Raw genomic sequence first — 125,180 nt, forward strand, 5'->3', positions numbered from 1 at the left:
TACAGCCAAAACAATATGAGACAGGAGATACAATTCATGTAAAAATCGACAAAAGACTAGGTACCAAACTTACCCCACGCTATAAAAAAGAAACAGTCAAAGAAAATAATAACACTGCAATAAAAACTCAATCAAAACACAAAAATAACATCAGAAACTAACTTTCAGACTATTCATACCAACTTGTCTCAGCCTGTCTACAGTCCTTGATTATTCAAATTCACAAGTGATCTCACTTGAGACTGGACTTGCGGCCAAACAAGAGGGAACATTCAAAATCATCCATACATTCGACTAAAAGAATACGACAATACATTTGACGAACTTAGTAAAGGACTAAACAGCCTCACACCATCACACCATCTATACCCCTACCTGTCTTACGAATTAAATCAGATAAAACAAAACCTTCTCAAACTAAAAACAAGTAATAGACAAAAAAGAGCAATAGAAATCCTAGGAACGGCATGGAAATGGTTGGCAGGAACACCGGACCGCCATGATCATGAAATACTAAAGAACAAAATAAACGGACAATTAGAAAATAATAATAAGCAGGTTATAATAAATAAAAAATTAAGTGGGAAAATTAATCAAATAAGTAACGTAACGAATGCCATTTTAAAAATAACTAAAAATTCAAACGAAATAATTAATGAAGAGGCAAATATCCTCAGATATAGAATTCAAATAGTAAAAGAAGAAATATCTAATATACTACATGCAATTATTTTGGCCAAAACAAATATTATAAACACTTATATTCTCAACAATAGAAACCAATATTTTAAAACATATTTTTAATAAAGGAAATAATCTGTTTATTAATATGGAAGAATTACTAGAATTTTCAAAAGTCTAACTTGCATCGAATAATAAAGCTCTTCTGTATATCATAAGTATCCCAATAATATGTAATGAAATCTGTAGAACCCTATAAGTCAAAGCAGTAAAAAAGGCCCATATAATATATGACATAAAATATGAAAACTTGTTAGAATGTAAAAAGGAACTATTCGCGATATCTAAACCATGTGAATCGCATAAAGATAGAACCATTTGTGTTAAGGATAAACTGTTAGACTTAAGCAACGACACTTGCGTAAGCGCTCTATTAAACCTAAGACCACCGGAATGCAAGGCAATCAACAGCCAACATGTGCCTAATTTTGAGGAATTACTACCAGGAACACTGATGCTGAACGACTTTAACGGAATGGTCGGATTTGGACGGAAAGAACCTTAATCTTCAAGGATCCTTCATCATCCAGCACAGGAACTCCACGGTACAGACCGGCGAAAACATCTACAGAACGGAAGAGGTCACAGACCCCGAACCTCCGCTTTTCCAACTGTCAGCGGTAAACCCTAAAATTAACGAAGTCCTCTCCTTTCAATTAATCAAAGAATTAAACATAAATAACACTAAGATTCTGAAAAAAATTAAAGAAGAGAAGACAATCGAGGCTTCCGTGAATTATACGTCATCCACTATCCTGCTCATAATGATCGTAAGTCTGATCATAATGCTAGTTAGAAGGTGCAGACCAAAAGAAGCCGCCCCGAAAACGACAAAAACACCGGCGGATCCAACCCCACCTAACCCTGTTCTCTTCTACGTTGCGAACGAGGACGCCCGCGTTTAAGGGGGGAAGAGTTAACACCTAAAATGTCAAACACTAGATAATATTAATAAAACGCTAAGTCCAAGCACATAAGCCCAATAACAACTGCAAAAGAGCTTACATAAACGCATTGAGTGCACCGTGCACCGGATGCAATATGATGTCGTGGCACCAATAAGGGTCACACGGATCGAAAGACACGTGCGCTGAGTAAGCATTGATTATGCTTGCGATCGTGGGAAAGCCAAAAGAAAGAAAACATCCAAATATTTGGCAAAGCTCACTGAACTTATTGCAAGTGCATCCACCAACAACACAATGCACTTGCATTGACCAATCAGCAATGAAGATATGGACTTAAGCTACAGCAACAACATCAGCTACCAATGACATCGAGGGACGCCAGCAGCAGCAGCAACCGCGACCGAGATCGCGGCAGCGATGGAGCAACGCATAGGTGTAATTATTAATTATCTAATCCGATACTCAAATAAACAAAATGTGAAAAAGATTAATTTCTTTTTTTAAAGAATATGTATTAATAAAATCTTTTTAACTTATATATATATGACTGATTACAGCTGCGAAATACGGATGCAATATGTGTACATATGTCAATAGATGTTTATATTTCGCACACAAATCACAGACCGAATAATGTTTTTGAATGTTTTAATTTCCATTATATTTTTAAATGCGCAGCACAAATTGAAAATAATTCAACAAATTATTTTCCCAAGCACAATCATGTCGGGGTTCACCCATTTTAAGATACCGAGCGTTTTTTGGTAGCTGTAAATAACGTTCAGAATTCCAGGTTTTAATTAAGTACAAATTCGATTCGATTTATATTTATAAGCGTAAATTATTTTAATTTTTGTAGAATTTTATTGATTCAAAATTTGTGCTATGTTTGAAGGGTTGAAGTAAACTGCATGGCGGCAGATACGCGAAAAAAGATATAAAGAGCGAACGATAGTGGACGTCTATTTCACGTCTATTTCAATAAATTATCGTCGGCCAGATTTGCGGCGGCTGCTTGACCCGACCATGTTAAGGTTATTTTTTGAAAGAATGGATGCTGATTAGTTCGCCCAAAATAAAATCGTTATAAAGTCCCAATATTCTAGCTTAAAAAACAACAAAATTACGCCAAATCCGATCATTAATTATATTAATGCTATACGATATAGTCAGCCGATCCCTATGAAGTTTGGTAGATCGTATTAGTTTGCCGATTATGAAGTCCGTAGCAAGTTCCAACCGTTTAACTTAAAAAAAACCAGTGTTATGTAATTTTCGATCAATCAATTATATGGCAGCTATAGGGTAAAGTGAACCAATCCCGGTCGTTCCAACTTTTATACTGCATGCAACAAAAGAAGGATGTGTGCAAAGTTTCAAGTCGATTCTCCCATTGCGTTGCACACTTTTGAGTTTAGCCCCACGCGCTCAACTCCGGCAAAGCCGTAAAATATATTGAAAATTGATTATTGCGCCATAATGATCAGTGATAACGGAGGAAAGTTTTACCTAACGTATCGTTTACCAAAAAGTAAGTCTCCATCCACAGAGTGTCAGGCAGAAATTTCGATGGCTAGTGCTCAGACTTAAGGGCAAACAAAGCAGAGGGCAAGACGCCGGACCATATCGTTCCTCAGCTGACAAGGCGAGGAACCTTGGGCAAGAAGGCACAGTATGTGCCACGGTGCCGCACAGGGTTCATAAAGCAGACGGAGCATTAAGGAGCATGCTCAACCGATTATTAAATGGCCTACGGCGGCCCATCTCATTATAGTTAGCGTCAGTAATTTTCAGCGCTCTCACAGTCTCCAGAGCTGAGTCCCGCAGGCCTGAAATGATCCCACTGAGCTTCTCCATCTTGGTCAAGTGCGGATGACTGCCAATAGTCGTCCTAAACAGGGCGCAAAAATCCCGGCCACTCAGCATAGCCGCCACTTAATGTTGGCATTGGCAACGTGGACAATGAAGGAGCAGGCCTGTATGGAGTAGGTCCCAGCACCACTGGTACCATCCAAAAGCGTAAAGTTTGAAGAAACTCTCATGGAACGCTTGGGAACCTCCACCTGGATGTCAACGTGCACGTCCGTAGCCAGCTGAGAGAACCGCCAATATAAACCAATATAAACCGCTTCCAATCTCGCTATAGTTTAGCTCCTCCAATTCCTCCTGCAGCGTAGTAAAGCGATCGCGCAGACGCTTCTCCATTGACTCAAGGGTCGTCGGTGTGCATTGCAGCCTTGACCTTCCGATGCAGACCTCCATTTTCTGGCACGTGATCTCTGCACGTCTCCGCAGCATCCTGTCACAACTTGACGCAGCAGATCCAATAGCTTCAGCTCCCGACTTCATTGTGCAAATAAATTAAAATGCAACTTTGTGACAACAAAAACAAAAGCGTTTAGTGGCACTTTTAATGAGGATCACAATAATCAACCGGGATGAAACACGTCGGGGTCACCAAACAATAAGTAAAGTAATTTCCTATGTTTTTATTTTTGTTAAATCAGTGTTAAATTGCTCAAATCAGTGTTTAAAATACAATTAAATAAAAGCTTAAAATTAGAAACTCTGCAATATATTTTGCATCGGAGAATCACAGTTGAAAAGCCACATAAACGTAACGGTCCAGTGCAATGCACTAACTGCCAAGATTATGGACACACTAGGTCATACTGCACACTTCGGGCTGTCTGTGTAGTCTGCGAGGAGACCCACAACTCCACTTTCTGCACTACTAACAAGGGCAGTACCGAGGCAGTACCAAGGGCAGAAGAAATGTGGAAGCTGTGGAGGCAACCATACGGCAAACTATAGAGGATGTATGGTGTACAAGGACTTGAAGAGTCACATGCGTCAATCGACCGCAACGTGCAACCAAAATCCGCAGAATGTGCAAGGTCCTCATTCGGTCCCCAAATCAGCCTAACTCACACAGCGCTCAACCGGCCCCAGAACAGCCACATAGCAAAACGGAAACTATGATGCTTACCCTCCAACAAAGTATGATGGAGCTTATGTCATTCATGAAAACGACCATGCAAACACTTTTTCAAAACCAGAACATGGTAATACAGCTGCTCGTAGCGCAACAGTCTAAATAATCTATGCAGACTCTACGAAAATCAATGTGGAACGTCAATGGGGTCTCACGGCATGAACTAGAATTGTCACGATTCTTGATCTATAACCATATTTGCGTTATGCTACTGGTGGAAACGCATCTTACAAGCAAATACAACTTTCAAATAAGAGGCTATACAATCTACCGCACAGATCATCCAGATGGGAAAGCCCACGGCGGAACTGGAGTTCTAATCAGAGAACGTTTAAAACACCATTATCACAAAAGGTTTGAAACAAACTTCTTGCAGGCCACATCGATAAAAATTCAGTCAAGAAACGGAAGCCTTTCAATCGCTGCCGTTTACTACCCTCCTCGTTTCCCAATCTCGGAAGGACAATTTATGGACTTCTACAATTCACTTGAGGATCGTTTTATACCCGCAGGAGACTGTCTAGTGACTCCCAGAGGATGGCAATTGTACAATGCAATTATAAATGTGAGAAATAAACTAGACTATGTTTCCCCTGGAAGTCCCACATAGTGGCCAACCGAACCAGGCAAGCCCCCAGACCTTATTGATTTTGCGGTGACAAAAAACATGCAATCTAATAAGATATAAGCAGATATAAGCCTAATAAGCAGTCTCGGACTTATCATCAGACCACTCGCCTGTGCTTTCAACGCTTCTTCAAAGCCCAGGCGCGCGCGTCGTGATTGGCAAAACAGCAGATCACCAGCTTCAAAGCATCGCCTTAAGGAAGCAACACGATCACTTAACCTGGCTCTTCACCAACAGGAAGAAAATGTACAGCTGAGGTACATCCAGAATCTTTCACCAACAAGCACAAAGTATCCTCTGTGGAGGGCCCACCCCGATATGAAACTCTTCGGGATGCTGGGCTCACAACGACGAAGACCGAGCTGAAACATTCGCTACACATCTCGAAGGGGTCTTCCAGTTAAACCCTGCCTCAAATTCATTCCTTCTGCCAGTCATTCAGCCAGAGGCTACCCCTCAGTACCCTTCATTCCGGCCGAACGAAATCGAAAAAGTCATAAGAGGGTTAAAAACAAAAAAGGCTCCCGGTGGTGATTTTCTAACGACAAAGATGCTGATCGAACTTCCAAAATGCGCTATAGAGGTCGTCTGCAAACTATTTAATGGTATCATTAGACTTGGCTATTGCAACGCAGCTACTTCGGGCGACTACAACATCGTAGCTGGAGTTCCACAAGGAAGCGCACTCGGCCCGTGTCTTTATGTTTTGTTTACTGCGGATATTCCCACAAACGCACAACTAACAACGTGAACGTTCGCCGACGATACCGCTATCCTTAGTGGCTCCAGATGCCCAACGCAGATGCTTCAAACCAACTGGCTAATCATCAGTGGAAAGGTGGCTGTCCGATTGGCGCATTAAAATAAACGAACAAAAGTGTAAACATGTAACGTTTACTCTTAATAGACAAACATCCCCTTAGCTTTCACTAAACGGTATGCAGAACCCTCAAGCTAACGAAGTAACGTAACTTGGCGTCCACCTTGATAGACGACTAACCTGGCGTAAGCACATCGAATGCAAGAAGGTGCACCTAAAACTGAAACCCAGCAGCCTCCACTGGATCATAAACTCACGATCGCCACTGTGCCTGGACTACAAGCTACTACTCTACAATTCAGTTCTCACAGTCAACATGACTGTTAGTTAAGTTAAAAATATAAGATTTGATGCACCTTTTGTTAGTCTCCCAAAGAGAAGATTCAAGAAATAAAAGCAACGTTTAAAAAAAAAAAAAAAATGGTGGTGTCTATGCAGTCAGGTTGCCAATTTAACATAGCTCCGGTGTACTGGACGACGCGTACTCGCAGGTTTTACGTCGTTTCCAGTCGTAGGAGATGAAACTGTATCATCAGCCCGAACTGAGCGCTCAGTAATCGACCTATATAAAGAAGTATGTTAACCTAGGTCATATGACCCTGGTTGCGCCGGAGTATCATCGAGCTTGCAAATTTTTTCTGCCACATCACTGTGTTCTAAAGAAGAACAGCGCCACTACGAAACTTGTAGTGGTGTTGATGGATCCGCTGTTACCACCTCAGGTTATTCTTTGAATGACGTCTTAATGGCTGGTCCTGGCATCCAATCGCAGCTGTTATAAATCCTGCTAAGGTTACGTTCGCATCCGGTTGCGCTTACTGGCGTCATTTGCAAAATGTTCCGTTGTGTGATGATGGCTTTGCCCGACAGCTACTTGCAGTGCATTTCGTGGCGATAATCCTCTTTGGATGAGCTGCAAACATATAAATTGGATACTGTAACATATCGAACAAAGACGTCTTCCTAACTATCTGTGCGATCGATGCACCAATTAGCTAAGGACGAGATTCAGTGGCATCGGAAATCTTGCTTCGAGCTTTTTCAAAGCGTTGAAAGCTTCAGTCACATCCAACATGCTCCTACACGTTTTAGCAGCTGGCGATAACATCTAGAGCTCTCGTGGAGATTCATTGCTTTTGTGACGCCTGCATTGAAGACTACGGATCGTGTGTTTATGTAGTTTCCAGGTCGCCAGGGATCGTATATAGCTTCTTAGGACCCTTTTAAGGTCATAGGGGTGGCTGTACTAAAGGCCGATGAGTTGCACACGCTTGGGTACAATATTGCTGCAGTGATTAATTCAAGGACGTTTGAAAAAATCTGACTGCCCTGACTCTTAATCAATTTCTACACGGAGGACCTCCTTCTAGTCTCAGCGAGCCAGACCATTTTCTGCACGGAGGACCTTTTTCTAGTTTCAGCGAGCCAGACCTAATAAAACTCAACATCAACCGGTTAATAAAACTCAACATCAACCGGTTGGATGCCTGGCAACGCGTCGTCTTTCTTCGAAGGCCGAAAACTTGCCGCCAATGAATTTGCGCCTGGCGAGAGTAACTGAAATGGTGGTCGGAGATGACGGAGTATACCTGGCGCTGCTGAGGACGTCGTACGGAGCTACGTGGCGGGCAGTCAACTAATTAAGCTTGCTGCCCCTTCAATATGCTGTTGAAAGCTTATCTTCCAACGGGGGGAGTACGTCGGGTCAAGCAGCCGCCGCAAATCTGGCTGGCGATATTTTATTTAAATAGACATCCGTGACGACACTCGGTTCTACCGCTGTTGTTATGTCTCTCTATCTACTCTCGTTCGTTCTTTATGTTTATTATGTAAAACTAACCTACTTCGAGTGATCCTGTGTGAAACGGTTAACAAGTTAGGGCTCTCAAAAAAAGCTATCTACTACGCGTGGCTCCAGTGTAAACGGACTACCAGTAGAACTTTCATCATCGAAGCTACTTCGAGTGGCTCCTGTGTAAACGGACAACAAGAAAGGCTTCATTATCTACTCTACTTCGAGTGTTGCTCCCGTGAAACGGACCACAAGTAGAACTCGCGGCAAACCAGCCTACTTCAAGTGTTGCTCCCGTGAAACGGACCACAAGTAGGACCGGCCGATAAGGAATCAGCCGAACCACCATACCATCTGTATTTGAGGAGGACCAGCCCAGGACTTCAAATACCCCATACCTCTCCAGCATGGGCACTTGCAGAATCCATGTAAATTAGTCAGATTTTATACATTCTTTGACTACGACTCCGGGACCTACCGTTATTCCCGCGAGTTCATGTTCGGCGTAGTGGCCGTATAACGCTGTACGGACGCACATTTGGTGACCCCGACATGATCCTCTTCTATAGAATCACACCCTGAACACAAGCCACACGGCAGTTCATCTTTCAAACCTTACACCGCAACCGTGGGATCAGAATCAGACCCCGTAACCCAAATGCTCATTGATGAGCAAATTGAAAACAACAAAGCTATCCAATGGCTAATCAGAAACTTCACTAAGGACTCCGCAGATCGAAAGCTCAAGGAAGGATACTTCGAGGAGAGGCTCAACAACTCCCTCACACATGGACCCAGTTTAAAAAGAATGATGCCAAGCTCCATGAGCTGGCTAAGTCCGGAAAATTAGTATTTCACAAAGGCCAAAGCGCTAGAAGAACTTGTGAAAAAATATGAAGCCATATTTTCCGATGGAGTCCCATTAGGGTCAGGCCCGTCACAAAGGCCCCAGAAAACGGGAGAAAATCTTGAGCCCATGGCACAATCACGAGGAATCGAGAAAGAAGACATCCCAATTAACATCACTAAAACAAAGAAATGAAGGACGGCTAGACGATATGGAAGACTTTTTGTGCAACCGCACCGAAGGACAGAACTTGTCTACACACATCAGACAACACATGAAGGAGCTATGGAGGGAAATCGTCACGGGATACCATGATCTCATCGTTCTGGAACCCACCTTAAAAAATGATGGACATACCGATGACAGATTTCAGGTGGTACGAGCAGAATAGTTTTCGTTTTTGAGCGAAGAACGACAATCAACTTCAGCATCAACACGAAAATCCGCGATAGCATCTCTATTTGTAATACCACCAGTACCACCAATACGACATTCCAAAATTTGACGGGGATTATCTGAAGTGGCCTCGGTTCTGCGACATCTTCACGGAATTGGTCCACAATCAAGAGTATAGCGATGCGGTAAAATTCCGGTGTTTGGAGAACAATATGATTGGAGAGGCCAAGAATTAAATCTCCACAACATTTGGAGGACACGCCAGCGTACCTGCCACCGACTAAAGTCACTGTATCAGAATGAAAGAATCCGCATCAAATCGGCACTGGCAACCTTGTTTGTGCATCCAAAAATAAATGGATCAGCAGATCAGCTACGTAGCTTACATGATGCAGTGCTTAGAACAATCACCGCCCTTTACGCTCTGAATGTACCAACAATAGGTTGGGATCCTATGTATCAAGACATTGTTAAAGGGAAATTAGATTCCCATACACTATCATGTGTAGAACTCGCCATCACAAACCCAACCAGCCGACAACGAATAAAACAAATGCTTCACCAACTAGAGCGGCAAGGAACCAGCCAAGTTACACTACAAAAGACTACGGCAAATAATGGTTTTCGCTCATCAACTCAAGCACCGGTTGAAAAATGTGTCATATGCACCCATGGCAATCATCGACTTCAAACTTGCCCAAAATTTTTGGACAGGACTATACCATACAATCAACTCATGCCCATCTAGGTTCTCATGTCATGTGTGCAAGAGGAATCATCCCACAAGGCTGCATCATACATCTACGCGAACAAGCGCACCCACAACCAGGCAACTCACACCACCATATGTATTACTCGCGACCGCCCTAGTGCAAGTTCAAGGTCCTACCGAAGCACGACACAAATGCCACTCAGTATTCGATTCCGGATCACAAGTGAATTTAATTTCTCAGGAACTGGCAGATAAACTCGGAGTTCAATCAGCACCAACCGACATTATCCTAAAGGGGATAGGAGGCACAAACGAGCGAACTCCCGAGCAGTGTTAAATATGCTTTCATTAACCACGAATTTCAAAACACAAGTAGTGGCGTATATACTACCAGAAGTCATGACGCCAACGGACCAACGGACCCCGTTAGGATGGATTATATCCGGACCAGCAACAACCAGTTCTATGGTACAAACCAATCCACCCATGAACAGTTCCGAGAGCCTGCTCGAACAGTTTTGGAAATTAGACACCCTCGAAGAAAACCAAAAGGACAAGAAGTTATGCGAACAGCATTTCATGGAAAATATAAAAAAAGGGGCAGATAAAAGATTAAGTGTGCGGCTACCATTTAAGGAAGACCCATAAACATTGGAAAATTCGCTTCCAATGGCATATTGGCGTATATTAGACGCGGGGCGTGAGCAGTATGAAAGGCGATCGACGCGTGACCGCCAGAAATGGCCGCACCGAAACCTGAGCTGCGTTAAGTCGATTGGATGCCACCTGCTCTATGGAGAAGTCCCTCCCAGCAGTGTTATTCCATTTCCGGGAAGGAGCAGTTGAGGTTTGTGCAGACATCAAGGAGATGTTCCATCAGGTACTGATGCAGCCACAGGACAGAGGTTCCTGTGGAGAAACGGAGATGACCAACGGGAGCCGGATGTATATGAGATGCAAGTGAGGACGTTCCGAGCAGCTTGCTCACCCTGTTCGGCGGACTATGTGAAGACCGTGAATGCCTCGCAGTACAGCAGCACGGATGCAGGATTTGACTTGTGTCGATTGACTTCCAGTTCGGCAAGTGTGGTTAGAGCGTCAAACCCACTTGAATCCATCGCTAGCGTCAGATGGCCGGAAGCTGAGAAGAAGGTACTGGGAATATACTGGCAGCCGGCTACAGATGACTTGGGTGGTGGGTGGACTCGTGCGGTTGCTACAGCTGCACATCGTGGACTCCAGTCAGTCGGCGTTCGCTGCAGCGGCCTATTGGCGCACTCATAAGCTACAAGACGAAATGCGCTTCGTCGAGGACTATGTCGATCCCGCGACTGGAACTTCAAGCAGCAGTATTGGGCACGAGACTGATGGACACCGTCAAGCAGGAGCACGGTGTGGCGATCAGCAGCTGCGTATTATGGATGGACTCTAAGACTGTGTTGCACTGGATTATCAGCACCCACCGGAGATACAAGGAGTTCGTCGGTAACCGGGTGGCAGAGATCTTGGAATCTACGGAGGCGTCTCAGTGGTGATGGATTCCGTGTGGCGAAAACGTGGTAGATGACGTGACGAGGCCGCGCAAGGCCGTGGAGCATCGGTTCCCGATGGCTAAGCGGTCCACCATTTTTACGAGGACCAGAGGAAAGCTGGCCAAGATCGAGCGAGGGGAGCATTTCTCCGACGCCCGATGAGGAGGAAGTGTGCGAGTTTGCCTTGCTTATGGTAAACTTTATATCCTTGCAGAGATTCTCCAACTACAATTGACTGGTGAGGAGCACCGCATGGGTGCTCAGATTTATTCGACGGTGCCGTGGACTTTGATACGATGGAGAGGATCACGGACTGACGTCGATGGTGTGCGCTGAAGCTGAACGTGCACTGACACGGCAATCGAAGCGAGAAGCGTTTGCTGAGGACAGCCAAGGAAAAGCCGCCAAGGGCAGCCGACTGCATGGACGGTCCCTATATTTCGACGAGGACGGAGTAGTGCGAGCCAGCGGAAGGATTCACGACGCGGCGTGTATGCCGTACAGCGCACGTCGGCCAATCATACTGTGTCACGAGGAGCTATTGGCGGAGATGATCGTGCAGCATTGCTACGGAGGCTGAGCCACCAATACACGGAGGCAACCATCAGAGCGATCCGGCGGAAGTTCTGGATTACGAACTTACGGAGGCTGCTACGGAGGGTGGTGAGCAAATGCAACGTTTGCAAGCTGCGAAGGGCATGACCAACTCAGTCCGAGAGGGGTCCCCTGCTAGAGGACCGGCTTGAGGGCAACGGATGGCCCATTAAGTTTACCATTAAGCCCATTAAGTTTGTGACGGTTGTCGCACGGGTGGGTGGCTGAGCTGAGGCGTGAAGAAGGGTCTGGCGCACACGATGAAGAAACTCGTGCCCAAGGATCACGTACTGGAGAACCTGCTGATTTAAGCGGAGAGCATAGTAAACTCTCGTCCTCTCACTCATCTTCCAGTGACGGTGGAACCGGAAGCTCCACTGACACCCAACACTTGCTGAAGGGAGCACCCGATGTCCCAGATCTTCCCAAGGATGATGGACAGGAGTCCGTGAGATTCGCTACCAGGAAGCAGTGGCGCATAGCGAGGATGATGCGGGATCAATTCTGGAAGAGATGGGTGCATGAGTTCCTGCCGACTCTCCCTGCGACTGTGCAAACACGTCGAGCCCATTCGTCGAGGAGACTTGGTGGTCATCTGTGATCCAGCCATATTACGAAGGGAGTGGAAAGGAGGCATCGTGGAAGAGGTGTTCACAGGGAGAGATGGAGTACTTCGTCGAGCGGCAGTGCGGACTAACGTTCGAGCCAAGACGACAATGCGTGGTGATTGCGACAACACCTAGAAAGGCAAGCAACCATCCAAATTACGCTACAAAAGACAACGACCGTTCATCAACTCAAGCACCGGTTGAAAAATGTGGCATATGCATCCACGGCAATCAGCGACTTCAAAACTGCCCAACATTTTTAGACTTGACTCCGAATTAAAGGACATAAAGAATAACAAGGATAAACGCCTCTACAAACTGTCTATCTGTATACCATACAACCAATGCATGCAAATCACGGTTTCCTGTTTGCAAAAAGAATCATCACACGATGCTGCATTATACACCTACGCGAATAATCAGCCAACTTACAACACCATATGTATTACTCACGACCACCCAAGTGGAAGTCCAAGGTCCTACCGATGCACGACACAAATAATTCGCAGTATTCGATTCCGGATCACAAGTGAATGTAATTTCTCAGGAACTGGCAGATAAACTCGGAGTTCAATTAGCACCAACCGACATTACCATTAAGAGCGTAGAAAGCACAAAACAAGCAAACTACCAAGCAGTATTAAATATGTTTTCATTAACTACTAATTCCAAAACACAAGTAGTGGCGTATATACTACCAAAAGTCATGTAAAATTAACCATTTGAACCAATTCTGCGCCCGGAAAACATTCCACCAGAAATTCGCTTGGCAGATCCACCCTTCACACAGCCACAAGGCTGCGATTTGCTGATCTGGGCCGAATATCTCCCACAACTCATCGAGCCGCTACATATAAGCCTTGAGCAGGGACATCCATTGCTTCAACGGACGCCGTTAAGATGGTGTCGCGGAACGGATTAACGCTATCGATAGTTAGTCAAGTTCAAACTTAGCGCCGATAGAAGTCAGTATTATGTAGCAGTAGCTTTGAGATTTCTGTTTATGTTATTCGGTCTCACTAAATCGGGTAAAAAGATAAGAACCGAACTACAACTATTGTCCATCACACTATAGTGTTTGTTTGAAGTCATTCCCCGTAATCGGGCAAGCGGCGAGCGATGGATTATATACGGACCAGCAACAATCAGGTCTGCCGTACAAACAAATCCACCCGTGAGCAGTGGCAGTGATATCAACCATGGCAGAACCAAGAATCGAGAGCCTGCTCGAACAGTTTTGGAGGAAGACACCCTCGAAGAAAAACAAAAGGCCCTTACCACGGATAAGAAGTTATGCGAACAGCATTTCATGGAAAATATAAAAAAAAGGAGCAGATAAAAGATTATTTGTGCGGCTACCATTTAAGAAGGACCCACAAACACTGGGGAATTCCCTTCCAATAGCAACGGGATCCTGAGCTCCAGAGACAATACATACGATTTATAGATCAATACGAGGAGTTAGGGCATATGACTAAATTTACAACCAAACAATTAACATCGAACCATTATGTCATTCCGCATCATTGTGGGCTTACCCTGACAGTAGTACCACCAAACTTCGGGTTGTATTTGATGCATCAGCTACGACTACAAGTGAAAGGAGTTTAAATAGTCTCTTACGGATTGGACCAACAGTTCAAAGCGAATCGCTATCCATTCTGTTACGGTTCCTATCGTACCAATATGTTTTTACATCAGACGTAGAGAAGATGTACCGACAGATTATGATACACCCAGACGACCGCAAGTTTAAAATTATAGACGGAAGCCTATGGAACCATTAAAATATTATCAACTGAACACTGTCACCTATGGCAAATCAACAGCTACATACCTGGCCACCCAGTGCTTGCAATATTTTGCGGACACAGCACCTGAGCATCTGGCCCAGGGTGCTGCTGTACTTCGACAGGGTTGTTACGTATAGAGGTATATGACAGAGTAGATGACTGTCTCACCGGAGGTCACACCATAAGTGAAGCACTAAGAAAAAGGGATCAACTAATAAACCTGTTGGGAGAAGCGAAATTCAAACTAAGAAAATGGTGCGCACATCACCCACATTCCGAAAAAAGACCAATAAATGAATCTCGACTTCAGTAACTTCACCGAAAAACCGTCAAGACGCTCGGAATTATTTGGGATCCATCCGGAGGACGAGCGGCGACAGAAGACACAGGACTCATTACTACTTGCGAAAATCGTTGATCCTCTACGGTTGTTTGGTCCAGTTGTAACAAGGGCAAAGATAAGAATACAACAATTATGGGAGCTGAAGACCGACTGGGACACGGAACTGGGCTCAGAACTCACCCATCAATGGCAAGCATTCAGACATGGCGTTTAGATCCTGACAACAATAAGAATTCCAAGATGTGCACTACCCAGCCGGAGGCGTTGAACTACATGTGTTTGCAGATGCATCAGAAGTAGCATATGCGGCAATGGCATATTTACGAGCAAAAAATAAAATAGGCAGTATTGTCCCACGATTGCTATGTTCAAAAGCACGGATAGCCCACCTAATAAAACCTAATGGTAGGGTCTACCACGCTTGGAGCTCTGTGCAGCGGTATTAGCAGTTCAGGTCGCAAAAAAGTAGAAACCGAGAAATTGTTGATGTTCCATACTATCATTCCGTTGGTCGAAGAAGACGAATTCACTGTATATCGGATGGAGCCAATCCCACAAGAAACTAGAGAAGGCCTGGTGATAAACACGGTAACAAGATATGTGGCGATAGAAGGCCACCGAAAACACCACTTCGCGATCAGTCAGCAACACCTACATCAGTGAATCAGCGGGACTAACGGAAACAAAGTATGCGAATTTAAACAGACGCCTTTGGCCCGGACGCCCACCATTTACCGTGTTAAATGGCGGCACTATAAAGACATCGGGTAAAGGAATGTTAACCAGAGATAATCAAGGGGACCAGTTACTGGGTTCAATTGATAGAACAGAATGCTTAATTCTTTGGGACCACGACGCCAATAAAAATGACATATGTATGTCTGGCCGAATAAGATCAAATCATCATCGAAGGCGTAGGCAAACTGACAATCAAGCAAGATTGTGTGATCCAAGCCCCTCAATCACTTTATTGGGACGAGCGCAATTCAACTCGTCAGGAACAGTAAAGATGTCAGGGAGTACATGAGTGGCCTTCACTGAAAAAGATAAAGATAACAGAAGGGCAGTTGGAGTCAACACTGGACCAGCTAAATTGACTACATGTAGAGGTGCAGGGATTAAAAACATGGACCAAGCAGGCGCAGGAAAATGTGAACAACGAGGCAGGCTGGAATATGGCTCATCAGTACTCCGGGGTATTAATGCTTGGAGTACCGATCCATATTGCCGCATGGGCAGGGTAAACACGGTGTGCCAGGAAGGACCACCGAGCAACCCATCACCAGAGGACGATACCAACCCAAGGTGAAGAAATTCCAGCTGATCGATCAACGAACCAGCCTTGCCGCGCTGACAAGGGATGGAAATCACAAGAGATTCGAAGTATATGATCCAAGGTCTCCCCAGTAAAGGCAAGCAAGAAACAACACACATAGGTCATAACAAGGATTTAATAGGTTAAGGTAGTAATAAAAGACATTATCAGCAGTAGTACCCATCGAGGAGGCACCACTATCAGTAGAAATGTTGTCGTCACTATCCTCAAGCGAGAGACGACTAAGGCGCCATCGTGCAACACGGCCAAACGGTTGGAACTGCACGATAATAATTTCGCTGTTTTCCATCCCAATAGAGGCAGGGGTACCATGGCGAAACAATATCCAACCTAATAATCCAATACTAGTAGACGCCAGAAACAGAAATCAGCATTATCAGCGGGAATGACCGACTGACCGAAGCAAGCAAAGCCAGCTAGCTAAGCCGAAATGCATAAACAAGCAATCTGAGTCAGCAGGCTCAGAGGTGGGTGACATTGGCATTAACATAGGGGAAACACGTTCTTAACATTGACCTTCCCTAAACTTAGTTTATGTATAATTTAGCATCTTATATAAGAATTGTTCTTCTGAAATAAAGAGAGTTGCGAAATCAGAGTGAATCGTCTTTTCGCTCAGTGTTAGATTACTGCACTTAAAATTAACCTACTTCGAGTGGCTCCTGTGTAAATGGACCACAAGTGACCTTTCGTCATCGAACCTACTTCGAGTGGCTCCTGTGTGAACGGACCACAAGTAAAACTTCGTTATCTTATCTACTTCGAGTGTTGCTCCCGTGAAACGGATAAGTAGGACCCTTGTTACCCACCCTACTTCGAGTGTCGCTCCCGTGAAACGGACCACATGTAGGACGGGCTGATACGGAATCAGCAGTTTCAGCCGAAACCCCGTACCATCTGTACTTGAGGAGAACCAACCCAAAACTTCAACTACATCCTGCATGAGGAGCATAAGGACGAACACCCTCCATGAGGAGTTCTCCAGGGTAGGCCACCAGAATACAACTCCATGGAAAAGAATTGGTCTAATGATCGCCGTGTATAGACATCTGACTATTTTAGATGACGTACCCCATTTTAGCCCTATCGCCTTCCGCCAGGTGTAGAGCGCAATTGCCGCTTTGTTTTCCCTATTTGTGGTATTAAGCATGGTATTAAGCATCCAGTCCAACTTCCTGCATATGGTAATGCCTAGGTATTTTGCACTACCACTTAGAGTTATAGTTTCCCCTAGGAGCTTTGAATGCCTATGATTTGGCATTTCATACTTCCTAGTTACCAGAACGAGCTCTGTCTTGGAAGGATTGACTCCAAGCCCGTTCTTATTTGCTCCAGCTAAGAGCACTCCCAGCTTCTCTGTTATTAGGCCACACAGTGGTTGCGCAAATTTTCCTACAAAGGCAATAGCAGCATCATCATAACTCTGAAGCCGCCACCCTCTATGAACCACAAAAGGTTTTTCCCGCTACGTTGCTGAGCGCTCTTTCGGCGATCATGCTAATCTCGTAGAGGGCTGTCTCTGTGGATCCTTTAGGAATGGGAGTTTTTCCTTGCTTTGGGTATAAAAACCATCTTCGTGCGTAGCCACACCTCTGGCACAATGCCCATAGTGAAGACTATGCTGAAGATTTTCTGCGGGTTAGTTGAGCCGGAAAGATATCATCTGGGCCCAGAGATTTGAAGGGTTTGAAACTGATAATCGCCCAGTTAAGATTTCTATTATGTAGGAGGTATTCAAGTGAGCTCTGGAACTCCTAGCTTTACATCTCCTGGGTTGACCTTTCCTCGGAGCAACCTGGGAATTGATAAGAGAATCTAGTGATTCCTTGTAGTACCGCCTAAGGTCAGCTTTTTAATCCTCTCATGTCTCATCTGTGTTAGTTTTAATAGCGAAATTAAAGGACCTACGAGCGTATTTCTTAAAAGGCGCTAGAGCCGAGTTTCACCACGTTGGCTAGTGGTTTTCATTCTCTTCTTGGGCAGGCCTTGTGATGATCTTCCTCCTCTCTCTGTCATCCACAAGCCGCCTGAGCAGCATGTTCGGGGAAGGGCCAATCTGATCGTGGCTCATATACGTCAATTCAAAGTGGCCGCTTGGGCCCTCAATAGGTAGTCTTCTACCTTGGGCTGAAATTTGGTAGCGAAAATATGTTTTTTAAGTTACCGAGTGGTTCCGGGTTCTCCGGATCTCCGCCCGGGTGGTCCGTCCTTTCTCCACGACTCGTGAGACCAAAGTATGAAGAATTTTAACAACGAAAAAACAAAAAAATCAAGGAGCCCAAAAAAACCCACAGCTCTGGCAATGACGAGTGAGTTTGGCCAAAAATCGAAGAAGGCGCAGATAGCGAGTCAGACCACCCACCTGGCCAAGCAAGCCAGGCAGGGTCCAGGCGGGCCGCGCCCCAAACCCGGGGCAGCCAACAACAACAGCAGTCGCGCCTTTAAGAAGTTTTGAAAGCGAAGCGGCATGAAACTAGAATTCACCAGGGTATGCAATCCCTTGATGAAGGAAATGGCCGAGGTGAACCCACCCGGCAGCGCGACAACTCCAGACAACTCACTACTAAAATTGGCGACGACCTTTCCGACACCACCCCACTGGAGTCCGGGTTTCGATAGTATTTTTGTATTATTTCTTAGCGTTTGGCGAGCGTGAAACGATTCTGATAGCTGGATGACGATTTTACCTTCGACAGCGGTCAAGTAATCCCTTTTTGAAATACTATCACTACTAGTAGTGAAATTCTAGCACTTTAGTAGTAAATACTATTTCTGAAAAGAGGTATTTCTGAAAAGAAATAGGTTATTTTTCAGGTTATTTTCAGAACAAACATTATCGATAATTTTATTTTGGGACCTTTGTTACGTTACCGAGCGTTATCGATAAAGCGGATCTCCCATATCCAAAGATCAATGAATAGTGTATAGCTCTGTGCCTTTATTTTAACTACACAAGCGAAGCGGATGGTCGACGATGATACTCCGATCGGCGGGGTGAGCTTCCAAAATCATTGCAATTAGATTATTGCAATCTTTGCAAGAATTTTGCTAAAAACATTCCTATTATCAACTTGAAGGATTCATCGTAGCATCCCCATGCCCTGCACCTAAATCAATTGTTTAAGGAAAGAAATAGCAATGAAAGCCAAACCGCAGGTATTTGTGCAAAATGAAAGTCGAGAAAAGGCAAATTAAAATACGTCTTGTGCTGGAATGTTGCACCCTTCTTAGAATTCCTGGCGCATACGTACTTATAAAAATAGTACAGCTAAAGTGAATAAAAAAATGCATACAACTTTCATTATAAATACATATATTCACATTGTAAAATGAGATTAGTTTATCTCAACAATTTTAAAATTCAGGTGGCTGTTTACTATAAATTTCCAAAACGACGAAAAGAAAAGTACAAGCACTCGGATAGACGTTATATTTCGATATATTCAACAAAAATAACTTAAGCCTAGCTTATCTTTTGCGGCGAAGCAGGGTGAATTCGCAAGAGAGCGCAACTGAGCTTTTATTCCGCTCTCGCTCCGCCCTATGCTAACTTTAACTAGACTTCAATTTGTTTTCGGCTACAGTATTTAATTATGCTACTAATCTAATCTAATTATGCTACACCGGCCCCGTTGAAGGCCTCAACCCGGCTTCAACCAACCGGCAGCCTCGCCAGCTTATGGACCACCCTCTTGAATATAGCTCCAGCGCTAGTTCTCACGACGGCGACCCTGACCCTTCCGTCCGTGCCTGCATGTGTTTCGACGACCCTGGCGGTGATCCACAGTTGGGGCGGCTGATGATCTTCTACGACCAGGACCAGATCGCCCTTCCTGACGTCCTCCTGCTCCCTATGCCAATTCGACCGCACCTGTAGGCCCAAGAGGTACTCCCGGGACCATCGCTGCCAAAACGTTTGCTTAATTGCCGAGACAAGCCGCGTCGCCCAACGAACCTTTGAAATGCCAATAAAAAGGAATCAGTCAATAAATCAGATACTACTTCTAACTTGATACTACTACTACTTGAATCTCAGCAACTCTATTTGATACGAACGTTGACAACGACGATGGATGGGAACGTATCGATCGATCGGTACTTTTACAAGAGGCTTGATTTTACGGCAGAGGTCTGCGAGAAGGTGAGCGGCCTTTGTCTTGAGCGACGCTACTTTGGACTTTGCAGTCAACAACGAGACATTAATACCTTCTGCAGATTCGTAACGAATATAGACGAAGACTCCATGGGGTCTTATCGATGCGTCAGAAAAGGCATGAATTTGAATTGGTGACTTCTAACTGTGACAAGGCGAGCTGAATTTTGTCCCACGCTGATTCCAAATGCAGTGGAATCGACTCATCCCAATCTAGCTTATTAATCCAAAGCTCCTGCAACAGGATCTTTCCTTTAATAAGGATTGGGCTTAATAAGCCAAGGGGGTCGAATAGCTTTGATGTCACCGAAAGAATGTTCCGCTTAGTCGCCCTTTGACCTATGACTGAAGTAACAATTTCAAATTTAAACACGTCATCTTTGGGAACCCAAGCAATTCCTAATGCCTTAGTCAGCTCTGAGCCCAAAAGTGTTATTGGCTTAACGGTGCTCTTGGATGCAGTAACTTCAGGCGAGTTTGGCGAAAACCACTTACTCAATTCAAACCCAGCATTTTAAAGAACCTGAGATACTTCAGACTTAATTGTTAACATGTCGTCGACGTAAAAGTCAGACCCAATAACTTTAGCAGCTCGAGGGAATGTATTTTTCGCGGATTCACTCAACCTCTTCAAACACCTTATGACCAAGAATGGGGCTGGTGCAGTGTCATATGTAACAATGTTGAGCTTGCACAATTTCAAGGACTCAAATGGTTCTTTTCTCCTGAAGCCCTAACTCGAGTTCGACTTCCCAGTTTGGCATAACCAAAATTTAGCGGATATTATTCGGTTGGGTCTGCAGAAATTGCAGTAGCTGGGCGGGAGTCCTCAATAGGAGTCCTCCTTTTGAAGGCATTACATAAGGCATAATCCTTGCCTTGGTTGTTATTGTTAATTCTTCTAACTCAGCTCCAAATTCATCCATTTCTTCACATTGCTCGATCAGGTCTTGCAACTCATTTTCTTTAGAAATTGTCTTATCTAAAACCTGAAGCCTGCATTCTAGCTCGGTCTTTTCTAGAGGAAGTTATCCAGCTTCCAAACATTCCTCTAACCGGCGAATGCTTTTTAGTTTAACATTTAATCTTCTTTTTAAATCATGATGGGTCGTGGAATTATTTTTAGGTTTCTCCATTCTATAAAATTATCTCTTTTCTAAAAAAAAAGCGAATTCAATGCAATTTTAATATTTAAAAATTATTTAAATTTTAATAAATAAATAAAATTTACAAAATGTGAATAAAATTAAAAAAATTTGAATTTTAATTTCGGTAAAAAATAACGAAAACAATAATAATTAAATAATTTAATAAATATTACTTTTATTTAAAATTTTAATTTTAAAGTAATTCTGGGAATTATAATTTTTTATTTTTTATACTGAAAAATAAATTATTTATTTTCAACCAACGAAAATAATTATTTAATTAATTGATAGTCGAATAAATCTATAGTCGAGGCACTGAGTATTTAAATATTTTTTCGCCAGTGATACCAAAAACAATATACCAAACCAAATTGTAGGGTATCGCGTCACTTGGCGTTCCGTTGAACCAAAGGCGCAAAAAATTCATATACGTGCATACATACAGCAGCGGATAACGGAGGGAGACGAAAACGATAATTCACCGCTGCAGCTATTTGTATGTACCAAATGATTTATGCACAAATATATAAAATAATTTTTTGGCTGCACTTTATCTTTTTTATTGGCAAATATTTACAATATCGAGAACGAGGGATAGGGGGCGACAGTGATTTTGGAATAATTTATGCGTCTTAATTTTGTCCACTTTTGTTGGCAATTGTTCATATGTATTGGCAATATTTTAGTGAAATTTAAATTCAACTTTGTTATTCACTTTAGCTCTACTATTTTGAAGTACGTATGCGCCAAGAATTGAAAGGAGGGTGCAATATTTCAGCACAAGACGAATATTAGTTTGTCTTTTCTCGACATTCAATTTTTTGCACAAATACCTGCGGTTCTGAATTCGGATCCTTTAATCCTGCGGCTACTTTCCTAGTACACTCGATGCAGGTGCAGGGCATGGGGAGGACGATGACTCCTTCAATAAAGGCGCTGAATAAATCCAGTTGTTAAATAAATATTGTTTCGCGACGCGAACTTTAAATTATTTTTTGTTTATGGTTTTTAAAGTTCACAGCACTACCGTCACTGTCAATAGTTGCTTTAATTTATAGAATTATAATAAACAATTCCACCCGGTGGCGCCAAAATGTAAAATGAGATTAGTTTATCTCAACAATTTTTAAAACAAAAGGTGGCTGTTTACTATAAATTTCCAAAACGACGAAAAGAAATGTACAAGCACTTGGCTAGACGTTATAATTCGATATATTCAACAAAAATAACTTAAGCCTATCTTATCCATGCGGCGAAGCGAGTCGAATTCGCAAGAGAGCGCAACCGCCCTACGGTAACTTAGACTAGACGATATATAGTAGGAGGAGCCGAAGTTGATATACCCTTGCAGTTAAGTAGCAGCTAATATCATTATATACATATATCGTATCGTATATAGTTGCCCGACCCTTATGAGACTGTTAAATCCTTACCATTAAACCAATTTTCTAACAAAAATGTTGGAAACAGCCCCAAGAATCTTTAAAAATAGCGAGGTTGTGCCATTTCCGCTCGTTCAGTTATATCGCAGCTATAGATATAGTCGGCCAACCCTTATAAAATTTGACAAAAAAATAAAATATTGATTGAAATATTAAAAAAAATTGAAAGTCTCAACTGAAACTCGTCTATTTATCCGTCTGCTATTAAAAACCATTAATAGCGTAACATTTGGTGACCCCGACGCGATTTCACCCCCGTTGTTTTTTGTGATCAGCGATAAAAGTTCCACGAAAACTCCGTTGTTGTTGGTGTTATAAAGTTGCATTTTAATTGCTTAATGGAGTCTGGAGAGGATGTTCCTGGATCTGTAGCGTCTAGTAGGGAGAGGTTGCTGCGGAGACGTACAGAGGTGACGTGTCAGGAAATTAAGGTCAAGGCAATCCATTCACTCCGCTGCAGGAGGAATTGGAGAAGCTAAACTATAGCGAGATCGAAAGCGACTAATATTGGCGGTTCTCTCAGCTGGCTACGGACGTGCACGTTGACATCCAAGTGGAAGTTTCCAAGCGTTCCATGAGAGTTGCTATGCACTCTACGCTTTTGGATGGAACCAGTGGTGCTGGGACCTACTCCATACAGGCCTGCTCCCTCATTGCCCCCGTTGCCGATGGCAACATTTAGCTGCGGCTATGCCGAGTGGCCGCATTTTTGCGCCCGGTTTAAGACGACTTTTGGCAGTCATCCGCACTCGACCAAGATGGTGACTGTGAAAGCGCTGGAGATTACTGGAGTTAACTATGATGTTGCCTTGATCTTTTGCGCAACCGTTTTAGTGAACGACGATTAATCTTCCAGGCTCACATCAACGAGATCTTGCAGTTAAGGGTGGTTGAGCCGGCATCCGTTGCAACTCTTCGGCAGTTATTCGACCGATTCAATGGCCATATGCGGGCCCCCATGAGTTCCGGGACGTCGGCCGAAATTCAAGGGTGCCTCCTTATCCAGACCTCATCTTCCAAAAGCTGGACCCTGCCACAAAGGCCAAGTGGGAAGACTCTCTAGCAGGAAGCAGTGATGATAGCCTGCCAACTTGGGAATCTATGGCTCGGTTCTTGGATCAAAGGTGCCGTACCCTTGAGACTGTGGATTTGGCCTTAGCTTCGCCTTTGCCAGCGAATCCGCCTGCTTCGTGTGCCCTGCGCGGCATCCTGGCACATGCTGTGCCTTCTTTCCCAATTTTCCTCGCCTTGTCAGTAGAAGAACTATACGATGAGGGCCGGCGTCTTGCCCTTTGCTTTGTTTGCCTCAAGTCAGAGCACTTTGCCCGCGGATAATCATACTAGCGCTGCCCAACGTGCGATCGCCGACATTGCTCTATTGCATCCTTGCGAGCAATTATCTAGCACTACTTCCGTTCCCGCTTCCGGTTCGGATCCGGCCAATGAAGCTGTGTTTGCGACTTCTCAATTGCAGTAGCTGGGCGGGAGTCCTCAGCTGTATTGAAGACATTATATAAGGACATAATCCTTGCCTTGGTTTTTATTGTTAATTCTTCTAACTCAGCTCCAAATTCATCCATTTCTTCACATTGCTCGATCTGGTCTTGCAACTCATTTTCTTTAGAAATTGTCTTATCTAAAAACTGAAGCCTGCATTCTAGCTCGGTCTTTTCTAGAGGAAGTGATCCAGCTTCCAAACATTTCTCTAACCGGCGAATGCTTTTTAGTTTAACATTTAATCTTCTTTTTAAATTATGAAGGGTCGTGGAATTAATTTTAGATTTATTACTCTCCATTCTATAAAATTATCTCTTTTCTAAACAAAAGCGAATTCAATGCAATTTTTATATTTAAAAATTATTTAAATTTTAATAAATAAATAAAATTTTAAATAAATTTTAATTTTAATTTCGGTAAAAAAAAACGAAAACAATAATAACACTAGTTTACAACATTTCAAAAACGTTCTGCCTTTAACATCCCACCATAATTTTTTGATACATGTTGGTCTAGTAAACACGAAAATGACTTTCATAAATTTTTTATGGGTAAATTTTTTTTAATTGACTTTTGAACAATTTTTTTGGAGATGTGCAGACTTTTTTAGGTATATCTCGCGTTCTAATGAACCGATTGTATCGAATGAGCACTTATTTTAATGGTAATTTGCTACAACTTTCATTTTATTATTAGGTGTACAAGTAGAAAACCGCCGTTTTCGACTAGGTGGTGCCATCTTCACAAAACGGTGAGAAATTTTGATCGGGAACGCCAAATGGCGAGCTAAAGTATCGGTTAACAACTCTACATTGTCTCGTTCGTGTATTCTTATTGTCTATCATTTTGTTGGTGCACGAAAATGTCGAAATTCGAACCGAATAAGCGTCATTTGCGGGAGATTTTGCTTTTCGCGATCAATTCGAAAAAATCGGCAGCTGAAGCGCGTCGAATGATCGTAGAAACTTATGATTAGTCGTGTATAAGTGAAAGAACGTGTCGAGAATGGTTTGCAAAGCTTAAAAATGGCGAGTATGACGTGGAAGACAAGGATCGACCGGGTCCTGTGAAAAAGTTTGAAGACGCGGATTTGGAGGCACTACTGGATGAAGGTTCTTGTCAAACACAACAAGAACTCGCGGATTCCTTGGGTGTGACCCAGCAATCAATTTCCCTTCGCCTAAAAAGCTTAAAGCCTAAAATTATGAAAAAACCACGGTTTTCTACTTGTACACCCAATAATTTTTCAATTCGTTGGAAATTTCAGGCGGTAGAGGCTCGAACATGTCAAAAAATTGCAATTTTTTGAGTAAATTCAACTGCAAAAATTTACATATCGTCCCACGAAAAATATAAATTGTGAAGATAAGTTATGTTTGAATTTGTGTAAACAAAGCTTATACTTTTAAGGCTAAAATAAGCTATTGATGATGAAAATCTATGAAAAATTTTGGATTTTATGAATTTTTGAGTAAATAACTCAATTTGAGCATTTTTACTATTCGAATGTTTTTTTTCATTCTCATTCAATGTTATGTATTTTGCTTGCATATAAACTCTATTAAATAGCATTTGTATTATTTATCATTTATTTATAAGAACTAATTCATTTTTCATTTTAAATTCTGACAAAGGAGATACAAAAAATCCCAAATGTTAATTACTGGGGGAATTGGGGATTTCCATAAATAATAACTTTTAAAGATATGTTACGTTCGAATTTTTTTATTCAAAGCGTACACTTTACTGGCAAAAACCCGCTATTTGTCATATTCAATGCTTTTCAGCAGTTCAACCATACAATAATAGGACTCTTTGGTGTTCACTGCATGAGCGATAAGACTCAAAGGTTTTTCGTTGCCGTTGTGCAAGAGAACTGCTTTCAAACTAGCTTTGCAACCAACGATGAACAGTCGCCATTCGTCAGGATTTTGCTCTTCTTTGAGCTCTTGGAACAAACCGCAAACCTCATTGCAATAAGAAATCCGGTTCTTTTTCGTGAAATACTTCGCGTATGTTTCGTGGCGATTCCGGTAGATCGTTGTTTTTACTCCTGGAGCTAAAAACCCTTGCTGTTTCATGCTATATCCAAAGAGTTCTGATTTTTCCTTTGTGAGCTCTAAATCTCGAACCCAATCGTTCAAACTTTCCTGTGATAGTGGTTGATTCATCAATATTGATTGCAAATCACTTGTGTCCGACGTTTCATTTTCCGATTCGGGCATCTCTTCTGATTTAACATTGTTGAGGAGTGTATGAGGGCACACGGGGTACGGAACGTCACTCGAATGAGTCGTCGTAAACGTCACTGAGCTACTCGGTCATACTTCCACTTGGCATTTTTTCCAAAACCACTGATAATGCTACCGCAGAAATAGCAATCAGTCGTATGACAAAATTGTTTTCTCCAAATCATCCGCGTGTCGAATTTCAGGTAATGACTGAAATGGACGTGAATAACGTTTCATAAATAACAATCCCACTAGTCCTTTCATATGACGAAGATATAAAGAAAAGTGACAGGTACATACCTTTCGCCGCAAGCCCATTTGTTAAGAATTGATTGGCATGTGGCACATACACTCTGTGGGGTCCACGGATCGTTAAGATTCGGCTCAATTTTGAAGTAATGAAAGCACTTTTGTCGTAAGTCATTAGTAAATGATCGTACATTTTTACGGTCCAGTGGCGTAGATAGCTTTTTGATATGGGGGGGGGGATATGACTCAGAATAATATCCTGTTTTTTTGTAAGTTTTATTTTACACTGCGATAATAATCCGCAATCTGCGATAATAATAATAATAATGCTGTACTGCACAGTCATCGCGTAAAAATGTGTTTCTTTTTCAATTTTGAGATTATATCATCTTATAATTCTCAGACCCAAGGGGGGGGATTGATCCCCCTGATCCCGCCCCTATCTACGCTACTGTTACGGTCTATATGTTCACCGCACACATTGCAAAAACCGTTCGGATCGTTTACGCAGGTGAACTCGCGTTTTCTTTTACTCATTTTTCAAAACCTTACGGATAAAATTTAACGCTAGAGATGCACAACTAAACTATTTTTCATCCTTTGATTTTTTAAGTCTTTTTATACCCAGCTGGATCCATTAAAAACAACTTAAATCATCTTAATAATAATTAATAATCATCTTTAAAATATACGGTTGGGGAAGTTTTCATATAAATAAATGATAAATAAATATAAATAAATGATAAATAAATACATGATGTATAATACAAGTTGACTGAAGTTAACCGCGCAACGGCAATGTCCGATTACTTAAGAGCTCGCTCTGGCCAAACTTCTGACACAGCGTCTGGACGGAAGAACCCTAGGCAACCGCCAGGGATAATCAAATTACCTGAAGACATCCTCTCCAGCAACGGACTAATAACTACTACCACCACCTAATTTAATTAACTGGCGCCCATCGTAAAATCACGTAAGTGAGCACTTTCACCAATAAATCCTTCACGTCTGCATTAGTTTTTTGTTAAATAAAAAATAAAAAAAAGTAGTGAAATTGTGTTCCTTAAACTGACAGCTAAAAAACTGCAGCCCCTTTAACATTTTTTACATTAATTAATTTCCATTAATTGGCTGACGGTTTAGCATTGTATTTTTATACAAATTGTTTTATAAACCATTTTTGGGATATTTACTTCCCAATATTGTTTCAATTTTTTTTTCTGTATGAATAAATAAATAAACATTTTTATACAACAACGCAAAAGTTTCAGAATAGAAAATTCTTAACCAAGACAAAAAAGTCACTAACTCAAAATTTAATTTCCAATCAAAAATAATTCAAATAATTGTGTGAATTTAATTCAGCTTTTATATTGTCTCTTTTGTTACACAAAAATTCTTGGTATTAGCTGCGCAGTCTTGTTTATTTATTTTCCTTTTCCGTTTTGTTTCCCCACTCCACTTTTGGAAATACGATACGGCCGCGCATGCAGTGTTTGGCACTTTGTTATTTTTATTTTTCTCTTTTTGTCATAGCGGAGGCTCAGTCCCCGCGTACCCCTCACCTTGCCTCTACTTGGCAATGCAATAGTGCAGTTCGACGAGCCCGCACACATAACTAAAACGACGGCTCAGCCCCCGCGGCCCCCTCAACCTACCAATTGCCTCTGTGGGCATGCAATTCGAGCATGAAGTTGTTTTTTTTTTGGCGGTTTTACACATAGCTACAGCTCCACATTAGCAATCCCTTCCGACGATATAGAAGCGTAAGACAATTCTCCAGTGGTTCTGAGTCCGAGACCGAAAGACCGGCCAGATCTTCCACCCCAAAAAGCGCAAACACTAGAGCACTCATACACGCGAAAATGGCTTTCAGCATGCAACAAATGACAGCCACTATACAGGCGGCCGTTCAACATGCCGTTCAAGAAGCCAATATCGAAAGCCAACGTAGGGAAAACGAACTTCGCCTGGCTATACAACAGCTGACCGAACAGGTCAACGCAGCACAAATCGCTCCCGCGTCACCGAAAGCTCCCCAAATCAAAGCCTATGAACCCATAGAAATTAGGGACAACTTCAAATGTGACGAGCCCCTAGATGCCGTCAAGTGCCTGTCCGAATTTACGGGAGCGCAAGAAGCATACGTTTCCTGGCGGCGAGCGGTGGTAGCCGCATATTATATTTTTAGGAACTACGTAAATAGCTCGCGCCATTATCAGGCCGTTATCATTATTAGAAGTAAAATAAGAGGCCCTGCCGATGCCGTGCTATCCTCGTTTGGCACTGTGCTAAATTTCGATGCGATTATAAATAGACTCGACTTTATGTACAGTGATAAGCGTCAGATTCACGTTATCGAGCAGGAGATGGGTACTCTCAGGCAGGGAAATATGACCCTACTGCAATACTACGACGAGGTCGAGAAAAAACTGACCTGGCTCACCAACAAAGCCACCATGTCGTACGAAGCCTCGGCGGAAAAGGTTTTGTGTGACATATTCCGGGACGACGCACTTCGAGTATTTATCTCGGAACTTAAGCGTAGCCTTACGGATGTCCTTTTTTCGGCAAAGCCGAAAGATATGCCTTCAGCCCTCGCTTTGGCACAGGAAATTGATCACAGGCATTGATCCATCACTTTCCAGGATGCTTAAGCCGTCTCAAGCCCCGGCATACCAAAACAGGAAGCCGGCAGAGTCCGATCGATCGGGCCCACAGAAAAGGCAGAGGTTTAACCACGTCGTGCAGGGCGCAGGTGAATCCGGGGTGAAATATACCGCCGCAGCTTCAGATGAGGCTCAAGAAATTCACGACGACGCCATTAAAGAATATGATTCGGACGGCATTAATTTTTTAGAGGAAAGTCCCTGCTACCCGTCATCAGGCGAAGAGTACCGGGGCTAGAAATGAAGCTTTTAATAGACACGGGCGCGTTGAAGGGTTGAAAGGCGTCCGCCCAGTAGATTCGCCATTTTCAGTACATTCTATCCATGGCGTTACCACAATCACAAAAAAATGCTTCGTATCCCTATTCAACTTGAAGGCCACGTTCTTCATCTTACCAGATTTGTCCTCCTTTGATGCCATCATCGGCCTTGACCTGTGAAAACTGGCAGGGGCATCGCTTTGCCTAGCTTCCGGACACCTCAAATGGGGTTCCGAAATAGAAAAGCTAGAATTCCAAGCATGCCCCAACGTAAATTTTACTAAAATGGACTGCTCCAGTGCACCACCTTCAGTCAGAACAGAATTTTCAAAAATGCTAAGCGACAGGAAAAATGCCTTCGCGAACCCAAATGAGGCGTTACCTTACAACACTTCAGTGGTTCAGTGGCCACCATTAGGACAGTTGATGAGGAGCCCATTTATACCAGACCCTACCCGTACCCGATGGGGGCAGCCGATTTCGTCTATGGCGAAATTCATGACCTCCTAAAAAACGGCATAATCCAGAAGTCGAGATCCCGCTACAATAACCCAATATGGGTAGTAGACAAAAAGGGCCCCGACGAGTCTGGCAACCATAAGATGCGGCTGGTACTAGACTTTCGAAAGTTAAATGACAATACCGGATCGCTACCCCATGCCAATTATCTCTATGATAATAGGGAATTTAGGCAAGGCCAAATACTTCACAATGCTCGATTTGAAGTCTGGCTACCACCAAATTACACTGGCGGAACGTGACTGTGAAAAAACTTCCTTTTCCGTAAACGGGGGAAAATAAGAGTTTCGCCGACTGCCATTCGGGTTGAGGAATGCTGCCAGCATCTACCAAAGAACCATCGACGACATACTGCGAGAGCAGGTTGGCAAATTTTGCTATGTCTATGTCGATGATGTTATCGTTTTCTCAGAAGACGAAAACGCCCACATACGGCACGTAGACTGGGTGCTAAAGAGCCTGCACGACGCCAACATGAGAGTGTCAGCGCAGAAATCGGTCTTCTTAAAAAAAAGGGTTAATTTTTTGGGGTTTATAGTCACCAGCGAAGGGACTAGAACAGACCCAGAAAAGGTCCGGTCCATCAATAAATTCCCGGAGCCTAAAAACGTATTTGAAGTAAGGTCATTCAAGGGCTTGGTTAGCTACTATAGGTGCTTTATTAAAGATTTTGCATCAATAGCTAATCCCATTTCAAGCATCCTAAAAGGGAAACATGGAAATGTCAGCAGATACAGATCCAGAAACATCCAGGTAGAGTTTACCGAGCAACAACGGCTGGCCTTCGAAGTCTTCGTAACATCCTGGCCTCTGAGGATGTCATCCTCATATGCCCCGATTATAAAATGGAATTTGATCTAACGACAGATGCCTCGGCATACGGCTATGATCTCTAGAACCTTAAAGGACAGAGAGGTTTACTACGCTACCAACGAAAGGGAGCTGTTAGCCATAGTTTGGGCATTAGAAAAGCTACGTCACTACCTATATGAGGTCAAAGACATAAATGTCCACTGCACCACTACACTGACCACCAACCGCTGACCTACACGGTGTCGGATTCTAATCCGAATACGAAAATTAAAAGGTGAAAAGAACGCGTCGACGAGAGTGGTGCCAAGGTTCATTACATGCCTGGCAGAGACAACCTCGTTGGAGATGCCCTCTCGAGGCAACAGGCATTTTCAAGCGCGGCCACAATTCACAGTGAGCTTTCGCTAACCCACACTATCCCATCCACGGACAAGCCTCTAAATTGCTTCCAAAACCAGATAACTTTGGAGGAAGCCCGGTGTTCGTCGAAACGCAGCTTCGTTCTCTTTGGAAACAAGAGACGACATAACATTGCGTAACTTCACTTGCGAGGAGTCATTGCTGGAAGAGCTCGCGGACGTGATAGTTCCTAAAGGCGTCAAAGCCATTCATTGCGATTTGCACACGCTAGCAATGATACAGGACAAATTGGTTCGGCAATTCCCGGCCACCAAGTTTTGGCACTGCAAAAACCGAGTAACGGATATTTTTGCAATTGACGAGAGGCGGGAGATTCTCACTGTCGAGCACAACAGAGCTCACAGGTCTGCCCAAGAAAACGTGAAGCAGGTACTCTCCGAATACTACTTTCCCAAAATGACCAAAATGGCGAACGAAATAGTCGATTCCTGCAGGACTTGCGCCAAGGCTAAATACGACAGACATCCAAAGAAACAGGAGCTTGGCGAAACATAGACCTTCTCCACGGATAAAAAGTATTTCCTTACGTGCATCGACAAATTCTCGAAATTTGCAGTCGTCCAACCGGTTCCCTCTAGATCCATAGAGAACCTCAAACCAGCGCTACTACAGCTGATGAACATTTTCCCTAAGGCCCTAACCATCGTTGAACTCGCACACCATCGTGGCCATGCTGGAAAACCATTTCAGCGTTAGCATTTCAAATGCTCCGCCCTCCACAGTGTATCAAACGGACAGGTGGAACGCTTCCACAGCACACTGGTAGAGCTTGCTAGATGCCTTAAAATCGACAAAGGCATTAGCGATACCGTAGAGCTTATCCTACTGGGTACAACCAAATACAACAAATCTATCCATTCGGTCATCGACAAGAGGCCGGCTGACGTGGTTCAGACTCAATCAAATGGGCCACAATACGAAATACAGGATAAGATAAAAATAGCCCAGGACAAGCTCCGAAACAGTGAAGTCCAACAAACGCCAGGGCAACAAACTCTCACCTTTTTGTGAAGAAAAACCCGTTGAAGCGGACATGAGGACCACAGTCCTCATTAAGGGGAGAGTGGTCCACAAAGACAACCTTAGGTAGACCGAGCGTGACTATATTATCCCTCGCCTGATAATTTTTAAATTTTTTATTATCTATTTTTTGTAGCCACTTGGCATAAGTCTTGCTTCCATTATTATTTTAATCAAGCTTTGGTAGTGGGCTACCTAATTTCAACAAAATTTACAGCACATCCAAATTACAGGTTCACAACCATATCCCTGATTTTCCTTTTGACCTCAACATCGGCACGCGCCACGGACTATTCTAAAGCCAAATACATTCCCATCGTTGATGGCCAAATTCTAGTATGGGAGGAATTCGCGTTTGTAAAACACTCAGCGGATCTCTCGGAATATAGGCGAGTCATAGAAGAAATTAATGGGATGACCGACATGTTCCCTGAGTCTCACATGCAGAAACTCTTGATTGTTGATGTCGCCCATCTGCGCGACCTGCTCGACTCGTTGAGTATCCATCATAGGGTAGCAAAAAGCTTAGACTTCCTAGGGACCGCGTTGAAAGTAGTGGCAGGAACGCCGGACGCGGAAGACTTCGAGAAAATTAAATTTAGGGAATTCGAATTAACAAATGCAAACAATAAGCAGGTCAATATTAACAAGGTGCAAATTCAAATTAATAAAATTTCCGCTACCGTCAACCAACTTCTGGAGTCAGCTAAAAAGTCCCAAATTGATACAGGGCACCTATTCGAAATGCTTTCAACTCGAAATAGGATGATAACAATGGAGCTTTAGGGTTTAATTCTGACAGTAGCACTTGCCAAAGTTAATGTCGTTAGCCCTAGCATCTTAGATCATGCAGACCTGGAAGGTGTGTGGATGGAAGAGCCCACCGAGACCTCGATTAGGGATGTTTTGTCCGTATCGTCCGTTAAGATCTTACAATCCAATAACATCATACACTTTATTATTAAGTTTCCAAAAATTAAGTCGGCCTGCAACAAGATCACCGTTTTCCCGGTGTCACATCACGACACCATACTCAGGCTGGAGGACAATGTTATTGCTGAATGCGACGGCAATATCCACACGGAAGAAAACTGCTCTTTGACAGCGGGGGTTCTACGTTTTGTAGAAGAAGATCATGCGCTCAAGAGCTCCACGCTAGAGGCACGGCGCATTTCGAGATCCAGCAAAGCAATTTACACCCCATCACCTACGTTGACGAGGAGATTGTGATTATAAATGGTAGCCCGGCTCGAGTGTGTGTGGATAATGGCACCTGTGCCCATGTAAGGGGCACATATCTCGTCACCTTTGAAAAAGGTGCCATCGTCAACGAAACCCGATTGGTCAATCATGACCCAGCTCAGAAGAGGGCTCCAGGAGTGGCCAGCTCGCCTTCCCTGAACGTCACAATGGAACGTAACGTTCTCAGTCTTCCTTGCCTTCACCGGCTGAGTGAACGTAACCTGGAACACATCAAGGAGTTCGGGGAGAAGATCAACCATCATCAAATATATCAGATGGTGTTCATAGCGGGAGCAATATGCAGCGCTTTGATTTTCATCGGCTTGGCCTATCGGCGGGTTATTCAAGCCCGAAGAACCGCGCCCCAACTAAAGGAACTAATGGATCGCCCAAATAGGGTCGGCCGAGGGCGGCCTCATTCTTGAAGGGGGAGTAGTTAACTGAAGTTAACCGCGCAACGGCAATGTCCGATTACTTAAGTGCTCGCTCTGGCCCAACTTCTGACACAGCGTCTGGCCGGATGCCCGTGCATAGCCGGCGAACACTGCATATTTGCGTGGCCGCTATGAAATATATTTTTGTTAGCTTTAAGTTTCTCCAGCAACGGACCAATAACTACTACTACCACCTAATTTAATTAACTTGCATAATATACAATAAATAATACAAATGCTATTTAGTAAAGTTTATATGCAAGCAAAATACATAACATTGAATGAGAATGAAAAAAAACGTTCGAATAGTAAAAATGCTCAAATTGAGTTATTTACTCAAAAATTCATAAAATCCATAATTTTCCATACATTTTCATCATCAATAGCTTATTTTAGCCGTAAAAGTATAAGCTTTGATTACACAAATTCAAACATAACTTATCTTCACAATTTATATTTTTCGTGGGACGATATGTAAATTTTTGCAGTTTAATTTACTCAAAAAAGTTAAATTTTTTACATTTTCGAGCCTATACCGCCTGAAATTTCCAACGAATCGATTAATAAAATGAAAGTTGTAGCAAACTCAATTACCATTAAAATAAGTGCTCATTCGATAAAAATCGGTTCAATAGAACGCGAGATATACCTAAAAAAGTCTACACATCTCCAAAACCCAAATAAAAATTTTCAAAAGTGAATTAAAAAAAATTTTACCATAAAAAAATTTATGAAAGTCATTTTCGTGTTTAGTAGACCAACATACATCAGAAAATCATAATGATTAACGAAAGGCATTTTGAGTGTAAACTAGTGTAATTAAATAATTTAATAAATATTACTTTTTATTTAAAATTTTAATTTTTATTCTGGGAATTATCATTTCTTATTTTTTATACTGAAAAATAAATTATTTATTTTCAACCAACGAAAATAATTATTTAATTAATTGATAGTCGAATAAATCTAAAGTCGAGGCACTGAGTATTTAAATATTTTTTCGCCAGTGATACCAAAAACAATATACCGAACCAAATTGTAGGGTATCGCGTCAGTTGGCGTTCCGTTGAACCAAAGGCGCAAAAAATTCATATACGTGCATACATACAGCAGCGGATAACGGAGGGAGACGAAAACGATAAGTTCACCGCTGCAGCTATTTGTATGTACCAAATGATTTATGCACAAATAAATAAAATAATTTTTTGGCTGCACTTTATCTTTTTTATTGGCAAATATTTACAATATCGAGAACGAGGGGTAGGGGGCGACCGTGATTTTGGAATAATTTATGCGTCGTAATTTTGTCCACAGGCAATTATTCATTTATATTGGCAATAGTTTAGTGTAATTTAAATTCAACTTTGTTATTCACTTTAGCTCTACTATTTTGAAGTAAGTATGCGTAGAATTAAAAGGAGGGTGCAATATTTCAGCACAAGACGAATATTAGTTTGTCTTTTTTCGACATTCAATTTTTTGCACAAATACCTGCGGTTCTGAATTCGGACCCTTTAATCCTGCGGCTACTTTCCTAGTACACTCGATGCAGGTGCAAGGCATGGAGGACGATGACTCCTTCAATAAAGGCGAGAATAAATCCAGTTGTTAAATAAATGTTGTTTCGCGACGCGAACTTTAAATTCTTTTTTGTTTATGGTTTTTAAAGTTCACAGCACTACCGTCGCGAGAAACTTTTTCACTTGTTGCTTTAATTTATAAAATTATAATAAACAATTCCACCCGGTGGCGCCAAAATGTAAAATGAGATTAGTTTATCTCAACAATTTTTAAAACAAAAGGTGGCTGTTTACTATAAATTTCCAAAACGACGAAAAGAAAAGTACAAGTACTCGGCTAGACGTTATAATTCGATATATTCAACAAAAATAACTTAAGCCTATCTTATCCATGCGGCGAAGCGAGTCGAATATGCAAGAGAGCGCAACCGCCCTACGGTAACTTAGACTAGACGATATATAGTAGGAGGAGCCGAAGTTGATATACCCTTGCAGTTAAGTAGCAGCTAATATCATTATATACATATATCGTATCGTATATAGTTGCCCGACCCTTATGAGACTGTTAAATCCTTACCATTAAACCAATTTTCTAACAAAAATGTTGGAAACAGCCCCAAGAATCTTTAAAAATAGCGAGGTTGTGCCATTTCCGCTCGTTCAGTTATATCGCAGCTATAGATATAGTCGGCCAACCCTTATAAAATTTGACAAAAAAATAAAATATTGATTGAAATATTAAAAAAAATTGAAAGTCTCAACTGAAACTCGTCTATTTATCCGTCTGCTATTAAAAACCATTAATAGCGTAACATTTGGTGACCCCGACGCGATTTCACCCCCGTTGTTTTTTGTGATCAGCGTTAAAAGTTCCACGAAAACTCCGTTGTTGTTGGTGTTATAAAGTTGCATTTTAATTGCTTAATGGAGTCTGGAGAGGATGTTCCTGGATCTGTAGCGTTCAGTAGGGAGATGTTGCTGCGGAGACGTACAGAGGTGACGTGTCAGGAAATTAAGGTCAAGGCAATCGATTCACTCCGCTGCAGGAGGAATTGGAGAAGCTAAACTATAGCGAGATCGAAAGCGACTAATATTGGCGGTTCTCTCAGCTGGCTACGGACGTGCACGTTGACATCCAAGTGGAAGTTTCCAAGCGTTCCATGAGAGTTGCTATGCACTCTACGCTTTTGGATGGAACCAGTGGTGCTGGGACCTACTCCATACAGGCCTGCTCCCTCATTGCCCCCGTTGCCGATGGCAACATTTAGCTGCGGCTATGCCGAGTGGCCGCATTTTTGCGCCCTGTTTAAGACGACTTTTGGCAGTCATCCGCACTTGACCAAGATGGTGACTGTGAAAGGGCTGGAGATTACTGGAGTTAACTATGATGTTGCCTTGATCTTTTGCGCAACCGTTTTAGTGAACGACGATTAATCTTCCAGGCTCACATCAACGAGATCTTGCAGTTAAGGGTGGTTGAGCCGGCATCCGTTGCAACTCTTCGGCAGTTATTCGACCGATTCAATGGCCATATGCGGGCCCCCATGAGTTCCGGGACGTCGGCCGAAATTCAAGGGTGCCTCCTCATCCAGACCTCATCTTCCAAAAGCTGGACCCTGCCACAAAGGCCAAGTGGGAAGACTCTCTAGCAGGAAGCAGTGATGATAGCCTGCCAACTTGGGAATCTACGGCTCGGTTCTTGGATCAAAGGTGCCGTACCCTTGAGACTGTGGATTTGGCCTTAGCTTCGCCTTTGCCAGCGAATCAGGTGGGCCGATGTAGGCCATTTAATAATCGATCGTGCAGGCTCCTGAATGCTCCGCCTGCTTCGTGTGCCCTGCGCGGCATCCTGGCACATGCTGTACCTTCTTTCCCAATTTTCCTCGCCTTGTCAGTAGAAGAACTATACGATGAGGGCCGGCGTCTTTCCGTCTGCTTCGTTTGCCTCAAGTCTGAGCACTTAGCCCGCCGACCTCTTGACAGTAGATCGGTCTCTTGTCAGTAGATCGGCTGGGTTAAAGGTAGTAGGAGTTAAAGGATGCTCTTCCTACTGAGCTATCGAACTCCCACTTTTGGTCCCAGGGCCCTCCATTTCTTCGTGGTTCCAAAAATGATTGGCCCATCGCTATTGTGGCCGAAAAGGCAATCATCGAACTTCGCTCCACCCAGGGATATCGCCGCATTTTCAAAGTCCCGCCCTACAGAGTTAGTTTAGTTCGCCTACATTTACAAACTTTGCCACCGCATCCATTACGAACGACAGATCCGTCGAGCCCATCTGCTGTTGCGCGTCGTCCATCTTACCGAGTTTAAGGAAGAGATAAGTTTACTAAAATCGCGCTGATTTATTCCACCCTCAAGCCCGCTTGCTTCGTGTTGACGGACGATTGCTGGACTCTGCGATGGATTTTGTTGGACGTCATCCGATCATTCTTCCAAGAGGCCATCCCGTCACTTCGGCTATAGTGACTCAGTTTCATGCGAAGAACCTGCACTCTGGCCCTCGGTCGCTAATGGCGAAAATCCGTTCTGAATACTGGCTTATTGGGGGGAGGAAGACCGTTTCAAAGGGAGAGATTATGAGATTATACAGATTGAAAATCTATAAGATCTGCTAAAAGAACCCAAAGGCAAAGTACGATATTTTACCGAAGGGATCTGTGGAACTGGGTCAGGATAGAAACAGGATGGAGAAATATTTCAAAGGATATGTTGCAGAATTTGGTTGAAAGTATGCCTAGACGCATTAAATATGTCATTAAAGCTAAGAGTTTTTCGACCAAGTACAAATATTTGGGGAAAACGACGAAAAAGCACATATGTTACGTGCATAATTGGGAAGATTGACTTGTTTTAAGGGGCAGCATGGTTTGAGACTTCAAAACAATTTTTTTTCAAAAATTGTTTATATAATAGAACATTATCTTAGGAATATCCTGTGAAAGTTTCATGTCGAGCGGACTAAAACTCGCTGAGATACTGATTTTGCAGTTACTTTCTCTCCATATACTTTCCATTGCTTTTAAAACTTTAGACGCGTTTTTCTCAAAACAACTTTTTCAAGTCGGTGCGTAACGTAACTCAAAAAGTAATGCTCGGATCTAAATAAAATTTTGCACACATCTTTAATACAATAAATACTTGCGGATGAACGAACGCTTTTTTTTTAAATTTTTTTTTTACCATTTTTACGGGCAATAATGGGCGGATTTTTATGTAAAAATGGTACCTCCGACTTTACAACCGCGCCAAAAATTCAAAATCGCATATTTTTCAAAATGGTTTCGTTCATCCGCACAAGAAACTAATATTTTAAGTAAATCAATTCAATTTTTTTATTTCCGAGAACACTGTAAGGCCAGACTTTACGCACCGCAAGAGAACAATTTTTGGAAGCGACTCTGGCCGACTGCCCGTCACGGGATAAATTATAATTATAATAATAACTCTCCAAATATAGCCATTTATCGTGTAAAAAAATTTAATAAATATAATCACTCAGAAATAAAAAAAAAAAATCGCAAAAATTCGGTTTTTTTTAGCCTCTGAAACCATCCTGCCCCTTAAATAATAAATTATATAATTATATAATATTATATAAATTATATAAACAACTAATTTTTTGAATTTTTGTTTTTTTGATGTATAGTAGAAATGAGTATAGATTATTGTCAAAGAGAAATTTCGGCGATTAATAAATTCTTACCACTTTTAAAACACTTTGAACTCAGAAGTGACAAACATGTAGTTATTTTACGTTCATTTATGAGTCTCTTCTTGATGTTCTTTTAATTAAATAGGTTCCTTTATATTAAATAAGTACCAAAGCAAATATATTAAAGCGAAAGAATATTTTCGAAAACGGCACGCAAGAGTCTAAAAATATATTCAATGTGCAATACAGTTCATGGAAGGCGATTCTCTCTCCCCGTTCTCACAAGCTTTTCAAAATATAATGAAATGAGGTTCTAAAGTTCCTTTTATGATATGTATATAAGAATAAATGTATTTAAAACATTAAAAATAAAATTTAAATGAGTAAATTAGAGTGAAATAAATAATAACAAATATCTTCTAATAAATCAAATGTGCTGGGAAAATGTGCGTCGCGAATTTGACCTTGAATATAGTAAGACAGCTTTAGTTTATTAATATACACATCGGCAAAAATCGCCAGCTGAACTTAGTATTTTTATTACCTGAAAACATTGGCAAATGCACTGGTATCACTCATAAAGGAGGAATCGGGGGGCAACAAATCTAAAAGTCTACTTAAACATGAAAAAGGACGTTCACATAATACACAAAAAATGTATAATTAATTAAAAACACATAACGAAGAAAATATTTATCAAATCAATTTCACAATAAGTAATTCGTAAGTAATTACCTGCAACTTTAAAATTGATTTTAAATAATAGAATTCGGACCTCTCTAAGGAATGTTTGAACACTTTGAAATCCAATGATGTTTTGACGAAGAGCTAACTTAACGCCGGTGCGCTGCAAAACTGAACACGTGTTCAAGCTTTGCATTCATGTCCGTCTGTCCGTCTGTCTGTCTGTCGGTTTCTACGCAAACTAGTCTCTCAGTTTTGGAGCTATCGAGTTCAAACTTTGCACACACCCTTCTTTCCTTTGCAGGTAGTATATAAGTCGGAACGGCCGGGATCGGTCGACTATATCCTATAGCTGCCATATAACTGATTGATCGGAAATTCCGGAAAATCGGAAGTTAGAGGGTTGGGACTTTCCACACATGTTATATTTGACCAAAATATCTTATGTACAAAATTTCATAAGGATCGGCCGACTATATCCTATAGCTGTCATAGAACGATCGGAATTGGCATAACTTTGGTGTTTTTTAAGTTAGAAAGATGGGACTTGGTACAGATTACTCTTTGGGCAAAATAATTCTATATGTCAAATTTCATAAGGATCGGCCGACTATATACGATCCGCTATATATTTAATAATATAAGATGCGTGGCGCCACCTAGCGGACTGCGACTGAACTGCAAGGGTATATCAACTTCGGCTCCGCCCGAAGTTAGCTTTCCTTTCTTGTTAAAAAGTACCTTTAGATTTCCAGAAAAATCTGGTTTGCCATTGAGAAACTTAGACATTAGACAGTTTAGACGTGTAGACAGTTTCTTTACTTTTCGCAAATTTTCCGTTCTTCCAATTTTTTGAATTATGACCTATGAGCGCAACCACTGTGCACTGTGCACTGTGCCAGTCAAACAAAAAAGGGAGCTTAAAAAGAGCAATTAATGAGAGTTAGTAAATGTGCAGATCGTCTTCACAATTGATTTTAATAAAATTATTTCTATAAAATTCGTTGCAATTAAATATTTATTACATTCGATGCAAAATTAGTAAATTCATGAACAAATGGACGATTGTGCTTTTATTTGAGTAATTTGTTTATATGCCAGTTGGGACTTGTGCCAGCATCATATATCATAATTATTTCTATTTAAGTCTCTCAGTGTAACTAGCCGCAGCGGTCCACTAATTGCCCGTTATCAGCTGTTCCATATTCTTTGTTTCTCCCAGATTCGCATGCGCTTTGTTGTTCTTTTGTAGCGCATGCACTTTGGGAGCTTTGATGGAGCTTCTGGGCAAGCTCTTAGGTTTATGCACTTGTATATTCGGTTTTGTTGGGATCGGCCGCTGCCGTTGTTTTGGGGTTAAATTGACCCAATAAAAATATTGAAATTGAATTGTGGAGTCTTTATTAATTCGGTCGCTATCAAAACGCTGATAGCTCAACAATGCCAATGGCATATGAGATCCGATATGGTACTGCGATAGACTTATGGCAACATATTTTAAAATATTTAAAAGCGCTATCCTCGGACTGAGGACTGACTATTTTTAAGATTAAAAATTTAATTTTAAGTATGAATGTTATGATAAATGCACAAATAAAAATAAACAAATTCTAGCAGATTTTAATCTTCAATCCCCAGACATAAATTAATTTTTCTTCGATTGATTTTTATACAAGCATTTAACATAAAAACATTTCAAGCTTAGGGCAATCATGCGTCTCTTTGCGGCTGAACAACCGAACACGTCCATTTAGATTATAATGTCCCATCCATCTAGCTTTGAAAACAACAAAGTTATGTCAACTCCCATCATTTAGTTATATGATAGTTATAGGATACAGTCGGTTGATTCTTATGAAATTTAGAAGATCTTACTTCAAAACCACGAAAGTGGTGGCATTTCCGAACAATCAATTATATGGCAGCTTTAGGATCGATAGTCGACCAATCCCGACCGTTCAGACTGCCTGCAAACATAAGACGAGTAAGTTCAAAGTTTCAACTTGATAGCTCTTAAAACTGAAAGACTAGTTTGCGTAGAAATAGACTAACATACATCCTCATATCTACTCAGGAGGTGATCCTGAGTAAGAATATATACTTTGTATATACTTTAGGGCCGGAGATGGCTCCTTCACTGCGTTGCACACTTTTAAACAAAATTATAATACAAGCTGCTATCTAACTGCAAGGGTATATTAACTTCGGCTCCGCCTGAAGTTAGCTTTTCTTTCTTGTTTTTACTTACGATTTAGAAATTTGATGAAAACCTTTCTTTCGAAGTTTGGTGCATGGGTTGTAAAGATACAATTTTTTTTTAAATTTAAGAGTCTTTTTAATTTAAGAAACCCTTATGTAATTAAAAAAAAACTTTGAAAACTTAGAATGGCTTAAATTTTAGTAACTTATTTCTATTTATAAATAAGTTATTTATTTTATTCTATTTATAAACTCATAATTATTTCTATTTAATTCTCTCAGTGTAACTAGCCGCAGCGGTCCACTAATTGCCCGTTATCAGCTGTTCCATATTCTTTGTTTCTCCCAGATTCGCATGCGCTTTGTTGTTCTTTTGTAGCGCATGCACTTTGGGAGCTTTGGTGGAGCTTCTGCGCAAGCTCTTAGGTTTTAGGCACTTGTTATTGGGCATTGTTTTGGATCGGCCGCGGAATTTATTTTGGGGTTAAATTGACCCATAATAAATTTAATATAAAAGTTGAACCTCGTCTTGTTAATTCGGCCGCTATCAAAACGCTGGTAGCTCAACATACATACTCAAACTTCTTCAAAATTTTAAAAGAACAAGTAAGGAAATCTAAGTTGATATACCCTTGCAGGTAAGTAGCAGCGTATATTTGTATATACAGGGTGCGCCATCTAGACAGGACCTATTGAAATGTTTAATAACTCAACCATTTTTCAGCCTATTTTGTCAAGCCAGCCAGATTGTGAAACGTCAGCCTATGCCATTTTAGACATGGATCGACTCTCAGCAAAAAATCGGGCTGAAATTGTAGCGCTGTACAACGAAAGCAATCGTTCAATTGTGAAAACTGTGCGTGCCTATCTACCTACTTGACGGCACCGGACTTTTTTGTGTGGGGCTACTTGAAGAGAAAGGTGTATGTCAGCAAACCGAAGACTTTTGAACAACTACAAGCTAATATTAGGTTGTCAAAAAAGTCTTGCGGTATTTTTATTTAATTTTCAATTGTTCATAAAATTGGTTACAATAATGCGATTCAAGTCACGATTCAAGTTCCCAACGAGATGCACACTTCACAATGCCCCTCTCATAGAAGCTCGCTTCCCTATTGGCAAAAAACTCGGAGAGCCAATATTCACAGGACTCTCTTGTGGCCAACTTCAGACTGCCAAGCGCGTTCGCCATGGACAGAAACAGGTGGAAATCACTTCGGAAATCAATCCGGACTATACGGTGGATGCAAAAGAACCTCCCATCCGAGCTCCCGGAGCTTCTGGCGCGTCACTAAAGATGTGTGTGGCCTGGTGTTGTCCTGGTGGAAGACAATTTGGCCTCTGTTGATCAAAGATGGCCTCTTCTGCTTGAGTGCTGTCTTCAAGCGGTTCAGTTGTTGGCAGTACAGGTCCGAATTGAGCGTTTGGCCATAGGAGAGAAGCTCATAGTGGATTATTCTCTGGCAATCCCACCAAACACACAGAAGAACCTTCCTGGCCGTCAATTCAGGCTTGGCCACCGTCTGGGCCGCTTCACCGCTTTTCGACCACGACCGTTTGCGCCTTACGTTATCGTAAGTGACCCACTTTTCATCGCCAGTCCCCATACTCTTCAAATACGGGTCGATTTTGTTGCGATTTAGAAGCGATTCGCATGCGTCGATACGGTCAAAGATGTTTTCTTGCGTCAATTCGTGGGGCACCCATACATCTAGCTTTTTAGTGACTCTAAGCATCTTCAAATGGTTTATAACGGTTTGATGACTCATGCCCAGCTCTTGACCGATGCTACGGCTGCTACTATGCCGGTCCCTTCCGATCAATTAAGCGATTTTATCGCAATTTTCGACGACAGGCCTTCCGGAGCGTGGCGCATCTTCGACCACCTCTACACCAGATCGAAAACGTTGAAACCGTCGTTGTGCGGTGGAAATGGAAACTGTATCGGTCCATAAACTGCACAAATTTTATTGGCGGCTTGAGATGCATTTTTGCCTTTATCGTAGTAGTACTGTAAAATATTCCGTATTTTCTCTTTATTTTGCTCCATGATTGCGACGCTATAACTCACGAACGACTTAAAAGAAAAGAACACGTGTTACACGTGTTAGCGCGTGAAATGAGTTTTCCAAAAAGGTATAGTATGACCTGATGCGACGAAAAAACTAAGAACTACGCGCTTTCAGCGCCAACTAGCAAAAATACCGCAAGACTTTTTTGACAACCTAATATCAAAGCGGAAATATGTTGCGAAATGCCCAAAAGGGGTCCTTTTTGTGTTTCTAATGAAGGCGGTCATTTGATCGATATTGTATTCTGAATGAATTGTCAATAAATGGCATTCTATACCCTAAATGAATCTTGTTTATTTTCCAAAATGGGCTATAAAAAATGAAGGAGTTATTCAACATTTCATTAGGTCCTGTCTAGATGGCGCACCCTGTATGTATGTATATCGGATCGTAAATACTCGGACGATCCTTATAAAATTTGGCAGATAAGATTATTTTTCCAAAAATGGAATCTATACCAAGTCCCATCTTTCTAACCTTAAATACACCAAATTTATGCCAAATCCGATCGTTCTATGACAGCTATAGAATTTAATCGACCGATCCTTATGAAATTTTGTAGATAAGATATTTTGGCCAAATATAACATGTAACATAACCCAACCATCCAACTTATTGCCTCTATCTAACTGCCTGCAAACAAAAGAAGGATGTGGGCAAAGTTTCAACTCGATAGCTTTAAAACTGACCGACTAGTTTGCGTAGAAAAAGACAGACGGACATGCTCATATCGACTCAGGAGGTGATCCTGATCAAGAATCCTGCTAAAAAATAAAGTATATATTATGGGGTCGGAGATGTCTCCTTCACTGCATTGCACCCTTTTGACTAAAATTAAAATACCCTCTGCAAGGGTATAATAAAGTTTGTATATAAATTTCATTAAAAATATATGCCAACATTAAGGAACAACATATGATAGCCTGTGGACACAATTAAAAACATATATATATTTTTCTACAATCACTGTCGCCTAAAAATTTGACAAATAAATAGTTAAAGTGAGCCAAAAATTAGTTTTATATTACAGATAAAAAAAAATGTGCATAAATTATTTGGTCTACATACGGTACATACAGCGGTAAACTTATATGATACCCTACAACTTGGTTGGGTATATTGTTTTCGGCGTCATTGGCGACAACTTTTTTTTGGATACTCCACTGAGTATCGACTGTCAATTAATAAATTAATTATTTTCGGTTTTTTAAATTAATAAATTAGTTTATAATTTTTTTTTGTTATTAATAAATTAAAAGGAAAGCTAACTTCGGGCAAAGTTTCAACTCGATAGCTTTAAAACTGAGAGACTAGTTTGCGTAGAAACAGACAGACAGACGTACAGACATACATGCTTATATCGACTCAGGAGGTGATCCTGATCAAGAATATATATACTTTATAGGGTCGGAGATGTCTCCTTCACTGCGTTGCACACTTTTGATCAAAATGATAATACCCTCTGCAAGGGTATAAAAATGGTTCTCAACGCAATTACAAGGCCTACGTTCGATGCTAAAACTCTGGAGCGAATGAAATTATGAAATTATCTCTAATTTATGTTTTCATTATTAAAAAATTTAAAGTTAATTTTTTTTTTGGCCACTTAACTGCGAACAACCCTTTATGTTAATTTTTAACGTTTTAAATTTTTCTGCGTCCAAAAAAAAAGAGTAAAAGGTGGTCAAATTTTTTAAATTATATAGAATCATATAGAATAAAGGGTATATAGGTTTTGCAAAGGCAAGATAATGTAATGGTAAATATTGCATTTTTTTTTAATATTGCATTATTAAAAAATATATGAAAATTTCTGCTTTCACAACTTATACACATACAATAAGAATAATTTTTTAAGAAACTAAAATATTTTTTTTATTTTTTTTGTTTTGTTTTATCTTACACGACTTTTAATACCCATTTTGTATATTACTATAATAGCATTATATTTTATGTTTTATATATATACATTTTAAAAATATTTTAATACTATTTGGGAGCCCCTCAGATAATAGTGTCCAGTTGCCGGGCTTGATGTAAAATTTTTTTCTGGTGTCCCACTAAAGTTATGCCCATATCTGATAGCTGTTGAGCGGTAAGCCGGGAAATCTATTAAAAAAGTTAATTTTCAAAATTAAAATAAGGTAAAAAGCTTTTATTGGAAAAACCTCTTTCTACTGTGAATTATTTTAAAAAAAGATATCAGTTTATCAGGGAGCCTCCGGTTTTCACTTTTACTTCACATTTTACAAAGGGTTTAAGTAAAATTAAAAGTAAACGATTCTTTAACGCAAAATCAATTATTGGAATAATCATTCTAATTAAATAAAAACAATAGATTACATAGGTATTCAAATGTGTACTGCATATTCTTCCGTTGGCCTGTAAAGGAGTCGTACATTTTCATATATTCGGTCAATTTTTTCTGTTTCTAGTGTGGACGTATTTTTCAACTTATCGCGATATTGCCTGTCAATGCATGTCAATGTACTGTACTGCCAATAAATGTTGATAAATGTATTTAAATTTTAATTTAAAAATTGACAATGTGTACAGAGTTAGACGGCCGTAAAAGAATTTATCGTTGAGTGGGAGGTCTGAGCGTGAGATTTTGAGTGCGCAGTTAGTTGGGACACTTTTTTGTCTTGATTTTGTGTCATACTGCGAGGATGCCCAGGTCCCTGCGAATGTTTTTGTTGCGATCATTCATTGGTGCCCCAGTGATATGTTTCAAAATTGTTGATTATGTCCGCTTATGATGTCTATGTTTCTGCTCCTCGCACCCCACGCAGCTAGGAGCTATACGTCAAAATTGGCTTCAGAACTAAATTATAGAGCATGTTCATTTAGTTCAGGCATAGAGGCGATCAGGAGTTCATTGGAGGCGATCAGGAGGCGACTAGCTTTTAGTTTTAAGTGCACCTTTTTACATTCGATATGCCTACGCCCGGTCAGTTGCCTTTCGACGTGAACGCCGAGGTGCGTTACTTAGTTAGCTTAGGGGATCATTGGTCATAAACGTTGATATTTTTTTTTTACGCGAGTCACACCATTAGATCATGAAGTCAGACACGGTCAAAAGGCTTGAATTGTCGATGTGATGGATGGTTCCATGGTTTCTTCTACGGTACATTCAAATTGATGTACCGAGATAGTATTATGAGCTAGTATCAGGCATAGTATTATGCGCACAATTTCGAACAATTCAGACAAATCATATAGAAGGCTTATTGGTCTGTATGATGAAGGAATTTTGTGGTCTTCTCCGGGCTTTGCTACCATTAAAATTATAATGTTGTTTCACCTCTTTGGGAATATTGGTTAATAGTGATTAATCACCACTGGGATTTTGTTTTTACCTCCGTGATGTCTCTGTCGTATTTGTTCGGTGGCAAAGGTATACTTTCTTAGTGAACTGGTTACAGGACAAATAAAATTGTGGCAGGCTGAAAAACACCTTTGAGATTTGTAGCGATTGATTGAGCTCTGTTTCGGTCACTGCGGGCCCAGCATTCCGAAGATTGTATTATAGGGATGGTCGTTTTTATCGGAGCGCTTAATTGGATGAGCGATTAACGAAACTTTATACTTGTTGGCGTGAATGTACCGCAACTGGTAGTTTGTGAATGTACCGCAATTGTGCATTTTGTACCTGCTGCTGAAGAGCTATCGGCGGTCTGCTGACCAGTGAGGCTGTAGGACTGTATGTGGCTTCTGCGGCTATTCAGGGGTTATATACAGTTAGGAGACAAAAAAAAGGACTTTTTCAAAAATTCGTTTTGAGCAAAGTTTATTGATTCTAAGCTTAGAATGTATATTAAATCAAGCTTATTTTCTCATATTGGAAAATATCATTAACTGGACGTGGCAATAGCCAATTTTGCAGATGTCCACAAAAGAAAAGATATTTTTTATTGAAATCTTGCTCACCGACTTTGAAAACACGTTTAATTATTTTTTTAACTTACACTTAGTTGAAAATATTCGTCGGATCGACCTAAAATTTGTTTTGTGTATACTCAGATATATGTTTTTGAAAATAATAACTGTATATAACCCCTTAAACGAATGCCAAGGAAGTTGTAGAAATAAAGAATGTTCTTAATTACATTTGTATAGATGTGGCCTGCCATGAATTTGTTGAAAACTGTTGGGGAACGTGGTTTTTAATGAGTTGTCTGATTAACACTCCGGTAGAATGTATATCCTCTTATTTTAAGGTTTTTTATTATGTGAGCTTTGTTTTTACCAGCGGCATAACGTATGTATGTATATAGGCTTTTCGTACAGGAATTGCGTTAATTCTAGTTTATGCCTTATATACGTAGAATCTGTATCAATTGTTTTAGACTGTTGTGGTATGAGCAACTACATCACTATGTTCGGCTTTTGTTTCGATTTTTTGCGACCATTTAATACATTTTTTTAAAATAATTTTATAATGTTTTATAAAATAGTCAAAGTTGTTTCATATGTAATTTTTTCATGTCTTATTCTTAAAATATATTCAGCGTGTCTCTTTAGTCAAAATTATAAGTTCAATAACCATTTAAACGTTGCGTGTGCTAATGGTGCTATTTTAATTGTCGCAGCTGTAAAACTTTTTGTTCTGACACGGGATAAATAAGTTTTCGATATTTTAATTTTTTGTGAAGCCTATATGTATTATTAGAGGTTTACATGGATCAATTGAATACATTCGAATTATACAAATTAATTATATCAAACCATTGTTACCAAACAATGACTGGCATTCACTTATCTTTTATTTCATTCCTGAATTTAAAACAAAAATCGATGTTGGCGTAAGAAAACGGAACGTTTGGAACAGTGGAATTAAATGGATGGCTATTTTTCTTTCGATCATATTAATAATAGTTTTAAGAAACGTGAAATTTTTTTAAACAAAAATCTTTCAATAAGAGGTAGATTAGGTAGGAATATAGAACATAAAATGTAGAATCGTAAAAGTGGGGCCAGACTGATTTTTTTTGCAATTAATAACAAAAATTAATTTATCTTCTAAAATGTAATCTAAATCAAATCGCGGTCTCTAAACAATATTTGTTTTATCAAACAAAATTGAGTTTAAATTTCCGAAAAATGTCGAAAACGAATTTTTTTACACAACAAAAAAAAGTTTTTCCGTCTGCATAAATTGTATAACTTATTTCATACCTGTTGGGCATTTATTAAATTAGCGTCCTTAAAATGCTGACAATATCTTGACATTTTAATATGTTCCAACCATAAATCGGTGCTTATAAATACATTTTGACCACGTTGCGCATCTAATATATGTGTATTGTCTGATTCGGGAGAGTTACGCGTTGTCAGTAAGGATTGCGGTTGTCTTGCCAAGTTATCAAGGGTTGACACAATACTGGCAAACGTTGGACGATGAGTTCGCTGTTTTTGCCAACAATCCAGCATTAGCTGGTATAAAGCTTCAGGGCAATCCATTGGAGCTGGCAATCTATATCCCTTCTCGATGCTTTTTATTACATCCTAATAAAAAAAAAAAAAAGTATTTTTAAAAGTTTTGAATTTAGATAGCAATGTTTTTGTTACCTGATTTGACCAGTTCCAATATGGGCGCTCCCCATACGACATGACTTCCCATAACACCACTCCATAAGACCACACATCGGAAGCCGATGTGAACTTTCTGAAAGCTATGGCTTCTGGGGCTGTCCAGCGAACTGGAATCTTACCGCCCTAGAAAAACACAATTAAAATAAGACTCAATTATTCATATCAAGTTAAATTATAAAATACAAAATATTTTTGTTTTACTATCTGGTATTTTTTTGCTATATCCGAATACTGAAGATGAATTACGACTATTTATTAAAAAAGTCGTCACAATAGTTGCTTAATCGTTTTAGTGAGGCTTTCTCAAATATGTTAAAAAAACATCCCTTCTTCTAGCTGGGAAAACATTCCTCCTTCTATACTTCAATATTATATACACATTCGTAAAAACTCTATATATAGAATTAAAATTTAAAATGTTTATTTTTGAATACTTTAATCATCATTTAAAATTATTTGAATCAAATGGTTTTTTGAACCTGATAACGGAGTTCATAAAAATCCGAATTTATGAATATATTACATTCTATGCTTTGTACTCGATTTGCGTTTGTCTTGCTCTCTCGCGAGATCTCTCGGTCGCTCCGCAGCATCATGCGTTGAGCCGCGCTCCCGCGTCGTCATTCTAATTCAGTCGTAAACACTACTCAGTCACATACGTAAATATATCATTTGTAGAAACGCCAAAACAATTAAATAAATTGTATCAACATCTTCAAATCGAACTGTGGTTGTTTTTATTAAAGGCAATATTTAGAACAGACAAAATAAAGCTACCGAAAACACATAGTAACTGAACATATGGTGAACCCTGACGTGATTGTCCTTAGGCAAAAAATTTGTTAAATTATTTTCCGTTGAAAATTTGAGCTGCGCGGCTTAAAACATATAAACATAAAAAAATTAAACAAGAAAGGAAAGCTAACTTCGGGCGGCGCCGAAGTTGATATACCCTTGCAGTTGAGTCGCAGTCCGCTAGGTGGCGCCACGCATCTTATATTATTAGATATATAGCGGATCGTATATAGTCGGCCGATCCTTATGGAATTTGGCATATTGAATTATTTTGCCAAAAGAGGAATCCATTGAAACTCCCATGCTTCTAACTTGAAAAACAACGAAGTTGTAGCATTTCCGATCAATCAGTTATATGACAGCTTTAGGATATAGTAGGCCGATCCTTATGAAATTCGACAAATCAGATTGTTTTTCCCAAAATAGAATCTGTACCAAATCCCATCTTTCTAACTTAAAAAACACCAAAGTTATGCCAATTTCGATCGTTCTATGACAGCTATAGGATATAGTCGGCCGATCCTTATGAAATTTTTTATTTTTATTTTTTTTTTATTTTATTTAATTATGTACACAAGATATTTTGGTCAAATATAATATGTGTGGAAAGTCTCAACCCTCCAACTTCAAAAACATCAAAGTAATGGCATTTCCGATCAATCAGTTATATGGCAGCTATAGGATATAGTCGACCAATCCCGGCCGTTCCGACTTATATACTGCCTGCAAAGGAAAGAAGGGTGTGTGCAAAGTTTCAACCCTATAGCTTTAAAACTGAGAGACTAGTTTGCGTAAAAACGGACAGACGGATATGCTCATATCGACTCAGGAGGTGATCCTGATCAAGAATATATATACTTTATAGGGTCGGAGATGTCTCCTTCACTGCGTTGCACACTTTTGACCAAAATTATAATACCCTCTGCAAGGGTATAAAAACAGTATTCGGTTTGTGATTTGTGCCCGAAATATATATATTACCCGGTTATATAGAAGTGGCACAGTGGGTCGTGAGCTGACAATAAATAAACAAACTAAAATAAATTTTTTGGTGCGAAAATGAATCCGTTTTTCGATTGTGCCTCTCCGGGAAGGAAATTATTCCTGAGCCAAAGTGCAGCTGTCCTTTTTGAGGATCTTCAAGGATTTTTGTTCTCCTTGAAATCAGTGGAGACATTTCCGGAGGCGATGTTAAATGTGCGGCTCAGCGAATTGGAGGGAATCGTTGCGGATTTCAAGAGCACACATAAGGAGCTGTCCGAGATGGATGTTGCAGAACTCAGGAGCGATCTGCGCGTCAACTTCAACGATGCGGCGAGGGAGCGCGCTTCATCCTGGATCAGGAGATTATGAGGCGCTCCAGTTTGTTGCCGGCGAGTTCGACGCTGATCAACGCATCTTCTGCCACCAATTTCGATCCATCGTTTGGCAGAACCTTTCAGGCTTTGCCGCCACTGCCACTGCCCACTTTTAGTGGAGGTTATGCGGAGTGGCTTGAATTTCGGTCACTGTTCTCGACCATGGTGGACACAAACCCATTCATCAGTCGGGTCGAGAAGCTTTAATTCGCATATGCGAGCCCTGGCAAGCATGGGAAAGACGAAGCAGATTGCTAGCTGCATCATTATTCAAGTGCTGTTGCGGAAGGTTGATGATGCCACGCAGTCTAAGTGGAAGGAAATGCAAGCTGACTCGGATTCCATTCCAACGTGGGAGTCCATCGCCAGTTTTCTAGAGCAGAGATGCCGGACTTTGGAAAGCATGGATTTGCCGACGACATCGTATGCACCAACCCTTGCGGTAGGCCAGCGTAGATCCTTTCGCCCAGGTAAATCTGCATTTGTGATTACCAACTCATCCGCATGCATGATTTGTGATGGCCATTCTCACATAATAAACTCCTGCCTAAGGTTTTTAAGCTTGTCGCCTGGGGATTTGCATTAGGCTCTTGTAGCTAAGGAAATTCATTTGTCTCCTGGTTTGCCCTCAATCCAAAAAACTCGGCTCGGTTGGGTTGTTTGTGGTGGCGGAGGTCCTGACAATGGCAAGGTTCTCATGGCTGCTGAGCGGTCGGGACTGATCTGCCCAAAGGGGCCTTTAGATGAGCGGCTCGATCAACTTCTTCGATAGTTCTGGCAAGTGGAAACCTGCACCGATCCGATTGTGAAGGCGTCAAAGGAAGAACTGGATTGCGAGAGTCACTTTGTTAAAAACTTCGTGCGGTTGGTGCCTATACAGCCAGGTTACCAATTAAACACAACTCCGGTTTATTGGGTGATCCGGTTTATTGGACTCACAGGCTCTATGTCGCTTTCAGTCGTTAGAGAGGAAACTGTCTCATCAGCCCGAACTGCGCACTCAGTATTCGGCATTCACAAAGGAGTATCTTAACATAGGTCATACGTCCCTGGTTCCGCCGGAGTTGCATCGAGACTGCAAATATTTTCTGCCGCATCACTGTGTGCTAAAGAAGGACAGCACCACGACGAAACTTACAGTGGTGTTCGACGGTTCCGCTGTTACCACCTCCGGTTATTCTTTGAATGACATATTAATGGCTGGGCCAGTCATCCAACCTAAGCTTTTTCACATCCTGCTGAGGTTTCGTTCGCATCCGGTAGCGCTGACTGGCGACATTTGTAAGATGTACCGTTGTGTGAGGATGGCGTCGTCTGACAGCTTCTTGCAGTGCATTCTGTGGCGAGATTCCCCTCTGGAGGAGCTACAAACATATAAATTGGACACTTTAACATATGGAACAAAGCCTGCGTCCTATCTATCTGTGCGAGCGATGTACCAATTGGCTAAGGACGAGGTGGAAGACTTTCCAGTGGGATCCGAAATCTTGCTTCGAGATTTTTACGTCGATGATCTTATTTCTGGTGGCAGCTCCAAGGAGGAGGTTGTTGGCATTTTAGGGCAGATTTCAGCGCTTCAGTCCAAGGGCAAATTTCAGCTGCGGAAATGGTGCTCCAATATCCCTAGCGTGTTGGACGGCGTGCATAAAGAGGATCGGGAATCTTATCTAACTTTTGATGATGGCAGCAACTTCACGAAACCGTTTTCTGCTCTTCAGTCCACTTCGAAGCCGTCTCGACGTTCTGTCCTATCATCATTAGCGCGGTTATACGATCCGCTGGGCCTTGTTGCTCCAGTTGTTACTAATCAAAAATATTCCTGCAGAAGCTGTTCCGAAAACATCTTTCTTGGGATGAAACGTACCTCAGGGTTTTTACACCGAGTGGCAGGAGATCTGCCAACGTGCAACCCAAATGAGCGCGCTGAACTTCCCACAAAAGCATGAGAGCCCCCGCCTTCAGCGCGCTCATTTGGGCGATGAAATAAGGGCGTTGCAGACAACGTCCTTATTTCAGTCCAAAAAGCCCCCTTTTTGGATCAGTCTGGATTGCTTCGAGTAGACGGGCGTCTCAAGAATTCATCCTTGGATTTCGAAGGTCCTTACCCAGTAATTTTGGCCAGGATCCATCCGGTAACGTGAAGCATAATCCTTAGATTTCATGAGCACAACCTGCACGCTGGACCTCGATCGTTATTGGCGATGATACGTTCTCAGTATTGGCCGATTGGGGGGAGAAAAACTGTGCTCAAGGCGACAAATAAATGTGTGAGATGCTTTCGGACGAAACCTCGTTTGTTGGAGCATGTAATGGGCGATCTTCCGAAGGAGAGAGTGAAAGGTTATCAAGTCTTCGATGTAACCGGCATCGATTTTTGCGGTCCTTTCTTCTATAAGTCGGAGGTTCGCAACAAGGCACCCATAAAATGTTACATTAGCGTCTTCATTTGTTTCACGACAAAGGCCGTCCATTTAGAGCTGGTGAGGGATCTGTCCACCGCCGCCTTTCTGCATGCACTGAGGAGGTTTATTTCTATCAGGAAGAAGCCTCGACAGATCTGGTCCGACAACGCCACCAATTTCTTTGGAGCCAAAATTCAGTTGAGCGAATTAAAGAGGCTATTTCTTAGCGACGAGCACCAGAGAGCTGTCTTGAATTTTTGCCTTCCAGAATCCATTGAGTGGAAGTTTATCCCTCCCCGTTCTCCCCACTTTGGAGGCTTGTGGGAAGCTGCTGTTAAGAACGCCAAGTATCATTTTTAAAGAGTCGTGGGCTCGGCTGTACTAAAGGCCGAAGATTTGCAGACGCCGGTGTACAATATTGCTGCAGTGATTAATTCGAGGACATTAGTCCCTCTCTCTGAAAATCCTGCTGATCTGGATGTCCTGACTCCTAATCGTTTTCTGCTAATTCGTTCTTCAGCAGTGTTTTTGGTCCAGATGGAAGGAAGAGTATTTAGCCCTGTTGCAGCAACGGTCCAAATGGCGCATCCCTGGTCAAGACAGCAGTAAATGATATCGTGCTGGTGAAAGACGAAAACTTGCCTCCAATGAAGTGGCCCCTGGCGAGGGTGACGGAAATGGTCGTCGGTGATGACGGAGTGTGTCGGGTGGCGCTGCTGAGGACGGCGTCCGGAGCTACGAGGCGGGGAGTCAACAAAGTGTGCCTGCTGCCCCTTCATGACGCTGTTGAAAGCCCATCTTTCAACGGGGGGAGTATGTCGGGTCAAGCAGCCGCCGGAAAGAAGTTTGGCCGGCAATAATTTATTGAACTCGTGACGTCACTTTCTTTATATTTATGTTCGCGTCTTTTATGTTCTTATTATTCTGACAAATTGGTTATTGTGCCCCCAGGGCCATGGTAACGGAGGTAGTATCTCCCATCATAAACCTTGTAAGAAGGAAGAAATTCTAGCGACCACCCGACTTCCCAATAGTTACTAGCCGTGGTAGTAACCCCGGCCCAACCGTGACGTCATCAACAGTGGCGAGGGACCACACTTAATTAATGATTTGTCTATGAAAACGAATAAAACAACAACAGTAACAACTTAGGGATACAACTGATTCATATTCAAAGATTTGGTTTGTTTAACAATTTAAACGCCCATAAACTAGAGCTGGAAATAAAATCGCTTCTAGAATCGATACATCGATTTTTCCCAATGAGGGAAGGAGACATCTCCGACCGATCAGATTTAAGCCTTTCACACATTGCTCACATCCTTCCTTCCTTTGCACGAAGTATTTTCTTGATGGTGTCGGTAACTCGTAACGTCCGGTATCGGCTGACTCCATTTTATAGCTGCTATATAACTGATGGAAATGGCGGAAATGCCATAACTTAGGTGTTTTTTAAATAAGAGTGTAGGGACTTTCCACAGATATTAGTTTTGGCCATCATATCTTATCAAAAATTACAAAATATCATATCATCGGCCGACTATATCCTATAGCTGCCATGTAACTGAACGATCGGAAATAGCACAACCTTGCTATTTTTAAATATGCTTGAAGCTGTTTCCAACATTTTTATAAGAAAATTGATTTGTTTGTGAAATTCTCATAAGGATCGGCCAACTACATACGATCTGACATACACTCATGGACAAAATAATAGGTGTGAATTTTTTTTTTGAGGATATCGATTTTAATTGGTATAAACATAACATATTATGGGAGAACTATACTTTTTTATTATGGTCACACTGTTACGATCAATTTTTGGTGAATTCCCGGAAGTCAGAAGCTCTCTGAAGAAAATTGTTGATATTTTATCAAAACTTCACGTCGATCAAAACTTTAATCTAAAGCTAATTAGGATAATTGTTTGGTTGCAGAAGGTAAGGTATTACGATAATTTAACTAAATGGGGACTCAACAACCACTAAAATTGCATTAGATGGGCCGTGGGAGACATTGCAGTGCGGAAGAGAGGAAGCTCATTCGACGACTCCGAGACGAAGGAAAAACATATAAATCGAATGCTGTTTTAATGAAACGATCTCAGAATTTTGTAACCAATGCATTGCACAGTGGTCCGGGTGCCAGCCATAAATCCAATTTTTCAATAGTCCTGGATCTAAAAATTTCTAATGCACATCAATTCTTGAATATTTGAACTATAATTCCCCAAAGTATTAACTAGTTTCAATTCCGTTTACATACAAATTTTTAGCCTTAAAAGTGACAAGTGGCGAAAATCCTATAAAAATATAATGTAATTTTTTTATTATTTACGAACATTTTTCCTATGAAATTTTTTTTGTAACAGTTCATTATTACTGTAAACTATATCATCAATAAAAAATGTTATCAATATGTATTGTTTTATTGATGGGATTCTCATTTAATTAGCGAAAAATCGTTTTTTTTTTAAATAATTTTTTCCAAATCGAATATTTTTAGCCTTTGAACAACTTCGACCGAGAGACTATATAGGTAATATTAGTATACATCTGCACTACAATATCCAATTTAAATTTGTTGCGCAAAGTTGCGCAAATGCGAATGCGAGCATTTTTTCCACAATAAAATAGATTTTCTTTTCCAAAACCACCTTTTCAGAGTTTATAAATTATTTAAGCGAGACGCATTTGACATAATTTTTTTTGCCTTTTTTCGAAAGATTATATTATTTTACATGGAATAGCACACGGAATTCCGAAAATCATGCCTTTTGCTCCCACAAAGAGGGATTTATTCCTTTTCTTAAAGGCTTCTGAAGCTAAGACGTATGATGCCAAAAGAATTCATTTGCAAAAGTATGTAATTGAAAAATTGAAATATAAAAACTGTCCAAAAGAAACTGAAAAAAAGAGGTTTTGCTCATTATTCAGAATTTCTGTAAAGATATTTTTGGAAAACTGAGTAATTGTAACAGACACTGGAATTGTAACAGACAATTTTAGAAAAGAATGCTACCTGGTTAGATAAAACAGTCACTTTTCCATGCGAAACATCCGTGATTGAAAAATGTACACCTTCTCACGATGATACCATACGCAATGGCGGAACCAAGAGAGGCCGACCGCCGAAATCCTTTGAAGATATCAATGAGCGTTCTAAAAAACGAAGAGTAAATAGTTTACTCAAGTCAACCGGATCTGAACTAGCATATGCTGCATCTGTGAATCTTCGATCGGAAGGTAATAGTTCTGGCGCAAATTTGGTATGGAAAGTGGCATCTTCCAAAGTGGGTGATGGTTCTCAACCTGTGAACACATTCACATCTTATACTGAAGATGAAGCTTTGGCTTTAATGGTATCAAACAAATTGACAAAACACCAATATCTTAATATTAGATCAGGTATTAAGGAAAGAGGCATTGATAGAAGGATACACCTTCTTATCATAAGATTATAGAAGCTAAAAAAAGGTGTTATCCAAACAAAATTACAATTACTGAACAGAGTGCTGAAGTTCAATTGCAATCACTTCTTAATCACTTATCAAATCGTTTAGTACAGGTCGTACAACCTGTTTTACGCACTCTTCCTTCAAATTGTCTCTCAAATTTGATTTTGACCTGCAAGTGGGGCTTTGACGGAAGTTCAGGACATTCAGCTTATAAACAGCGTTCGTTTGAAGACTTTAATGACCAAAATATTATGATAACTTCACTTGTACCTTTGGAGTTGTATACTCCAAAATCTAATTCATGTCAAAAAATAATACTCTGGAAAAATTGTCGTCCATCATCTTCTCGATCTTGCGTACCAATTAAAATCCATTTCACAAAAGAGACTACTGCAGTTTCAATAAGAGATGAGATTGAAAGTCAAATAGGTAATTTAGTACCAAGTACCATTCAAAATGATGAATTTCATAATATATCTATTTCTCATCAAATGCTCTTAACTATGATTGACGGAAAAGTCTGTAATGCTCTTACACAAACTGCCTCAACTCAAAGATGTTATGTTTGCGGAGCATTACCGAGTATTATGAACGACATAAATACATCAATTCAAAGAGAAACAGATCCGTCCACATTTGAGTTTGGCTTATCTCCTCTTCATGCCAAAATTCGATTTTTCGAATGTTTGCTGCATATTGCATATCGCTTGGACTTCAAGAAATGGCAAGTTCGAAGTCCTTCAGAGAAAGCTAGCTTTAAAGCAAGAAAGGCATATATTCAAGCAGCCTTCAAGGAGAAGATGGGGTTGTTAGTAGATTTCCCTAAAACAGGAGGTAGTGGATCGACAAACGACGGAAACACCGCACGTAGGTTTTTTAACGATCCAGATATTTCATCTGAAATAACGGGCATCGACATAATTTTGATAAAACGATTTGGCATAATTTTGCAAACTCTGTCTTCTGGTTTTGAAATCAATAGCAAAAAATTTGAGGTTTATGCGCTCGATACGGCAAAAATGTATGTGAACTTGTATAATTGGTATAATATATTATATATATATATTACATAAATATATAATATATATAATTATGATGCAGCCATAATAAAAACTGCTTTGCTGCCTATTGGACAGCTCTCTGAAGAGGCACAGGAGTCTTGTAATAAAGATTTAAAAAGATTTCGAGAAAATAATACACGTAAAATATCAAGAAAAGATACCATGATGGATTTGATGCATAATTTGCTAATTTCTTCTGATCCAGTAATACTTTCAAAATCAAAATACGCTCAAAAGCAACCAAAGCCTCTAGCAAAAGAGGTTATGGAACTTTTGAGGCTGCCATTAGATCAGAACGTCTGCTCAGATTCAGATAGTGATTCTTAGTGAGCCAATATTTTTACAAATTGTTGCAGTTAAATTTTTCTTTAACATTTCTTTAGTTAAAAAAAAAATTTCTTTAAAATTTAAAAACAAAAATTAAAAATAAAAAATTTTTTTTTTTAATTTAAAAAAAATTGAAAAAAAAATTATAAAAAATGTAATAAAATTAAATATTAATGTTTTAAATTAATTAAAACATAATAAAAATAAAAATAATAAAAAAAAAAAAAGGAGAGTCTAAATTTACCGTAACCACTTACCACGTGGTACTCTCTGGGGTCGTGAAAAATGAGATAATATATTCACCAGCTAATTACGGAAGTAACAACTGCCATATTGGAACCGCCATTTTGAATTTTGAAATTTCGACTTCATATTCGAAATCAGCGACCCCCAAAACCCCCGAGTACAAATTTTGAACTCTCTACGTTGAGTTTCTGATTTATGACCACTTTTTCCCACTAGCCGGACCACTGTGCAATGCGTTAAAACCGAAAAAAGTAGGTGAAACTCAGGGAGCACCCAGAAAAACATCATCTAGGGCCGATGAACGCATGGTTCAGTTGGTTAAACGAGACCCGTTCAAGTCTTCCAGGACGATTTCTAACGAAATTGGAAATATTGTATCATCACGGACCGTTCGGCGACGTTTGGCAATGGCAAACCTACCAGGTAGGATTGCCCGGAAAGTTCCTTTGCTTCGGCCGAAAAATAAGGAGATGAGGAAACAATTTGCTCTAGATCGTAAAGCCTGGTCAGGACCGGAGGGTGAGAAAAAATGGCATAACATTCTCTGGAGTGACGAAACCAAAATAAATTTATTTGGAAATGATGCTAAAAGGAATGTTCACCGTCCGAAAGGCAAAGAATTTGATCCCAAGTACACCTGTAAGACTGTAAAACATGGAGGTGGTAGCCTAATGGTATGGGGCTGCTTTTCATGGAATGGTGTTGGTCCGATTCATCGCATTGATGGAATAATGGACCGATTCGTATACAGAGACTTATTGGAGACAGTGATGCTGCCATATGCTGAGGATAATATGCCAATTTTATGGAAGTTTCAGCAGGATAACGACCCAAAACACGCCTCTCTAGTAGTCAGGGAGTGGTTTCGTGAGCAAAATGTGGATGTTCTTGAATGGCCGAGTCAATCCCCTGACCTAAATCCCATCGAAAATCTCTGGGGTGAACTCAAAAGAGAGGAAGGAAAGTCTTCTTGCCAAAATAAAAAACTTTGGGATATTGTCCAAAGAGCATGGTACTCCATCCCAATTGGAACTTGTCGCAAGCTGATATCATCCATGCCAAGACGAATGGAGAAAGTTCTCAAAAATAATGGCGAGTATACCGGCTACTAACTGCTACATACTCAACTTAATGTTCAAAAAGATCAAAAATAGTGAAATATCCATTTAGTTTAAACGTTTAGTTCCTTACACCTATTATTGTGTCCAGCCAAAAATGTCCAATTTGGAAAAAAATCGACTTCTGTTGTTAATGAAAAGGTTTATAGTATTGTTTCTTTTTTTTTTTTAAGACAATTAATAAAAGTTTTAAAAAAACTTTGTTTTAAGTTGATTGGAGAAAGCATGACTTAGAAATAAAAAGTTAAAAATGAAAAAAAAACACACCTATTATTTTGTCCATGAGTGTATATATAATAATATAAGCTGCTAGTTAATTGCAAGAGAATATTTGTTTAAATTTTAAAACTGAATGATCGAAAATGACACAATTATTATTATAATTCGTATGCAAACTCCCTTCTTTTGAATACGCTCAAGCGTCTACATGAAAAAGAGATTCTTTTAGGTTTCTCTCCGAGAGTATAGCCAAATAATCATTTTTTTTTTGATATTAAGTTACTTCCTAACTCAACGAGGGGGAAGATTTAATGGTACTTCTTACGAATTTTTTTTACTCTTAGTGATTTAGTTCCAAAGTTTTTCAATTTTCATTTGATAATATTATAATAGACCGAAGAAGATTTCTTAGCAAAGGTGATAAATCTTGTAAGGTACAAATAATCATATTTTCCTTATTTGCAAACATATTAGTACCAGGGATGCCTGGCAGTCATTACTTATGCGTCCTATAGTCCGACAAAATCTGGAGAACATGGAGGAATGATCCTTGATAGTTTCCGATAGGCAAAACTCGTGAAGGGAGATGGAGCCGCATATAAAAAAAAACATACCCGCCGGGTTATAAAAACATAAGATCCAAAATTTATAATGAAGGTAGAATTATATTCGGGGGAAAAAATTAAACTTAGAATATGTTAAAAGAAGTCTGAGAAAAAATTAGTTGTTTGGAAACCTTACAAAATACTGCCATATTTACACTCATTTAACTTTCTCTTGTGGTGTAGGCATCATTATCATGCAAAATTAGTTGTTTGGAAACCTTATAAAATACTGCCATATTTACACTCATTTAACTTACTCTTGTGGTGTAGGCATCACTGGCATTCTCAATTTCTCGTGACAGTCCAAAATCCGCAATTTTACAAATTAATAGTGAATTCACGAGTACGTTTCGGGCGGCTAAGTCTCTATGAACGTAATTCATATCACTAAGATAAGCCATACCACTGGAAATTCCTCGAAGCATTATAATCAATTGTAAAGTTTGAAATTTTCCATCGTTTACGCGTAAAAATGTATCCAAGCTACCATTTTCCATGTACTCAGTTATGATCATAACTGGATTGGATCTAGTTACAACCCCTTGCAAATAAATAACATTAGGATGGTCAAATTGCCCCATAATAGAAGCCTCAGTTAAAAAGTCGCAGCGTGCTTTTTCTGAAGATCCTATGATAGATAGATTATATATAGATAGATATATATATATAGATAGATTAAATTGACATTAAAACAAGAAAGGAAACTTCGGGCGGAGCCGAAGTTTATATACCCTTGCAGTTGAGTCGCAGTCCGCTAGGTGGCGCCCCGCATCTTATATTATTAGATATAAGAAAAGGAAGAGGAATCCCTTGAAACTCCCATCCTTCTAACTTGAAAAACAACCAAGTTATGGCATTCCCGATCAATCAGTTATATGGCAGCTATAGGATATAGACGGCCGATCCTTACGAAATTTGGCAGATATATAAGTTAGCCCAAATTAGAATGCGTATAAAGTCCCATCCTTCTAACTTTAAAAAAAACGAAGTTATGGCATTTCCGATTAATCAGTTATATGGCAGCTATGGGATATAGTCGACCAATCCCGACCGTTCCGACTTATGTACTTCCTGCAACAGAAAGAAGGGTGTGTGCAAAGTTTCTACGCATTATAGTCCCTCAGTTTTAAAGCTAACGATTTGAAACTTTGCACACATTCTTCTTTTGGTTGCAGGCAGTAAAAAAGCCTGAATCAGTCGAATATATCATAGAGCTGCCATATAACTGGTTGATCGGAAATGCCATAACTTTGGTAAGTTAGAGAGTTGGGACAAATTTCATAAGGATCGGCCAACTATATCCTATAGCTATCATATAACTGAATGATCAGAATTGGCATAACTTTGTTGTTTTTAATCTAGATGAATGGGATTTTCTACGCTTTTCATTTTGGGGCAACCTATTCCGATCTGGCAAATTTCATATGGATCGGACGACTATGTCCTACACCTGCTATATATGTAACTGACGATCGAAACACGCTTGGGGCTATTTCCAACATTTTTATAAGAACATTTATTGGATATTGAAACTCTCATAGTTTCTAATAGGGCTTTTTTAATATTTAAGTCTTTGAAGACCATTAAACCGAAACTAGGAATGCAGATATTGGAACCAACATCTATTAACCTATTTGTAACTAATTAAGACAATTAAAAACAAGAAAGGAAAGCTAACTTCGGGCGGAGCCGAAGTTGATATACCCTTGCAGTTCAGTCGCAGTCCGCTAGGTGGCGCCACCCATATTATTTTATTAGATATATAGCGGATCGTTTATAGTCGGCCGATCCTTATGAAAATTGGGAGATCAGATTGTTTTCCCAAATAGAATCTGTACCAAATCCCATCTTTCTAAGTTAAAAAACACCAAAGTTATGCCAATTTCGATCGTTCTATGACAGCTATAGGATATAGTCGGCCGATCCTTACGAAATTTTGTACATAAGATATTTTGGTCAAATATAACATGTGTGGAAAGTCCCAACCCTCTAACTTAAAAAACACCAAAGTTATGGCATCTCCGATCAATCAGTTATATGGCAGCTATAGGATATAGTCGACCGATCCCGGCCGTTCCGACTTATATACTGCCTGCAAAGGAAAGAAGGATGTGTGCAAAGTTTCAACTCGATAGCTTTAAAACTGAGAGACTAGTTTGCGTAGAAACAGACAGACGGACAGACGGACATGCTCATATCGACTCAGGAGGTGATCCTGATCAAGAATATATATACTTTATATGGTCGGAGATGTCTCCTTCACTGCGTTGCACACTTTTGACCAAAATTATAATACCCTCTGCAAGGGTATAAAAAAATCCCTAAACTAAACTAAAACATTTACTGAGAAACTAGGCCAAAGGTGCAAAGCAAACACGAAAATTTCTAGTCCAAATTTTGGGGACCCAAAAATCGAAAGACTTCTATTGCCATAGACAAATTAGATGAAGACTCACAAAAGAAATTGATAAAGTTTCCCTCTACGAATCCAACGCGAATCACTTACCTGGTTTTAAAGTCTTTATGGCAACGTCAATGTCCTGTACAAAATTAGGCGGAATTTTTAGACGACCACGGCAAACATCTCCAAATTCACCTCCACCTAATAAAATAAGTGGAAAATTTTTAATACTAACAATTACTAATTTTTAAGCACTAACCAATAATAGCTTCTATAGTAATATAGTTCGCATCAATTTCACGAGCGAACTCTTTTATTGCCTGATTTGGGTCTTCATATGTATGTGGATCGACGTAGCTTCTGTTATGCCCAAACAATGGCGTTGTTACTAGAAAAAAAAAATTTTAGAAATAAATTTTAATTAGTGTATGTTTCAAATGTGATTGTGTTTGATTAAAATTGATTTTAAACAATTGGCCATTGTTTCACCACGTAAAGCAGCCCCACACCATTAAATCTCCTCCTCCACGCTTTATGGTTTTGGTAATTTAAGGTTTTTTAATTTCTCTGTGGCCGCTGCCTCTATTATTCCTTACTATTTAACTGAAAGCGGTTCATTTTGGTCTCGTCTGATCATATTACTGACTTTTTTCCAGTGTCCTTCCGTCCGTATTTTAAAACGTGGTGCTTCATTTTTTGCTCAGATGGTGCAGGTTTATTCTGTTTAAATAACGATGTCAGGCCGATCTTGTGCAGAACTCTGCGTGCTGTCCTTATGATCCTTATTTTGTCCAAAATAGAATCTGTACCAAGTCCCATCTTTCTAACTTAAAAATCACCAAAGTTATGCCAATTCCGATCGTTGTATGACAGCTATAGGATATAGTCAGCCGATCCTTATGAAATTTTGTACATAAGATATTTTGGTCAAATATAATATGTGTGGAAAGTCCCAACCCTCTATCTTAAAAATCAACGAAGTTATGGAATTTCCGATCAATCAGTTATATGGCAGCTATAGGATATAGTCGACCGATCCCGGCCGTTCCGACTTATGTACTGCCTGCAACAGAAAGAAGGGTGTTTGCAAAGTTTCAACTCGATAGCTTTAAAACTGAGAGACTAGTTTTGCGTAGAAACAGACAGACAGACAGACGGACAGACGGACATGCTCATATCGACTCAGGAGGTGATCCTGATCAAGAATATATATACTTTATAGGGTCGGAGATGTCTCCTTCACTGCGTTGCACACTTTTGACCAAAATTATAATACCCTCTGCAAGGGTATAAAAAGCGCAAACGTGAAAAAAAAAAATATAAAATATAAACCACTTTTTATTTGAATTTCTGTTTTTTTATGTATAGTAGAAATAAATAAAGATTACACAGGCCGACAATTTCTAACTTTTTTTTCTCCACGCATAATTTTACCTGCTCCATAACCTTTATGCTCCCACGAACCAAAGTCCAGAACAAACATAGGTTCTATCACCCACAGTTTCCGCGGTATACCTTAGAGAAGAAATTGATCAAATTTTACCATATATTGAATTATTTTGGCCGTGTAATAGCGTTGACCATCATCGTTTTTAGTGCATATCATTTTTGAAATATATGTGTACCAACTAAAATTAAAAAATGGTATCTGGCAGTTACCATATCTTTGGAATACTCATCCAAAGTTGAAATCTCAGATTTTTTACATTAATTTTTGGTCTTCTATGATTTTTCCCCAAACATTTTCCTATAGAAGATTTTTATTTTCTTATTGAAATCAGTAAATGAATAAGTAGTAAAATTTTGGATTTAAGGGAAAACTCGAAAAAATTTTATTGAGTTTATTATAAGTGGTTAAACAATATTTTCTTTAATTAAATTGGAGTTTTTAATCTCATATTTTCAAAAAGTCGTGGCTATCTATTCTAGTCTATTTCTGTAAAGCTTTACTAAACCAGCTGAGCTGGCAAAAGATACGTTTTGAACATAGAAACAGTTATAGATAGCTATGACTTTTTGAAAATGAGATTAAAAACTCCTTTTTAATTGAAGAAAATCTTGTTTAACTAACCATAATAAATTCTATAAAATTATTTCGAGTTTTTCCTTAAGTCCAAAATTAAAACATGTTAAGATCAATCTCTTCTCTTTATCTCAAAGCGGACGGACGTGTTTTTTTTTTGTGCGCACTGCGTTGTCATAAAATTTGCTTATTAGATTTGCATAAACAATCGATGTTTATTTCTATTCACTTAAAAAAAATAAAAATAATAAATTATTGAAATTCATAGATCCGTATCGCTTCGCGTGTGCAGTGATATATTTGGAGGTAAAATAATAATTTTATAAATTTTTCTTCCAAACATAGCCCTGCTCTTCTTCTTCATCTCTTACGGTGTTGCTTCTATTCTATTGCTCCTATTTCTCGCTCAATAGAGATTCTTATCTCTATTATTTGCATTTTACTAACTCGCACTAACTGCTTTCTTTAATCTCCCCCTTTCGTTTCCCTGGTACAGTGGTACAAGGTTCATCAATACTATTAATAAATTAAGGGGGCAGGATGGTTTCAGAGGCTGAAAAATAGCAGATTTTTGCGATTTTGTTTTTCATTTCTGAGTGATTACAATTATTCAATTTTTTTACACGATACATGGCTATATTTGGAGAGTATCTAGGAATTTTTTTGTTAAGAAATAATTATTATTTATCCCGTGACGGGCAGTCGGCCGGAGTCGCTTCCAAAAATTGGTCTCTTGCGGTGCGTAAAGTCTGGCCTTACAGTGTTATCGGAAATGAAAAAATTGAATTGATTTACTTAAAATATTAGTTTCTTGTGCGGATGAATGAAACCATTTTGAAAAATATGCGATTTTGAATTTTTGGCGCGGTTCTAAAGTCGGAGGTACCATTTTTTCATAAAACTCAGCCCAATATTTCCCGTAAAAATGGTAAAAAAAAAAAATTTACAAAAAAAAAAAAGGGTTCGTTCATCCGCAAGTATTTATTGTATTAAAGATGTGTGCAAAATTTTATTTAGATCCGAGCATTACTTTTTGAGTTACGTTTCGCACCGACTTGAAAAAGTTTTTTTGAGAAAAACGCCTCTAAAGTTTTAAAAGCAATTGAAAGTATATGGAGAGAAAGAAACTAGAAAATCGGTATCTCAGCGAGCTTTAGTCCGATCGATATGAAACTTTCACAGGATATTTCTGAGATAATGTTCTATAATATAAAAAATTAAAAAAAAAAAATTTTTTTTTAAGTCTCAAACCATCCTGCCCCCTTAATTATTGAAATTTTAATAATTTTTAATAAATGAATTATTTAAAATCTTAATAATTATGGAATATAAATTGGTCTGTGCATTGAAGTCTTGTAATAAGACAAACTCGTCTTCCCAGCCTACCATCCACTGCTGGCTCTGTGAAAACGTTTTACACGCTAAGTGTGCCGGGTTCACGGCCTCAGTTTCGGATGCAATCTCGGATGCGGTTATCGTGCTGTTCAGGAAGAAATGAGATAGTTCATGAGGCAGACTAAAAGCGGTTTCAAGAAGTTGATTAGTGGTTTTCGAAAAATCAATGACCAACTCTGTGCGCTCGATACACAGTTTAGTAGTCTTCAACTACTAAATGAGTCTCCAAAGCATAAAAAATCCTCTTTTAGTGATGTGCTTGTGGCGAATAATCTTCAGCCTGCTCAGCCGACAACTATGCAGCCGCTTATATTTCTGGCCACCCCAAGGGCCGGACCTGAGAAAAATTCGGCTTCCGAATATCTCAGGATTAATGAGCAATTGTCCGATATGTCCTCTGTGGCATCGCTTCAAGTGATCCCAGACCCAATAATTCAAACCCCTGTAACAGTCACCAAACAGGGCAATCAACCGTCCGGACCCCCGGTACGTACTGATGCCGCTGTACTAGTTGCGGCGGCACCAAAACCATTGCAGGTGATCCCACCATCGAAACATATTTTTGTTTCCCGGCTTGCCCCTGATACTTCTGAGACTGATATCTCGGCTTACATAAAAGCCAAAACAAAAGTCGACATAAAGGTGGTGGACATTACAAAATTTAAATATTTATAAACCAGGCACACGTCATCTTTCAAAATACGTGGGCCCTTGCAGATGTTCAAGACGATTTGTTCCGCCAGCATTTGGCCTGAAAATATTTTCGTCCAAGGACATCAGCCAAGTACGGTGAAAAAAAAAATAACCAAACCTGTGGGTGTAAAACTCCCACATGTTACGGCCACTGACCAACCTTCCACTTCATCTTCCTCTGTTTTAAAAAACTAATGTCTTCGCTAACACTTACCTATCAGAATACAAGAGGTTTACATAGTAAACTTTCCAACCTGTATTCTGATAGTTCTTTCTTTGCATCTCACATTATTGTATTTACAGAAACTTGGTTAAAGCCGGAGATCTTAAGCTCCGAAGTTTTTCCTAGTAGGTACACCACTTTTAGATGTGATAGAACTCTGCGAAGAGGAGGAGTGTTAATCTCTGTAGACTCCAAACTCGTTTCTGAAGAGGTAAAATCACAAGAGTTTGGTGACATTGAATTCCTTTGCATCAAAATCACTTTGTCCTATCAATCTTTGTATGTTACCTGTTCTTACATACCACCTTCGTTCGAACCGACAACATACTGGCAACATTTGTCCGCTATTCGTTTGGTTTTCGATCGTCTGTCTGATGGTGACCAGCTGATAGCTCTGGGTGACTTTAATATCCCAGAACTTATGTGGTCAAATGTTGATAATTCACCGTCTTTACAGCTTAACTCCCACCACGACTTCCCTGTGGGCATGTTTGACATGTCACTCGGGCAAATTAACCACGTCAGAAATTCTTTAGGTCGGCTGCTGGACTAATGTTTCGTTTCTGATCCTGATGGAAATACTCTTTCCAGAACTTTGGCCCTTTCTGACCCTGAGGATCCATATCATCCCACTCTTGAGCTTTCAATTGAAAACAACTCCTTAATTGACCTTAAGTCTTCACTTAAATCTCATAAAGTTCGTTTCTTTCGTAAGGCTGACTTTATGAAATTAAATAAGTTAATTTCGGAATTTGATTGGTCTGATTTACTGGCATGCGATGATATAAACTTAGCATTACAAAAATTTTATTTCACTGTAAACTCATTTTTTGACGTTTGTGTGCCGTGGAAATATCCGTCCGCTTCAACGAATCCGCTTTGGTATACAACTTAAATAATAGTATGAGTAGACTTTTAAATAAACATAGACTATCTGGCTGTACAGTTAGTTATTCAAGACTCTTAGTAGATCGGTCCAATTTCACCGTGTTATGTTATGTTATAGGAGTTATATTCGCCGCTGCAGGATTCAGTTTACTCAGGATCCGAAGCAGTTTTATAACTTTCTAAACACTAAGCGTAAACATGTATCTTTTCTCCCAATGCTTACGTTTGAGAACTCTTATGCGAACACTGATCAGGCAATGGCCGATCTCTTTGCACAGTTTTTTCAAACTACGTATTCACCTAGCAGCAGCTCAGCTCAGCCTTACACTTATGATATCCTTATGATATCGCCAATCTTTCGATCAAAGTGGTGTGTTATCGGATCTTCTTAAGGTCAAGCCCGTGTATTCGCCAGGCCCTGATGGAGTTCCAGGCTGTGTTCTGAAGAACTGCACCGAGGCTCAGTGCAAACCGCTCTGATTTCAATAAAGCATTTGACTCTGTTAACCATTCGCTTCTTATAAGTAAACTCAGTCTTTTGGGATTCCCAACTTATCTTCTTATCTGGATTTCGAGCTACTTATCTGGGAGAACCCAACGCGTTTCTTTAAAGATGTTACCTCGCGTTTAGTCCGCGCCACATCTGGGGTGCCCCAAGGAAGCCATCTTGTACCCCTACTTTTTACACTGTTTATTAACGACTTGCCCCTTGCCTTAACTAATTCACTTGTACTTATGTACGCTGATGACGTTAAGCTATGCCTTCAGTATAAATTCACTAGCGCCCAGTCTAGACTTCAATCCAATTTGGATAAACTTCAAAATTGGTGTTTAGCAAATAACCTAAAGCTTAATGGATCGAAATGTAAACTTATGTCTTTTTACCGATCTAGTCCTCACTAGGCTATGTACTTTCTCTATGGGAACGCCTTAGAACGATTAACTCAGGTTAACGATCTAGGTGTCCTATTAGATTTGAAACTTAAATTTACCGACCATATATCTACCATGGTTAATAACGCTATGGGTGTGCTTGGTTTTATTAAGAGATGGTCAAAAGAATTTAATGACCCGTACATAACTAAACCGTTATATACATCACTGGTCCGTCCGATTCTTGTGTATGGATCGTGTGTCTGGAGTCCTCAATGCAGTGGGAACCGCGCAAAACAAAAAAAAAAAAATAATAAAGATCTACTGATTTCAATAAGAAAATAAAAATCTTCTATAGGAAAATGTTTGGGAAAAAATCATAGAAGACCAAAAATTAATGTAAAAAATCGGAGATTTCAACTTTGGATGAATATTCCAAAAATATGGTAACTGCTAGATACCATTTTTTAATTTTTGTTGGTACACATACATTTTAACAAGAAAGGAAAGCTAACTTCGGGCGGAGCCGAAGTTGATATACCCTTGCAGTTTTGCCATTTCTGATCGTTCAGTTATATGGCGCTATAGGATATAGTCGGACGATCCTTATGAAATTTGGCAAATCAAATTATTTTGTCCAAAAAAGGATCCGTACCAAGTCCCATCTTTCTAACTTAAAAAACATCAAAGTTATGCCAATTCCGATCGTTCTATGACAGCTATAGGATATAGTCGGCCGATCCTTATGAAATTTTGTACATAAGATATTTTGGAACACATGAATTATATTATATTCAAATATAACATGTGTGGAAAGTCCCAACCCTTTAACTTAAAAAACACCAAAGTTATGGCGTTTCCGATCAATCAGTTATATGGCAGCTATGGGATATAGACGACCGATCCCGGCCGTTCCGACTTATATACTACCTGCAAGGAAAAAAGGATGTGTGCAAAGTTTTATTCAGAATTAATGAGACAACATTGAATGACCGAATTTTTGTCAGAAGAAAGGAATATTCTCTTATTCTTATACACATTGTTACCCCGGAGCGCTCGCAAGAATTGACTTTTTTTGGGAAAAGCGTTATAACTTCAACAATTTTCATAATTGTTGGATGAAATTTGTCTTGTTGTATTCAGAATTAATGAGACAACATTGATATGTGGCATGAATGACAGAATATTTTGTAAATTGTACCGAAAAACTGGCGTCAAAATCCGAAAAACACGAATAAAAGTCGAAAATTTAAGTTTCTTGTGTAAAAATGTTTTCCTTATTGTTTAAAAAAATCGAAGATATATTTTTTTTCAAAAGCTAAAATCTTAAACTATTGAAAAATACCGGCAATTTTGAAATCGGTTTAAAAAAACGCGTTCAGGAATTTTTAAGCGCAAAAAAGTCCCTCACTTTAAAAGTTCAGAATCACTGTTGCACTGTGTAATTCATAAATCCACCGTATTCTATTTGGTAAAGGGCAAACATCTGGTATTATTTGTGTGAAGTTAAATGCAATTGTACATCACATCACATATTGATGTACATTGTAAATTGTATATGTACATTGATTTACATATGTATATGTACTTTGATGTACATATGGGTATATTAAAAACTTTTTAGTTAAACAAAAACCTTAATTAGCGAACATAAATTAATAAATTATAAAATGTACCGTTTAAATGAAGGGTCTTGACAATTGGAGTAGTATCCATAGTATTAACTAAAAAAAAGGAAAAAGAAAAGAAGAATATTGAATAAAAAAATAATATATTAAAGATTATTGAGAGTAATTAAAGAAAAATATAGTCGAAATCTCCGACTTCCAAAGTTTTTATTCTCAGATAATACCATGAAAAAAAATTTATTTCTACTCTTCTTCATATAAGAACGCGTTTCAACAATTCAATAGTAGTAGTTAGCAATTATTAACAGCAATTGAGACCACAATAAATTTATCAGCTGATTTTTAATGAACTAAAAAGGGCCCCAAATATAAGTGATATAATGTCTTTTTGTCTTAATCAAATTTTCTCGCTCATTTGCCAAAATTACAAAAATCCACATTATTAAGTTAATGCATTAAATCCTTAATGTAGATGAAGACTAAGACGATTTTTTTTTTCAAAATTTCTAAAGTCGATATAAGTCGATATATATCTGTCTGTCTGTCTGTCTGTCTGTCTGTCTGTCTGTCTGTCTGTCTGTCTGTCTGTCTGTCTGTCTGTCTGTCTGTCTGTCTGTCTGTCTGTCTGTCTGTCTGTCTGTCTGTCTGTCTGTCTGTCTGTCTGTCTGTCTGTCTGTCTGTCTGTCTGTCTGTCTGTCTGTCTGTCTGTCTGTCTGTCTGTCTGTCTGTCTGTCTGTCTGTCTGTCTGTCTGTCTGTCTGTCTGTCTGTCTGTCTGTCTGTCTGTCTGTCTGTCTGTCTGTCTGTCTGTCTGTCTGTCTGTCTGTCTGTCTGTCTGTCTGTCTGTCTGTCTGTCTGTCTGTCTGTCTGTCTGTCTGTCTGTCTGTCTGTCTGTCTGTCTGTCTGTCTGTCTGTCTGTCTGTCTGTCTGTCTGTCTGTCTGTCTGTCTGTCTGTCTGTCTGTCTGTCTGTCTGTCTGTCTGTCTGTCTGTCTGTCTGTCTGTCTGTCTGTCTGTCTGTCTGTCTGTCTGTCTGTCTGTCTGTCTGTCTGTCTGTCTGTCTGTCTGTCTGTCTGTCTGTCTGTCTGTCTGTCTGTCTGTCTGTCTGTCTGTCTGTCTGTCTGTCTGTCTGTCTGTCTGTCTGTCTGTCTGTCTGTCTGTCTGTCTGTCTGTCTGTCTGTCTGTCTGTCTGTCTGTCTGTCTGTCTGTCTGTCTGTCTGTCTGTCTGTCTGTCTGTCTGTCTGTCTGTCTGTCTGTCTGTCTGTCTGTCTGTCTGTCTGTCTGTCTGTCTGTCTGTCTGTCTGTCTGTCTGTCTGTCTGTCTGTCTGTCTGTCTGTCTGTCTGTCTGTCTGTCTGTCTGTCTGTCTGTCTGTCTGTCTGTCTGTCTGTCTGTCTGTCTGTCTGTCTGTCTGTCTGTCTGTCTGTCTGTCTGTCTGTCTGTCTGTCTGTCTGTCTGTCTGTCTGTCTGTCTGTCTGTCTGTCTGTCTGTCTGTCTGTCTGTCTGTCTGTCTGTCTGTCTGTCTGTCTGTCTGTCTGTCTGTCTGTCTGTCTGTCTGTCTGTCTGTCTGTCTGTCTGTCTGTCTGTCTGTCTGTCTGTCTGTCTGTCTGTCTGTCTGTCTGTCTGTCTGTCTGTCTGTCTGTCTGTCTGTCTGTCTGTCTGTCTGTCTGTCTGTCTGTCTGTCTGTCTGTCTGTCTGTCTGTCTGTCTGTCTGTCTGTCTGTCTGTCTGTCTGTCTGTCTGTCTGTCTGTCTGTCTGTCTGTCTGTCTGTCTGTCTGTCTGTCTGTCTGTCTGTCTGTCTGTCTGTCTGTCTGTCTGTCTGTCTGTCTGTCTGTCTGTCTGTCTGTCTGTCTGTCTGTCTGTCTGTCTGTCTGTCTGTCTGTCTGTCTGTCTGTCTGTCTGTCTGTCTGTCTGTCTGTCTGTCTGTCTGTCTGTCTGTCTGTCTGTCTGTCTGTCTGTCTGTCTGTCTGTCTGTCTGTCTGTCTGTCTGTCTGTCTGTCTGTCTGTCTGTCTGTCTGTCTGTCTGTCTGTCTGTCTGTCTGTCTGTCTGTCTGTGCACACATCCGTTTTTTCCTTGCAGGTAGTATATAAGTCGGAACGGCCGGCTGCCATTTAACTGATTGATCTGAAATGGCATAACTTTAGTTGGGACTTTCCACACATGTTATATTTGACATAATACAAAAAAATATCTTATGTACAAAATTTCATAAGGATCGGCCGGCTACATACGATCCGCTATATATCTAATAACATAAGATACGTGGCGCCACCTAGCGGACTGCGACTGAACTGCAAGGGTATATCTTTCTAAATATTTATATTTTTTTGTATCAAATGTATAAAATTTTAATTTTTTATTTATTTTGTTGCATTTGCACGGTCATAATAATTCAAAATATGGTAACATTTTCTTCTTTTAGGGGTACCGCGAAAACTTTTTTATAAAATCGAATAAAAACTTCTTTAAAAAATAAAAAAATATTCAACGGAATGCGTGTCTTTATTTCTCCTTTATTTTAGTCAAGGCTATCTAAAACTGTTTCTATGTTCAAAACGTATCTATTGCAGGTTCAGCTTGTTTAGTAAAGCTTTACAGAAATTATAGGTAGCCATGACCTTTTGAAAATATGAGATTAAAAACTCCAATTTAATTGACGAAAATATTGTTTAACCACCTATAATAAATTCAATAAAATTATTTTATTTAAATAGACTAAATAAAACTATTTTATAAAAATAGTTTTCCCTTAAATCCAAAACTAAAACTTGGTATGATCTACTGATTTCAATAAGAAAATAAAAATCTTCCGTAGGAAAATGTTTGGGTAAAAATCTTAGAAAACCAAAAATTAATGTATAAAATCGGAGATTTCAACTTTGGATGAGTATTTCAAAGATATGGTAACTGCTTGAGGCTAGTAGCTTTTAGTTTTAAGTGCACCTTTTGACATTCGATATGCCTACGCCCGGTTAACTTTCTTTCGACGTGGAAGCCGAGGTGCGTTACTTCGTTAGCTTAGGGATCATTGGTCATAAACGTTGGTATTTTTTTTTTGCGCGAGTCACACCATGAGACCATGAAGCCAGACACGGTCAAAGGCTTGAAAAACGACGAGAAATTTCTAAAACGAAAGGTGGTCGTATTTCTGATGTTACTCTGTTTACTTGATCAATGGTTCCATGGTTTTTGAACAATTTAGAACAATGATATAAAAAGCTTTTTGGTCTGTATGATAACGGAATTGTGTGGTCTTCTCCGGGCATTGCCACCATTGTAATAATAGATTTGATCCACCTCTTTGAAAATATAGTGATTCCATTGAACAGTTTACAGACTTCTCAATAGCGCAGCTTGGAAGTTCAATTAACATCTCTGGATTTAGGCCGGAAGCAAAAATTCTCCATCTAAATTTCACTTTCTCCATAACCGTCGATCTTCCCTGAACCTAAGTCCAGAACAAACCAACATTCTTTTACCCTCATTTCTTTCGGAGCTTACGTCAAAAGATAAAAAAACTTTTCTAATTCGAAAACTCATAAATTTACATTTAATGTATGTCCGCGTATTCTGTTTGTTTGCGCGGTTCCCACTGCATACGTACAGCCCACCACAACCGACCGAGGGACGCTGCCGCGTGACGTACGGCTCGAATCGCGGGAATAGATCCGAGATAGTTAAGCGAAAAGTAGAAGTAGGAGCCCCTTATAATAATTAGGTGTTACTCCAATGAGTTTCGTTTTAAAACTGTTTTTATTTCACAAAATTCTCTTACAAGAAATGAAAATCTTAAATCTATTTAAAACTACTTATTATACCCTTGCAGAGGGTATTATAATTTTGGTCAAAAGTGTGCAACGCAGTGAAGGAGACATCTCCGACCCTATAAAGTATATATATTCTTGATCAGGATCACCTCCTGAGTCGATATGAGCATGTCCGTCTGTCCGTCTGTCCGTCTGCCCGTTTCTACGCAAACTAGTCTCTCAGTTTTAAAGCTATCGAGTTGAAACTTTGCACACACCCTTCTTTTCTTTGCAGGTTGTATATAAGTCGGAACGGCCGGGATCGGTCGACTATATCCTATAGCTGCCATATAACTGATTGATCGGAAATGCCATAACTTTGGTGTTTTTTAAGTTAGAGGGTTGGGACTTTCCACACATGTTATATTTGACCAAAATATCTTGTATACAAAATTTCATAAGGATCGGCCGACTATATCCTATAGCTGTCATAGAACGATCGAAATTGGCATAACTTTGGTGTTTTTTAAGTTAGAAAAATGGGATTTGGTACAGATTCTATTTTGGGAAAAATAATTCAATGTGCCAAATTTCATAAGGATCGGCCGACTATATACGATCCGCTACATATCTAATAATTTAAGATGCGTGGCGCCACCTAGCGAACTGCGACTGAACTGCAAGGGTATATAAACTTCGGCTCCGCCCGAAGTTAGCTTTCCTTTCTTGTTAACGGATAGCACGCTGACATGCTATGGGTCCCTTTCTTAAGTGGTTCAAGTACATCACAGAAGTATTTGTTTAGACTGCAGGAGATCACGTATTTTCATGGGTCCGATCTCTTGACATTCTACCTTTGGAATTTTTATCAAGTTCAATGCTTGAACACTACATAAAAATTGAAATGAAGCTTTAAATATCTTTTCCTCTTCCTTAGGGCAACCACCAGTAAGAAAGGTGCCCAATGGGCACTGCCCATGCTAGAGAGACACGCTATAATTTGCCGCAGTCCTATCGCTGATGCGTCTTAGGTACATTAAAAATACAAATTTTACTGATACGGGTGCAATGTAATATTAACGAATTGTTTAACCCACGATTAGCTCAGCAAAACTCGCTATAAAATGATCCGAAAGCAACAAATGAAAATGTATAGATTATAATACTATTAATAACTTAATTGTCTGATTGAGTTTTTTTTTTTTATCAGGTGCAAATAATTACTGCTGGGCTAGGAAATCGTGGGCTATGGGCTGGGCTATGTCCGCATATTCTGTTTGTTTGCGCGGTTCCCACTGCATACGTACAGCCCACCTCCCGTCCAACCGACCGAGGGACGCTGGCGCGTGACGTACGGCTCGAATCGCGGGAATATATCCGAGATAGTTAAGCGAAAAGTAGGAGAAAGATATCACGAGGAAGAGTGTAACCGCACAGATAAGGCGGTTAATATAAGCGATTTAAGATTGTTAGTAGAGCAAGGTGACAAGATGTGGTAGAGACCATTGTAGTCCGAACATAATACCCTGAACGGATCGTGTTGGGCATACGTCGAACTACAATGGCTGAGGAGTAGAGGACGAAAGTTTCTAGTCCTTCTACTAGGAACGTTAAAATTTAAGCGTGTTAGTAAATGCTGGCTGTCTATGTTTCCATAAATAAGATTGTATAGAAATATGACACCCAGCATCGTTCTACGGTTTGTTAATGATGGTAAGTTGATTAGTAAAAGTCTACTACGATAAGAGGGGAGGTAAAGATTTGCATCCCAATTAAGTCCCCTAAGCGCAAAAGTAAGGAAGTTTTTTTGTACAGATTCAATGTGATCTTGGTGTACTCCATATTGAGGACTCCACACACACGATCCATACTCAAGAATCAGACGGACCAGTGATGTATATAACGTTTTAGTTATGTACGGGTCATTAAATTCTTTTGACCATCTTTTAATAAAACCAAGCACACCCATAGCTTTATTAACCATGGTAGATATATAGTCGGTAAATTTAAGTTTCAAATCTAATAGGACACCTAGATCGTTAACCTGAGTTAATCGTTCTAAGGCGTTCCCATAGAGAAAGTACATAGCCTAGTGAGGACTAGATCGGTAAAAAGACATAAGTTTACATTTCGATCCATTAAGCTTTAGCTTATTTGCTAAACACCAATTTTGAAGTTTATCCAAATCGGATTGTTGGCACCTAGTGCCAAGACCTACTACCCTAGATGCACACTTAGTAATTTGATCCAATCAATATGCATCAGCATGTCGCAATATAAAAACCCACTAACCGATTTTCTCACCTATAAACAATTAGTAATAAGCATAAAACTATATCCAACCTATTAACCCAGCACTAGTAGACTGCGCCAAAAGCAGAAGCAGCATATCAGCGGGAAGAATGACCGACTGACCGATGCAAGTAAAAACCAGCCAGCTAAGCCGAAATGCGCAAGCAGTACATGAACAAACAATCTGAGTCAGCAGACTCAGAGGTGGGTGACCCTGGCATTAACCTTAGTTTAGCACGTCCAGAACTTTGACCTTTCTTAGATTTAATGATGTATAATTTAGCATCTTATATAAGAGTTATTCTTCTGAAATAAAGACAGTTCCGAAATCAGAGTCAATCGTCTCGTTACTCAATGTCTGAACCACGGCACTTAAAATCAACCTACTTCTAGTGATCCTGTGTAAAACGGTTCACAAGTAGAATCCGCGGCATACCAGTCTACTTCTAGTGTTGCTCCCGTGAAACGGACCACAAGTAGACCCCGCGTCACCTCCTTACTTCTCGTGTTGCTCCCGTGAAACGGACCACGAGGAGACCCCTCGGCATACCAGTCTAGCTCGAGTGTTGCTCCCGTGAAACGGACCACCAGCAGACCCCGCGCTATCTAACCTACTTAGAGTGTTGCTCCCGTGAAACGGACCGCCAGTAGGACCGGTCGATAAGGAATCAGCCGAACCACCATACCACCGGTACTTGAGGAAAACCACCCCAGGACTTCAAGCACATTAACTCATGCCTGATCACAGCAAGCGTCTGGCCAACCCGAGCAGTCCCTTGCAGAATCCAGGTAAATTTAGTCAGGACTATTTACGGTTTTGACTACGACTCCGGGACCTACCGTTACTCCCGTGAGTTCAAGTTTGACGTAGTTGCCGCATAACGCTCTACGGACGAACATTTGGTGACCCCGACGTGATCCTTTAGGATCACAACTTGAACACAAACCTCAACGCAATTTAACTCAACGAGAAAAAAAAAAAAAAAAAAAAAAAGGAGAGAGGAGAGATACATTGCAACAATGGGATCAGAATCAGACCCCGTAATCCAAATGCTCATTGATGAGCAAATTGAAAGCAACACAGTCATCCAAAGGCTAATAAGAAACTTCACTAAGGACTCTGCAGAGCGTAAACTCAAGGGAGGATACTTCGAAGAGAAACTCAGACAGCTCACTCACTCATGGACCCAGTTTAAAAAAAATGATGCCAAGCTCAAGGAGCTAGCACTAAATCCTGAGAATGAGTATTTCACAAATGCCAAAGCGCTAGAAGAGCTTGTGAAAAAATATGAAGCAATATTTTCGGATGGAATCCCATCAGTGTCAGGCCCGTCACAAAGGCCCCGGAAAACAGGCGAAAATCTCGAGCCAAAGGCACAATCATCATGAGGAAACGAAGGAGAAGACCTTCGATTAACATCATTAAAACGAAGACATGAAGGACGATTAGACGATATGGAAGACTTGCTGTGCAACCGCACCGAAGGACGGGAAGTGTCCACACACGTCAGACAACACATGAAGGAGCTATGGAAGGAAATCGTCACGGGATACCATGATCTCATCGACCTGGAACCAGCCATAAAAAATGATGGACACACCGATGACAGATTTCAGGTTGTACGAGCAGAATATTTTTCGTTTTTGAGCGAAGAATCGAAATCAACTTCAGCATCAACACAAAAACTTGCGATTGCACCTCCGTTTGTAATACCACCAGTAGAAATTCCAAAGTTTGACGGAGACTACCGGCATTGGCTACGATTCTACGAAATTTTTACGGAATGCATCCACGATCAAGACTACAGTGATGAAGTAAAATTCCGTCATTTGGAGAATCATGTAACAGGTGAAGCACAAAACCTAATCGCAACGTCGATTGGCGGACAGACCAGTTACCAGGATGCATGGCAACGACTAAAGAATCGATACCACAATGAACGGCTGTTGATTAAATCCGCGATTCAAGAGCTTTTCGGACACCCCAGAACAAATGGATCAGCGGACCAGCTGCGCAGCTTACATGATACCGTGCTCCGAACGGTCGCCACTCTCGACGCACTCAAAGTGTCAACAGACAACTGGGACCCAATTTTGATACACATCATTGAGGAAAGATTGGATCCACACACGCTGTCAGCTCTAGAACTAGCCGTCACCGATCCAACCAATCGACAATCTCTGAAGCAGATGTTAGAAAACCTTGAGCGTCAGGCAACCAGTCAAGTAACAATGCAGAAAAATACGTCGGCGGCTCCACTTCGATCCAGTTCATCACGATTGGTGTGTTCAGCCACAGCCCTGCTTACAGATAAGCCCACCGTTCTTTTACCAACCGCCCATGTGGCAATACATGGCCCAGCCGGAATCCATCAGCAATGCCGCACACTCCTAGATTCTGGATCACAGATTAACATAATCACCAGAAGGATGGCTGACACACTTGGACTACAATTGGAGCCATCAACCCTGAACATCGCTGCACTGGGAGGAACAACAACAAGATTAGGAAAAAAGGCTGTGGTGACCCTATCATCATTAACCACTGACTTCGAAGATCAAATCAACGTCGTTGTACTACCGGAAATAATGCCCAATCAACCATCCCACCCTATTCAAGCGCCAAGAAATATCTCACGCAGCCCCAGAATATTGATCTGTTGTTGGGCGCCGAAATCATCTCCCAGCTTATGTGGCCACAACAGACATATTTGGGAGAAGGACAGCCACTACTAAAAAATACCGCGCTTGGATGGATTGTGATGGGACCAGTGCGACCGGAATCAGCTCCTAATAGCAAGGCAGAACAAGTCGTCGGTAATACGACGGCTTGGACACCGGAAGCTAACGAGCCACGACAAAGTTTGATTGCATGCATCGGCAAGGAGCAAATAGTAAAATCCGGAAGAGTACATAGTTCCCCACTCATTGAGGATCAACAAGAAGCTAACGAGCCACGACAAGATCAACAAGGAGAGCCGCAGACGGACCCCAATCCACAAGCCCAAGGTTGTCAACTCACAACTGAAGAGCACAGAGTGAAAGGGCCAGTAACCAAGGAAATTCAAGGAGTAGAAGTCACCTCCTATCTGGCATGGGTAACATGCATCTCCGAAAGGGAGCAAGAAGCAAGGTCAAGAGAGGACCAAGAGTCCTGTATGCGCACTGACCAACCAGAAAAAAGGTGTAGTACTTCATGGGATGCCCAAGGAGAATGGTTACGAGGGCGCGAAACAAGGCGAAGGAGACGACAGGTCGGATAGAATTATCGTTGGTAGAGATCTCACCCACATGATTCAAAATTTTTTTTTGTAGTAACTTTAGATTTTTAGTAATTAGTTTTAAGATACACAATATTTTCTATCGCAAGGGTACACATCGGTTCACTAAGACGGTCCAACAACAACGCACAGCCCCTATTATTGAGTACCTCAATGGGGGGGGAGAATGTTGGCACTTAGTGCCAAGACCTACTACCCTAGATGCACACTTAGTAATTTGATCCAATCAATATGCATCAGCATGTCGCAATATAAAAACCCACTAACCGATTTTCTCACCTATAAACAATTAGTAATAAGCATAAAACTATATCCAACCTATTAACCCAGCACTAGTAGACTGCGCCAAAAGCAGAAGCAGCATATCAGCGGGAAGAATGACCGACTGACCGATGCAAGTAAAAACCAGCCAGCTAAGCCGAAATGCGCAAGCAGTACATGAACAAACAATCTGAGTCAGCAGACTCAGAGGTGGGTGACCCTGGCATTAACCTTAGTTTAGCACGTCCAGAACTTTGACCTTTCTTAGATTTAATGATGTATAATTTAGCATCTTATATAAGAGTTATTCTTCTGAAATAAAGACAGTTCCGAAATCAGAGTCAATCGTCTCGTTACTCAATGTCTGAACCACGGCACTTAAAATCAACCTACTTCTAGTGATCCTGTGTAAAACGGTTCACAAGTAGAATCCGCGGCATACCAGTCTACTTCTAGTGTTGCTCCCGTGAAACGGACCACGAGGAGACCCCGCGGCATACCAGTCTAGCTCGAGTGTTGCTCCCGTGAAACGGACCACCAGCAGACCCCGCGCTATCTAACCTACTTAGAGTATTGCTCCCGTGAAACGGACCGCCAGTAGGACCGGCCGATAAGGAATCAGCCGAACCACCATACCACCGGTACTTGAGGAAAACCACCCCAGGACTTCAAGCACATTAACTCATGCCTGATCACAGCAAGCGTCTGGCCAACCCGAGCAGTCCCTTGCAGAATCCAGGTAAATTTAGTCAGGACTATTTACGGTTTTGACTACGACTCCGGGACCTACCGTTACTCCCGTGAGTTCAAGTTTGACGTAGTTGCCGCATAACACTCTACGGACGAACACGGATTGAAGTCTAGACTGGGCGCTAGTGAATTTATACTGAAGGCATAGCTTAACGTCATCAGCGTACATAAGTACAAGTGAATTAGTTAAGGCAAGGGGCAAGTCGTTAATAAACAGTGTAAAAAGTAGGGGTCCAAGATGGCTTCCTTGGGGCACCCCAGATGTGGCGCGGACTAAACGCGAGGTAACATCTTTAAAGAAACGCGTTGGGTTCTCCCAGATAAGTAGCTCGAAATCCAGATAAGAAGATAAGTTGGGAATCCCAAAAGACTGAGTTTACTTATAAGAAGCGAATGGTTAACAGAGTCAAATGCTTTATTGAAATCAGAGCGGTTTGCACTGAGCGTCGGTGCAGTTCTTCAGAACACAGCCTGGAACTCCATCAGGGCCTGGCGAATACACGGGCTTGACCTTAAGAAGATCCGATAACACACCACTTTGATCGAAAGATTGGCGATATCATAAGGATATCATAAGTGTAAGGCTGAGCTGAGCTGCTGCTAGGTGAATACGTAGTTTGAAAAAACTGTGCAAAGAGATCGGCCATTGCCTGATCAGTGTTCGCATAAGAGTTCTCAAACGTAAGCAGTGGGGGAAAAGATACATGTTTACGCTTAGTGTTTAGAAAGTTATAAAACTGCTTCGGATCCTGAGTAAACTGAATCCTGCAGCGGCGAATATAACTCCTATAACATAACATAACACGGTGAAATTGGACCGATCTACTAAGAGTCTTGAATAACTAACTGTACAGCCAGATAGTCTATGTTTATTTAAAAGTCTACTCATACTATTATTTAAGTTGTATACCAAGGCGGATTCGTTGAAGCGGACGGATATTTCCACGGCACACAAACGTCAAAAAATGAGTTTACAGTGAAATAAAATTTTTGTAATGCTAAGTTTATATCATCGCATGCCAGTAAATCAGACCAATCAAATTCCGAAATTAACTTATTTAATTTCATAAAGTCAGACTTACGAAAGAAACGAACTTTATGAGATTTAAGTGAAGACTTAAGGTCAATTAAGGAGTTGTTTTCAATTGAAAGCTCAAGAATGGGATAATATGGATCCTCAGGAGTAGGTCAATTAAGGAGTTGTTTTCAATTGAAAGCTCAAGAGTGGGATGATATGGATCCTCAGGGTCAGAAAGGGCCAAAGTTCTGGAAAGAGTATTTCCATCAGGATCGGAAACGAAACATTAGTCCAGCAGCCGACCTAAAGAATTTCTGACGTGGTTAATTTGCCCGAGTGACATGTCAAACATGCCCACAGGGAAGTCGTGGTGGGAGTTAAGCTGTAAAGACGGTGAATTATCAACATTTGACCACATAAATTCTGGGATATTAAAGTCACCCAGAGCTATCAGCTGGTCACCATCAGACAGACGATCGAAAACCAAACGAATAGCGGACAAATGTTGCCAGTATGTTGGCGGTTCGAACGAAGGTGGTATGTAAGAACAGGTAACATACAAAGATTGATAGGACAAAGTGATTTTGATGCAAAGGAATTCAATGTCACCAAACTCTTGTGATTTTACCTCTTCAGAAACGAGTTTGGAGTCTACAGAGATTAACACTCCTCCTCTTCGCAGAGTTCTATCACATCTAAAAGTGGTGTACCTACTAGGAAAAACTTCGGAGCTTAAGATCTCCGGCTTTAACCAAGTTTCTGTAAATACAATAATGTGAGATGCAAAGAAAGAACTATCAGAATACAGGTTGGAAAGTTTACTATGTAAACCTCTTGTATTCTGATAGGTAAGTGTTAGCGAAGACATTAGTTTTTTAAAACAGAGGAAGATAAGGTGGAAGGTTGGTCAGTGGCCGTAACATGTGGGAGTTTTACACCCACAGGTTTGGTTATTTTTTTTTTCACCGTACTTGGCTGATGTTCTTGGACGAAAATATTTTCTGGCCAAAAGCTGGCGGAACAAATCGTCTTGAACATCTGCAGGGGCACACGTATTTTGAAAGATGACGTATGCCTGGTGTTTGTATCCAGGGATATGGTCTGATTGATCAGAGTTTGATTGTGTGCAGAGCTCAATTCGTTAAAGGAGGGGTGCCAAACACCCAAGCAGAGAAAACTGCAATACCGATGCACAAAATAACAAATACATCTGTGCGTTATTTTTTTCGTATTGTATGACCGATGAAACTATTAAACAAGAAAGAAAAGTTAACTTCGGGCGGAGCCGAAGTTGATATACCCTTGCAGTTAAAGTTGTTCCATTTCCGATATATGGCGTCTATATAGTCGGCCGATCCTTAAGAAATTTGGCAGATCGTATTATATTGCCCAAAATGGAATTCTTAGAAAAAATTCGTCCCAACCCTCTAACTTAAACAACACCAAAGTTATGGCATTTCCGATCAATCAGTTATATGGCACTTATAGAATATAGTCGACCGATCCCGGCCGTTTCGACTTCTATAGTGCCTGCAAACAAATGAAGGGCCTGCGCAAAGTTTTAACTCGATAGCTTTAAAACTGAGAAACTAGTTTGCGTAAAAAGATGCAAGCAGACGACTAAAGTCGAAGAAAATTGGCAAAGAAATCGGATATTCAGCTTATGCAGTGACCAGCTCAGAGCCCGGATTTTAATCAGATTGAAAATCTTTGAGATCTGCTAAAAAAAACCAAAGGCAAAGCACGATATTGCACCGAAGGGACCTGAGGAACTGTTGGTCAGGATAGAAACAGGATGGAAAAATATTTCAAAGGAAATGTTTATGAATTTGGTTGAAAGAATGTCTAGACGCATTAAAAGTGTCATTAAAGCTAAGGGATTGACTTTTTTAAATAAAAAATTATATAAAATATAAACAACTTATTATTGTAATTTTCGTTTTTTTTTTTATGTATAGTAGAAATGAGTATAGATTATTGAAAAATTTTGGCGATTAATAAATTTTTACCACTTTTATACCACTTTGAACTCAAAAGTGACAAACAAGTATCCACACGTGCTCGCCACTGTACATGACTTTGCTCTTCGCATATGACAGAGCAATCCAACAACAAAGGAAGAACGAAAGCAATAGGAGGATAGGGCACCCCTGGGCCACCCCTTATTAAATCTGCAAACGGTGCTTTTTTAGACTCAAATCACCATTTAGTCCAGTGTTTTTCTAATTTATTTAATTCCTCTAAATAATAGATTTTTTCTCAAGGCTCTCAAAATTCGCGATTGTTTCGGTAATGACTTATTTCTTAGACTCAAATCTCTTATCATCCTTTAATTACTTTAGGTTTGAAAACAGATAATAGTCGCAGGGGGCTAAATCTGGAGAATATGCTGGATGGGGTAGAAGTTTGTATCTCAATGCGTGAATTTGGGTCATCACAAACAAGTGTGCACACGTTCATTGTCTTGATGGAACAGCACTTTCTTCTTGGCCAAATGCGGCCGTTTCGGCTTTCAGTCAACGTCGAAACCGTCCAAAAGCTTTGAATAATATTAGGTGATTGTTTTACCTTTTTCGAGGTAATCAATGTGAATGACACTGTGTGCAACACAAACAACTGTGGTCATGACCTTGGTGGCTGACAGAATCAGCTTGGCCTTCTTTGTTTCAATTTGGTTCACCCAAAACAACCCAAATACCGATTCTGAATAACGATAGAACGAATAACGATAGAAATTTTCAAATTTACGTTATTAATGGTTATTTTGAGTCGAAAGCCCCAGCAGCTAGTGTTCGTGTTATTATAAATTAAGTCTAGTATTTGATAAAATAATAATATTTATAACATACACTATCGGCAGGGCCACATTTCATTTAGCTCTGACACAGCTTATTCCGCCTTCAAATTTTCAATTCAGCTGAAATAATTTGTTGGAAAATTACAATGTGCGACAAAAACATTTTTGTTTAAGTTACTTTTTGATTGTTTTCGGTTTTAAGTGATAAGTTTTCCTGTTTATGTTAAATTTTTATGATAAATAACGCCCGTTTTTGCATATCTCACAGACTTATAATCACATATTGAAAAACAAATTTTTTTAACCGTTATAAGCGTTTATGCAAGTTCAATATGTATTAATTAAAATGTATTAGGCAAATATGCCGTAAGGCTTTTATCACAATGCTTTAAACATTTTTTTCTCCCAGCTCTATACAAAAATGCGACTATGGTACTTGCTACGCGAGGATACCTCTGAAAAAAACAAAAAAAAAATATGAAAAAAATCACTTCTAAATAAATAATATTTATTGAAAGTAAAAAACAAGAAAGGAAAGCTAACTTCGGGCGGAGCCGTAGTTGATATACACTTGCAGTAAAGGTTTGTGTCATTTCCGATCGTTCAGTTATATGGCGCTATAGGATATAGTCGGACGATCCTTATGAAATTTGGCAAATCAAATTTTTTTGTCCAAAATAGAATCCGTACCAAGTCCCATCTTTATAACTTAAAAAACATCAAAGTTATGCCAATTCCGATCGATCTATGACAGCTATGGGATATAGTCGGCCAATCCTTATGAAATTTTGTAGACGAGATATTTTGGCCAAAAATAACATTTGTTGAAAGTCCCAATCCTCTAACTTAAAAATCACCAAAGTTATGGTATTTCCGATCAATCAGTTATATGGCAGCTATAGGATATAGTTGACTGATCAAAATAATTCAATATGCCAAATTTCATAAGGATCGGCCGACAATATACGATCCGCTATATACATATCTAATAATATAGGATGCGTGGCGCCACCTAGCGGACTGCGACTGAACTGCAAGGGTATATCAACTTCGGCTCCGCCCGAAGTTAGCTTTCCTTTCTTGTTTGTGTAAATTAATTTTGTATTTATTATACTAAAATTAAAATATTATTAAATTAAATATTTTTTTTATTTATCTTTTTTTACCTTCTCTTTTTATACCTTGCAGAGGGCATTATAATTTTGGTCAAAAGTGTGCAACGCAGTGAAGGAGACATCTCCGACCCTATAAAGTATATATATTCTTGATCAGGATCACCTCCTGACTCGATATAAGCATGTCCGTCTGACCGTCTGTCTGGTCTGTCTGTCTGTCGGTTTCTACGCAAACTAGTCTCAGTTTTAGAGCTATCGAGTTGAAACTTTGCACACACCCTTCTTTCCTTTGCAGGTTGTATATAAGTCGGAACGGCCGGGATCGGTCGACTATATCCTATAGCTGCCATATAACTGATTGATCGGAAATGCCATAACTTTGGTGTTTTTTAAGTTGGAGGGTTGGGACTTTCCACACATGTTATATTTGGCCAAAATTTCTCGTCTACAAAATTTTATAAGGATTGGTCGACTATATCCTATAGCTGTCATAGATCGATCGGAATTGGCATAACTTTGATGTTTTTTAAGTTAAAAAGATGGGACTTGGTACGGATTCTATTTTGGACAAAATAATTAGATTTGCCAAATTTAATAAGGATTGGCCGAATATATCATATAGCTGCCATATAACTGAACGATCGGAATTGGCATAGAAAGATGGGACTTGGTACAGATTCCATTTTGGGCAAAATAATCTTATTTGACAAATTTCATTGGGATCGGCCAACTATATCCCATAGCCGCCATATAACTGAACGATCAGAAATGGCACAACTGCAAGGGTATATCAACTTCTAACTTTTAAGTTAGCTTTCCTTTCTTGTTTTAAAGTGAATTTTTTACCTGTTTTTTGGTTTTTTCAGAGGTATCCTCGCGTAGCAATTCCATAGTCGCTTTTTTTGAATAGAGCTAAGAGAAAAATTGTTTAAAGCATTGTGATAAAAGCCGAACGGTATATTTGCTTAAGGCGGCAGGATGGTTTCAGAGGCTGAAAAATATCAGATTTTTGTGATTTTTTTTTATGTCTGACTAAATATATCAATTCAATTTGTTTACACGATTATTGGTTATATTTGGAGAGTATTTAGGAATTTTTATTTTTAAGAAATAATTATAATTTATCCCGTGACGGGCAGTCGGCCGGAGTCGCTTCCAAAAATTGTTCTCTTGCGGTGCGTAAAGTCTGGCCTTACAGTGTTCTCGGAAATAAAAAAATTGAATTGATTTTCTTAAAATATTAGTTTCTTGTGCGGATGAACGAAACCATTTTGAAAAATAAGCGATTTTGAATTTTTGGCGCGGTTCTAAAGTCGGAGGTACCATTTTTACATAAAAATCCGCCCATTATTGCCCGTAAAAATGGTAAAAAAAAAAAAAAATTTTTTTTAAAAGCGTTCGTTCATCCGCAAGTATTTATTGTATTAAGGATGTGTGCAAAATTTTATTTAGATCCGAGCATTACTTTTTGAGTTACGTTACGCACCGACTTGAAAAAGTTGTTTTGAGAAAAACGCGTCTAAAGTTTTAAAAGCAATGGAAAGTACATGGAGAGAAAGAAACTAGAAAATTGGTATCTCAGCAAGATTTAGTCCGATCGACATGAAACTTTCACAGAATATTCCTAAGATAATGTTCTATTATATAAAAAATTTGTGAAAAAAAAATTTTTTTTAAGTCTCAAACCATTCTGCCCCCTTAATACATTTTAATTAATAGATATTGAACTTGCATTAATGCTTATAACGATAAAAAAATATTTTCACAATACATATGTGATTATTAGGCTGTGAAATATGCAAAAACGCGTGTTATCAGACCAGAAATTAACTTTATTGGTGTTTTCGGCCCATATTTTTTTTTTTATTAAATAAAATAAGCTGATAAGTTTAACAATTGAATAGTTGCTAATAAATCGCTTGGTAATATGAATCTTACAATGTGTCAACCCAGAAGAGAGATGCTCGTATAGGTTTTTGCCTTCCTATATATTAAATAATTAATATATATATATTATATATAATATTTATATTTGTGTTACACCTATTTAATATATTATAAATGTTAAATAAATAATAATTTGTTTATTGTAAATTGGTATAACAACATACAACAAGTAAATAGTTATGTTTATCAACTCACCTTCATTGCTGGCATAGTCTAAAGGTAATGGCAAATGATTTCCAGATTTTTTGTCAATTTCATCTTGATGCTTGGATCGCATAAAATATACTGTTGCGACTATAAAGATGACCAAAAATAAGACTCCAGTCACTATGGCACCAGCAATAAAGCGCACTTGGTCAGAATCATCGTAACCTGTTTTAATAGAATGATTATTTTAAAATTTTTTGGAGTGACACATTTTATTATAATGAACTTCATATAGAAGGAAAGGAAATGCCAACTAAGGAAGCAGACCCGTAGTTCCGAAGTTCGGGAGGAGATGTTGTGTACCAAGCCCCATCTTTCTTACTTAAAAAACACCAAAGGTATGCCAATTCCGATCGTTCTATGACAGCTATAGGATATAGTATATAGTAAAGTCCTTGTGATATTTTGTAGATTAGATATTTATAATATAACATGTGTGGAAAGTCCCTACCCTTTAACTTTAAAATATACAAGGTGTGTGTCAAAAGTTTCCAAACTTTTCAAAAAGAAAAAAAACTACAAAATAGTTTGGAATGAAACTTTGCATTTATTCAAAATAGTCTCCCTCCGACTCAATACAACGATTTGCACGATTTAAAAGTGATTCGAATGAGTGTTTTAGCTCGTCAACCGGGATGGCCTAGAGTATGTCGGTCGTCGCCTTTTCAATGGACTTTATGTCATCAAAATATCTTCCTTTCATTGCCAATTTTAATTTTCCAAATAGGAAAAAGTCACACGGAAAAAGTCGCAAAATTAGGATCTTTTCGTGCTTCAATAACGACGTCTTTCGAATGTTGAATGCGAAGCGCCTTTTCGTGCTCTTTGAGTGGGTGTGGAACAAACCGTGCACAAAACTTCCGCATACCCAAATGCTCAATCAAAATGCGATGAATAGACTTATAGGATATCTCCAACTCCATTTCCATGAATCTCAAAGAAGATTTTGGTTCTTTTTTGACAAAATCACGAACAATTTGAATGTTTTCATCAATAACAGCCCTTTTCGGACGGCCCGAATGTTCGTCGTCTTCCAGGCTTTCACGACCATTTTTAAAACGATTAAACCACTCGTAAGTTGAGGTACGGGATAGACAATCATCACCATAAACTTGTTTCATCAATTTATGAGTCTCGGTGAAAGTTTTACCGAGTTTAAATCAAAACTTAATAACCGCTCTTTGCTCCATGATTTTTCGTCGACCAACTAACACAAGGTACTGTCACTTAAAACGCAATAATTCCAATTCAACTGTTCCAAATGTCTTGAAATTTGGAGGGAAAATCGGTGAATAATGTATCTTTCAAACGCATATACTCACACAAAGATGGCGGCACCAGAAAATGCCCTGGCAGAAAAGTTCGGAAACTTTTGACACACACCTTGTATATATGGTAGCTATAGGATATAGTCTGCCTGCAAACAAAGGAAGGATGTGTGGAAAGTTTCATCTTGATAGCTTTAAAACTGAGAGACTAGTTTGCGACTAGTAAAATTTTAATGCCCTCTGCCAAGCTATAAAAAAAAGAAAAGGCCAAGAACAACATAAATTACGCGTCGCGAAACAACACTGTATTTATCTGAAAACTAGCTGCAACTAGAAGGATTCATCGTAGCATCCACATGCATCGATTGTAAAAGGAAAGTGGCAGCAGGATTAAAGGATCCGAAAGCAAACCGCAGGTATTTGTGAACAAAATTTAAAGTCGAGAAAAGGCATATTAAAAGTCTTTATCCTATCATTTATCCTTCCAATTCTTGGCGCATACGTACTTAAAACAAGAAAGGAAAGCTAACTTCGGGCGTCTATAGGATATTATCGGCTGATCCTTATAAAATTTGGCAGATCGGTTTATATTGCCCAAAATGGAATCCGTAGAAAATCCCATCATTCTAGCTTAAAAAACTCAAAAGTTATGCTAATTCCGATCGTTCAGTTATATGGCAGCTATAGGACATAGTTGGCCGATCCTTATGAAATTTGGCAAATCGTATTATTTTGCCCAAAATATAATCTGTACCAAGTCCCATCTTTCTAACATAATAACAACAAAGTTATTTCAATTCCGATCGTTCTCATCATCAAAATATCTTATGTACAAAATTTTATAAGGACCGACTATATTCTATAGCTGTCATAGCACGATCGAAGTTATCGCTTAACTTTGGTATTTTTTAGTTAGAAAGATGGGATTTAGTACAGATTCTATTTTGAAAAAAACAATCTGATTTGTCGAATTTCATAAGGATCGGCCGACTATATCCTATAGCTGCCATATAACTGATTGATCGGAAATGCTATAACTTGGTTGTTTTTAAAGTTAGAAGGATGGGAGTTTCAATGGATTCCTCTTTTGGCAAAATAATTCGATTTGCCAAATTTCATAAGGATCGGCCAACTATATACGATCCGCTATATATCTAATAATATAAGATGCGTGGCGCCACCTAGCGGACTGCGACTCAACTGCAAGCGTATATACACTTCGGCTCCGCCCGAAGTTGGCTTTCCTTTCTGGTTTTATTTAAAAAAGTCATTATACCCACTTTTGCACGTTTGTGTTTTTCCCAAATATTAGTGAAACAGAAGCATTATCCTAATACTTTGAAGATCAATCTCCCAGACTTCGGGGACAAATGTGCTTACCGTATTAAAGGGTAATTGAAGGGAAATCATTTTTCAACAAGATTGAGACCCCAAGCACACGGCTAAAATCTTAGAAAATGGGTTTAAAATGGGATTAAAATCTTAGAATTAAAATTATGCATAGGCGTATTAAAAGTGTCATTAAAAGCACAAACGTGCAAGAGTGGATACATTGACTTTTATTAAATATAAAATATAAACAACTTATTATTTGAATTTCTGATTTCTAAAGATTGGCAAAAAAAAATTTTGGCGATTAATAAATTTTCACCACTTTTAAAATATTTTGAACTCAGAATTGATAAACATGTATCCACATATTTTTTTTTTTTTTTTTTTTTGATAGCAGGGTAACGTTTATTTAAAACTGATATCCACATATGCTCGCCATTGTAGGTACACTTAAAAACTTTACAATTTGAAGCCATTTTGGTCAACACCAATTGTTTAATATGCTTTTTTATTTTGATCGTTTGTGGTGTCGATTTATAGCTACTGTTGGCACCTAGTGCCAAGACCTACTACCCTATATTCACACTTAGTAATCTGATCTAATCAATGATCATCATTATGTCGCAATACACAATACTCAGACCCACTAACCTATTGGCACACCCAGTAATAATTATACCCTTGCAGAGGGTATTATAATTTTGGTCAAAAGTGTGCAACGCAGTGAAGGAGACATCTCCGACCCTATAAAGTATATATATTCTTGATCAAGATCACCTCCTGATTCGATATGAGCATGTCCGTCTGTCCGTCAGTCCGTCTGTCCGTCTGTCTGTTTCTACGCAAACTAGTCTCTCAGTTTTAGAGCTATCGAGTTGAAACTTTGCACACACCCTTCTTTCTGTTGCAGGCAGTATATAAGTCGGAACGGCCGGGATCGGTCGACTATATCCTATAGCTGTCATATAACTGATTGATCGGAAATGCCATAACTTTGGTGTTTTTTAAGTTGGAGGGTTGAGACTTTCCACACATGTTATATTTGACCAAAATATCTTGTGTACAAAATTTCATAAGGATCGGCCGACTATATCCTATAGCTGTCATAGAACGATCGAAATTGGCATAACTTTGTTGTTTTTTAAGTTAGAAAGATGGGATTTGGTACAGATTCAATTTTGGGAAACAAAATCTGATTTGTCGAATTTCATAAGGATCGGCCAACTATATCCTATAGCTGTCATATAACTGATTGATCGGAAATGCTATAACTTCGTTGTTTTTCAAGTTAGAAGCATGGGAGTTTCAATGGATTCCTCTTTTGGCAAAATAATTCGATATGCCAAATTTCATAAGGATCGGCCGACTATATACGATCCGCTATATATCTAATGATATAAGATGCGTGGCGCCACCTAGCGGACTGCGACTCAACTGCAAGGGTATATGAACTTCGGCTCCGCCCGAAGTTAGCTTTCCTTTCTTGTTAACAATAAGCGTGAAACAATATCCAACCTAATAAGCAAGCAAGCAAAGCCAGCTAGCTAAGCCGAAATGCATGTACAAGCAATGCATGAACAAGCAATCTGAATCAGCAGACTCAGAGGTAGGTGACACTGGCATTAACACGTCCATAACATTGGCCTGCTCTAGACTTAGGTATGTATAATTTAGCATCTTATATAATTGCGAATACAGACTAGATCGGTTCGTTACTCAGTGTCAAGGTATGGCACTTAACACCAACCTACTTCGAGTGGCTCCTGTGTAAAATGGACTACAAGTAGGACTCTCTTAAAGTTATCTCGTGGCTCCAGTGTAAACGGACCATAAGTAGAACTTTCATCATTGAACCTACTGGTAGTAGGCCGATACGAAATCAGCCGAAACCCCGTATCATCTGTACTTGAGGAGAACCAACCCAGGACTTCAAGTATGTTACATCAACTCCAGCCTGATCACAGCAAGCGCCTGAGCAACCCGATCAGTCCCTTGCAGAATCCAGGTATGTACATTCAGTTCAGAACCTTTATACGTTCTTTTGACTACGACTCCGGAACCTACCGTTATGCCCGCGAGTTAAAATTCACGGACGAACAGCTACTCTGCGATAAAAAATATGACGAAAAAAACCCGCCGCATATAAGATATTTTGCCATGACTTTTTAAAAATATGAGATTGAAAACTCCAATTTAATTGACGAATATATTTAACCACCTACAATAAATTCAATAAAATTATTTCGAGTTTTCCCTTAAATCCAAAACTAAAACTTGGTATGATCTACTGATTTCAATAAGAAAATAAAAATCTTCCGTAGGAAAATGTTTGGGTAAAAATCTTAGAAGACCAAAAATTAATGTATAAAATCGGAGATTTCAACTTTGGATGAGTATTTCAAAGATATGGTAACTGCTTGATACCTTTTTTTAATTTTAGTTGGTACACATACATTTCAAAAATGATATGCACTAAAAACAATGATAGTCAACACAATTAAATGGGCTACACAATTCAATATATGGTAAATTTTGATCAATTTCTTCTCTTAGGTAGAGAAGTCACTTTATGCTATTAAATTATTATTTTTTTATTTGATAGTATCGATTTTTACAGATTTTTTATTTAAAATATTATATACTTAATATATACATTATATATTTAATTTAATTACCTGAATTTATTGGGTGAGAAGTTTTGGCATAGATTATGCTACTGTAAGATCCATATCCATTTAAAGTTTTACAACGTACTTGAAATCCATATTCGGTATTTTCTTGCAAGTCTTCTATTTGGGCTTTTGTCTCCTTGGTACTTAAAGACGATTTATTATTGGCATCTAGATCATGTTTTGGAAACCAACGTATTTCATAAAACTCCAAAGGAAAATCACTATGTACAGGCTTATCCCACGCAAGATTGGCATTGTTGTTAGTTATAGACAATATGCGTAAATTAAATGAAGTGGTAAGCTGAACAGATTCAGTTGTAAATACAATTTCTTCATACTCTGTCTTTATCTCATTTAAATCTAAAAGTGTATTTACAGAAGATGCATTAGTGAATGAATGATCGTTAAGCACAAAATCGCTTGAGTTACTAATAAAATGGGACACCCCATGAGTCGAATGAATCTGAACTGTATAAATAGTTGAAGGTTCCAGATTTGAAAGGGTTACTTTTGTTTCAGTAAATGTATCACTTGCGGGATTATACATTACATTCGAGTTGCACATTTTGCATAGTAGTTTATAAACAATATCGCTGTGATATTTTTTGGTTTGGTCATCAGTTAACTGGAATTCATTTTTTTTTGGAGCAGTCCAAGAAATAATGGCACTTGTTTGATCAATAAAAAGTAGAGTAAGATTTTTGGGAGCAGGTGGAGGACTGTAACAGGGCATGTGTTTTTGATCGCGTGGATTCCTGAAATATCCAGGCAAGCATTTACAAAATGCAGATCCAGGTTTCGAAGTATTTGAATTAGGCGGGCATGGAGTACATTTCATCACATCGGCCGATTTGAAAGTCCCAATTGCACATTCTACAAAAAAAACCGTATTAATATAGTTGTAAGATATATTTTTTTGCCAATTAAAACAAAAACAAGAAAGGAAAGCTAACTTCGGGCGGACCCGAAGTGATATACCCTTGCAGTTAAGGTTGTGGCATTCATGATCGTTCAGTTATATGGCGGCTATCGGATATAGTCGGCCGATCCTGACATGTGACAATATAACATGTGTAGAAAGTCCCAACCCTCTAACTTTAAAAACACCAAAGTTATGGCATTTCCGACATATACTGCCTGTAAACAAAAGAGGGATGTGTCCAAAGTTTCAACTCGATTGCTTCAAAACTGAGAGACACATTTGCGTAGAAACAGACAGGCGGACAGGAGATGGATCCTGATCAAGAATTAATATACTTGGACCTATAATTTTGGTCGAAAGTGTGGAACGCAGTTGCATTTATACCCTCTGCAAGGGTATAAATATAGAAAGCATTTGGAAATAAAGGTAACTTCTGACAATTAATCGTATAAATCATCCTATGCCCTATTCATGCATACATTTCATTGGCATTAATGAAATATTGGTTTCATTAGAACATTTTCTTAGGTTTCTTCTTTTAGATAGTTTTCCTCTGTGAGAGCGAGTAAAAAAAATAAATAGAAACTTTTTAGAAATTTTCATAAGGATTGTTTAATTATATGTCGGGTCAAGCACCCGCCGGAAAGAAGTTTGGCCGGCAATAATTTATTGAGTTCGTGACGTCACTTCTTTTATATTTATGTTCGCATCGCCCGCTCTCGTGCATTCGATCGGCCACTTGCATCTGCCGTCATGCACTAGCATTTGTCTCGCTCTCTCCCGGGCTCTCTCGATCGCTCCGCAGCATCAAGTGTTGAGCCGCGCTCCCGTTTTGTATTCTAATTCGGTCTTCACCCCCTCGCAGTCACATCTATACATATATCATTTGTATAAACCAAAACATTTCAAATAAATTGTATGAAATTGAACTGTGCTTGTTTTTACTAAAACCAATATTTAGAACATTGTTCAGCTCCCGAAAACGCTCGGTAACTGAACAATATCTAATATAATAAAATTACAATATATAAGATCCGATTGAAAATTAAGTTAGATTTCTGCTTCCGCAATGAATAAAATATAACTTACCAGTGCACGTGTTGTTTAATAAATTTGGTTCGTAGCCGCCTCTGCACCTACAGCCTCCTGTTAAAATGGTCCATTTACCATCGCCTTTGCATAAATATGTTGGGTGTTCATAAGGTTCAGCGTTTTTGACACAAGTTCCATTTTGTTTCTCAATAATTGTTATTTCTCTACCAGTTGGTGTTTCATTAAAATGAGCAAAGTTTTCAGTCACAGCTGGGCACGTAATGTAATACACCTTTACAGCTAATACGCTAATACAAGCGCCTTGATCTCGAAAAGCAAAATAAACACCCTTTTTATTTACTGCTATACTTTTTACTTCCGTATTAATATCTACATCGGAGTTTTGATTAAATCGTCCTTCTCCAGCTGCGATTCGTGCGATCAATTTGTAACTGTCGGTTTGCCATGGGGGTGGTTCTCTAGTTGCAGCATCAAATTCATAAAAAAGTAAGCTAAAAGTTTCCTTACATGATAAAGCATTTCCTAAAATTTTGAAATATATGAAAATAGTTTTAGGAAAGACGTCTCTTATCATCTTGTAAATCCAATATGTTGTTTTAATAAAATAATACTTTTGGTAGTTTTCTATAGCAGAAACTTGCAGTATCTAAATAAAAATTTTAAGTTTAAAAAACTTAATGGTGAAAAACATAAACGAGCTCCGGGCGTAGCCGATGTTAATATATTCTTGCAGTTAATTGAATATTTTCATTTTAAGGAAAAATAAAAATTTGAGTAACATTTAAAGCTTCTGTTTTCAAAAACATAAACGTTGTGTCATTTGCGATCGATTAGTTATATGACAGCTAAAGAACTTATATATCGGACTTAAATAGTGCGAGCAAAGTTTGTAGGTTGAAATTTTATCAAAATTGTTATTATGAGAAATTTGTTTTTAAATTAATATTACAAAGGTATCAGCTAAAACTACATCCGATATTTACAAAGAGTATATCTTCGCCAGAGCTTTCCTCTCTTCATTTAGATAAAGAAGAAATTCCGTTAAGATACGTAAGCAAAATAATGATATAGGATTCTATAGTTAGTTATAGGTAATTTATGCTATATTATTTATGCATAATTAATTTAAGGTTAACTCCATAATATCTTATACAGTTGATAAACCATTAAAAATATACCTGGAAATAAAGAACAATCGCGTATTGTGAATTGAATTTCAATGTAAAGTCGATTTGCAGGTCCACGATCAATAAACGGTGACCAAAGCCAGTTGTTGACATTGTGATATGCGACATCACAAACGACGTAGCTTCTCCAGTTAATGCCTTTTACAAAATCAGTGAATGACTCCTCGACCCACTAAAATTTAAAAAAATTATACTTTTATAATCATTCGAGTGCGTAGGTAAAATAGAAATATACTTAAATGTACTGTACATTTGTTTAAAACATTTTTCTTATTTATTTTATTTACTGTACACCTTAAGGAGTTAAGTGGGTTTGACGGCTTCAAGAAAATCGATGTTTTTTATTTTTTTACAAAATTCTACGGAATCTTGAGAATATTCTCCCAAATTTTCAAGTCAAGTAAGAGTTTTGATAAGAAAAGTTGCACGCTCGTGGTCAGGTATAGGCAGAGCGCAAACTTTTAACGCGTTTTTCTCAAAACTTTGTTTTCGAAGTCGCTAGTCAAGATTTCTCGGAAACTACTCAACCGATCTTGATCAAATTTTGTACAGGCCTTTCAGATACAATTCTCTAAAATTAAAAAAAAAAATGTTAACAAATTTCACTATAAATCCAATTTTTACTTGTTTTTTTTCCTTCGTTCAGTTTCTAGTTTGAGGTTTGTACTAAAAGAAAACATTTAGCTTTTTCATTTCGGATGATTCTGTCAGAAATTGTGCTGTCAACGCGAAAGCTCCTTTTTTCCCAGGGGTCGTGGGAAATGACGTCTCAATGGCTGACTGTTTAATATTTTTTTCTGAAAATTTCACAAATTCTTCTTCAAATATGTATGTACACATAATATGTAAATATTATGTGTCTCCTTAAGGGTTTAGGTGGAAAAACTTTGTTTGCTTTGTTTTGCCCTCGTTTTTCGTTTAAGAGGGTTTTGATTTTATAAACCAGGCCATCAATCCAAATGAAAGCCGTGAGAATTTTAACACCATAAGATTTGCTATCCTGGTGGTTGGTCCAGTGGAATATATAAGAGTTAGAAGTTGTTTTGGAACTCTGGGAATTTTTCTCTAAGAAAAAATCTTTTGAATTTTGTATATGCGAAGTGCTTTTTCCATTCTCAGATATCGAAGGGCTTTGACTCAGGAAACACCTAGATTGGGTGTTGTTGGCGCGAAGAAGTTTGGCTGCATAGTATGTTGAACGGTGAGTGGGCGACTGCGTCCCTGGCTTTGACTACTTTTGATGTCTTTATATACAGGACAGACCAAGTATTGCGCAGTATAGTTTTCGCCACAAATGTTTTCGACTTGGGCGGTCGCAGGATGCAAAAGTTCCTTGAGAGCGGCTAGTAACATGTTCCGGTAAGCTCATATCTCTGCCAAGGATGCTAGCGAATCGCATTCGGGCGGGAAGAACACTCCCTTTCTCAAATAACACCTTTCAACAGCCTATGCCGATAGTTTTCAAGGCACCTACCTCTAAAACGGGGCCTCCTATGGGACTACCGAACGGCGTGGTAAGCAAAACTTAGGGTCGGACTCCAAACTAACCGGTTGGGTCACTTGATGCAGTGTAAAGGCTCCTACAAGGAAAAAAGAAGAGCGGCTTTTATCCTAATGAGGGCGGACCCATCGGAAGAACCCATTGAATCAGCGCCTCTCTACGCCTAATCTTTTTAATATTTTTGCTACATTTGTTGACCTTCCCGGTTTGACGGCGGGTTACCAATGTGAGGACCTCGCCATAAGAGCTTCCCGCATTTCCTTTTGGAGGCTTTGTTTAGCATCCTTCTTCGCAGATGGGTTATTTGCAAATGGGACAGGCTTCTTCTTAGTTTCCCGCCATGACGCGTCGAACAATTCGTCGTGCCGCGCTGCAGCTCCCGCCTACATACTGGCATCAACTGCCTGCTATTCATTCAGTTTTTAATCGTATGTTTGATGGTAACCTGCTAGTAATTCTTGGTGATTTTAATTTACCAGAACTCACTTCGACATACACTCCTGGCCAAAATAATAAGTACACAGATATAGTGTTTATTTGTTTCGATATAACTCGATTTTTATGCAATGCACACCCGCCATTTTTTTTATATTGATAAGTTACAATGTTACACAATTTCTAAAACAAGAATGAAATATGGGAACCTCGTGGATTCAATACTAAGCTTAATTTTCTGCTGGGTAGGCGATTTTGGTCTGGTCAAAATAATAAGTACACCTGTGTATTTGATAAATTTTAAAGGATTAAAGCTAGATTCGAGTTAAGATATGTTGATTTTTATTATTTCCTAGCATATTTTAGTATATCCCAGGAAAAAAAAATTCTATAGTTGGGCAAAAAAAAGAGTTGTACAACAGAAAAAAAAAAAAAAAGGGTGTGTCAAGCCTACGCAAGACAGAAGTGAAACTTCTAGTATTCCTCTCTCTCTATTTTCATTTCATCATCTCTATTTTCTCTCTTAGGTTAGTTTGAAAATTAGAGGTTAAATAATTCAACGACGAAGCATGAATTTGCTTTTTCTAATATTTTCTTATAGATGAATGACGTTCGATTAATGTATAGTTCCAAAAATTTTCAATTTATTCACAAGTATACAATATTACATAAATAACAATATTACAATTAAAAATTACAAAGAAATTACAATGACAATTTACCAATCATGTGCCATTTTCATTGTCAATTTCATGAATATCATTTCCTAATGTCGTGATAATTGGGTTATGGTAACTAAAGTGCGAGATATATACGTGAGCACTTAAATCCTTAATGAATCGTGCAAAAACTGCATCGATTGTTGTCCCGTGTCTAGTCGTGCTAGTGTTCCTATCATTAACAATATCCAAATTGAGTGTGTTTTTGAAAAAGTTCAATAACTCTACAGATTCTTCCCTCGCGAAATTAACATTAAAATCTCCCGAAATGATCATAGGAATTTCGTGATAATTCTTATTCAATAGCCTCGAACCACCCTCTGTATATGGCAGAAGCACATGGTGGATAAAATCTTTGATATCAGTAATCGATTTACCTGGTGAGATATAAATCGACACCATAATAATTGTTTTCCCATTAGCCAGAGAGCATTCTGAGGCGTGGCGCAGTTCGCTGGTGTCTGAGAGAGAGGAAAGAAGAGAAGAGAGACAACGTTCGTGAGCGGCTCCCCCACCTCAACAAGCGCATATGGTGAGAGAGGGACAGTGAACGGTGAGCGGTGGTGGGGGTACTCGCATTTTCGTGTCGATCCTGACTCGGTTTTACTCCGTCCCCGAAAATCCATTACGCGCCTAAAGAAGTTTCACTTCAAAAATTGCTTTAATTCTGCAAAAGGAAGGATAAAATCTTTGGGAAATCGCTAAAAGACTTGGGCAGTCATTATGTTTGGTCCAGAATGCCCTAAAATTCAACATTCAATTCGAAACTCGAGGTCGGAAGAAGAAATCCTGTCAAACGACCGACACCCGAATCCTAAGTTTTTACTGCTCATCCATTGCTGCTCATATTGACCATGAAATATCGTCTAGATCAGTTCGTCGAAGACTTACTAATGCTGGCTTACAAGGACACATAGCCAGAAAAGTTACTCTCCTTCGAGGGAATAGATTAAAGATGAGGAAACAGTTAGCCCAAAATCATTTGGCATGATCTGGAACAGAGGGTTCCAAAAAGTGGAATAATGTCCTATGGAGCGACGAAACAAAAATAAATCTATTTGGTAACGACTCCAGAAAGAATGTACGACTTGTTTCGTCGACCCAAAGGCATAGAATTCGACGCCCGGTACTCGAAATAGACCGTTAAACACGGAAGCGGAAACATTATGATTTGGGACTGTTTTTCTTGGCATGGAGTCGTCCCGATTTACGGATTACCGATACTATGACCCAATTTGGATATAAAATTATATTGTCTGACATAATGCTGAGGAAGACATGCCCTTGAGTTGGGTCTTTCTACAGGACAACGACCCAAAACACACATCAAAGCTGGTCAAAGCTTAGTTCACCTAGTTTTTTATTTTTAAGTTAGAGGCTTTGAAGAATTGCTGTAATTATTTTTTTGACCAACCCTTTTTTATGTTTTTTAGGTTTAATCGACCATAAATTCTACAAATTTCGTGAATTATTCTTATGTTAAGTATTTTTATAATCAACATTGTGCCAGAAAACTAAAAGAAATTAAAATTGGTTCGTTACGGTTATCAAAAAAGATTTACGTGACATAGAAGAAATCTTATGAGCGTGTACTTATTATTTTGGCCAGGTGTGTATATACATGTGTTAAATGCAAAGAGGTCAGAAACTTCATAAAAATATGTTTGTATATATTTTAAAAAATATCTTAAATGAATGCAATCGATCTAATTTAAGGATGACTTTCGGTGTGGATCCAGATACACACATAGATTCATTAGAACAGGCTGAGCACGCTACTGTTGAGGGAACATCTAAATGGTCATGCAAACTAACAATTACAGGTACACATACAAAAACATTTCAAAGACATTACAGATTTAAAATAAATGTTAATTTTTTGATACCATACCTTATTTTTGTTTCATGAAAAATAATATTTTGTTTAAAAGATTCAATAAAATTTTCGCAAAATCATTTCATTATATTATTTTTATTTTAAAGAAGTATCGAATGTTACAAATTAAATTAAAATGTAAACTAATCTTACTGCATGTTTTTTAATAAGGATAATTTAATTTAACTTAAAATTTAAAGTCTTACCTAAAATGTATTAGTAAGCCTATACATATAAAAGGGCCATGCGGTGTTGAAAAAAATAATCCAATCAAAAATATATTTAGAATATGTGGATAAAAAAATATTTCAATATTCGGTCCCTTTTTTTGGGAAAAAAATGTTTCTATCCGCACTAGTCTCTCAGTTTTAAACGAAACTGGCTTCAAACTTTGCCGAATATATTCTAAAGCTATTCATATAACTGCACGATGGGAATTGATCCAACTTTGTTGTTTAAAAGTAAGAAGGTTGGAACTTTTCTAAAAAATTTTATTATTAGAAATTGATTTCATGATAATATATTTTCACAAGAATCTATCAAGTATTGCCTCTATTTGCGATATTATATATATATTAGAATATTCCATGAAAGGGTATATAAACATTGGTTGCACCGAAGTTGGTTCCACCAAATTTTTCACCGTTTTTTTATTTCTTGAATCTTCTCTTTGCGAGACTAACAAGAGGTGTATCTTATATTTTTAATTAACTAACAGTCATGTTGACTGATACAGAGTTAGACGGCCCTAAACAATCGATTGCTGGGTTGGAAGATCGTTGCGTCGCAGACGGGATCTGCTAGAAACCCGAGTCAATCCCCGAGCGAGGAGATTTGGGTGCGAAGACAGTTTTTGTTTGTAGGACTCTTTTTGCTTCTTAATTTCGTCTTTCACTGCGAGCATGGTGGATTTTTTTTTTGCGAACATACCAAGCTGCCCCAGTGATAGTTCTCAAGATTTTTGATTGTGCGCGCTGTATGATGTCTATGTTGCTGCTGCTCGTGTTCCCCCACAGCTGGGAGCCATACGTCCAGATTGGCTTTAGGACTGAATTGTAGAGTAGTAGCTTATAGTCCAGGCACAGTGCCGATCGTGGGTTTATGATCCAGTGGAGGCTGCTGGCTTACAGTTTTAGGTGCTCCTTCTTGCATTCGATGTGCTTACGCCAGGTGGACGCCAAGGTACGTTACTTCGTTAACTTGAGGGATCTTCATAACGTTTAGTGAAAGCGGAGGGCATGTTTGTCTATTAGGAGTAAACGTTACATATTTACACTTTTGTTCGTTTATTTTAATGCGCCAATCGGACCCACGTTTCCACTACTATTAGACAATTAGCCAGTTGGTCAGCGGTACGTTCGCCGACGACGTTGACGATGTTAGTTGTGCGTTTGTGGGAATATCCGCAGTATACAAAACATATAGACACGGGCCGAGTCCGCTTCCTTATGGAAGTCCAGCTTCGATAATGTAGGTGCCCGAAGTAGCTGCGTTGTATCTCACTGAGAATACCCTATTGTAGAGGTATGATTTCAGTAGCTTGTGGGTGTATGTTGGCAAATACGTTCTGATTTTGTGCATGGCTTAAAGGCCAATTTCGGTCGAAAGCTTGAGATATGACGAGAAAAATAGCGCTATAGAATTCTCGCTGTTCAAAGGCTGAGTGTATTTCAGATGTTAATCTCTTTACATGCTCGATGGTTCCGTGGTTTCTTCGGTATCATTATAATGATGGATTTCTTCCACTATTTTAGGAAATGGCCAAGATTAGCGATACATTTTGGAAGTTCGACCAACATCTTTGGCGTCAGTAGGTCACAACCGGGAGCCTTTATTGGTTTTAGCCCACTTATGACTTTTTCGATTTTGTCCGGCCGGAATCAAGGTGCAGTTGGCTGAGAGGTAGCCTGTAAAACTCTGGGGCGAGTTCTATGTGAGCACTTACGTACTTTTTGTATTTAAGCCAGTTCGTTTTTGGCGATGTCAGGCTGAGGGGGTGTTCGGTTATTTCTGGGCTTTGAATAAGAGTTAAAAGCAAGGCGAGTGGTCTGATGATAATTCCGAGACTGCTTTCGTACTTATTAGATTGCAAGGCATGTTTTTTGTCACCACAAAATCAATAAGGTCTGGGAGCTTGCGTAGGTCGGTTGGCCAGTATGCGGGACTTCCAAGGGAAACATAGTTCAGTTTATTTCTCACATTTATAATTGCATTGTACAATTGCCTTCATCTGGGAGTCACTAGACGTGATCCCCAGTGCGAATGTTTGGCGTTAGTCTCCTGCGGCATTAAAACGATCACCAAGTGAATTGTAGAAGTCCATAAATTGTCCTTCCGAGATTGAGAAACGAGGGGGGCAGTAAACGGCAGCGATTGAAAGACTTCCGTTTCTTGACTGAATTTGTATCAATGTGGCCTGCAAGAAGTTTTTTGCAAACCTTTTGTGAAAATGGTGTTTTAAGCGTTCTCTGATTAGAACTCCAGTTCCGCCGTGGGCTTCCCCATCTGGATGATCTGTGCAGTAGATTGTATATTTGAAAAGCCTCTTATTTGAAGGTTGTTTTTGTTTGTAAGATGCGTTTTCACCAGTAGCATAACGTCAATATGGTTTTCGATTAAGAATTGTGACAATTCTAGTTTATGCCGTGAGACACCATTGGCGTTCCACATTGATATTCGTAGAGTCTGCATAGATTATTTAGACTGTTGTGCTACGAGCAGCTGTATTACCATGTTCTGGTTTCGAAAAAGAGTTTGCATGGTCGTTTTCATGAATGAAATAAGCTCCATCATACCTTGTTAGAGGGTAAGCATCATAATTTGCGTTTTTCTATGTGGCTGGTCTGGGGCCTGTTGAGCGCTTTGTGAGTTAGGCTGAATTGGATTTTCCATTCCAGATCGTAGAGCATCGGCATTGGAGAAGCCGTTGGTGGGGTAAAGGCTTTGGCAGCTTTGGCGAAGAAGACGTACTGGCGTAGCTTTTGATGCAATGTACACATTCTGTGGATTTTGGTTGCGCGTTGCGGTCGCTTGAAGCATGCCTTGTATACCATACATCCTCTATAGTTTGCCGTATGATTGCCGCCGCGGTTTCCACATTTCTTCGCGGTACTGCCCTTGTTTGTAGTGCAGTAAGTGGAGTTGTGGGCTTCCCCGCAGACTACACAGATGCAGTATGATCTAGTGTGTCCATACTCTTGGCAGTTAGTGCATTGAACTGGACTGAGCATTGTCCAGATATTTGGACACGATTCGGAAGTGCTCTTCAGTCTTGGTTTGCACCTTTGTTTCATGGATGTTCCCTTTGATAAGCGGACAACATAAAAGTTGTCATCATTCCCGATCAACGTCGCAATTCGCTTGACCATTGAAAACTCAAGATGAGTTCCTTTCCCAAGATTTTATTCCCCCATTATCCACCCATCATGATTTCACGGCAAGCATGTTTGACATGTCATTAGTTCAAATTAACCAAGTTAGATATTTTTGAGGTCGGCTACTTGACCTGATGGAATGATCCGGATGGAATGATCCGGATGGAATGACCCTTTCTAGTGCTTGGTCTCTTCCGCGAGAACGGAATTAGGTGAACGGGTTTTGCGCGAGTTCCGGGGAGAAAGTAAAAATCATATTTAAAATATACCAAAAAGGCACGGGTAATCGAAGATACTCGAAAAGACGCTGAACCGCAAACTAAAATATATAAATACAAGAAAGGATAACTTTCAACCGAAGTTGATATTCCCTTGCAGTATCATTTTAAATTAATAGATTAGGATACGATATAGTAGTTCGATCTTTGTGAGAAGTTCGCGCTATTATTTTTTATAATATAATTCTAATATAATATAATATAATTTTTTGCGAAATTTTTTTCTAATCTCCAAAAATACTAAGGTTGTGTCGTTTTTAAGAATTCTGTTATAATGCAGTTTATTAGCTATACGATTGGGAAATAGTTGGGAAATAGGAATCAGATTAGTTGACCCAAAATCAAATCCACAGATAGCACCTCTGTAAAGCACCAACTAACTTGAAAAACAACAAACCTAACGCATTAACGATCGATCAGTTTGTTCCGAACGAACGAGCTGAATCTAGTCGCACTGTTCCGACCACAATCTATCCCAGCGCGGTATTTTGGAGTTGTGGCTGTCTCTTTCCCAAATATACTAAAATTGTTGGATGGAATTGAGCATTATTTCCGGTAGTACAACTGCGAGGGTCGTTCAATAAGTCCTTAGAAAATCCGACTGATGACGCTCGTAGTGTCGGTAAAGATTTTTTTTTTGGAAGTACCACTATCGATTGAAAAGCTGTCCAAATTTCAGCTGGATCGATAACTTAGGTCAATTTTTATCGTCGATCAAAGTTTGTAAAATACACGTGTTTGTAACAATGGACAAAAGCAAGTTCAGGGCTGTCATCAAACATCTCCATTTGAAAGGCTTAAATCCGAAGGATATCAAAGCCGAATTGAATGCAGTTCATGGCACATCTGCACCTGCGTTTGCGACGGTTTACAACTGGGTGAACGAATTTAAACGTGGCCGTTCATCCACAAAAGATGAACATCGTTCAGGACGTCCAGTTGAGGTGGCTCCTCCTGAAATCATCGACAAAATCCACAGTCGCTTCAATTTTGAATGAAAAATTGAATGTGAAAAAAATTTCGGCAAGATGGGTGCCGTGGTTGCTCACAGATGAGAATAAGCGCATTCGTGTAGTGGTTATGTTGGCGCACTTTCATCGCAATCAGGCCGAATTTCTTCGTCGATATGTCACTGGCGACGAAACCTGGATACATTACTACACTCCAGAAACAAAGAGACAGTCATCATAGTGGATTTTCAAGGGTGAACGGGGTCCGAAGAAGGCAAAAACTGTGCCATCGGCCGGCAAGGTGATGGCCATAGTCTTTTGGGATTCGAAGGGCATAATTTTTACTGACTACTTGTAAAAAAGGGAAAACAATAACAGGAGCGTATTACGCGTCGTTATTGCATCGGTTGAGCGAGGAAATCAAAGAGAAACGACCCCATCTGAACAAGAAAAAAGTCCTCTTGCATCAGGACAATGCGCGTGTGCACACCTGCGCTGTTTCCATGGCCAAAATCGAGGAATTGAAAATGAAATTGTTGCAGCATCCCCTTATTCACCAGATTTGGCCCCAAGTGACTATTTTCTTTCCCCAATCTGAAGCAATGGCTTGGAGGACGACGGTTCGCTTCCAACGAAGACGTCATTGCTCAAACAAATGAGTATTTTGAAGAGCTTCCGAAATTCTATTTTTTTGACGGGATAAAAATGTTGGAAAAAACGATTGGCAAAGTGTGTAGAGCTAAAAGGGGACTATGTTGAAAAATAAAAAAAAAATTCCTGCCAAAAACTGTGTTTTTATATATTTTTCTAAATTATTGAACGACCCTCGTACGTTGAATCGTTTTTGGAAATCAGAGGGTAATGATGATATGGTCAACACAGCCATCATTTAGATGTTTCTCCCATGCCGCCGATTTTCAGAGTTGATGGCACCAATTAGACTACCAGTGTATAAGAAATTCTTCCTTTGGCTGGGCCTTGCCTGAACACACCACTCGTGATGAGCTGCACTGAATTGGAGCTGTTGGAGGTGGTTCTTCGCTCAGAAAAGTAAAATATTCCGCTTGCACGACCTGGAATCAATCGCTTATACGGACATCTGTATTAATGTTTAATTCCAAATCCATGAGGTGATTCTGGCCACACTCTCTTTCCATAAAAAACTTCCTCGCCCTTTTAAGACTTAATTGGGATGCAAATCACCTCCCCTCTTAATATAGTAGACTTCTATTAATCAACTTACCAAAGGTACCAGTACTACTTACCAGTAGTAGAAAGAAACTTACCAAACTGTCGTCCTCTAGTTTGGCATATGCCCAACATGATCCCTTTAAGGTATTATGTTCGGACTACCACATCCTGTCTCTTTGCTCTACTTACGACCTTAAATCCATTATTTTAACCGCCTCATGTACTTAGATTAGATCAGAGAATATTTCATTCGGTGAATGAAACTCCCGACCATTAACTCCCGACTTTTAGCTGCTAAATGTAGCAGTTCAAAAAAAATTAACTCATTTATTGTTGTACTGTGAGCGTATGGTGTCTGCAAACTCTACCAATGGTTAATATTTATGGGAGTGAAAATTAAAAATAACATAATGCAGCCGCATATGGAACATGTTCACTTGTTTCTTTTTTTAAAGAAAAAACATTGCTCCCTTGTGCATTGTTCATGGAGGTCAGATCGAGCATGTGTGAATTTTTTCTAATTTTAAACTCTTGCAGAGGGTATTATTATTTTGGTCAAAATAAAGTAACACAGTGCAGGAGACATCTCCGACCCTATAAAGTATATATATTCTTGATCATGATCATTTCCTGACTACATATAAGAATGTCCATTTGTCCGTCATTCTGACTTTACTTATTGATTGGATATGCCATTCTTTTTAAGTTTGACAATTTTTTATTATTTAGTTTTATATTTTTGGTCAACATATATTATCCACAAAATTTCATAGAGTTCATCGATGAACTTAAATCTTTGCATGGCGATGTAGCACCATCTTATAGCACTGTGAAAAACTGGTATAATGAATTCAATCGTGGCCGACGCTCGCTCGAAGTCGAAGGTCGTCCAAAAACAGTCGTTGACGCCGTGCATGAACTGATAATGCAAGATCGTCATGTCATGTGAGATAGAGGCATCCTTGGGCATTTCTTCCAACAGCAAAAAAATTTGAAAAAATACAATCGCGGTGTTTCAAAAGACGTTTATAAGATCGTCACAGGTGACAAATCATGGATCTATGCTTATGAGCCCGAAACAAAACAGCAATCGACCGTGTGAGCCGAAGATGAGCCAAATCCAAAGAAAGTTGTTCGTGGAAGAAGCACTTGGAAGCAAATGGTGGCCTGTTTCTTCGGTAAAACAGGTAATGTGGCGACTGTTCCGGTTGAGCAACGTAGGACGGTCAATTCTGAGTTGTACACCACAATTTGTTTGCCTAAAATCTTCGGGGAAATTCGAAACACGAACAAGAGAATATGGATCATTCTGCACCATGACAATGCGAGCTCTCACACATCAGCTCAAACCAGCGCCTTTTTGATCGGCCAAAATGTCGAATTGATGGGTCATCCGCCATACAGCCCTGACTTGGCACAAAATGACTTCTTTTTATTCCCGCACATCAAGAGAAAAATGCGTGGTCCACGATTTTCGACGCCAGAAGATGCTGTTGAAGCGTTCAAAAACCATGTTTTGGAGGTGTCTCAATCGGAGTGGACAAAGTGCTTTGACAATTTGTTTGAGCGCATACAAAAGTGTATAAGTCTTGCTGGAGAATACTTTGAAAAACAATAAAACATTTTCATTATTAGGCCAGAAATATATATAGCAACACTCGTATAACTGAATGATCGGAATTGAAATAACTTTGCTATTTTTTAAGCTAGATGGATGGGACTTTCTAAGGGTTCCATTTTGGCAACTTAAGGATCGGTTGACTACATCTTATAGCGGCCATGTAACTGAACGATTGGAAATGCTAACCTTGTTATTTTTAAAGAGGCTTGGGGCTGTTTCCAACATTTTTATTAGAAAATTGATCTGTTGGTGAAATTCTCATAAGGATCGGATGTATATAATAATAATATAACCTGCTACATAACTGCAATGGTATATCATCTACGGCTCCGCTCGAAGTTAGCTATCCTTTCTTGATGTTGTACGATATATATTTCACGTTGTTTTGAGCATAGCTTGCAAATAACTGTTAACCGATTCGTGCGGTCGCAAAATAAGTGTTTGTCACTGAGACTTTGAGCAAAAAGTCAGAGAGCAACCGATTGAGTTGCTCGTATACAAATTTTGCTCGCGCTCAGTCAAAGCACACTTTTTTCTGTTTTCGTTTGGTCTGCTCATTCTAGGACAGTTTGCTTGCGTTCGACGATTCAAAAAGTCTTTGGTGCATGTATGTGTGTATGTGAAGTTTCGTAGGCTCAACTTGTCAATTTGCTTTGTAAATCTCTCGTGTAAACAGTGATTCATCAAATTTATTGAAAATGGGACGAGAAACTAATAAAAAATTGCATCAATTTATTATATTTATTTATATATATTAATTTATATTTTGTATATTAGATGTTAAGCTTAACTCAAAATAAATGAATTAAAAAAAAAATATTCATTTTTTAATTAAAATAATCAATATATTAGTTTGAAATTGGAAAAATTCACGTTTAAAATTTTAAGAAGTTTTTTCGTGAAAATTGCATGTACCATGTGCCACTGTGCAGCGAAACGAAAACAAATTATTGAAAAGACTTTTTGCGCTGACTTTTTCAGTCAATCGGTCTTTTACTGAGTCTCTCTCCGCGAGCGTCACTCGAATCTCTCATTGAGCGATGTTCGGTAGACGAGAGTTTCATGATTGGCTCATCGTAATTCGTTCAACAAAAAACCGAAACAAAACAAAACAAAGAAACCGAAACGGCATGCTTTTTTTCGGTTGCTCTCGCGAACAGAGCGTAAGCAAAAAATCGGGTAACAGTTATTTGCAAGCTATGGTTTTGAGCAAAATTTAAAGAAAGAGAGATCGTTTTATATGCCTTTTATCAGACACGTGACTGTCGTTTGTCTTGGCGCGTATTCTTGTCTTGGTGCGTATTGAAAACTTTGGACGCGTTTTTATTAAGAACATATTATTATTTCAATATGTTCTTTCTTCAAGCACTAAACGAACTAATATACTTATGAAATATTTTCTATTTTTTGATTTCAGATGACCATGTCGGGACTTATTTTTGAAAGACTTATTTTTTAGGAATCACACGAAATCTGTTATCTATGATAATTTTCATTATTTCTCAAAAAAAAAAAACTACGAAATTTCCTCCGAATAAAGAAAAATATTATGCAAAACATTTTAAAACATTAGTTTTCTTACAAAAAAATCGAGTAACACAGTCTTTTTTGGCGTTGCTAACTGCGTAGGCCCCTTAAAAAAAAAGGGCCCTCGCCTGATCCCTTCTATCCTTTTTTCATTATTTATGAAGTTTTTAGCCGTTTCCGTTAGTTTGTTTTTCATAAGATGCATAGGTGCAGGAGAGTGAAAATAAATTTGATAACATGTATTGACGATTACTTACCCCAGGAGTTTGTGCTTGCGGGCCATATGGATATCTGGTCCATTCTAAAGTAGCTTCTCGTGTTGTATCCAACAAAACAACTAGAATTGTTAATAAATAATGACATTTTTAACACATTTAATGAATATCACACTTGAATGTTGAATGTTTGAGTTAAAGGGTAAGCCTGTCAGCCTGATAATTATAAGACTCAGAAGACTAAGAAGACTAAGACTAAGAAGATATGTAGACTTCATAGGGTACGAGATGCCTCCACAGCATACTTTTGACCCAAATTACCTTCCGGGGAAACCTTTTTTAACAAATTGTATATATAAATAGTCTCTATAAATATGAAATCACAAGTCATTATATTAAAATATAAGACATTAAAAACAATTACAAATCGTATATTCTTCTATTTCTTTCTGAAAATAATTCATTGAGTCTTCAAAAGGTTAAGCCAGTCTATTCGCTATTCGTGATGAAGTACCGGGCTGTGTGCTAAAATACTGTGCCAGGTCTTTGTGAAAACCTATTCCAAAACTTTTCGACTAATCTTCAGAATCTTCGATTTTTCCCCTTAAGTGGAAAGAAACTTTAATAAATCCCCTGCATAAAAAAGGAAAAAATTCGACGCAGCCAACTACATAGACATCACCAAATTGTTTGGTGATTCCAAAATTATTCAAAAAATTAATAACTCCTCACTTGCAACACGGTTGCTCTTCAGTCATTTCCCCATGTCAGTTTGGTTTCATTAAGGGTCGCTCCACCACCACTAATTTATTGAAGTTAACATCCTTTGTCATAGATGGCTTTCGAAAGGGACTTCAAACAGATGTTATTTACACATACAATTTAGTATTTTTTACACATATCATTAGTAAAGCATTTGCTTCTTTTATCACTCACTCCTGTTGAGTAAACTTAAGCTTTTGGGATTCCCTACAGACCTTCTTACGTGGATTTCCAGCTATTTAGATGGAAGAACACAGAGTCTTATTCAAAAATTAACATTCCCGTTATTCCGTTCATCTGGAGTTCCTTAAGGAAGCCATCTTGGCCCGTTACTGTTTGTCTTCAATGCAACGCATTCAAAGAGGTTCCGACTCAATTTATTCCTTTCAGAAAACAAAGCCTCTCAGAGAGAAAAGCATCTTTCGAGCTTTGATCTGCAAAAAGCTTCAGCAAGGGTAGCTATAAAAAGGACTAAGAGCCCCAAAGTTAAGGTAGTTCGGAAATTCTAAGCAGTTAAGAAATCACACTGACCGCTACCGAAATAAATAAGAAATACAAACATTAAAATGGCTGAACCAGTGGCACAAATCCAGTTATTCTCCGAGCTACACCTTAATCAGGCTTTAAGCCAGATTAGGCAAGTTCCCAATTTTAATGGAAGCACCAGGGAATTAAGTGCATTCATCAGATGGATCGAATATATTTTAAATTTGTATCCATCAACTGATCCGCGTCAAACAGCTGAATTCTTCAGTGCAATTGAGATGCAATTATCAGGAGATGCCCAGCGAGTGTCCCAGCTATCAGCAGCAACCAATTGGCCCGATCTAAGGATTGCTCTCATCGATGAGTACAAAACCCAAACCCCATGCGAGGAATTACCAAGACGACTCTACAACACCCCTTTCAATGGAACTTACGAATAGTAAGTTCGTCGAGGATCTAGAATATAAAATATTTGTCATAACAAACAAATTGTCGTTAGAAAACAATAATTTAAATACAATGATTTATAATAATGCCATGAATAATACTGTTAAAGATGTAATAATGAGAAAACTTCCTGACAGGTTATTTATGACATTAGCAAGGTACGATATAACTACAGTTAGTAAACTTAAACAAGTAGCACAACAAGAAGGTTGTTATGATTCTGGTTCTGATAAAGTTAAATCACAACATAATTCAAAACAAAACGGACAAGATAGGAGAAATTATCAAAGAAATAATAATTTCCAAAGAAATAATTCCTTTTATAATAATAATAATCAACAAAATTATAATCAGCAAAGTAACTATAGACAACCAAATAATTTCAATCAACAACAATTTCAACAGGAATTGCAGCAAAATTTAAATCATGGTAGAGCTCAGAATCCTATGAATTATCAACAGCCAACATCTTCTTTACAAGGTACTAATTCTAACAAACCAGTGAAGAGACAGCGTGAATATTCAAGCGATCAATCTAAAATGGAAATCGAAAATTTTCATCAAATAGCCTCGGATCCAATAAAAGAAATAGAAACCCTTACATCAGAATAACTATTAACAATCGCTCATTTAAATGTGTAATAGATACAGGAAGTTCAATAAACCTAATAAAAGAAAATTATTTTAATTTTCCACAAACATTAAAAACGTCAGAAGTGCACACAATTAATGGTGTAATTAAATTAAATAAGTCCGTAAATTTCAAATCAAGTAAACTTTGTCCCATCGATCAACCATTTTGGGTTCACAATTTTTCGCAAAAATATGACAAATTGATAGAAAGAGAGTATTTAGAAGCATGTGAAGCAATAATTAATTATAAACAGGCAACAGTCACTTTGAGTGGATTTGTTTTTTCCATGATATATAACCACGAAGATTTTAAGAATTCCGAAATGGAAAAATTGGAAGATTATCTCAGTCCACCTTCATCTGAGGATATACATATCTTTTAATTTTGCAATTAATAATGACTTAGAAGAAAATAATAAATTTCGAATAAATCATCTTAATAAAGAAGGAAGAACTAAATTAAATAACATTTTATTTGAATTTAGTGATATCCAGTATAGGGATGGTGAAAATTTGACCTTTACCAATGCTGTAAATCATTCAATCCAAACCAAACATGAAGATCCTATTTACAAAAAACCTTATAAATACCCCCATCAAGAAGTCGAAGTCCAAATAAAAGAAATGATAAATCAGGGAATAATACGTAAATCGAAATCCCCTTATTGTTCTCCAATATAGATAGTCCCAAAGAAAGAGGACGCATCAGGGAAAAAGAAATTTCGAATAGTAATAGATTATCGAAGTCTAAATGAAATAACTATTGATGATAAATATCCGATACCAGTTATGGATGAAATACTTGACAAACTTGGAAAGTGTCAATATTTTACAACAATTGACCTTGCCAAGGGTTTTCATCAAATTCAAATGGATGAAAATTCTATTTCAAAAACAGCTTTTTCAACTTAAAATGGGCATTACGAATTTATTAGAAGATTTAATATACCAGCATTGCCTTGTTTACATGGATGACATAATTGTATTTTCTACTTCATTAGAGGAACACATATTGTCTATAAAAAAGGTGTTTTCAAAACTTCGAGAAGCTAATCTTAAACTTCAACTTGACATATGTGAATTTATGAAAAAGGAAACCGAATTACTTGGACATATAATAACAACAGAAGGAATAAAGCCAAACTCCCAAAATATTGAGGCAATACAAAAATTTTCAATACCAAAAACCCAAAAAGAAATAAAATCATTTTTAGGTCTCTGTAGATTTTATAGAAAATTCATACCTGATTTTTCAAAAATTGCAAAACCCATGACTGTAAACTTAAAGAAAGGTTCCACTATAAATTCAACAGATAAAGAATATTTAGAAGCATTTGAGAAATTAAAACTTCTCATTACATCAGACCCAATTTTAATTTACCCTAACTTTGAAAAATTATTTTCTTTAACAACAGATGCTGGCAATGTCATCATAGGCGCAGTATTATCACAAAATCATAAACCTATTTGTTATGCTAGTAGAACTCTTTATGAAAATGAAATTAATTATTCAGCAATAGAAATAGAGCTTCTGGCTATAGTCTGGGCCACTAAATATTTTAGGTCTTATCTCTTTGGTAGAAAATTCGAAACCAAATATGAAACTACAAAGATGGAGAATAAAATTAAACGAGTTTGACTTCACTATTAAATTTTTGCCGGAAAAGAAAACCAGGTAGCTGATGCTCTGTCAAGAATGAAGCTAGAAGAAAATTTTTTTGAAGAATCACCGGATAGTACCCAGTCATTACCCACAATAGCAACAGTACATAGTGCACAAGAAGACAATCAGAATTATATAGAAATAACGGAAAGACCTTTAAACTATTACAATAGACTAATTGAATTTCATAGAGGAAATTCAAATGAAGTTAAATTGACCCAATACTTTCATAAAACCTACCTTAAAATAATTTATAAAGAAATTACAATATGCAAAAGAATTAATTAAAGAATATTTATGCTCCAAAAAAAGTGTTATTTATTTTCCGTGTGAGATGGACTTCATAATATTTCAAAATGCTTATATAGAGATTATCAGCCCAAATAACTTAACCAAAGTTATGAAAACCAAAACGAAAACCAAAGGTAAGCAATCCTTATTTTGAATTTTCAAGAATTTACAGAATACATAGAAGGCATTGAATTAGGAATGGAATTTACAAGATTAGGCATATTCAACCCAAAACTCCTAAAACATGACCCGCTTAAACATATTAATTCAGAAAACTTGTTAAATATCAAAAAATTTACTTGGTTACAAGTTAATACTAACGAAATATTGATAATTTCTCATATTCCTCGTACTATCATTAAAACCCCCATTTATAAAATTTTACCGTATCCGGATCAGAATCAGAATATAATAACCGAAACATTGCATGATAAATATTACATAAAAAATCAGCAAGTCTTTAAAGTAAAAACAAAAGAAATAGTAAATAATAAATGTATAATAGGTCTCTTAAGACAAACAAATGTAGATATACAAAAATGTACAAGAACTTCGAATTAAATTATATTGAACCCAACATTATAATAACATGGAATTTGCCAAAAACTTTGTTAAATCAGAATTGTATAAATAAAGATCTAATAGCAGAAGGAAACAATATAATAAAAGCATTCAACTGTTCTATACAAATAGAAGATGTAATAATAACAAATACTATGCTTGATTACACCCGAACTATTTATGTAAACAACAACATAACTAAACTCGAACCTTTATCCTATATCGTAGCTAAAGAAATATTCCAAAACCATTAAAAACAATATTTTACAACCCAAACAATTTTGTTAATACTACTAGCAATAATAATTATTATTATAATCATATATTTGATTTATAAATTTAAGAACATCCCAAAAAGGATAATAATTAATTATAAAAAACAAAAGGTTATAACTCCCGAAGAAGAAACTAAAAGTTCAGAGAATAAAGAACATGACCTAAAGTTATACCCCAAACTAACCGCCTGAGGTCAGGATTTATTCTTAAGGATGGGGAATAACATATCAAAAAAATTTTTTTAAGTGTATATCAGTAAATTTTGTAAACCGAAGCTGAAGCCTTTTGTATTGAAATTCGTAATCCAGCTGCAAATAGCCTCATACCAATTTTTGTAAAGAAAACATAAACATTTAATTATTCCAATTCGGCTGAAAACAGCCTCATTTCAGATTTCCAATTTCTAAGAGTCACTTCAGATTGAAAACCAAAACAATATTTTGGTAAACAGAATCCCGACTCAAATCTTTCTCACTCCTTTTAAGTGAATAAAAACTAAACATATTATACCATTCTTAAATGGGAACCCACTTCACAGGAAAATTCACATTTTCTTGTCACCTCGATTAATTGAGACCCAAAAGCCTTCCACGTCAACTGACACCTAAAGTAAGAGGTTCCGATTCAATTTATTCATTTCAGAAAATAAAGCCTATCAGAGAGAAAAGCTTCTTTCGAGCTTTGATCTGCAAAAAGCTTCAGCAATAATAGCTATAAAAAGGACTAAGAGCCCCAAAGTTAAGGTAGTTCGGAAATTCTAAAATTCTAAGCAGTTAAGGAATCACACTGTATCAAAACCGAAACTCAAATAAAAATATATTTTTTTCAAACTATTTTGAAGAAGATATTTAATTACATATATAAATATGAGCTGCTACTTAACTGCAAGGGTTTATCAAATTCGGCTCCGCCCGCTTTTCTTTTGTTGTTGTTAATAAATTTCCGCTTTGAGTTTGGTTGGTTATTAAAGCTAAGGTTGTTTGTTTTATCAAAAGATGAGGGAAAGAATTTATTGACCCTTATATAATTAAACGGTTACGGTTATAATTATACGGTTCATGTGTCGGCTCTTGAAGGACTTAACTGGGATGCAAATCTTCACCTCCCTTTGTATTATAGTAGACTCTTACTAATATACTTACTTCCTAACAAAACGTAGAACAATACTGGGTGTCGGTTTCCTACACAACCTTATCAATGGTGATGGAACATCCATTTTAAATTACTTACTTAAATGCCTTAGCATGCGCGAAGTGACACTATATATAGCCCAAGAATTACATAGTCTTAAATTAATCCATTAATTGTTGTTTATTATTGTGATATGAAATTTTAAGAAAGGAATATGCTCTTATTCTTATACACACTGTTACTCAGGAGCGCTCGCAAGGTCGATTTGTTTTTTTTTTTTTGGGAAAAGCGTTATAACTTCAATAATTTTCATATTATACCCTTGGGAGGGTATTATAATTTTGGTCAAAAGTTTGAAACGCAGTGAAGGAAACATCTCCGACCCTATAAAGTATATATATTCTTGATCAGGATCACCTCCTGAGTCGATATAAGCATGTCCGCCAGTCTGTCGGCTTCTACGCAAACTAGTCTCTCAGTTTTAGAGCTATTGAGTTGAAATTTTGCACACATCTTTCTGATACCAAAACCTGGCAAAGACCGCACAATTGCTTCATCATATAGACCAATTAGTTTACTAACGTGTATATTAAAACTCTTCGAAAAATGCCTCTTGGCACATATTACCCCACATCTCAGAACACACAACAAAATCCCGACTCATCAATTCGGTTTTCAAGAAAAACATGGAACCATCGAGCAAGTCAACCGCATAACTTCTGAAATCAGAAATTCATTCGAACAAAGGGAGTACTGCACTGCGATATTTCTGGACGTATCACAAGCTTTCGACAGAGTATGGCTACAAAGTTTAATGCACAAAATAACAGAAATGCTCCCAACCAACACTCATAAACTTCTGAAGTCATACCTTTACAACAGGAAATTCTCAGTAAGATGTAATGCTGCCATGTCCGATGATTACATCATCAGTGCCGGAGTTCCTCAAGGCAGCGTGTTAGGACCAACACTCTACCTTATCTACACTGCGGACATCCCAACGAGCATGCAACTCACCACATCCACTTTTGCTGATGACACAGCGATCCTAAGTCGATCGAGATGCCCCAAGCAACCAACGGCGCAACTTGCTAAACACCTGATGGCAGTGGAGAAATGGCTATCCGACTGGCGAATCAAAGTTAACGAACAAAAATAGCCGCTCGCCCCTTAGCCTGGACTATAAGGTACTCCTATACAAAACAGTTCTGAAAGCAATCTGGATGTACGGCTTTTAGTTCTGGGGGAATGCCAGTAACAGCAGTGTGGACATAATGCAAAGAACACAGTCGAAATTTCTCAGAACCATCACCTTGATGCCACTCGTCAGAGAAGAGATAGCACAAATTACAACAAAGTACTACAACAGGCTATCAGTATAAATCATCTCGCGAGAGCCCTCACGCGAATTTCTAGCAGTTCCCGCCTACACCGCAACGACCTTCCAATCCAGCGCTAATTATTAGGACCATGAGTCTCTATTCAGTTAAATTAAACTATTAGATAACGAATTATTTTAAGATTTGCAACCTTATTGTTAGACTCATAAAGAGAAGATCCAATAAATAAAATCAAGCTTAAAAAAAAAAAACAAGAAAGGAAAGCTAACTTCGGGCGGAGCCGAAGTTTATATACCCTTGCAGTTGAGTCGCAGTCCGCTAGGTGGCGCCACGCATCGTATATTATTAGATATAAAGCGGATCGTATATAGACGGCCGATCCTTATGAAATTTGGCAGATCATATAAGATGGCCCAAATTAGAATTCACAGAAAGTCCCATCCTTTTAACTTGAAAAACAACGAAGTTATAGCATTTCCGATCAATCAGTTATATGGCAGCTATAGGATATAGTTGGCCGATCCTTATGAAATTCGACAAATCAGATTGTTTTTTTCAAAATAGAATCTGTACCAAATCCCATCTTTCTAACTTAAAAAACACCAAAGTTATGCCAATTTCGATCGTTCTATGACAGCTATAGGATATAGTCGGCCGATCCTTATGAAATTTTGTACATAAGATATTTTGATAAAATATAACATGTGTAGAAAGTCCCAACCTTCTAACTTAAAAAACACCAAAGTTATGGCATTTCCGATCAATCAGTTATATGGCAGCTATGGGATATAGTCGACCGATCCCGGCCGTTCCGACTTATATACTGCCTGCAAAGGAAAAAAGGGTGTGTGCAAAGTTTCAACTCGATAGCTTTACAACTGAGAGACTAGTTTGCGTAGAAACAGACAGACGGACATGCTCATATCGACTCAGGAGGTGATCCTGATCAAGAATATATATATATATTTTATAGGGTCGGAGATGTTTCCTTCACTGCGTTGCTCACTTTTGACCAAAATTATAATACCATCTGCAAGGATAAAAAAACATCCTTCTTTTTCTTGCAGGTAGTATATAACGGAACGGCCGGGATCGGTCGACTATATCCTACAGCTGCCATATAACTGATTGATAGGAAATGTCATAATTTTGGTGTTTTTCGAGCTAGAGGGTTGGGATTTTGTGCACATGTTAAATTTGCACAAAATTTGTAAAAAATTCCAAGATATCATATCTGCAAAATTATATAAGGATCGGCCGACTATATCCTATAGACTTAACTGAACGATCGGAAATGGAACAACCTTACCTGCAAGGGTATATCAACTTCGCTTCCGCCAGGAGTTAGCTTTCCTTTCTTGTTTTTTAATGAAATTTGTCTAGTTTTATTCAGTATTAATGAGACATTGATATGTGGCATAAATGGCAGAATTTTTGTACATTTTTCAGAAAAACACGAATAAAAGTTGAAAATTTCAGTTTCTTGCGTACAAATTCTTTTTGTTTAAAAAAATCGAATATATATTTTTTCAAAAGCTACAACCTTAAACTACTGAAAGACACCGTCAATTTTGAAATCGGTTAAAAAAAAAAACGCGTTCAGAAATTTTTAAGCGCAAAAAGTTTTGAAAAATGTTTTTTAACAATAAATCAAGATGTTTAGGATGTTATAAATATTTCATACACGATTTTGTGTTAAAGCCGAATTTTAGAGCAAATATGAATAAAATTTTGTCTGGTGACACCAATGTTCCCACTATCTCAAATTTGAAGAATCAAAAATGTTTTACATTTACGCAAATTTCTCCCAAGCCAAAGTACTTTTGGCAAATGATTTAATAAAATCCATCTAATGAAAACCATTCCTTTCATTTGGTCCTTTCATTTGGTCACTCATTCGGATTGAACGAAAAATTTTCAATTCGTTGGCTACATGGTGTCTCAACGCGGTAGCTACAAGCCAGGGCATGCGTGTCGCCACCTAGCGGATTGCCGTCCTTTGTGATATACTACATATATGTATGTATGTACATTCATATGTATATATATTAGCCCACCGTCTCGAAAAAAATACGGCAATAATTATATTGCCTAAAGAGGAAACCCTGATTAAGAATATGATAACTTATTTACTGTCGTGCATACTTTTGGAGAAGTCGAATGCCATCCGCAAGCGAACAATAATATATTATAGCCCTTACCTTGATCAGCTCGTGCATATCGAAAATGAATCGTTAACACAATAAACCAAATTATTAACAACCGAGATGTCCTTGATGCAAACTGATGTTCCTTTTGGGCAACTAATGGTTTTTCAGAAGTGGGCGCAAATTGTATTTTTCTCAGAAGATCCTTTTCGATACACAAATCTCTTTTAGGATAAAATGTGGAACAGATTTTTTGTCCTCCACCTTGACTAGTGCAGAGAGTAGATTCCATTTTTGAATCTAATATATCAAACAATTTTTTCCTTGTAGATTTTTTATACGTATATATTTTAACGGAAAATTCATTTGACGAGTCCCTTGTCTTGTCTCAGCAGCATTAGATGTCAATATTCAAGTATTAGCTGAAATAATTATAATATTTAGTAATCTTTGAAATGAAGTTTTTTTGTGTTCGATCTGATACAACAGACTACATAAAAAGCACAAATTTTGATGCAAACGCATTAATACTTATTCCTGCATTTTTTGGTGGAATACGTATTTTTATCTCTGTACATACATAGTATATACATTTTAAATTTTTATATGCACAATGAATAAGAGTTAGGTTTATAAAAATTGTAAATAAATTTTACCTATGATTTTCATGTTTTCTTTGGAAATTTAAATGATTTACATTACTCATTGAATTATTTGAATGATAACACCACCAGCAAATTCATCACAAATACATGGTATAAATGTATGTATTAGGTAAAGGTGGAGAAATATCGATGCATTATGTATGCATAATCATCGATAAAAACATCGATGCATCAATGTTTATTAAATTTTGAGAAACTTTTGCGTTAGAGTCTGTTTATTTTGTTAGTTGAATTTATCAAAATTATTTTTTTTTGGAAGAATATTCGGAAATTTTTTTTAAATATTTTTTTTCTTCTTGAGTATGGATTGTGTGTCTTGAGTCCTCAATACGGAGTACAAAAAAACTTTCTGACTTTGGCTCTTATGGGACTTAATTGGGATGCAAATCTTCACTTCCCCTCTTATCATATTACACTTTTATTAATCAACTTACCATCATTAACAAACCGTAGAACGATGCTGTGTGCATTGTTTCTATATAATCTTATTTATGGAAATGTAGATAGCCAGCATTTACTAACACGCATAAATTTTAACGTTCCTAGTAGAAGGACTAGAAACTTTTGTCCTCTACCCCTCAGTCGTTGTAGTTCGACATATGCCCAACACGATCCGTTCAGGGTATTATGTTCGGAATACAATGGTCTCTACCAAATCTTGTCACTTTGCTCCACTAACAATCTTAAATCCCTTATAATATACGCTTTATCTGTGCAACACTCTTCCTTGTGATATCTTACTCCTACTCTTCTCTTAAACTATTTCGTATCTATCCCCGCAATTCGAGCCGTACGTTACACGGTAGCGTCCCTCGGTCGGTTGGACGGGAGGTGGGCTGTACGTATGCAGTGGGAAAGCTGTACGTATGCACCGATTTTTAGAGTGCCTTGCAAAATATTTATGTTTTGATTTTAAAAAAGATGTTTTATGTTACAAACGTTATCGAAATTTTCGACATTTAAATAGTCAAACTGTTTTTGTACGTATGCTTTCGTACGTGGACCTCAAATCCAATTCAGATCCTGACGACCAAAAAAGTTGTAACTTTTCAGTTTTAATAAATTTTTATGAGGTTCTTCAAATATTAGGTGAGGTATTACGAGACAACTGCTAATCAGCTATGATTGTGGACAAATTTAATTTGTGAACTGGTATATTTGCTTAATACATTTTAATAACGGTAAAAAATATTTTTCCAATATGTGATAATAATAATAACACTTTGCGCTTGCGATAAACTCTATTTTTGCCAAACGCGGGTTTGAAATCTTAATTTAAACACTTTGTTTTCATTATTAATATTGTGTCTTAATATTAAAGTTATACCCGTATCGCTACGCGCTTGTGCAGTGCCATATTTGGGTGAGCATTTAATAAAATTAAAAAGTCGCAATCCAAATATAGCTCTGCTTCTTTTTTTACTCTCTGCCTTGTTAATTTTTGCAGGTCATTCTGCTCTTATCTTTTTGCGCGCATTTCTTTACACTTGCGCTCTCCCGTAGCTCTCTTCACTAACTCCCTCCTCTACCTACCTTTTATTAACCTTAGTTGGTACAGTGGTTGAAGGCTAATTTGTTTAAAATAAAAAAAAAATAAATAAATAATAATAATAGAAAATTTAAAAAATTATAAATTCATTTTTGCTAATTTGTAATTTTTTATAAATGGAAAACAATGTTGTCTGCTCATTAAAATTGTGCAATATGCCAATATCTTCGTCCCAGGCCAGCATCTATTGTTGGCTGTGCGAAAGTGTCTCACATGCCAAATGTGCTGGCCTTACTGCATCTGTCTCGGATGCCATATCCCGCCGTGTTGGCCTCCATTATTGCTGCAGTGGGTGCCGAGCTGTCCAAGATGAAATGATATCATTCATGCGACAGACCAAGAGTGGGTTTAAAGATTTGATCGTTGGTTTGATCGTTTCCGAAAAATCAACGATCAACTCAGTGTGCTGGATGTTCAATTCAATAGCCTTCAGCTGTTGAATGAATCTCCTAAGCGGAAAAAATCTGCTACTAGGGAAGTTGCAGCTCCAGTAATCGCGGAACAGCTGGATCCTCCCGCAATAATGCAGCCGCTCATTTCCCTTGCTACTCCAAGAGCAGGGTCGGTAAATGAAAAGTCAGCACCCGAATTTACCGTAGCAGAGCATAACTTGTCTGCTTTGTCTTCCATGGCATCACTCCAAGTGATTCCCAGGAATACCCTTGAATTAACCCCCATAGCTTCCACTAGAAATGGTAACCCCCCGCCCGGAACCCCGGAACGGACTGATGCCGCGGTATTACCGACCGTGGCACCAAAACCATTACAGGTAATACCACCTGTTAGACAAATATTTGTCTCACGGCTAGCTCCCGATACCTCGGAGATTGATATCTCGGCTTATATCAAAGCCAAAACCAAGGCCGTTATTAGAGAGGAAGTCATTAGGAAATTTAAATACTCCTACTCGAGGCGCATGTCATCCTTCATGATACGTGTGCCAGTGCCGATGTTTGTGACAATATGTTCGCCTGGCTTCTGGCCAGAGGACATATTTGTACAAGAGCATCAGCCGAGTAAGGTAAAGAAAAAAAATTCGAAGCCTGCTGGAGTCAAGCTCCCAACATCTGTCCAATCCGACTCTTCAAAAAACTAACATGTTCTATCAATCTTACCTATCAGAACTGTCGGGGCCTACGTAGCAAGCTCCCTAGACTTTATTCTGATAGTCTTTCCTTTGCGTCCCATATTATAGTCTTTACTGAAACTTGGTTAAAGCCGGAGATCTTTTGCTCCGAAGTTTTTCCAAGTAGGTACACCACTTTTAGACGTGACCGACCTCTGCGAAGAGGAGGAGGAGTCTTAATTTCTATTGACTCCAATTTCGTTTCTGAAGAGGTAAAGTTACCAGAGTTTGGTGATTTCGAATTTATTTGCGTTAAAGTCATATTGTCTGCTCAATCATTGTTTATTACATGTTCTTACTTTCCACCATCTTCCGAGCCGCCCACATACTGGCATCACTTGTCGGCTATACAGGCTGTTACCAATCTTATGTCAGATATTGACCTTCTGATAGTTCTTGGCGACTTTAATTAACTTTCTTATCACTTTCCACCCATCACGATTTCACGGCGGGCATCTTTGACTTGTCCCTAGGCCAGATCAACCATGTTAGAAATTCGTTAGGTCGGCTTCTTGACTTATGTTTTGTATCTGATCCAGATAGTACCACAGTTTCCAGAGCGTTGCCCCTCTCAACCCCTGAAGATCCATACCACCCAACGCTTGAAGTTTCAATTGAAACCAATTCTGGTGTCAATCAGAAGACTTCCTGCGTATCAAAGAAGATTCGTTGTTTTCGTAAGGCTGATTTTCGTAAACTTAATTTATTAATTGATACTTTTGACTGGTCCGATATTCTGGCATGCACTGATATAAATATCATCCTAGATAAATTTTATTTGACATTAAATTCATTTTTTGACTTAAGCGTGCCGTGGAAATATCCGTCCGCTACAAATAATCCACCTTGGTTTACAAGGTGCCTAACAAAATTAAAAACATATAAAGACAGGCTTTTAAATAAATATAAAAGAACCTGTAGCAGCATAGATTTCTCAAGATACTTAATAGCTCGGCTAAATTTCTCCGTGCATAACGCCGAATGTTATAAAAAT

General features: G+C 38.8%; 1 protein-coding gene across 6 annotated transcripts; it reads right to left on the minus strand.

The window, feature by feature from the left end:
* Positions 1 to 46,121: 46,121 nt before the first annotated feature.
* On the minus strand, positions 46,122 to 121,648 carry LOC6505492 (ephrin type-B receptor 3). Of its 6 annotated transcripts, XM_001966230.4 has the most exons (14): positions 121,503 to 121,643; positions 120,901 to 121,268; positions 111,152 to 111,231; positions 97,414 to 97,594; positions 96,272 to 96,757; positions 94,264 to 95,133; positions 88,977 to 89,153; positions 71,628 to 71,675; positions 64,116 to 64,244; positions 63,962 to 64,057; positions 61,713 to 62,083; positions 49,844 to 49,990; positions 49,451 to 49,780; positions 46,122 to 46,381 (listed from the first exon to the last, which is right to left on the minus strand). In XM_001966230.4, the coding sequence occupies exons 2-14, from the start codon at positions 121,136 to 121,138 to the stop codon at positions 46,277 to 46,279; spliced, it is 3,258 nt and encodes a 1,085-aa protein (XP_001966266.1). In that variant the 5' UTR covers positions 121,139 to 121,268; positions 121,503 to 121,643; the 3' UTR covers positions 46,122 to 46,276. The 6 variants fall into 6 exon arrangements, with proteins under 6 accessions (XP_001966266.1, XP_014759915.1, XP_032311785.1 ...); XM_014904429.3 differs by lacking the exon at positions 71,628 to 71,675 and having other exon boundaries at positions 121,503 to 121,644; XM_032455894.2 differs by lacking the exons at positions 111,152 to 111,231; positions 121,503 to 121,643 and having other exon boundaries at positions 120,901 to 121,054.
* Between the last annotated feature and the right edge of the window lie 3,532 nt (positions 121,649 to 125,180).

This window comes from Drosophila ananassae (genome assembly GCF_017639315.1).
Source record: "Drosophila ananassae strain 14024-0371.13 chromosome 4 unlocalized genomic scaffold, ASM1763931v2 tig00000054, whole genome shotgun sequence".
NCBI lineage: Eukaryota > Metazoa > Arthropoda > Insecta > Diptera > Drosophilidae > Drosophila > Drosophila ananassae.

Excerpts from the sequence above, each read along its gene's own strand:
- LOC6505492 (XM_001966230.4), bottom strand. The coding sequence starts at position 121,138 with ATGGAATCTACTCTCTGCACTAGTCAAGGTGGAGGACAAAAAATCTGT. Across the intron at positions 49,991-61,712 it reads GTGATGCCTACACCACAAGA|GGCGGTAAGATTCCAGTTCG; the intron begins GTAAGTTAAATG and ends GTGTTTTTCTAG. Across the intron at positions 49,781-49,843 it reads ATTGGAACTGGTCAAATCAG|GATGTAATAAAAAGCATCGA; the intron begins GTAACAAAAACA and ends TTTTTTTATTAG.